This window comes from Folsomia candida, unplaced genomic scaffold, assembly GCF_002217175.1.
Source record: "Folsomia candida strain VU population unplaced genomic scaffold, ASM221717v1 Fcan01_Sc015, whole genome shotgun sequence".
NCBI classification, from domain to species: domain Eukaryota; kingdom Metazoa; phylum Arthropoda; class Collembola; order Entomobryomorpha; family Isotomidae; genus Folsomia; species Folsomia candida.
In genome coordinates this window covers 1362-120625 of record NW_019091207.1, presented here as the reverse complement: position 1 = coordinate 120625, position 119264 = coordinate 1362, and the positions used below count along the sequence as shown (strand labels likewise).

General features: G+C 39.8%; 4 protein-coding genes across 7 annotated transcripts; 1 reads left to right on the top strand and 3 right to left on the bottom strand.

Moving 5' to 3' along the window:
- The first annotated feature begins 3545 nt into the window (after positions 1-3545).
- Positions 3546-15935, top strand: LOC110856134 (monocarboxylate transporter 1). 2 transcript variants are annotated; one of them, XM_035856880.1, is made up of 14 exons: positions 8253-8432; positions 8512-8856; positions 10351-10896; positions 10994-11041; positions 11267-11386; positions 11468-11611; positions 11757-11792; positions 12022-12074; positions 12184-12237; positions 12363-12593; positions 13076-13537; positions 13961-14138; positions 14240-14314; positions 14730-15935. In XM_035856880.1, the coding sequence occupies exons 3-14, from the start codon at positions 10821-10823 to the stop codon at positions 15089-15091; spliced, it is 1839 nt and encodes a 612-aa protein (XP_035712773.1). In that variant the 5' UTR covers positions 8253-8432; positions 8512-8856; positions 10351-10820; the 3' UTR covers positions 15092-15935. The 2 variants fall into 2 exon arrangements, with proteins under 2 accessions (XP_021960275.1, XP_035712773.1); XM_022104583.2 differs by lacking the exons at positions 8253-8432; positions 8512-8856 and adding an exon at positions 3546-4181.
- LOC110856133 (serine/arginine repetitive matrix protein 2) lies at positions 15528-19447 on the bottom strand. 2 transcript variants are annotated; one of them, XM_022104581.2, is made up of 6 exons: positions 19060-19447; positions 18940-18994; positions 17917-18848; positions 17265-17678; positions 16181-17191; positions 15528-16099 (listed from the first exon to the last, which is right to left on the bottom strand). In XM_022104581.2, exons 1-6 carry the CDS (start codon positions 19146-19148, stop codon positions 15943-15945), a joined length of 2658 nt encoding a protein of 885 aa, XP_021960273.1. In that variant the 5' UTR covers positions 19149-19447; the 3' UTR covers positions 15528-15942. The 2 variants fall into 2 exon arrangements, with proteins under 2 accessions (XP_021960273.1, XP_021960274.1); XM_022104582.2 differs by having other exon boundaries at positions 18940-18982.
- Positions 19448-19900: 453 nt separating this feature from the next.
- Positions 19901-21872, bottom strand: LOC110856122 (aldo-keto reductase family 1 member B1). The gene is made up of 5 exons (XM_022104564.2): positions 21350-21872; positions 20746-21057; positions 20613-20685; positions 20253-20386; positions 19901-20181 (listed from the first exon to the last, which is right to left on the bottom strand). Exons 1-5 carry the CDS (start codon positions 21587-21589, stop codon positions 19981-19983), a joined length of 960 nt encoding a protein of 319 aa, XP_021960256.1. The 5' UTR covers positions 21590-21872; the 3' UTR covers positions 19901-19980.
- A 461-nt stretch (positions 21873-22333) lies between these two features.
- On the bottom strand, positions 22334-117517 carry LOC110856191 (Ig-like and fibronectin type-III domain-containing protein 1). Of its 2 annotated transcripts, XM_035856891.1 has the most exons (43): positions 117333-117517; positions 116652-117192; positions 75790-76342; positions 59885-60091; positions 51553-51663; positions 49915-50024; positions 49690-49793; positions 49540-49601; positions 47605-47739; positions 47496-47522; positions 43535-43572; positions 43343-43403; positions 42704-42942; positions 40565-40631; positions 39349-39502; positions 38551-38681; positions 38074-38149; positions 35712-35979; positions 33858-33998; positions 33295-33337; positions 33147-33220; positions 32788-32815; positions 32582-32704; positions 31526-31698; positions 30996-31131; positions 29363-29398; positions 29147-29246; positions 28406-28604; positions 27559-27733; positions 27458-27490; positions 27346-27384; positions 26959-27045; positions 26771-26877; positions 26554-26688; positions 26262-26296; positions 26066-26181; positions 25978-26002; positions 25860-25883; positions 25672-25772; positions 25493-25604; positions 25216-25412; positions 24970-25145; positions 22334-24565 (listed from the first exon to the last, which is right to left on the bottom strand). In XM_035856891.1, exons 3-43 carry the CDS (start codon positions 75962-75964, stop codon positions 24386-24388), a joined length of 4560 nt encoding a protein of 1519 aa, XP_035712784.1. In that variant the 5' UTR covers positions 75965-76342; positions 116652-117192; positions 117333-117517; the 3' UTR covers positions 22334-24385. The 2 variants fall into 2 exon arrangements, with proteins under 2 accessions (XP_035712784.1, XP_021960351.1); XM_022104659.2 differs by having other exon boundaries at positions 116652-117517.
- Between the last annotated feature and the right edge of the window lie 1747 nt (positions 117518-119264).

The window sequence follows — 119264 nt, the reverse complement described above, 5'->3', positions numbered from 1 at the left end:
ACTTAATTGCTTTGACGGAATGAAATTCGGGTGAACTCAATTAGTGGCTTGTTCACTTGGTTTGACACTAAATTTGATGGTACATTACATTAGATTGGGTTAAGAGTAACCTTGAAAGTACAATTCGAATTATTATTTCACGAAGTGAAGGAAACCATACGGTTTTCCTAGCCTTTGATCTTGCTCTCTCATAAAATATCGATCAATTATGTATGCATGTCGTCCTTAGTTCTTACGATGGGACGCAAACCGTGTTCAACCCAGATTATTTTTGGACCATTGATGTTAGTTTGAAAGATCAACTAACATTTACTAAAACTATTATTTTGCGACCATTTTGGCTTGAAAGGCCAACTCTTTAGAAACAACATTTAGTCAAGAACTTGCACAGATGTGCAAAATTTAACAAGTTGTGGGCGCCGCAAGTTCGCAAAAATCTCGGAATCTGTGCTTTGCGGCAGCATCTCCGACGTTTCGCGAACTTGGGGCGCCGATAACATGTTAAATTTTGCACATCTTTGCAAATTCCTTACTAAATTTTGTTTCTAAAGAGTTGGTCATTCAAAATAACATGGTCGCAAAATAATCTGGCCTGAAAATGGTTTGCTTTCCCATTGTCAGTCCAAAATGCAGTACCGAATATTTTTCTCATCTTCCTCAGGGTATAATTTAGCCAAGTGTATGTACGTATGAATTGCCTTGCATCACATTTCATGAACTTCCAAGTTCTTCTAAACCTTTACTTGATTTGTGTACAAGAATGCCAATAAAGCTTGGACGACAAATTCATTCTGCCAGCCAGGAGTCAGAACTTGATCCCAGTGCAATAATGATGTCGTTTATGTCAAGCCCGTAATGTGAGTAATGGTTCAGGAGAGGCAGATAAAAGTGAACATTAAATGACTTTACGGCTTTTCCATGTTGTCTCAGTCTCAGTCGGCTCAAAAAACCGAGAAGATAATGGTAAAACGCTCTTCCCGTCGTGCAGTTGATTACCCCACAGATTCATGTCAAAGGTTGACCTTGTAGCGTTCTGGTCTTAATCCTGGGTAGTGAAATCTGTTCAGCTTCAGGACAGTGGCCGCGGAAGGATGTGGACAAAGGAGAATGTCCCCACGGTTATTCGATGTCTGGATCATCTGCCCATTTTATATAAACCTCTCCCTCCCCCATCCTACAATGGCAATGTCCCCACGGCATCCGCGGCCACTGATTACACAATGTCCCCACGGTTGTTCGATGTCCCCATCTTATATAAACCCTTCCCTCCCTTATCCTACAATGTTAGTCCCCCCATGTCCCCCACGGCTTCCGCGGCCACTGGAATTTCAAGTCCGAAGACTTTTTGGCCACCTTTTCCATGTCCTTTTTTTTACCGTGTTCTCAGTCTGTCTGGCAATCAAAGTTTTTATTTCAGTTGCCAAATTACCCGGCAGAGCGTGACCAAAACTAAAGCAAGGATAATTTCAAGTAGTTGCATGCACAACTATTTAAAATAAATAATCCTTAATGAGATGCAATTCAACGTGTCTCTGGAAATTGATTTGTCTATATTAAAGAAATTCGAAATTTGAGACGTAGTTATTTATTTATTTGTGGATACGTATTTTTATCACATATTTATCTATGTATAAACGTCAGATACGGTAATAGCGTCATTACCAATCGGTGTAGAATTGCCAAATTAAAAAGAAAGCAATAGCCATAATCCGTACTCAAGATGAAAGAAAAACATCAGCCCACACAGTAAGTAAGCGGATGTTGTTATGCTATTGAAAATGATCGTACAACCCACACAATATTCTGGGTCCTTATTGCTCAATCATCATTTCTCGGTTCTTTCCACGAAAAACACTGAATAAGTTCGTGCATGGTCTCATTTCTTACTTCACAAAACACTTTCGGACTACGTGGTAATACTACCTGCGCAAACATGAAGAACGATAAAAAAATCTGGAGTAGAGATTTGGACTAGAATAAGCACATCCAATGTCGGGCGACCAAACACGAACATACAACAGAGAAAAACTGCACAGGGAATGGATGTATACCACGTAAACAGTGGCCGCGGAAGCTGTGGGGACATGTGGGGACATTAATACAGATACTGTATTGTAGGATAGGGGAGGCAGGGGTTTATATAACATGGCCAGATGATGGGGACATCGAATTACCGTGGGGACATTGTCCCTCTGTCCTCACCCTTCCGCGGCCACTGTATCTCTTAACAAATGGAACCTCTCTTCAGTGGCCGCGGAAGCCGTGGGGACATCTAGGGACATTTCCATTGCAGAATAGGGAAGGGAGAGGTGTATACAAAATGGAGACATCGAATAACCGTGGGGACATTGTCCCTCTGACCCCGTACCCTTCCGCGGCCACTGTACATAAATATGTTTATGGTACAGGACTGATGCAAAATGAGATTCGCGAAAGAAAACAGCATTCGCCAACAAGCAGTCGATCCGTAATCCCATCCTGCCCCTTGGGATGGGCAGATCGGGGAAGACCTGCCACTTTCACTTCTTCTCGGGTGAGCAAAATCGGTGGAAGCAGCTCCGTCGTGAAGGTGAAAGCCTGCACAAAACCAAGAATCAAGAAAGTCCTCTCTATATTGTTAGTTTTTCATGTTATTGTAGAATCTCAGGGTTAAATTTTCACTTAAAGTGCATCATTTTAGTTGACAGTTTTCCAAAAATGTCAGTCAACTCTCTCTGATTCAATCAATTCTTGGTAGAAATAAATGAAATCAAAACATTATTCCGTTTCAAAATGTCTCTTTGAAAAAATAGGATTTTGATAAAATGTTTGATGGAAACATAACAAACATTTATTGATCGTAGCGACCTGAACTTTTTCATACTTCATAAACCCGTCTAAATATTTTGGCTAGTTTTTCAATTTAGTCCGAGTCCAGAGTGTAAAGCAAAACTTTGTGGGTGTTTTGTTTGGTATTTGCTCTAAAATTTGTCCCGTTTCGCGAATGCGCTATAGAATTTGCACTGTTTTCTCCTAAATATCCATTCCACGATCCATATCAAGTTGAGCAATGGTGAAAATTATGATGCAAAATAAATGAACCGCTTGCAACACGTATCGATTTTTTCCAATTTGCAATAAAACTGCCAACTTGTTTACGGGATCGGTTTGATTTAATTTACATTAAAAATTTGCAAATTTGCAATAAAAAAATTGCAATAAAGCTGTTTACGGGACCAATTTGATTTACGATGTTGCAGACAACAGAATGATGATGGAAGAATTTACAGACTGATATAGAGTTCGAAAACATCCTGCAATACGAACTCTGTTCCATCATTAGCACATATTTTCGCACACAAATTCGCCAATGTTATGCATCCCATCATCATCATCCCTGCCTGATGCCAACGTTCTTTACAAAATCGTAGAACGCAACCAAGATAAAATTCGGGAGTCCCCGAATAATCGGGAGATTTTGCCAACTGCAAAAAGTGGGTTGTCCTCTTCTCTCTCTCTCCTACTCTTTTGCGAATACATAAGTTACCATCCCACGAAAGAGAACAAGTCATTCGCTTTTGGACTACGGTCTAGAGCAAGCAAGGCAGGATGGAAAGTCGTACTCTTTTAACGTTAAGCTCTCCCACATGTGGTGGTACTACTAACCAACCACTTTAAACTTAACGGAGCAGTTAGCTAATATTTGCACATTATACTTTTTTTCGCAAATCCTCTCATTAGTCACACAGACAGAATTTTGACTAGATTTAAAACTTGAGCACTTCTTGTCGCCAAGATTTATTCGCAAATTCAACCTCATACTTTCATGTCTTCCCTACTGGACTCCGGTAGTGGAAGGCTATTAACGAATACTATAATAACAAGTCAGATCTTTGACACGAAGGGTCTGCTTGGTATTGCTACATTTTTTAGTTATCATAGGGTTATCGGTACGGAGGAAGGAACATCTTCAAGGTTGACATCGACGCCACGAAACAAGTCGTCGTCGTTGTCAAGTCCAGTGAACTTGGATAAGTTTCAGGAGAGAAGTTAGGCGTAGATTTTTTTTCAGAGATATATCAGTTGTTCGAGATACGTACATGGTATAGGTTAAGATAAGCCTTCAGATATCCAAGAAAATAAGATAACAAGTACTTATCTGTATAACGCTACGGGGGAACATTTCTTCTAAGACAAAAAAGGTAAGCATAATATTTCTACTGTTTCTTTTGCATGTTTATGTACAAGACTTTATGAGGAACAATTGCATTCAGTGGCCGCGGAAGTTGTGGGGACATTAACATTATAACCGTGAGGAATTGTCCCTCTGTCGACACCCTTCCGCGGCCACTGATTTCATTGCAAAGTAGCAATTTGGTTCAAAAAATATATCTCTTAAACTTGCAAGATTTTGATCTGAAGGTCGAATGCAACTACTGTAACGCCCCCCGCAACTGTCCAAGTTTATTTAAACGGTTAAAATCTATTTTTATCCGTGTTTCACATCTTTCCTTGCATACATTTGTACGTACAGTCGTCATATATTATCTCGTAACACCATTTGTCAAAATAGTAAAAATCAAGCAAGCTTTGTTTCTCCAAGCTTCGAACTCATCGAGTAACATGATTGACGTCAATTGACACGCAAAACTACCAAAGTTATTCAAGGTGGCATTGTACAGTTTATTTATTATTAAACAATTCATACATATACACATCACTTTCTTTAGTTTGGCAACATATTTTTCTAAAAATATTACAGAAATCTCTGTCAATCTAAATATTCATGGCGTGTCAAGTCAACTAAAGTAAAAGCATCATCTGCGTCGTAGTAGCGTCCTCACAAAATAATAATATCTGCAGTTGACACGACAGGGAAAAAATGGATGGATTAAGGTTGGAAACATTACGTGTGATGATAAGTCTTGTAATTTGGACCAGCCAATTTTCTCTGTGCCATAAATAATCTTGACACTGCAAATGTGGACAGATTAAAGAGTCTGAGGATAGGTTGGTGTGGTCTAGATTTTTGCTACCAGTCAGCACATGGCACGGGAAAGGAGGTTGGTTTGGTTGGATGGAAACAAAACCGTTCTCGGATGTGTGTCGGATAAATCGATATTGAAACACTAGACGAGAGTTCGTTTCGTACGTGCTTTTAGCGATGCTGGTTTGGTTTCCAGCTTGCAAAATGTTGTAGAAGAGAATTTCGTGGTGCAAGTTGGAATTGTGTCCACTTGCAATTTGCCAGGTCCATTAATATGCAAATGTTTATGTATGACTGGTGAGTTTTCGTTGGCAAGTTAATTGAGCTCTTGACACGTTTTGATAAGTTTGATATTGGATTAAATAAGGACAATTGGATAAAGACGTTGTCCAAATTTATTATACAAGCTCTATTTTCCTGCTCAATGAACGGGAAAATCGTATTAAGGCGATAAACATGTAAACTTTGCGTTGTCCTCAAGTTCCGTTCGTCACTTCGTTTCAATTCTATTTTGTGTACTTGTGAATAATACTAAAGGGTCAAAAGTTTGGGGATTTTTGGTCATGTTTCTCCGTATTACATATCTTTTTAAAGTGATTTTGCTCATGTTTCCGTTTACGTCAGTCAGTACAAATTGCATGTTTTCTTAAACCTCGTTTTCGAGTGATATGTAAATACATACATATTTTTAGTAGGTGGAATTTGAGACTTAATTTTAACAGTTTTTTTTATGACATCCTGTTTTTGAGTAGATTTATTATGACTATTTTGCAGTTATCAGTCACTTTGTGTCTCATATTTGCGCTTATCAGAAAGATGACTACTTTGTGTCTTATATTTGTCCTTAGACAGATGAAACATCTGGACTTTTTTCGCATTATTTGGTTAGATCCGTTTATATGTATGAAATTGGAGCCAATCTAATTTTTGCAAAGAATTCAATCCCAATTCCACCAGGATTGACATCTCCTCAGTCTAGGGAAATCTAGTTAGGATCGCTTTGAATGTCTATGCCAATCCACTGCCAACCTTGGTCTACCTTACTTACTTAATCTCAATTTTCTTTCTCTGTGTGGCAGTAGGACACAGATAAATAAGAAAGAAGGATTGTAAGCAAACCATAAAATGAAGCGACGGTAACCTTACATTTGTCGGATTATGTTGTCCTATTCTCATCGGAATTGACATCGTCGTCTTACCCTGACTAAAACTCAATTAGGTTTATTTCGTATGAGAGAATCCTAATCCTACTTTTTTATTCTGTAATACGATTGCCGGCATGTAAACCTCTGAACGTGCAGTGGCCGCGGAAAGGTGGGGAGACAGAGGAATAATGTCCCCAGGGTTGTTCGATGTCCCCATCATCTCCCGTCTTATATAAACGACTCCCTCTCCTATTCTGCAATGGCAATGTCCCCACAGGTTCCGCGGCCACTGTTTGCATGTCACTCGTATAATGCAGTTGTCCATATGCATGCCTGAACACAGGTGCATTTTACTGAGGAAATTACGAACGAATCCTCCCCTATGTTAGAATTTTGATGTCCCCACAGCTTCCGCGGCCACTGTTTGCATGTCACTTGTAGAATGCAGTTGCTGCCTGATCACAGGTGCAGTTTATTTGCGAAATTGCGAGCGAATCTTGTTTGGGAAACTTTTAGTTTCGATATGAGACAACCTTGACCTACCCACGCGACGCGTAGAGAGAGAAAAAGAGATCCAGATGCAGAATGAAGCTGTAACAAACTTGTCGTATTGCTATTGCATAATCATGGTTTAAACCTTGCACATTTCCGAAACTGTCGCATCATCATTATTCTTCTTTTTCCTCGCTAAATAAATTCGCATCACCTTTTCGCTCCGGCTGTGGCAAAAACATGTCGGATTATTTTTAGAATTCTGAGCATTTCCAGCCAACAAAATTGGATGAAGAGTGACGGAAAATGTGGCGTGATTGAAGATTTAACATGCTATAAAAATAAGTTTCCGATAGACAGTAAACAATTCTGTATGTATCGAACGAAGCTGAAATGCGCATTAACAAATCAGAGGCAGGAACGAAGGGAAGAAAAGCATATATTTTTTTGGCGATTAGATAACCACTTATTTATTTGAGGACAAGATTGAATGAAATGAACCCATTGCTATTATCTGCCTATAAATATGTAAATAAGTGGACAACTCTATTTATGTAAAGTTAATGATCCTGGAAACTCGATCAGTAAATATTTAACGCATGTATAAAAGAATGGAAAGTGATTTCTTTATGTGCAGTCAAATTTGACTCAAAATTGTTGAGTATGAATCTTATCGCGTATTCTTGACAGAAGTGTTGTTATTTTTTGGCTTTACTTATCTATCATCCGTACCTTATTATCATAATTAAAGAAATATTTGCGATTAGTTTTTTGCGTTCAATTCCATTGGCTGCGGAAGCGCGTGGACAGAGGGACCCGGTTGTTCGATGTCCGCATCGTCAGCCTATCTTATATCAACCCATCCCTCCCCCATCCTACAAAGTCCCCACATGTCCCCGCGGCCACTGTTCACTCTTAAAATTCTCTTAAGCCGAGGGGGATAATAGAAGGCTTGTTTGTTGATATAAAACTGAAATGGCCGATTGTACGAAAGTAAAAAAAGGGTTACATATGTACGTAAATAGCTAAAAGTGGTCGGGTGCAACCAGTTTAGAATTATTGCATCAGAATAATAGTGCATAATAAACTCCATATGTAAGTAAACTGGAACATGCAATTCGCTCATGATTCAATAATTTATTACAGTTATCGATAATCAAGAGCATTTTTTGTTTTAGTATAATGACGAGTTGTGGTACTCAAAAGCAGGACATGATTCAATATGAATAGTCAAGTACAGTATACTTTGGATTAGTTCAGTCATTTGAAGCTACTTCAATTTTAAATAGCTGGAATTGCATGATTGCATTGCATACAACGAAGTACATATTTGTACCATTATAAGAATGACGACATTGCCAATTTTACATAAATGTACATACACAATAGCTTATATAGCTTGCAATATAGTAAGTTGCCAAATTCTACTCCGTTATTGCATAAAAATGTGTTTGTTCTTTAAACTACTTTTGGTCAATTTGTCCAGGAAATAGTCTAGTCTACCCCTTTTAATTTAAGTGTACATATGTAGAAGCACAGATTTTGTGTCATTATTCATAGCCATGTACACGTATAACTTTCTCTCTTAAATTGCACCACTCCACTTGACATTTCCATTGCCTACTTCAACCTTTATTTACTTTTCAATTAGATATATTATGCACTTTATTATCAGAGTATTGATATTGGCAATCATTAAAGTGAGTGAAATCACTTTTCGGCCCGAGTTCAATCAGGTAGAAGTGTGTGGTCATTCAGATTGGCTGGCATTGGATTCATGGACAATATGTCTGCGACCATTACAATTGACAGTAGTCGTCTCGACTTAGGTATGTACATAAGTACGACGAAATGTGCATAATATGCACAATATGCAGTCCTCTGATTTGCTCTCATTGCTTGCTACAGATATCTATGGAGTACAATGATGTCGTAGTCGTATACCACAAATTGCATGCTTTTGTCACCGTAATCAATCACTACAAGACCAGTTCAATTCAGTACATCAAAGAGCTCAAGTGCTTCGTGGAGAACCAAGCCACGCTACTTTGGACATTTCACTCAATTTTGTGCAATCGACTTATTAAGCAATAAATTTTATAAGCTGACCCAGACACCGAAAAATTTTAATGAGAGATTTTAATCGTCTCAATTAATCAGAGGAGAAAAAGTTTGCATGTGAGTTACGCAATTGCAATGATATTTGCATAAGTTACTAGTAGACATCATGGCGCTGGCTTGGCTGGAATAATGGTAAACATATTTTAAGAGTTTTAGGTACACGGCAGTAAAAATAAATTTTATTGGTTGTTTGATTTAAAGTTGTAATAAAAGTGGGGATATTTATTAAATAAAAATTATATTTTTCATCCGAACTGGGGACAAATAAACTCAAATGCTTTGAATGACGCAACGGAAACTTACTTATCAAAAGTATGAAGTTCTCAATTCCATTCCAACTGAAATGCTAATTAAACGCTAATTAATTAATTAATTATACCTGGAACGAAGCAAGTTGTAGAAAATACTTGATAAAGGATGAGCTTGAGTGGGGGCAAAATGAGAACCTTGATACTAATTAAGGACAAGGTTGAAGATATCAATTATAATATTTAGGTACAAAATACATAATTAATTCATTTCCAATCTCGCCTCATACTTACAATTAGTCAAAGTCATTAAATACACAAATGAATAGGTATGTAGCTGAATGAAACTAATTTATAGCGATTTTTTTCTCAGAAATTATGTATGCATTTTTATTAACATAAACATTGATAAAATATGAAAAACACTTAGGATTAGTTGGAAAAACACTAATTTATAGCGACTGATTGACTAGAAATCGGGTGTATTTGACAAATCCAGATTTTTTTGGGGGCGTATTAAAACTTTTCAGGAATATATTGCTTGGATAATATTTGGATATAAAAAAATCAACTTGGTTCTCAATTATTTGATATTTATTTTCATAAAAATATTGAATTTTATTGAGGCATATCATTCCCAGTACAATTTGAGATGGATGGTTATCATGAAACTATGAAAATTACATGACATCCAATAAATAGTGATGGAAACTTGACTGTATTTATTACTAGTTTTGTTCCGTGCTCGCTTCGAGTAATCATTGCATGTCACGTTGACTGAACTTGACATCAAAATTTCATAGGCATTCATCTAATACTTTTTTTGTCACAATAATGACACGCTGGAAGTGCATTTATGTAAAGATTACGTACACATGTCTGCCAATAATTTAATCACACTACATATTTTGTCAAACCAACAAGTAACTATTAGTAGAAACTATTGGATTGTACTTATCTGCACAATAATGTACAAAGGAATTTATTAACGCAGTAGACAGGCACCCATATAGACGCCTTCATTCATACAACATAGATAAATCAATGCAATATCTTAAAGTCTTGTCAGTCTGAATGTGGGAAGAACGTACGTATTTATAATCCAGAATCCCATACATACACCTTAATCTACAATAGTGGCCGCGGAAGCTGTGGGGACATTTGGGGACATGTCATGGTAGGATGGGGGAGGGAAGGGAGGGGTTTATATAAGATGGGGAGATGATGCGGACATCGAATAACCGTCCGTGGGGACATTGTCCCTCTGTCCCAATACACGCTTCCGCGGCCACTGCACATATATTCATACATCTAAATCAGTGGTATGGTATCCACCTTTACTGAAAATTCCACCTTGTCTTTCTTTTCTCCTTTCTAGGTTTGACAGCAAGCTGTTCCTAAATTTACCTAAGAACAAGACAAGAACAATTGCTTGCTGGATCTATCGACTATTGATAATCGACCTGTGCGCGGATGAATGAATAATAAGAAATTACTCACTACTACAAATAATCACTGTCACGGGTCCAAAAATAGAAAAAATACGATTTGGACCCTTCTAATAATCCTGCAGATTTATCAGCACTAAACTCGTCGTCCCACCCACATTTCTTCTAGGAGGAAACAACAGAACTGAAATTTCTTACGCTACACAAACCGAAATAAGAAATAAGAAAAAAAAGTATCTCAAAAAATTTCGACTGATCAAAAATCTGTCAGACTGGATATTCTACTACTTTTGAAGTGCTCCTTCTTCTCGCTAAGACCTCTTTCGCAGGGAGCGTCCCTTAAGAAGTCGCTCCTTCTTCGCCGCAGTAAAAAATCTTCGTCGCATCTTCTTGTTCCAACATGATTTTAGAAACGGGACAGAAATCTTCTTCTTCGGAGGGAGGAAAAAAGAACGTTCCGAAACCGCCGGATGGTGGTAAGAAACAGGATTAAATTACTTATCAGATTGTGTTATCGGTATTTGATAAGTAGGAAATTTAGTAACTGAGGTATTTTCTTCTTGTCCCAAAAAGGTTGGGGATGGTGGGTGGTTGCTGCGTCCTTTTTGATACATGTAGTCGGTAAGGTGGTGAATATTCCAAAAACAGTGGCCGCGGAAGCTGTGGGGACATTAACATTGTAGGATTGGAGAGGGAGGGGTTTATATAAGATGTGGAGATGATGCGGACATCAAATAACCGTGGGAACATTGTCCCTGGCTGTCCACACCCTTCCGCGGCCACTGATTACAAATAACCTACTTACCCAGATTGCGCTATAATTTTGCAAATTATTTTGTCCTCTAGCTGACGGCGTAGCGTACACATTTGGCTTATTTTTTGTCAAAATTTGTGAGGATTTCAAAGAATCAAAGAGCGCGACATCATGGATCGCGTCAATCATGGCTGGAATGACGTATGGCGTTGGTAAGTCTGTCTCAACTTTACTTATCATCCGATAAGCCCATATATGTACTAAAACCCCTGATTTTACGCACTTATCTGCAGGACCACTGGCCGGTGCAGTGGTGAACACGTACGGTTGCCGAGTAGTTTCCATCACGGGAAGTATCATTGCCGCGTTTGGATTCGCCATCAGTTATTTCGCTCAGTGTGTGGAGCATCTTTATTTATCCATCGGCGTCATTGGGGGTGAGATTTGCATATTTATTTATATCGGGAACAAAGATGATGTGATTTTAGATATGTGTGAGATTCAGAAATAGACGGGAATTTTTTGGCATGAGATGCGTCAACAGATTTTTAATAACTGAATTTTAACTCTGATTTCTACTAGGGCTTGGTCTGGGGCTAATTTATCTTCCTGCGATAGGTAAGTACGTACATATAATCAGTGGCCGCGGAAGGGTGCGGGGACAGAGGGGCAATGTCCCGATGGTTGTTCGATGTCGGCATCATCTGCCCATTTTATATAAACCACTCTTTCCCCTGTCCTAAAATGTTAATGCCCCTGATGTCCCCACGAGTTCCGCGGCCACTGCATATAATAAATATACCCCTTATAAACGCATCTTTTACGTTATGATGACTGCATTTTTCAGTGTCGGTGACTATCTATTTCGAAAAGAAAAGAGCGTTTGCTACAGGAATTGCTGTAAGTTGGATATGTAAATCCGTTTTTTTATCTGCGTGAAAAATTGGGGGCTTGATTAGGTCAAGAAGTGAAATGACAGCTAAAAAAATGACGTTGACATTTTTGGCAGGTGTGCGGAAGCGGTGCGGGCACCTTCATCCTTGCCCCATTTATCGAGTGGTTGGTAAGTTGCGCTTTTTTTGGCTTATCAAATTTTTAGTCTTCCTGAAAAACAAATTTAATACTGCAGAACGACCTTGACTTGTCGTTTCATTAGTGGCTCAAAGTCATTATAATGTGTAATTTTAGATCAGGGCGTGCGGATGGAGAATGTCACTGGTCGTGACGGGGGGCATAATTCTACTCTGCTTCGTCTTCAGCTTGTTCTTCCGTCCGCTGGAAGATGACGATTACGAGGACAGCAGTCAGGATACCATTCCCACCATTGTGGAACCGGACGAGGATGACGAAGAGGAACGGGAGGCGGTGCAACCCTTGATGAAAATGAATGGTTCTCTGAGGCCGAAGGCGTTTAATCTGGTAAGTGCTGAGTGAATAAATCCAGATTGAGTTAGGTACGTATAATGATCAGAGGTCGACGCCGACCACGGTCCGGCGCAGGGCGCAGCAATTTTGGCGATTTTTCGATGGCGTCGGGATGTAAGTAGGGATGTGCGGTCATGACATGTCAGTGACAACTTGACATGCCAGAAATATACAATTTTTCAGGGATTTAAAATTAGTGACAAATATGACAAATTCAATTGTCATAAATTGCTGTGAATTTGTCCGTCATATTTGTCATAAATGTCGGTCACAAAAAAATCGTGACCAATTGGACGGTCAAATTGACAAGTGTGACATATATCGATTTGACACGGACAAGTTCCATCCTTAATTTTGCGATGTCCCAACGTTGCAGGAAAATCGGCGGCGCGCAAAATGTTATCGGCGTACATCCGTGGCGTCGACCTCTGACATGCATTAATTTATAAAGTCATTAATCTTCTTCTTGCCCACAGGTCATCAACGACACGCCCTTGACCATGTCATGCAGCCAGCCCGCTCTGAAATCAATCGTGGCTGAAAGCACCGACTCGCTGCCACGAATGGGCCGCCTGACCACGAAACGCCACTCGCTGAAAACCCTAGAATTTGGGAGCAACGCCGGATTAAGGACGCCCACTCAGACCCCGCACACCGGTGTAATCCTGCAAAGAAAGGATATTTTCTACTCAGGCAGCCTCGTCAAACTCTCCGCACAACTTTTCCCGTCAAACGGGAATCTCCCCATGCAAACGGAGAAAAAAGCCGTTTACGGCGAAACGGAGGATGTGACGGATGCCGAAGAAATGTCCGAATTTAAAAAGGTTTTTAAAGCCATGATGGATCTGTCACTGCTGAAAAATCCAATCTTCTTATTTTTCGCGTTCTCCAACTTTTTTACGAGTATTGGATACAACGTGCCCTACATTTATTTGGTGGTGAGTAGTCGATTTAAACCTAATTCTCTGCGGTAGTGGCCGCGGAAGGGTGGGGACAGAGGGACAATGTTCTCAAGGTTATTCAATGTCCCCGTCATCTTCCCACCTTATATAAACTCCTCCCTTCCCTATCCTACAATAGTAATGCCCCCAGATGTCCTCACGGCTTCCGCGGCCACTGGCCACTGGCCACTAAAGTGATTTTCCGATATAGTGGCCGCGGAAGCGACAAAGGGACAATGTCCCCACGGGTGTGCGATGTCCCCATCATCTCCCCGCTTATATAAACCCATCCCTCTGCACATCCTACAATGTTAATGTCCCCAGATGTCCCCCACAGTTTCCGCGGCCACTGGATTTAAGCCTAATTCTCTGCGGTGAAAGGTGTCTAAAATCCGGACGTAATCTTTCTTTTTTTTGTAGGATAAAGCGGCTGGGGATTCCAGCGCGCCTAAAAATGACCTCCAAGCAGCCGGATTTCTACTGGCAATCGTCGGCATTTCGAACACCTTGAGCCGTGTTATGCTCGGATATTTGAGTGACAAGCCGTGGGTCAATAGATTATATTTGTACAATACGGCACTCATCATTTGCGGATTGGGTAGGCTGAAAGATTGCTCTTTTTACCTACTTTCACTTCATCGCACTTGATCCACTTTCACTCTAAGTGATCACTTTCTCCTTACACTTATTTTTTTACAGCAACTGGAATCTGTTCACATACGGATAACATTAATCTGCTACGACTGTATGCGGCAACGTTTGGGGCAACAGTTGGTAAGTGGAAATTTATTACTTTCTCTATTTGGGAACATTCATAAAATACGTAACGCACCGGAAGTAGGGGTCGAGCCGTGGGTTCGATTTCTGTGTTTGTCCCGGAAAACGGGGGAAACGAAAATCCCGGAAATTGATAAGGCCAAAAAAGTCCCCCAACGGCAACGGACCGGTTTTTAGCCTCTTTTCCCGTTTTTCGCCCCGGCCACAGCGGTTTTACATTCGCAACACAAATCGCACCCACGGGTCAAACTATTGCGTTACATATCACCTTGCGCCACACGTTAAAAAAATGGCGTAACCCGTTGTAAGGGAGGAGTAAAAAAAATCGCCAATTTTGCGTTACGTAGTTTACGAATGTTCCCTTCGTCGTAACGAAGAAAATTGATTCAGTCCATATTTTCTACATATTTAGGAGTCTACGTCAGCCTCACCTCCGTCATCTTAGTGGATCTCCTCGGCCTGGGAAAACTCACAAATGCGTTCGGCTTACTCCTCTTATTTCAAGGGATCGCCACCGTCGTAGGGCCGCCCATGGTTGGTCTCCTGTTCGACATCTTTGGCGACTACGAGTACGGCTTTTGGTTGGCTGGAGGGATGATCTGCTTAAGTGGAGGGATGCTCTTCCTAATTCCGCTTTTAGAGAGAAAGTCCAATTACCCGAATATGCAGCAGGCTGACTGCGACACCGATGGGACCAATAATGAACACATAGTAATCTATTGTCCCGGAGAGAAGGGGAGAAAGGGCTCGAACAACAATGTGAGCAAATATTAGGACGAGATTCACCAGGTATTTACGACGGTAAAAAAAATAGGGAGATTACTGGCAGTCCAGGATTTGTACCAATAGTTTCAGACAATTTAGACTAGAGAAATGTTAGATTTTTTTTGTAATGATGAATTATACAATTTCCTTCAGTTTTAGACTAAATATTAGATTTTTTTTGTATATGACATATAAAAAATGATGACAAGAGAGATGATTAATTCTAAAAAAAATTGTACGGAATAACGATCCATGATTATTTAAAGAGTTATTACGTTTAAACTAATGTTCAACTTTACTTTACGGAGCTTTCATTAAGTTGTGGATAAAAAATGATGTGTTATTTATATTATATGTAAATGTGTACCGGTGTGAGTAGAGAAACCTTATCGAATGTGTAGTCAGTCAATATTATAAGAGAAATTGGATGAGTGAATGTATCTGGTTAGAAAATGGATTAATTATTTATCGTAGTTATTAAATGAGTGACTGAGTTTTCTACTGATTTGATGATGTAACGATAAGTCTAAATATTTTTCAGATACTCTTGTATGTAGTTGCCACTACCTTATATTTTTTGTTATTAATGATTAAATGTAAATTAAATATTTACATATTTAGGAATGAATGAATGAACGAATGGAAGAGAATTGATTTGATTTGCGGTGCTGGAAGGGAGATGAACAGACTTCTTTTTTTTTTAGTAATTCTTGTTTAGAACTCGATATATTTTAGAAATTCGAAAATTATTAGAAAAGTGTGACATTGCACGGCTTTTAAGAACTATGGATTATTGTAAATACGATCGTTTTGTATGTGCTACATAATAATAATAAACTATCCCAAGAACAGAAAAAAATCTAAGATGAAGAAACAGCACTACTTGCTTTAAACATGTCTATGCTAAGTTTATACAGTTCCCCGATCGAGTCCATTTCCGGAGTTGTGGTTGTCGTATTGTTATGAAATAAATCCAGTGACAGCAGATTTTTCGGGGGCAAATCCAATAAGTATCGCCTAAAAGAGTGGAAAAATTCATGATCATGTATATTTTGTAGTATTGTTACTATTATTATATCATTATTCTGCAATAATTACCTCACGGCCATATCTCGCCGGGATGATAATGCCCTCGAATTTGGTCCCAGACCAATTTTTTCCAGCACACCGGTATCCTTTTTAGCGGTACCCTTCTCCTGGGTGCCATCATTCTCTGCAGAATCTGTCGCATCTTCAGCCTTTTTGAGTTCGAGAATTCTATTATACAAGCTTTCCCCAGCAAGTTTCTTTGAAATTCTGCCACTAAGTATGTTAATAGGTCGCCACCGCTTCCGAGCACTCGTCGACTTGGATAAGTTTGCCGAAGTTTGTTCGTCACATCGCTTTTCTTGGCAAACCAAACTGGCCCAATCCACCCCCAGGGCGTCGACAATATGAACCCTATTCTCAACCTCGCCAAGCTCTTCGTCCGAAATTTCTTCAAAGTCCATTCTATCCAAGATATCGTCCGTTTGACTTTGGCTGGGCAAACTTGTCTGCATTTTGGAAACTTTTGCCGCCAATGATGACCGATCTTGACTTATTGTTGAGCGAGTTGTCGTGTTTTCAATGCTTGTAGATCGTTTTTGAATTGGGACGGGTGTTTCAATAACTGTTTGTTTTTCAGGAGCAAGTTCTTTCTTGGGAGGGAGAACAGGAGACTTGTTTAACTCTTCTGTAACTGCTTGTTCAGTTTCCGCAGGAGGTTCTGGAGGAATTACGTTTAAGAGTTCGTCTGCATCGTCACTAAAGTCGCTAAGGTCATCGACGGGAGGAAGTATTGCCTCGATTTTGTTGGCATCCTTCCCTGCATCTTTATCCTCTGCCTTGGTAGTTGATCTAGCCGGAGAAAGGGCGGACTTTGATGAAGGCGTTGATAACAATGGGGATGGAGCATCTTCAGAACCGCGTTGCGTATCATGAGTCGCTTTCACCGTTTCGTCAACCCATTTGTCGACATAGCCAGATTTTCTCATTTGTTCGTATCTTTCTGCCAAGGCTTCTTTGCTCTTGGGAAGAAGTGTCTGTCGCTTTTCGTCCGGTCTACTGGTCGAATTTTGTTGGGGGAACCTGGAAGAAAAACTAAATTAAACCGAGGCAATAATAATTAACTGAGGATAAGGCCTTATCATCTATCTAATACCTCTGACGATCCATTTCATACGGGGCTGGACTTCCTTTATTGTAGCTATTGTTGAAATTATTATTATTCCGACCCTGGTCAGCAGAAGAAGAATTATACGGAGATCTCATTTGCTGTGTGGGACGTCTTTGATAATCGTTATTTGGTGGACGCTGATCCATTCTGTCTCGATCCTGCCGCATGTCCATTTGTGATGATCGAATAGGAGGAGCTACACGTTCTCGTGGGCGATTATCACCACCACCACCAACTCGACCGAATTCAGGAGGTGGATCTCTCCTCTTGTCGTAATCTGGTTTTGAATTATAAGGAGAATTTCTTCGGTCTCCTCGGTCATTATTACGGACATCGGGGCGGTCTGCTGGGTGGCGTCGTGGTGGCAAATCGAGACGTCTATCCGAGGAGTGGGTTGATCTAAGAAGTAACAAAATGAGTATATAAGATTTTAAGATAGTAAGAACTACATCGTGGGGTCGGATTCTGTTTTTTTAGGAAAAGGGGGGGGACGGAAACGAAAATCTCGGAAAATTCCCATAAAAAACGGGCATTGACGGTTTGACCACCGTAAAAATAAAGGGTCCTAAAACGGCCAAGGTTCCCGGTTTTTCGCCTCCCCCCTCCCCCCGCTTGTTAAACGTGCTGTTGTACATACCTTTGACCCTGCTGATGTGAATCCTTATTATGATAGCTCTGCGGACTTCTTCCACGCTTCGGATGTTCGGAATGCATTGGAATTTGAGGCGGAGCACGGCGATGATGATAAGGTGGATCTTCCGGAGGTCCAACTCTGTATTTATTACCTATATGCGGTGGTGGTGACAATAATCGTCGTCTTTTCATATCATCTTGCGAAGAAGTATGATGATCTGGCGGCCCTCGTTTTTTATTTCGATCATCCAACAATGGTAGCGGTCCACTATTATTATTATACGGCTTCGGTCGTTTATCGCCTGGTTGAATCTTCTTTTGATACTGATCCTTACTGACACCACCTGAAGGTGACCTCGCGTTTAACTTTTCTCTCAAATCTATCGGAATCGGTCCCCTCTTAGTGGGCGATGAATCGACTCCAGAACTACTACTGCGAGAAGAGTGATAAGTAGCGGTAGCAGGAAGTGGGGCCCGTTTCTTACCGCTGTTATCAAGAACTTTGCTTTTTAGAGGTTTTTTAGCCTTAGTTTTCTCACTGTTTAATTGCACAGAGGGGACAGAACTATCAGATGATGACGAATTATTCGAACTTGTCGAACTGGAGGATGAAGAAGACTGACTGCTTGAACTGTCATCGTCCGACGTCTCTCCAGAGCTGGCTGACGATGTTTTTTGTCCTTTCTTCTTCTTCTTGTCGATAATAGTCTTGCTCTTGTCAGCGGACCGCTGCTTATCTTTTTTACTCCCGCGTTTTTCATCCGATCGTGGTAACCTCTTTGAATTGGGATTACTCTTCTTCGGCGTAGATAGTTTCGCTTCCTTGTTTTTAACTGGAGGGGAGAAACTTGGCGATTGGCGTTTGTCGAAGGAAAGGGGACCACTGCCACGGGGGCGGGACGTGTCTCGTTCTCTCGTTGAGGAACTATGTCCTTGCTGTTAATTGGGGGGTAAAAAAGGTGTGGAAATTAATGATGGAGCGTAATTTATAATTTTTACGTAGGTGAAGATTATATATTTAGGTTACCATTGTGTCTGGCCAACGAGACTCGCTCGTATAATTAGCGATGCTAGAATTATCTCTAAAGAATATAATATACGTAATATTTATATTTAGGTTTACCAATTACAATTAAACTTAACTTACCTGCGAACTCCCAATCGTTCAAACACACTGGGACGTTTCTCTTCCTTCTCTGGAACAAATCTTCTAGATTTTCCAGAATTCTTGGACATTTTTTAAATTTAAAGTCAAAATTGATCCGACGGATGACGAGCCGGTGAAATGTAATTATAAATAGGCAAGTTTTATATAAATCACTGGATTAAACTTGCACTGTTAAATATTGCGTATAATCGTGACACAATAGAATAAACACTTGATACACTGGCTCAGTTAGTTAGTTTTGTGTGCAAAATTGGCACAATAATTAATTTCTAATTGTTGGAGTCATATTACTAGTATTTTTGTAGTATTTTAATTGCTGAAGTACTAAAGCACAAAGCAATACTACGTGGAGTGGAAAGTTGTTTTTATTTCGGGATTGGTGCCCAAAGGGATAGAATGGCAGTCTTTTTGTCTCACGTTTGCTATGTTCTTCAGATGGGACAAAATTCTGAAATTTTGAATTTTGAAATTTAATTTTCATCGCATTTTAGTAAATTTTAATCGTCTAAAAATGTAATCTTTCTTGAAGAAAGAAATTGCCTAAATGTCGTCCAAAAGACGAAATTCATAATGCTCTGCATCGTCCAAAAGGAATGTACAACACAGGTAAAATTAAGGTAAAATGTCTCAAAATTGATGAAAATTCATAGAATTAGAGTAAACAGTCTATAACCAAATTTATGATAAGTAGCCAATTTAGGGGTTTGATGTTTTGGGATTTTGTCGCAAAATAATGCTCATATTTCAGCTTTCGTAATTTTTGTAGCATTTTTACTATAAAATTGTGTCCTCATTTAGTAATACGTTCATAATGGCACAATTATAATGATACTCATTAAAATATTACTAACTTTATTCCTGTAATTTTTTCAATTATAATTTTTGGGTGCAAATGAAATTTTAAAATTCCGTATTGAACGGATAATATTTGTGTCCCTTGGCGTCTAATTCGGCACACCCGCGTCCGGCACCCCCCTCTTTCTCCAACGAGAATATGGCAGCCATGTCATCATCGGACAGGGTGAAGTCAAAAATGTTCATATTTTCAATCAATCTATTCTTATTCACGGTTTTTGGAATGGCGATAATGTCTCTTTGGACCTGGATAACAATTGATCAGTTAATATGCAAATTAGTCATAAATGCAGTATTAATGAAGATGCTATTAATACCATCCATCTCAAGGCGACTTGTGCTGGACTTTTATTATACTTCTTCGCAATTTCTTTAAGTTTTGGCTCCTCAAGGAGGACTGGGTCGTTAGCCGTGACCCAGGGACGAGCAGGGGATCCCAAGGGGGAGTAACCTGAGGGGGAAATAAATATGTACATTAGGGATACAAAAGGCATGCATAATGGACAGTGGTCACAGAAGCGTGGGGACAGCGGGACAATGTTATTGATGTCCTCATCATCTCCGCATCTTATATAAACCCCTCCCTCCCAATCCTCCAATGTTACTGTCCCCAGATGTCCCCACGGCTTCCGCGGCCACTGATAAGGGATATGCAAATATAAGTGAGAGGGATTAACCCGTGATGAGAATGTCCCTTGCTTTGCAAAATTCCTGCATCATTCTTTGCGTCAGATATGGGTGACATTCGATCTGATTAAAAAATTTAATTTTAGTTTAATATATTATAACCAGATTTTAAAATATGCCTACCTGATTGACGACCGGTTTGATCGTACATTTTCCCAAGATTCTAAATATTTGGTCCGAATTAAAATTGGACACCCCGATGCTCTTGGTTAACCCGAGTTTGACACATTCTTCCATTTCCTTCCAGGTATCGACATAATCTGCCTCGCTGGGGAGGAAGTTGCCGTCCTTGTCCTTGGGAAAGGGGTCGTCCCCTTCAAGGTACCCGACCGGCCAGTGGATCAAGTACAAATCGACATAGTCCAGTCCCAAATCCTTCAATGTTCCCTTACAACTTGGCACCACGAGGTTGGGGCGATGCTTCGTGTTCCACAGCTAAATACATAATGGAAAATTAAAACGCCTGCATTTTCAAACAGTGGCCGCGGAAGCTGTGGGGACATTTGGGGAAATTGTAGCATAGGGGAGGATGGGGTTTATATAATGATGATCGAAAAACCGTGGGGACATTGTCCCTCTGTCACGTCACGCTTCGGCGGCCATTAGATCGGATAAAGCAGTGACCGCGGAAGCCATGGGGACATTAACATTGTAGGATAAGGGGGAAAATTGTCCCCACCCTTCCACGGCCACTGTTCTCAACTAAATTTTCCACCCCGAAATTTACCTTGCTCACGACGAAAATATCTTCTCTCTTGATAACCCCCTCCTTAATCTTGGCTGTAATTCCGGCCCCCACTTCGTGTTCATTCTGATAACAATGGGCCCCATCGATATGTCGATAGCCCAAATCAATGGCATCCTTAACCGCCTGGGTGACCTGACCCGGTGGCGAGTTCCACGTCCCCAGACCGAAAAGGGGCATTTTCTGCCCATTGTTTAACGTCACATTGGGAATATTGGCCATAATAAATTTTTGGATAATTCAATATGGTTTCTGGGGAGCGTTGTGGTGTAACTTGTTGAGATTTGGAAACCCGACTGGAGCTATCTGCTCTCAAGTGGTGGTATTGATACCAGATTTGATATCGATTGATTCCCTGCCGTGATTGGAGATGCTGTTGGGCTTTCCTTTACAAATACATGGCATGGACCGACTTTTTGTGATGATTTTGTATGTTTGGCCTTGAAATTAGTATGGATGGGTGCGAAACGAATACCGGTTGACAGTCAAAATTTGGCAGAGGTGACCAGATCATCACCGAATTATACCAAGGCAAACTTCTCATGTGCATCTGTTGTGCACATGATTACATAAATATTTAAATATGAATGTATGTGTCAACTAATGAACGAGATGTGTAAAATGTCTGTATATCCAGTTTCATACGCCTCATTTATAAAATCATGCATACATGGAACAGTGACCGCGGAAGGGTGGGGACAGAGGGACAATGTCCCCACGGTTGGTCGATGTCGCCATCATCTCCCAATGTTATATAAACCAATCCCTCCCCTATCCTACAATGGCAATGTCCCCACAGCTTCCGCGGCCACTGAATGTCTGCACTGTATCCAGTTTCATACGTCTCACTTAAAAAGCCATACATACATACATAAACACCACAACCATGGAATGAAATAAATATGCTGATATATGCTAATTGCCATACACTAAATAAATCCACACAATGAAAATACTACAACGCACTTTCTTTTCTCATATCACAAGTTTTTATTTCTTTTTTCGAAATTTATATACCTGGCACATCACGAATGATCATGGCCAGATTACTTTTTGTATAACAGCTTACTCTCGCTTATACATTTATGGATAATAAACACGTATTACGAGAGGAAGAAACTAAAACATTGGAACAACAATTAACATAATTAATTTTCAACGATTAGCAGCATCTCTCCTTGACGAGACTCTCCACATTTTCCAAAATACTATGTATGATCATAGCTTTTAAACTATTATATAATTTTGCTCAAAATTCAACATATCTTAAGTTCTAAAATTACATATTTAATTATATCTAGCAGTGCATTTTACCTCACATTTCATTACCAATTAACGTATTGGGTCTGTATCGAAAGGTATACTTTTCATGGAATTTTCTCAGGTTTTTTCATCGTCACGATTCATGTGTCGATCGTTGGATACAAATACGTACATAATTGTATAGTAAACTACTTAACTTAAATAATAATTATATTTAACTAACATCAAGTATTATATATAAACGGTTTGTATAAATTGACTTGCTTACATACATACCAGACGGGGTAATGTAAATAGTTTTACGTATGTATGAGACATCAGTTACATAAGTCACGTAGTCGAAAAGTGTATTTATACTAATATTAATCTGTCCTTGGATTGGATCATCGATGTAAAAATGATAATTTGCAGTCAAGTTCAGTAAATATGTAGATTTATATCATAACCTTTTAACACACATCAAATCAACTACCCGATAAGATACAGTGCGCTCCATGTCACATTAGCTGTCAGCCATTCATCAAGTCCCATAAAAAACTGGTTCAAGAACCCTAGTTAATCAAGGCTACGTATGCCAAGACGTGGAATTATCTATGCAAATATGCATTACTTAACACGCAAACTGAGCAAATTAACTAACCAGCTTAACTTTTCTATCTTCTCAAGCAAGTAAATAAACAGTGGGGTATTTAGTTTGCTGATAATATTCAGTAGTAAATAATCGAGTTTAAACTAGAATCTGGTCATAACAAGGTGTAGTATTTAATAAGTAATACACTTTTTCGGACGTGGTCACAACATGGCATTCGGTCTTATTAATTCATTTAGGGGACGTTCATAAATTATGTAAGGGGAAAAAATCGCGATTTTCTGGATCTCCCTTTACCATTTGGAGCCTTAGACCCTCTTATCGCGTTACATAATTTATGAACGTCCCCTAACTAATCCTAAGAACTAGTTATATCGCAATCATTCATCCAACAACCGGACGACTAGTCTTCATACGAAATATATTTATGGAAATATTTACGAGGAGAGAAAGTAACAAAATGACTTTCTTAAAGTAACATTTTAAAACCGTTTTAAAATCACAACACGCATCTCGTCTTATCATCTCTGCTCTTAATTGTGTAGGTCGAACAGCGACGGAAGAATAATTCTGTTTTGTATGTATTTATCACCTTATAAATAATGCTATTTACAATTAAGATCTATTTATATACCTATAAAATTGTCACAACATTTACATATTTTCCGATTTATCCACCCACCTTGTCATATCACATTTTTTCAAATAAGGAAAAATCAATTACATATTTACCATATTCTAGTGGCTTGGCTTATCTTGCGTGTTGTTGCTAGCTTGCTTTGTTTTTTATGATAACGATATTCAGTGGCCGCGGAAGGGGTGGGGGGACATCTGGGGACATTTTCGATGGGGAAAAAGGACGAGGATGATGGGGACATTGCCCCTCTGTCCGCACCCTTCCGCGGCGGCCACTGACGATATTGTGAGATTGTCTTGTAGTAAAGTCCAACAAATAAAGTAGTAAAGTAGTAAAAAAAGAGTGAGATTCGGTAAAGAATGTGATACATAATATGTAAATATGTAGTCATTTGCGTAATATTTACTTGCAGTCGGAGAAAATCTAACCTCTACTGTACTTTGTTTCGAGTGATTTTTTTACATAATTTGTTGATTGGTGCTCCCATCAATTATGAAAAATGGATAGTTACTTATGTAAGATTATAAGTTTAGTTTTTCAGTCTGCGAAATCCGACGCCTTCCGACCCCAGCCGCAGTTCTTCGTACAGCGTGGGCGGAACTTCAGTCTCTGGTCGGGGAGGATGGAGGGTTTCCGTGTGCCACCCGTTGGCCGTGACCCCGTTAGACACGCTGGGCACAGAACCGTTCGAGGGTCCATCCCCGTTCATCTGCATGAATAGAAAAATTGTAGGAAAAAGTTGGTTCAAGGTAAATTCAGTGGCCGTGGGGACATAGGGGGACATTAAAATTATAGAATATGGGAGGGGGGATTTAGGGCTTGCCACATTTCTTGCACTGCAAAGGAAGAAATGCGGGTGCAAGAAACTGGGAGAAAGCGCAAGAAATATGCGCCATCTAGCGACGCGCTGTATGAAGTACAGCGACGGGAGGTAGATTCTTGCTCCGTGCATTTCTTGCTGCAGGAAACCACTTTTTTGCCGTAATTTTTTGCACTTCTTGGTTACAACACTGGGGATTAATATAACATGAGCTTGAATCGTGGGAACATTATCCCCCTGTCCCCACACTTCCTCGGCCACTGGATAAATTTACTATGCAAATAAACTCTTACATGGATATCGGGATTAGTTTCCCGGATATAAGATGGATTCTCAAAGGCAATAGCACCCGGCGGCTTGAGACCAAATTGACGATTTCGAATAAACCATACTGAGGCCACCGCCGCCCCGAGGACAAGGCAGACAAGGAACGCAATTCCAAATCCGAGCGCTACATTTGATCCTCCGGCTGTAATTTGCAAACATTTTTATAATGCAAAAATTTAGTTATTTTTACATACGTTGAAATCTTTTTTTACCGGTGCTAGCAGACGCGATAAAATTGTTTTCCGTCGTAAATCCAACTGGCTCGGTGAGAATGGAGGTTCCACGATTATTTCCAGCTTTAATTACCGTTTCGTAGTGATGACCCGGCTTCAAGTTGGCGATTCGTAAGCTGGTCGTTTGCGTATCTTGTCGTTCGGACAGTTTTTGGCCGATCGGTCTCCAGAATACTCTGCAAATTCGCAAGAAATATTTGTCAAAATTTAAGTGAAGATTTCTGATTTCATGGAGTAATTTTATGCGGATTTCTACCTGTAGACAGTCGCAGTGTTTGGATTAATTGTTGGGAATTCCCAGCTCACTTTTACTTCCGTGTCTGATATGACTTCCACCTTCACGTTTTGTGGTGGTCCAGGTAATTTATCTGCAAAAGGACGACAAACTTAGAAAAATTTGTCTAAAAGAAATGTATAGTTGACTCATTTGCGTACCTCTATTTTCCTTAAAACAGCTAAAAATTTGCTTGGAATTTTGTAAAATGCAAAGATCAGGATTTAGGGAGACGGGTTCTCCTCTACACAAATCAAGGCACCTAAGGACATCAAAAAATATTATGAATTTCATGTGTATTTTTAGGAAATATAAAATAATTTTAAGAAACTCATTAAGCGGTACTCACCTTCGAGGGACTCCCCAGTTAGCACTGATATATAAAAAGGAAACATTCAAATAAAAAAACGTTAGGTTTTATATTCCCCATAATTCAGAAACTTATTTTGTACACCATCCACACTTACCAGCATGCTCGGTGATCACGTCCATCTGCGCAAAACCGTAAGAGTTACTACTGATTCAGCATTTTACCAAACCATATTAATTTATTACCTGCGGAGCATTTCATCAATTTGTCAAAGTCTGGGAGGCACTGGGGTTTATCCAGGATGGACTCAATGTCACTGAAAAAGGAGCAAGCGTCCATGCACCCCTCGCTCACTTTCTCTCTAAACCGGAAGTAAAGTTAGAATTAAATATGACACGGTAAAATCAAATGGAACCTTATTTAAGACAGCCAACTACTAACCTGACACAGCATTCCGTGATGTTCATACTTGAGTCCTGAGAAAGTAGGGAAAAAGTTAAGTTAAGTGAGTGGTGTCACCCTCCCAAGAAATATATTGAATTAGAGAGAGACAGTGGCCGCGGAAGGGTGTGTGGGGACAGAGGGACAATGTCCCCACGGTTGTTCGATGTCCGCATCGTCTCTGCCCATCTTATATAAACCCGTCCCTCCCTTAATCATACAATGGCAGTGTCCCCCGATGTCCCCACGGCTTCCGCGGCCACTGGAATTAGAGAGACAACCGTAACCTCACCTGAAGATCTCTCGTTTTGACGATAAATGTCTTGGACATCTCTCCAATCGCATTTTCAGCATGACACGAGTAATTACCGATACTTTCTTCAGAAACGTTCATAATTTTTAGGACGTATTTCGATTTGTGTGGTTGCTAAAATCAAAATAAAATACGAAAAAAATCAGCATACATATTTCGCCGGGATAAAAAGCATTGAAAATTTAGATATTCTTACGTCCAACAATGGCAGAGGTGCATCGTCGACATGTTCGATACGGAAATTTCCCCCGTTCACGATGGGGATACGTTCCAAAGAGGATCTCCAAAATGCTACTTTGGGCTCTGGAAGTGATTACGTTTCTTATTCTTATTTGTTATATTAACTTTCGGAACATTTCTTATGATAAGCTACACAAAAATTACCTGGAAATGCAACCACGGAACATTCAATACTTGCCGAATCTCCGAGAGAAGCATAAGTCACGTCGGAGCCGGAAATGCTGGGCAAATCTGTGATACGCAAAATTAATTAAATAACTGCAGTACATAAATAATGTGAATACATATCGTTGCTGTTCGTGCAAAAGTTGTTGGTTGATAAACCGTTCGGAAACCAAAATTGTCGCCCTCAAATCCTGTCGGATACATAAGTTGTCGCATCATTTTCCCCACATTTTCATCTGAAATCTTATGTTTCTGATTGGTTTTTGAAGGTGACAACTTCCGTTTCCGAACGGTTTCTCGACCGACAATTTTTCCACGAACAGCGACGATATTTATGTATTTCAAAACCATAAAAATATAACTTACGTGCAACTTGGATTCTTCTGGCAGCTTGCATTGGAGTCCCTAAAAAAATACAAAATTTAGTTTTATTTCTGAAATTTTATTTAATTTGCAATTTAATTTGTAATTTTTTTACCATAGCCATTATCCGCGTAACATGACACGATATCTAAACACATCGACAAAAACATAAGTAAAAAATACACTAAAAGCCAAATTTAAATATGAAAAACGGACCCATATCTCTCGTAATATTCTCCACGACTTGAGTCAAATGTCGATTTTTCTGCGTTTTCATCAGCTTCCCGTTAATATAGAGGGAAATGCTGGGCGTCGGGTCGCCCAGTGCGACGCACACGACCGTCATTGACCTCCCTTCAATGAGCAGATTCAAAGGTTGGATTCGTGGAGGCTGTGAATTCAAATAAAATGAAATGGATCAATGTTAGGATCAGATAAATAAAATGTTAAACGTGCCAAGTTTTTGGTTTGATCTCGAATTTCAATAAGTCCAAAGGAGAAAGTCGAGGACAACAACAAGCGAACAGGAAGGAAACAAAGTGGTGTTTTCATCTCAAGGTTTTTTGCAAAGGAGAAGAAAGCGTTGTATATAATAAACCGTTACAAACGCATGTAACCAAGAGGTGAAAGTAGTGTCATATGTCAAAATGAAAATCATATATTGTTTTTGTCCCTCCAAAATTTGTTAAAATTGACGACGGACGTGTCAGTTTTTTTAAATTTGTGACATATGTATGCAATTTAAAATTTTGTGACCTTTGAGGTCAAAATGGAGGTCACTATTGAATTTGGGGTTAAATTTCCACTCAAAAAATATATATCCAATGTAAACTTTATTGACCGTTTTGACCTTTTTGACCTTTTTTGACCTTGAAGGGTGTTACCTCAGTCACCATTATCGAAGTCTCCCCAACGTTAAGAGTTCACGTTCAAAATGTCAAGCTTTTATATCTTTTCCTTCACGAGTTATCGGACCAATGGACAGACGGACGGACATAACGATCTTACATATAAACAGGTTCCGCCCTTTAATAAAATGACAAACAAAAAATGCAATACGTACCTCAACAAAGGGAGAGTGGGCCGGGTCGGTCCACGCGATTAATGTTTCAGAGGCTTGAGATTCCCCTTTGTCGTCATTTGATCGGGCCGTGACATACAAAATGTACTGCGAGTTGGGCTTGAGTCCGTCTAAAGTTACGGAATTCACGGAACTCTCGTTCGTCTGGTATTCCGACTCCTTCACCCCGCGATGATACACTCTGCGGAGAAAGTAAGGATGTCATGTTATGCACATTTTATATAACCCGTAGGTGGTAATTTGAACAAGTTTGTAGACAAAGTGGGGGTAAAGTAGGGATCAAATATTCGATTGGAAAAGTGTTCGATCAACACGACGCCTCTTGATCTGGAGCCAGTGGCCGCGGACAGAGGGACAATGTCCCCACGGTTGTTCGATGTCCGCATCATCTCCCCATGTTATATAAACCCGTCCCTCCCCCATCCTACAATGTTAATGTCCCCACACCTTCCGCGGCCACTGTTCTTTGGACATTTGTATAGATATTCAAAAAATCAACGATTTTTCTTTGAGTTGTAAACATTCTTTGAGTGCAAGAGAACAAACAAACAAGGAGAAAGTTTGATGGCTGATTCTTTGTTCCGGACTCTTTACAGCTCAACTCGAGGGTTGTTCAAAGGAAATTTGAAAACCCGATACAAATTTCAAATTACGGGGATCACAACACAAATTCGGAGCGAAATTCGTCACATTTTACTTCAAACAAAGAAAGACGATACTTACTTGTACGTGATTTTATCCGTTGGATGGGCAATCGCTGGTGGCTGCCAGACTATCTGGACCCACGTGGCTCCATGACCGGCAACGACGAGGCCGTGGGGGGCTAATGATAAAATTAATATATGGTCAAAAATAGTGTTAAATGTCAACTATTAATATTCAGATATCAATTTGATTTGATTTATTCACATCAAGCTTGATTTACAAAAATCTTGTTACCTGACACAATTCCGGGAATCTTGCTTCCGTCAAATGCTGCAAATCAGAAGAAATAATTGAGACAAGCCCACCAGTAACAATTTACTGACGCGTTTTCGATATCATATTATTGTCAGATATGTAGCTTCTACATAAGCTCAAAAGTTTTCGGACGACTCGACACAAAGAACAAACTTCTGATAATGTGGGTTTTTTCACCGACGCTTTTCTCAAGATATTGTGCACTTTTACACCCTACATGATGTAGTAATTTCTAAAAAGACACGTCGGGTTTCGCATCTGACTAAGGATAAGTTTCATATCGGCTGAAACTGAACTGTTACGTAATCTAATATTTATGTAAGGAGGAGGCACCCTCCTTACGTGAAATGCCCCACCGTGATATTCGGCTCAATTTTTGATATGTTGTACATTTCGACGTGGCGAACAAAAAATGTATTGGTCCCTAAGCCCTAAGTGACCTGGTTTGACCGGAAACAGAGGTCAAAGGTCAGTGCACTTTTTCGCTCGAAACCCCAAAAACCGTATATTTTTGGAAAGCTACGGACCTCACAAGTCCGAGTATACACCATACTTGGGTCAAAGGTCAACCCTTGACCCTTCAAGGCCAATCCTTAACCTGGCGAGGTCAACCCTTGACCCATCGAGGTGAAACATGTCATTGAGGCAAGGTAAGATTTTTGGGGAAAAGTGGCCAAAGTACATTTCTGATAGGATGACTGCAGCCTTGTTGGAAAAGGTCATTATTTTATAGTTGGTTAACGCTACATAATCAAGATCAATAAACCCAAATGTTAGTATTAACCAACTATAAAATAATGACCTTTTCCAACAAGGCTGCAGTCATCCTATCAGAAATGTACTTTGGCCACTTTTCCCCAAAAATCTTACCTTGCCTCAATGACATGTTTCACCTCGATGGGTCAAGGGTTGACCTCGCCAGGTTAAGGATTGGCCTTGAAGGGTCAAGGGTTGACCTTTGACCCAAGTATGGTGTATACTCGGACTTGTGAGGTCCGTAGCTTTCCAAAAATATACGGTTTTTGGGGTTTCGAGCGAAAAAGTGCACTGACCTTTGACCTCTGTTTCCGGTCAAACCAGGTCACTTAGGGCTTAGGGACCAATACATTTTTTGTTCGCCACGTCGAAATGTACAACATATCAAAAATTGAGCCGAATATCACGGTGGGGCATTTCACGTAAGGTGGGTGCCTCCTCCTTTGTCTGAAACTAAATAAGTAACAAATGTGTGGGCGACGGCAAAAAGAAAGTCGAGTATCTAATATCTAAGAAGGGTGCTAATTCATTTATCTAACTTGATAAGTGTCAAATAACCAGCATATCGTCAAGTATGTACATACATAGTGGACACAGACAGACTTTTTCTGTCACATAATCAGATCGCTAAACAATCGGATTAGTAAGGGAGGTCAAAGGTCACACTATTTGCATCTTGGTGCATCAAAAATGTCAAGTTTTCCTGGAGTACTGCTGCAGTTTAGGTATTTGCATATTGTGCAAAAACTAGGAAGATTAAGTAAGGATAGATCTGCTCATATTTCGGTCTATTTTGCCACTTTGTAACTTATTATCCACGCATAAATGTCAAAGTTCATCATAAATATGCACATACCCGTTGAAGACACCTTAAGTTGCACCATTGACGACGGAACCGATGACCCATGCTCATTCACCGCCACGACGTAAAACTTGTACATCGAGTCTTTATCCAGGCCCGTGATTTCTGTCGATGTATCAGTGACATTCACCTGGAAGGGAAATATGAGACGTGAAAATCGTCAACTTTCTCCTGCGGTCATCAGTCGCCGCGGAAGCCGTGGGGACATTAGCATTGTAGGATAGGGGAGGGAGGGGTTTGTATAATATGGGAAGATGATGGCGACATCGAAAAACCGTGGGGACATTGTCCTTTTTTGGGCCCATGCTTCCGCGTCCATTGTACATATATATGTCTCTCTTAACAAATGGAATATCTCTTCAGTGGCCGCGGAAGCCGTGGGGACATTAACATGTAAGGATAAGGGAGGGATGGGTTTGTATAAGATGGGGAGATGATGGGGACATCGAAAAATCGTGGGGACATTGTCCCTCTGTCCACACCCTTCCGCGGCCACTGGACAAAAGACCAATAAGGCAACGAACCGATTTGAGATCAGAGGGTTTGCTCAGACTTGATGCGGGATTCTGGTACTGGTAGAAGACTTGGTATTGAGTCACGTTATAGCCGACGGGAGGGTCCCAAGCCACACCCACGGAGGAATCGGTTACCAAGAATGCGTGGAATTCTTCAACAGCAGGAGGAATAATTTCAGTTCCTATGTAACAAAGAAATAATAAAATAAGTTGGGTTGAGAACTTGAGAGAAAGCTGAGTAAATTTATAAGGCCAAGTTTATCTAGTCGTGTCAGTCAGGACTGCGTGGTTCAAAGGAATGACATGAAGAATTTATGTATGAAACATTTGTTCATTCACTGCTTTCACTTCAGTGTTTCGTTTCGGGTGGGATTTTGCTGCATTTCTTGCAGTGCAAAGAAAGAAGTGCGGGGTGCATGAAACTGGGAGAAATATGCGCCATCTAGCCACGCGCCGTGTGAAGTATAGCGGCGCGGCGCGTAGTTCCTTGCACCTTGCATTTCTTGTAAGTCAAAATATATCCCTGCAAGAAACCACTTTCTCCCCGTTATTTCTTGCAAGTGACTACTTTCATCCGAAACACGGGGTCAGCAGTGACTACTTTCACCCAGTGTTTCCTTTCTTGCAGGTTTGTTACATTTCTTGCACTTCAAAGCAAGAAACGGGAGAAGTACGAGGTACAAGAAACTGGGAGAAAGTGCAAGAAATAAGCGCCATCTAGCCACGCGCTATATGAAATATTTATAGCGCCGGGTCGTAGTTTCTCGCGCCTTGCATTTCTTGCAGGGCAAAATATTTCCCTGCAAGAAACCACTTTCTCCCCGTTATTTTTTCCAAATTTTTAATACTTTCACCCGAAACACTGCTCTCGTCGTCGTCGTCCCGAGGCATATGGTGAAGGTCAAAGTTTTTTTTGACAAAGATGATTATCCATGTGCCACGCCACAGGCGTCTGTTCCAATTCGTCAAGCGATGAAAGCATTTTGAATAAAAATACGACTCCTCCAAGACCCACGCAGTATGAAGCAGATAAAATACTTTCTTATCAATGACGCATGTAAATACCTGAGTCAAAACATTGGACAATGTTTCCAATAAAGGGGAGACAATTTTCTGCAACGAACTTCAAAGAATCGGGAACCTTGGCGGAGCAGACGTCAATGCAGGATTCCGTGACGCCTCTCTTTGCTGCATGTAAAATTTTTTACATGACAGATTCAATACTTGACTTGAAATGTATTAATAGACATTTAAATGAAATTGTTAATTACCGCAACAAGTAGAATGGTCCCTTCCTCCCTAGAGCAAGATTGTGAAGAATAATAATTAAGACTTATCCAAACCATGCGACAATGTGATTGCGAATTAAGGTTTTGCACAAAATTTCCAAACGCAATCGTTCAATTTATCATTGGCGTAAATGATAAATTTAACAATTTAAGAAGCTCATTACTGAATTTTAAATTTAGGGCAATTTAATTGACAGGATTTTTACACTAAGTTCGCACGTAAACGGTAAATTTTCTCATTTACGACAATGATAAATTTAGTATTTGCATTTGAAAATTTTTGTGCAAAAACCTTTAATTCGCAATCTCCCCATATATTATTACAATATTATTTTACTTACGGCAGCGCAGCGTAATATGGTGTGAAATTCTGACGCGCAGGCAAACGCGAGGGTCCTGATGTCACTCATGGACGCTAAATAACAAAATTTAATATAAATAGTTAAATCGTTTAATAAGTGATTTAATGCAAATTAATAGTCTTCTTACCCTCATAACTGCACAATGGCATGCACGTCGGACTTAGCCCGGCCTATTTTTAGGGAAGAGAGCAAAATATAAAGTTTTTAAATTGAGATTACTTTCTCCCCGGATAAACATTTCCGGTGAAAGTTAAATGGTTAAATTTGTCCTTAATTTATCCGGTGAATAAGTGAAATCGCTATTTTTAAAGGAGAAAGGAATATTAAAATTTAAAGCGAGATTACTTTCCATTTGATAAACATTTCCGGTGAAAGCTAAATTTGTACTTAATTTATCTGGCGAATTTAGTAACAGTCTTATTTATCAAGTGATGTAAAGTAATTTGATCAAAAATTGTGTAACTTTTACAAGCCGAATAAAAAGTTGGGTGAAGAAAGAAAATTTCTGAAGCGCTTATTCAGTCAAATTTGACGATATAGCTTTCACAACTTTCTCCAATAAAAAACTCTCTCCGCAAACAATTCACATTTCATCACGGAAATTGGTTACATTGCAATTGACAAAAATTCGATTTCCAACTTTGTAGCGGAGCGAGTAGATTGAAAAAATTCTGGGAAATTCCTTCTTACCGAGACGCAACATGCCGTTTCGTTGTAGAGGTTCGAGTTGGCTTCGAGTTCTGCATTTTTCTCGTTCTGACTTGCCGTTCGGAACACGACCCTTTGGGACGCCTCGCTCACACCGTGATCATTAACGGCCTCCACGTAAACCTTGAATTAAGGAAAACAGAAATCATTACTGGGATGCACTCAATTCAATACACAGTACTCTGCGCTAATTAAGATGAACGGTGGTGGTGGTGGTGGGTTGAAACCGTTGCAGGGTTTCGCTGTGATTTAAATCCGACTTGCAAGTGAAAGATTCAATAATGCAGAAGTTGGAACATTTTGCCGTTTTCTTTTGGACACATTTTACAGGTTGATAAATCGTTAAAACCAGACTTGCAATCTTGGTCGGGGTCAGGATGGCCAGGTCCGACTAAGAATGCAAGTCTGGTTTTAACCATTTTTCGACGCCTAAAATGCTCAAAAGTGTGGAAGATATGTAGAAAATTGGGCAAAATATTACAAGTTCTTTGTCATTGAATCTTTCGATGATCCGTTGAAGTATTTGTAATCTCCTATATATTAATTTTAAACATTTCGGTTTGTAATTAATCGGTGTACGGCATGGTTTAGAAAATTTTTCACAAGAAAATATGCGAAAATAAAAAGTTTTTCTAAATTGCGTGGTATTACAGACCAAGTAAAATGCTCAAAATTAATGGGAGATTATACGCAGATCTACGAATAAATTGGCAGAAAAATCGTTAACAAAGAACTTGGCAGCACTTTTTCATATTTTCTAATTTTTTTTACAGTTTTGTAACGTCAAAAACGCAACCCTGGCTAGTTACTTGTTTATTGTTCATGTACATCCATACATACATACTCCACTCCTTTCACCGAGAACCAAATCAAGTAAATTTCTCTCAAAATTCCACTCTTGCCAATACCACTAGCAAACCAAGCAAAGAGGGCAATAATGTAGGAGAAATGGGATGCCAACTACTCTTAATTTTGCTCACTTGGTCGTGTTCTTGTTAGTCTTTTGGGAGTCTTTAGTCTCGTCGACTTTCTCCACACGGACTGAAACCACGAGGTCTAAAACATGCTCTACTGACTCGTTCACTTTATCGTGCGCACAGTGGCCGCGGAAGCTTGAGACAATGTCCCCACGGTTATTCGATGTCCCCATCATCTGCCCATCTTATATAAACCCCTCCCTCCCCCATCCTACAATGTTAATGTCCCCACGGCTTCCGCGGCCCCTGCGTGCACACCAAACCAAACAAAAGCCTATAGTCAACAACTTGCGTGTGCAGCGAGGAGATAATTTTAAAGGGCTCGCGTTCGTTCGTAATCACTCTAATTTTTCAAACGACCAATAAATAAAGGAAGTGATGCATTCATTCCCCATTTCATTGCGAATTTCAACTTTTCCGTATTTATAGATCAAAATTTATAGATCGGAATGTACTTGGAAATGCTCAATTAAAAAGAAATACGACTCAGTGGGCAGGAATGATGGATAATTTTAGTGGCAGTGGCCGCGGAAGCCGGTGGGGACATGTGGGGACATTTTAGAATAGGGGAAGGGTGGGGGTTTATATAAGATGGGGAGATGATGAAGACATCGAACAACCGTGGGGACATTGTCCCTCTACTTCCGCGGCCACTGAAGCCGGCGACATTTAAAGTTCATCCATATGTGCAAGCAGTGGCCGCGGAAGCTGTGGGGACATCTGGGGACATTTCAACTGTAGGATAGGGTTTATATAACATGGGGAAATGATGCGGACATTGAATACCCCTGGGAACATTGCCCCTCTGTCCCCTCACCCTTCCTCCGCGGCCACTGATTTTAAATCGTGTCCTACTCACCTCATATTCCGCGTTGGCGTACAGATTTTCTAAAATGTACGGTGAATGAACATTTTTGATGTGTGTATACAAATTTTCGAATGTTCCCAACGGTCTGTAATGAATATTGTAGCCGGTCACGGTTTCCACCAGGACGGCCGGAGGTGACCAGTGGATAAAGACGAAGTCCTCGTTGACATTGGAGACGCGGACTTGTCGCGGCGCGGAGGGCAGGACGCCATACCCGTCCATGAGACAGTTCGAGTACTCGGACATGTAACGGAGACACCTGGGAAAAAATAAAAAAAATATTGATAAGTACTTATCGTTTATTTCTTGAGTAAATTCCCCATAAAAAAAAGTACATGTAGTGGAAACATACTCATTAGCGTTTATTTCGAGGGTAAAATTTCGTATAAAAGTTTACTTCATTTTTTTAGCCCGAATTAGGGCTTATGTACGAGTCATGGTTGTCAGTCTGTCTGTCTACCAATTATGTTTAATAAAACTTATCCAATCAACTTGAAATTTTAGACACACGTTAAATATGCAAAATTATTTATGAGTAACACCCTGACTCGGGCTAAATATATCTGTGGGTTTTTAGCCCGGGTCAGGCCAGTCGTGTTTGTATGTCGGTCTGACTATCGATTAAGCTCGTAAAACTTATCCAATCGACTTGCATTTTTGGACACATGTAGAATATGCAAAATTAGAAATCAACTTCGAAGATAAGCAGAATTTGTCGAAAAATACAAAAAGTTGTATTATGCTCAATTATTGACAATAACCTGACTCGGGCTAAATAAAGTTGGATTTTTAGCCAAGAAGTTATTACTATTAAATCCAGACACCATCTAGAACTACATAACACGATGATCATCATTTGTCAAGAAGAGAAGATGACGATAGATATTTTTATCTCTGCAGATTTATGTTATAATTGGATCACACAGATTCAGTGGCCGCGGAAGCCGTGGGGACATGTGGGGACATTGCCATTGTAGGGTAGGGGAGGGAGGGGTTTATATAAGATGGGCAGATGATGCGGACATCGAATAACAGTGGGGACATTGTCCTCACCCTTCCGCGGCCCCTGCACACTTTTATTCTTCAACTTTTATTCGTCGACTTTTTCCCCGTGCTCAATTTCTACTGCGTCTTAAAGAATTTTCCTTTGAAGAAGAAGAAGAAGAATGACAATCTCGAAATATATCTCTTTTCCTTCTCATCTCCGAGCGAGAGAGGAGTTGTAAAACAATAATTTTGAAACTCGTCAATCCCTTTTATATTCTCTTCAAGTTGGCCTTTTAGCAAAGCAAACTAAACCAAAGTGAAACGGAATTACATTATTGACAAAGGGATTCTCTCCTCTCTGTCTCCTCCTCGACTTTCTCATCCTCAGCCGGCCAGGTTTCGAGACGAGATGTAGCTTTGCTAACAATGGAGGTGTCGCAGCGGATGCTCTCAGATTTTGGGCAAATTAATGTCAATCGATGACAAATTTAATTAGGATGAGATTTGCGAAAGACACGATCTCCCAATGGGCACGTTTGGCCAAGATATTTGCATCCGAAGAGGAGAAAACGCTCCGTAAAGTCTACAAATTTTACACTTTCTAAATTTACTACGCGCTTTCTCCTCTTCGGATGCAAAAATATCTGCCAAACGTGCCCCTTGGGAGATCGTGCCTTTTGCAAATTTCATAGTAATTAAATTTCTGATTAAGTGACAAGTTTGCCCAAAATCTGAGAGCATCCGCTGGGAGACCTCCCTTGTAAGTTCCTCTCTCTGAATCCTGTACACTTTCATTTCTCCATTCATCCACTCTCTTGATTGATTTGGTTTCGGTTAAAAATAAACTACCTACGACATTTTGCAGATGAGAAAACTTCCCACTATAAAATAAACTAGAGTAGAAGATGTAGTAGCAGGCGAGAAAGTTAAGTTGGCACGGAGTGGGTGGTGTGTCTGATCAGTGGCCGCGGAAGCCGTGGGGACATTAACATTGCAGGATGGAGGAGGGATGGGTTTGTATAAGATGGGGAGATGATGCGGACATCGAACAACCGTAGGGACATTGTCCCTATGTCTCCACACTTCCGCGGCCACTGGTCTGGACGGAGGACTGTGGGTGTAGGTAAGTCTGACATTCAAATGCAAACCCAGGAAGAGAATAGAAAGGCAAATGAAGTCATAATTAAGTTAGATTATAGATTTGCGAATTTGTCAGTCTCACTGACACTTCCTTTGTTATCGGAACTAAGAAGGAAGCGATGACGTAGATAAGATAACTATTTTCTTTGAAAGAGGAAAGGGTTTTGATTCATTTAAGGAGATACATCTACATCTACATGCAAATCTAATTTATTTAATTGCTTACTTGAAGTAATGGTAGTCCAACTTGGTAACATTTCCGGAACAAAGGTCCGAGCAGGGGGAAGGGACACCTCTTTCACCTAAGAGCAAGATAAGAGCTTGACACGGTGACCTGTACGAATAAATGTTAACAAGGGAATCTTTTCTTAAGTTACAATTAGATTTTCTAACGAGTTATACCATAAAATCAAGCTAAAAATTAGCAATCACATGGCGCTTATCATTCCGTTGAATGGCCCCTTTAAAGAAAAATATTAGGTGGCAAAGTTCCTTGATTTCCTTCCGTGATGGAAAAACCAGAGAAAATTTGCTAGTAAATTGAACATTGTTGGTCATATTTTACTTCCTAGGGGCCATTTAACGGTAAGATAAGTGCCATCCAATTCCTAATTTTTGGCTTGATTTTTTGACATAACTCGCCCCACAATCCGAGCCTAACTTGATAAAAGGTTCCCTTGTAAGTTTATGAATGACTACTCACGACAACACGGCGTGTGATCCTTCCCATCGGCCAGACACTTGAAAACTTGTGGTGTCCAGGGGGCGCAAATCATCAAGTCGGGAATTTCCAGGGTCGTCGTCTTCCTGGGGTCGCACAGCTTGGCTACACAACTAAAAACAAAAAGTAACACAAAAAATGTCTCATCAACGAAAGAGAAAGTTGATTTAATGGAGGGATATCGTATAAAAAAGAAAATGGCAACATAACATAACATCCAAGATAAGAAGATTATCATTCCGAACAACACGAAATTTTCACGCTCAGTTAAACACTAACCAACTAACTGACTAACTGCGTGTCAAATTAAATGTTGTGAAATGGCCGGAATTCTTTATCGAGGAGGGGAAAGAGAAAGAGAAAGCGGAAGGAAAACAGAAGGGAAATCCCAAACACGATGGAGTAAGAAAGAATTGAATTGTGGGTTCAGATATAAATCCACCCTGATTGTCTTGAGGGAACAGTGGCCGCGGAAGGTGGGGGGACATATGGGGACATTAGAATTGTGAGATAGGAGCATGAGGGGCTTATTAACAAATAAATTCCAAAGCTTGTGGAAGATAGAATTTTCCCTAAATTTCTGTCCCCTTGTCCCCACAGCTTCCGCGGCCACTGATGCGGCGGATTAAATTATTATGAAGGATGCCTCGTGGGGTTGGCGTGACACCGTGTTGGCTCAGAATCATCGAATCATGTTCCCATCATTAGCAATGACCGTTGCCCCGAAAGAACATTAATAATTTTTCGGGGCTTTCTCCTCCCAGGAAGAAAGTTTCTTACGTTTCAGAGTTGACTCCACTTTGGATACAGCACGTCTGAATGTCTGGCAGGGTTGGGGGTGTGGTTGAATTTGGACGAACAATTCCAGGTGCCAAGGTAAGCGTCCGCACGCGGTTGGAGGGTAACGAGCGACCATGAATGTTGAATGCAATCACTAAAAAATCGGTATGAATATTATTAATTTTGGGTTTTGCTGGTAGCTAACAATGGAGGTCTTTCAGCGTATATTCTCTGATTTTGAGCAAACTAGTGTAAATTGATCTCAAATTTAATTAGTATGAAATTTAGGAAGGACACGATCTCCCAATGGGCACGTTTGGCAGATATATTTGCATCCGAAGAGGAGAAAGAGCACAGTAAATTTAGAAAGTGTAAAATTTGTCGACTTTAAGGTGCGCTTTCTCCTCTTCGGATGCAAATATCTCTGCCAAACGTGCCCATTGGGAGATCGTGTCTTTCCCAAATTTCACACTAATTAAACTTGTAACAGACTGACACTAATTTACTCAAAATCTGAGAGCATGCGCTGGGAGACCTCCATTGTAACTAAGGAGGGGAGGTTGTGTACTATCAACTCCCGGATCTCGATGCCCTTTGGATATGTGGTAGTGTCCCATGAATGAACAAGAACCCTGAAGTGGTTTAATGCCATGGCCACATTTGCGCCCGCCACACCCACTCAAAGGTGCCCAAAAATCGCTTTCACTCTAGCTTTCACTCATTCAAAATAACGCCAAAAATCCAATTTTACTCCGATTTTCAAATTTATTTCACCATTATACTCCCAGATAGTTGCTCTCTTATATACAACATCAAATTCAACTTTTTGGAATTCTTAGTATTTTTAAAATTTAAAATTCTGAATGAGCATTGTTGTGGAAATCAACAAAACAAATTATTTCTGCGAGATAATCATCAAAAAAGTTGAGTTTGATGCTGTATATAAGAGAGCAACTATCTGGGAGTATAATGGTGAAATAAATTTAAAAATCGGAGTAAAATTGGATTTTTGGCGTTATTTTGAATGAGTGAAAGCTAGAGTGAAAGCGATTTTTGGGCACCTTTGAGTGGGTGTGGCGGGCGCAAATGTGGCCATGGAATCAAACCACTTCAGGGTTCTTGTTCATTCATGGGACACTACCACATATCCAAAGGGCATCGAGATCCGGGAGTTGATAGTACACAACCTCCCCTCCTAAATAGATAAAATTCATACCTGATATCTCATACATGGTGAACGGCTGCAACTGTGTTATCAACACGTTCGTCAAATCCCCATGAACCTGCAAGTTATACAACAAGATAACAATAAAAATCTGACCAACAAAAGGCGGATGATAAATTGACCTTATAAAAAACTACTTTCTTACATAAATAAGTAAATGGGTTTTATGTACGATCATTTAGAAATCGAAACTGCAAACATACATGCATCCATTTCTTCATATGTACATAGATACAGTGGCCGCGGAAGCCGTGGGGACATTAACATTGTGGGATAGTGGAGGGACGGGTTTATATAAGATGGGCAGATGAAGGGGACATCGAATAACCGTAAGGCCATTGCCCCCCTGCCCCCACCTTTCCGCGGCCACTGTAACATACATACATACGTGTCGGGTCGCATTAAGAAAACCTTAAAAAATGAATGAACATGTACCACCAACCAAAGACAACGCCCTTCCTGCCTAAATGTCATCCATAAAGGATCCTTAAGTCGTGAGGAAGTACAACAAACTGTAATTTGGCACAAATGAATGAGAGAAACAGGAAACTGAAAACGGAAAACCGTAAATGTTTACACAATTTGGGCGAGGAAACGATTCACATTTCGACTGCATGCCCTCCTCCCTCCCAGGAACCAAAAGTGTGACACGGTGACCTGGTGAGAATGTCGATAATAACACGACATTCGCTTTAATGCTTTCCCACCCATGTCAGAGAGAAACTTATTCCTGGTTATCTTTAACACGTGTCTTTTTTCATCGCCACATGAAACCATTCCATGTTGCGTATGTTCCTACATGCAGAATCAGTGGCCGCGGAAGGGTGGGGATAGAGGGGCTATGTCCCCATGTCCCCCTACAATGCATGGATATGTATCCTACAATGCGCAGGTTCGTGGTGCAAAAGTGCAAACGTGTTTGCCGGGAAGACGGGAGGAAATTTACGGGAATTTTCAGGAAATTTTAAGATATTTTTTAGAAATTTGGAACGTTTTCGGGAATTTCAGTCCATTTTTAGGGTCGGTTGTTTACACTCCGTTGGAATTTTCCTGGATTTTCTTCCCCGTTATCCATGATTAAAGCACAAACCAAACCCAAACTACAATATTAACGTCCCCCGAAGTCCCCCCAGCTTCCGCGGCCACTGCCCACATAACTGTAACCTCGTTGTCTTTGCCTGTTTCACTCTCCCTCCCTTCGCTACAAAACATAACGTACTCCATCCATCATAATCAAATCAAATCGAAATTCGGAATCGACCAAACACTCGGAACAAAGGAGAAGCGGATCGACAGACACTAATAATGAAAAGAAGGATTTGTACGACGACGCTATTTTCGAGCGGAGAAAGCGGGCGAGGAAAGGGAGAGGAAAAATAGGTCGACATCCACATAATTAAATCGATCCCATGAAACAGATTGATCGCCTTAACAGGGGGCAATCAAATCAATTCCAGATTTTAGTTGAATCTCAAAATGAAAATTGTGTAGAAAAAGAGAAAGCGAAAGGAAGAAAGAAGAAAGAAAACGAGTAAAAGTAAAAGTAATAAATGGAACGGTGGGGTAGCGACCAAGCCCACATTTTCACCTGTCAAGGACACAATTGGAATTTCAAAGATGAATAATTGGATATGAAATAAGCAAGCGACGTTTTTTTATTTTTGGAAAACCAGGTGGCATCAGAAGAGAATTAATGAATTTTCAATTTCATTCATTTCTCAGAACATATTTTGTACGTATGTATGTACCGTAAAAACTCAAATAGTAGCCGAGGGGCTAGTAATTGTAAAATCCTTGACGGAACTATTTCAGTGTCACTTCTTCTATATTATAAGCTGGAAATGTTTGTCTGCAACGGAAGCAAAATAATTTTCCGTGACGCAAGTGAAAGTAGAGAAAGCAATAATATTAATTGGTGGAATTTTTAACATCAAATTCACTCTCGCCCGGCGGGAGACGGGCTTATACGCTAGTTTCTAAAATTTTGAAAAGCCACATGGCTACTATTTCAAGTTTTACGGTAATTTTTTTCGTCATTTTTAACGCTATTTATGAAATTATGATAAGTCACCCTGCTACTATTTGGATTTTTACGGTAGTTGCTTTGATCATCATTTTTAAAAATCTCACCTTAATTTGTCTCATGAAAGCTTCCACTTTCTCCTCGGACGAGATATCAATCCCATGACTTCCGCGGTGGTTGATGCTGACCGAACTTGTCGACGTGGTTGTTGAGACGGACGTTGTGATGCTGACATTTGGACTAGATGACCCCGAAATGCTGCTACTGGAGTCTGGACCGTAGCCTAATCCGGTATATGGCGGGTCATAGCTTCGAAGTGTTGTAACATTGACGACGTATTCCGTTACTGCGGGTGAAATAAAGGTTTCAAACGTGCATAAGTAATTAGTGAAATATTTAACCACGCTGGTAAAAATTTTGTAGAATCATAAGTATTTTTATTCTTTGGTAATAACTTCTTACCGGATTGGTAGTAATTTGTGGTAAAGAATTAGCCAATTAGTGGCATATTTAATCACACTGTTAAAAATTTGGTACTCGTATTGATTTGTTAATAACTTCATATCGGATTGGTAATAGTTTGTTTCTTCCTGGTAAATTTTGCATTAATGCAACATAACTAAACTGTAATCTCTGTTATTACCAGTACCGGTAGAGTCACGCATAAATAAATGTACTCCAGTCAGTAATGATTTAATACCAGTTTTCTAAGAGTGCATAAGGAGAAAGCAAGATAAATATTTTACCTGTGTCCCCATTTTTTGCGGGTGCCAACCACGACGCATTTATGGATGACTGACTTATCGCCTGGAATTAAAGAAATTGGTGGTTAATAAAACATTATGCTAATTTTCCAAACACGTTACGATTACATATTGATATCTCCCATATGTCTTTTCATACATACATAGTAACAAAGTAAAGTTTATCTTACACACCTGTGCCACCAAGTTTACTGGCTCGCTGGAAAGGATTTCTGCAAATTAATGGAGAAAAACGGTGTATTAAATCCACTTCCAGATCGAGTTCTACCATTACATTCGTTAGTGGGTCGTGTTCTTGGGTTTGGAGCGCAGTAAATACGTACATACATAAATTTTTGTGCGGTATGGAGAGCGAGACAGTGGCCGCGGAAGGGTGGGGACAGAGGGAAAATGTTCCCAGGGTTATTCTATGTCCGCATCATCTCCCCATCTACTCTAATAAAGTGTTAGTATGATCCCTGGGTCCCTGGGTCCGTCTTCGCAATGCAAATTGCCCCATACAGTAAAACAAAGAAGGAAGCGGAGCAACCACTGCATGCATGCACTGCACTGCATGAATAAATGAATACATGAACATGTACACCCCACATACATACATCACTCATCAATAGTGGTTATCATGATAAGTGATCGTGATAAACACTACTAATTAATTATTTTAGTTTGAGAAACTCTACCCACAGCGAGTGGCATGTCAATTCGAATGTATTTTTGACGCTGAATCCAACGCCGTCAATGGTTTTGACCTGCGAGGCCCCCGTGACCTCGCCGTGACCGTGGTGTCCAAATCTGGCTTATTCGTGATGTCGCATATCAATTCGAATGTATTTTTGACGCTGAATCCGAATCCGTCAATAGCTTGGCGTTAATTGTAGAAGTTAACGGGGTTTATGGAACTTAACGGGAGCGTGAAGCGTGGGAATTTAAATAGTTAGCTATGCAGTTACTCCCACGCGACGGGAATTTAAGTAATTAGCTATTCAACTACTCCCACAGGGGGGAATCAAATTTTACTGTGACCAGGTTAATTAAAATGCAGTATGACTTGGGCAAACCCTCAGTCTGATGTATGTATGTAGTATGACAAAGTCTCCACTGGGAATTATTTAAAATATAGTATGACGGATTTTTCGCTTTGGGCACACCCCCCACTGGAACTCTAGAACCCGGCCTTGGCCGGGCTATACGCTAGTCTTATATAAACCCTATCCTACAATTGAAATGTCCCCAGATGTCCTCACAGTTTCCGCGGCTACTGCCCGCACATGTGGATGTCGCCGGTTTCAGTGACCGCGGAAGTAGAGGGACACAGGGACAATGGCCCACGGTTATTCGATGTCCGCATCATCTCCCATCTTATGTAAACCCCCTCCTTACCTATCCTACAATGTTAATGTCCCCACGGCTTCCGCGGCCACTGGGGTGAGATACGTACGTAGTAAAGATAAAAGATGACATTTTATTCGAAAGTTGTCGCCTGCATACGTATTCCCCATTCTCGTAACTTTTGTTTGCACAAAGTTAGATTAATGGAGACAGGATGTTAAATGGCCATTTAATTTTTAATGTTTCACTTGACTTGAACAACCTACAATTCCACGTTGTAAAAAGTTACGTCATTAAAAAAAACAGACAAACAGTAAAAAGCCTTCCGTTCAACTAAATACGTACTGCATTGAACAGTAATTTTAAACTTTCAACTCCTCACAAGGGACGTCTCCCAGCGGGTGCTCTCCGATTTTGAGCCAACCGGTCGCAAATTTAATTAGCATGAAATTTGCAAAACACACGATCTCCCAATGGGCACGTTTGGCAGAGATATTTGCATCCGAAGAGGAGAAAGCGCACAGTAAATTCGACAAATTTTACACTTTCCAAATTTACTGCGCGCTTTCTCCTCTTCGGATGCAAATATCTCTGCCAGACGTGTCCATTGGGAGATTGTGTCTTCCGCAAATTTCATACTAACCAAATTTGTGATCGCTTTACACTAATTTTCTCAAAATCGGATAGCAACCGCTGGTCAGTCTCCCTTGTCAGTAAACTGATTCCCCACCCATGAATCTTTTAACCGACAAACTTTTACTCCTACAATTTCCCCCCTTGTAAAAGAAAAATTGTAACGGTTATTTAATCCATTTGGTTTGGTGACCATTTCATTTACCATCCAGGTTGCCGCATTACACGCCGTTCAACCACTTAAAATATGGGGTTGGGTGAATGGAGCAAGTGAAATTTCATTTCATTTCATCGCCACACATTTATGAGAGTACGGCTACTTCTCGTAAATCAAACTGTCTGTTTCAACTTTCATTCAATGCACTTACAACAACTTTCTCCACGCTACTTTCTCCTCTCTCTGCTAGTCTGCACCTCCATCCACTCACAAAGTAACTAACTGCTCGGGTGAATAAAATGTAACAAACTGTGGACACTCTGGTTCAACAACTGCTGAATTGAACTCGCAAATATACTGCGACTATGTAGTCCTTGCTCGTACATATGCAGTGGCCGCGGAAGATAATTTAGACCGTGGGGACATTACACACACGTCGCTCGCTGCTACAGTTCTCGCGAAAATGTTCTCGCCTATAAATATTTTCGAAAAAAAATCCAGCACTTGAAAAAAAAATCTTGGGAAGGATTGTATATATGTACGGTAATCTGACAACTTAAAAAATGCAAAACTTTCATGAAAATTTAAGAAAATCGAAATATTGCCGATTGTTACGATACAAATTGAATATTTTTCTGGCATTAGTCAATCAAAATTGAATAGGAAAATTTCCTGCCTATTTTCAAGCTAAAAAAATATTTTTGAAAACAAATCCAGCACTTGATACAAAAATCTTGGGATGATTATGTACAGTAATCTGACACTTAAAAATGCAAAACTTTCGATGAAAATGAAAATTTAAGAAAATTTAGGAAAATTGCAATATTGCTGATTGTTACAATGCAAATTGCATATTTTACATATCTTAACTTAAAATTGAATGGAAAGTCAACACTATTGCAGGATTTCCTTATAAATTTTAAGTAATAGTTTGAGTCGATGTTTTTGTACTTCAGTTTCACGAGACCGTGGGGACAAATTAATTTCTTGCCCCCACGCTTCCGCGGGCCCTGTACACATGCATGTATGTTGGAATGGAATGTCGGCAATCAGAAGGATTGTGCACAAGGAGGAGGAGGTGGACTTAATAGCTTTCCCCGCTTTCACTTCGTCCGTCCGTACTACAGCTTCTGGCAAGCGAGTAGCTAAACGGGTGAAAGTGATGAACTGGGAGTGAAATCAGTGGGTTGAAGTAATGCCGTAAAATATATGATGGTGGTTGCCTCGTTCGTCGGTTGGTGTTTGTGAGGCTAAAGGAAAGTATAAGGTGGTCGTGCTGAGCTACTTATGTACGAAGCATGGTTAGTGCCCTTTATCTGCGACCTCATTCATTTCTCTCTCTCTCTGCACCACAACTAATAGACTTTTCATCTCTTTCCATACACGCGATGCACTAATGATCTCGAGTAATTGCTAATTTAACCCGATTAAAATGCAAATCATGCAGATGCGAGTGATCAATTAGTTTAAAACCAATTGAACTATGGGATGGGACCAATTGATTTTATGGATTATTAGAAAATTAATGATAAAAAGATGCTTTCTCCAAATTGTTATATTTGGCATTTAACCAAGATTAGTTAGATTAAAATGCAAATTATGCAAATGGAACTATGTGACCAATTAATCTAGAGAATTATTAGAAAATGAAGAAAAAATGCGTTCTCCAAATTTTTACGTTTTGCGCGTATGCAAGTGCGACGACTTTTCACTTTCACTTTCTCCACACTCTTACCATGATCTCAAATAATTGCTAATTTTACCAGATTAACTGGATTAGCATGCAAATTATGCAAATACAAGTGATCAAATCATTTTAACTATATGACCAATTGATTTAGTAGCTTATTAAAAATCCTGCTTTCTCCAAATTCTGATCTATGTAAGCCCGACAACTTTTCACTTTCAACTTTCTCTCTCCACACACCCTCAACCCACTGACATATTTATGACCCAGGTCAATTTTCCAGTTGAACTTTAGAATTGAATTCGAGCAGAAAAAACTTGATTTAAACTTACCAACTCCATCAGCAATGCAGGCGAGGGCTGAAATTGAAAGTGGTGAAAGTGTAGAAATACTTTCTTTTAAAAAAGCGTGTGAAGAAAGTGTAAAGATTTTTCTTCTTACTTCTCTCGATAAATGTTGGACATGAGAAATGTGTCTTAACATTATCAGTGACTATGGTGTACTCTCCGCGACATAAATCCTGGCAGATATCGGGCACTCCTTCCCGAACGCAGCATGGAACGTGGTCCCGTCCGTCTAAACAAGGGTAAAAATTTTACGTTTTTTTTGTACGAGCAAAACATTAGCTTGGAATTCAGTGGCCGCGGAAGCTGTGGGGGACATGTGGGGATATTAACATTACGGGATAGGGGAAGGAGGGGTCTAAACAATTTTAAAAATTGTAAGGTTCTTTTTGTTCCTGTACGACCAAAACATTAGCGCGGAATTCAGTGGCCGCGGAAGGTGTGGGGACATTAAGATTGAAGAATAGGGGAGGGAAGGGTTTGTATAAGATGGGGAGATTATGGGGACATTGAATAACCGTGGGGACATTGCCCCTCTGTCCCCACAACTTCCGCGGCCATTAGCCCGCATAAAGCTACGACTGTTGCTGCGTCGTATCAGTGGCCGCGGAAGCTGTGGGGACATTAGCATTTTAGGATAGGGGAGGGAGAAGTTTGTATAACATGGCAGATAATAGGGACATCAAATAACCGCTGGGACATTGTCCCTCTGGTGTCCACGCCCTTCCGCGGCCACTGGCTCAGATAAAAATACGATTGCTGCTGCATTTCCTTTCCACTTTCTCCCCGAAATTGGGGAACTTATTTTCTAAACCGGAACTAGAAGCCTGCCTCTCTTTCGCTCTAACTCCATCTAATTTTCTCCAAGTTGGGAACAATCTATCGTATTTTTTAACTTTTGAAAAGTACTGCCGACCAACCAGCATATATTTTCTTTGGAAAAGAACAATCGTCCTCGTGGAGGACATAAGAGAACAATAAAATCAATAAATAAATCCGTCACAGTTTTCCCTTCGTGGTTGCCATCCTTCTTTTTCTTGTCTTCCACTTTCTCCACCGAATCGTTCTTAATGTGTGTGAGCAAGGAACGTGGCGTGGATTGTGCTCAACAACCAGGTCTGGGTCTGCCAGATCCCAGATTTACTTAGGTTCGGATCGGAGAAGAAATTCATCACGACGCACGACGCACACACATTTCAAAGAAGAAGTACAAGTCTTTCTACCACCTTTTAACCCTTTAAACTGTAACGACGACAATTGTCGTTTTATAAGAAATGGTTTAATTCGGGAGTACGACAAAAGTCGTCCTGAAAAATCGTGGTCATGGCGCGGAAGGAAGACAATTGTCGTTTCTATGAGGTCATTGATTTTCACCATTTTCTCTCCGCGACCGAAAATTTGTTGCAATTTTGAGGGATTTCTCCTATGCCAACACAATGCTAAATTTGAAGATTTTCTTCCCAAAAATTTGGATATTTCCCTATACAACGCAATGTTAAATTTTTGATTTTTCAGTTTTTCGAGTTTTATTAAAAACTCCTGAATTTCTCCTCCCGCGCCATGACCACAACATACTTATAGTGTCCCCGATTTAATGCATTTTCTTGTCGTCAATCATACACGTTAAAGGGTTAAATACATTTCAGTTCATCCTCCGAATGAACAAAACGTGCCTCATTTCTCGGAGAGAATTGAATACTTTGTCGCATTTTTTTGTATCGGAATTTTGCGGTTGACACGTTCGAAACTTAAGTATTTACTGATTCTAAACTACATATTCTGTATGTCAGGATTTCCTTTCGATTAAGAGATTGTCTTTGGCAGCGTAAAAAACTAAATGGAGATAATTTCTGGAAAAATTGAGTATTTCTTACGATGAGGAGACCATTTAATTTGATCAATGAAAAACTTAATGTCAATAATTTTTTCAAAAATTCATATTTCTTTTAATGAGAGTTTATTTTTTGGCAGCGTAAAAAACTAAGTGTCGAAAGTTTCTGGACAAATTTGTAAAAAATTATGAACCGCTTACCCGCCATGCATTTGACTATTCGTGGAAACTCATTTTCGCATTGGGACGGTTCTCCGGTAGACCTGAAAATGGGAAAAATTTTATTAAAACTTGCTGTCATTGTACTAGATATTTAATAGAAAAGTAAATCAGTGTTGCATATGCACATACCCGTCGAGGATGGATTGAAGTGTGCAAAAGCCCAAACAACTCCGCGACACGTTTTGCGAGACACAGCACGAAGTATAGTTATGGCTGCCGATCGAACCTTGGCCCTAATTTGGAGTCATTTATAAATTAATTTTGTTACGCAACATGTATACAGACTATGTATATTAACCGAATGTATCACGTATTCGTGACATAAAAGTTTATTTGACTGGGTGACAAACTGACCTTATAACTTTCAGAGAACTCTTGGAATGGAAAGTCTTCCCCGGGCGGAGGGATGGTGAAAGTTAGCGTTTCGTTAAAATGCTTCGGCGGAGCTACTTCGAGTGATATGACTGAAAAAAATAGGAGAAAAAGTGTTACATTAAGGTCCCACTATGTGCGGGTTTTGAGTTTGAATTTTTATGTTTCAGCTTTCCCGGCTTCCATGTATTCAAATTAAGATTTTTAAACCTGTGCGTTTTTTAAATGATGATTTTATAGCATCTAAAAATCGTAATTTTTAGCTTTACAAAATTTGAAGGTTATAATTTTGATTGTTTTCTCTTTCATGCGAAAATATTTAATTTTTACGTATTATTTTTTTCAATTTTTTTCTACTTTCTCCTGGAAGAAATAAAAAATCAAAATTCTAACCTCCTAACTTTGTAAAGCTAAAGATTCTCGATTTTTCGAAAATCTTCATTTAAAAAAGGCAAAGGTTTAAAAATCACCATTTGACAGGGAAAGTTGAGGCAAAAAATTCAAACTCAAACTCCGCATGCAATGGAACGTTAAAAGCTTGGATTAAATTAAAACACAAAATATTTAAAAAAATGTTCCCTATTGAAATAACTGTATCCTGTTTAAGTGCATATATTTACTTATTTACATAAGTTATGTACATACACGAGCATATGTACGTAATCCGACTGTGTACAAACAACGTGATCTCTCGATTCACACGCATGCATCTGTCTGACTTTGAAAAATACCCAAGTGGAAAAAAACTTTGTACATATTTGCGGTATTGTGTATTCCATACGTCGTCGTCGGTCGCATCAAAGTAAACTTTTTGCTTTTCTCTGTTTTTTGGGAAACTAACTGTTGGATGTTGTGTTGTTTGATCTGTTTCGCTTTCTCTCTATCGTTCTAGACAGAGTGGTGTCTGGGTGTGTAAATATGTATGTGTGTACGTCTGTCTGTCTGAGGAGGTAAAATGCACTTTATCCAGAATTGGTTTCGATACAGACATGAATCGATTTTGACTGCACTTAAGATGCGTTGTTGTGTTTTTTACTCGATTTTTGTTTACTAACAAGGGAGGTCTTTCAGCGGGTGCTCTCAGATTTTGGGGAAACTAATATTAATCCATGGGAAATTTAATTAGTGTGAAATTTTCGAAAGACACGATCTCCCAGTGGGCACGTTTGGCAGGGATATTTGCATCCGAAGAGGAGAAAGCGCGCAGTAAATTTAGAAAGTGTACAATTTGTTGACTTTAAGGTGCGTTTTCTCCTCTTCGGATGCAAATATCTCTGCCAAACGTGCCCACTGGGAGATCGTGTCTTTCGAAAATTTCATCCTAATTACATTTGCCATCGATTAACACTAATTTGCTCAAAATCTGAGAGCTCCCGCTGAAAGGCCTCCCTTGTTCCTGGATTTTGAAGAACATATAATAAATAAACATGTTCATATTTAAGGACAGACTTCTCAATACCTATTTGTTTAGTCTACTTGTCATTCGTATATTTTATCAAAAATTGAACCCCTTGCACATTTTCAAGTAGATAAGGTGAACAGATAAATACCTAGATTTTCTCACCTAGAATGCACACTTTTTAAGTATTTAGATAAGTTGAAATAGACTTTGTCACTTACCGGTGAGATTGTGGAATGACCTGAGCACAGGATTTGTATTAACTTCGCAAATGTAGAGACCAGAATCGCTCGGGAGTGCGTCCCTTATCGCCAAAACCCAGACATCCCCACCTATTTAAAAAAATGGGATAAAAAATAATTGAAATTTCTCTCACTTGGCATAATACAACATAAAATTATATTTATACGAATTCAAGTCCCTGGTTTACGAGCATGGGTGAAATTGGCATTTCTATTCTCATAAAATATGAACCGCTCCGCCCCTTCGACTCCGGAGCTACTTATGCATGTGCACCTCTCCAGTGGCCGCGGAAGGTGTGGGGACATCGGGGACATTGCCATTGTAGGATGGAGGAGGGTCGGGTTTATGGGCAGATGATGGGGACCTCGAATAAACGTGGGGACATTGTCCTTTTCTGTCCCCACGCTTCCGCGGCCATTGTTTGTCTCGCTTAACAAATGGAATATCTCTTCAGTGGCCGCGGAAGCCGTGGGGACACGTGGGGACCTTAACATTGTAGGGAGGAAAGTGTTTATATAAAATGTGTAGATGATGGTGAAATCGAATAACCGTGGGGATATTGCCCCTCTGTCCCCTCAAGCTTCCGCGGCCACTGCCTGTTCACTTCCTCTGAATATGTACGACGACCTCGCAATATGTAACAAAGTGAGGGTAGCTCTCTGCTTCCGTCATGAATACAAATGATCACTTTATTTTTAATTGTCTCCAGCCAGATGGATTCGTGGGATTATTTACGGTCTCAATTTCCTCTTTGGAAATAAGTACGTCGCCCATCATCTTGAAGTACATGTGATTATTACTAATCTGCATAATTTTGGCTACTTTGTTTGTGACACCTTTTTTTACCTGGGAAAATTTCATAATTGAAATTTTCGACAGGGATGTAAGCTACTGGTGAAGGTGTTTTCTTTGTATATTTCGAAGATGCATGTAAACTGCTAAAATTTCATGCAAATTGTGCAAAATTTTGGCTACTGTGTGTCACCTTTTTTTGCATTAAAATTGCATAATCGAAATTTCAGACGTTGGTGTAAGCTATAGGTAAAAAAACTGTTTATTATACATGTTCAAATACATCTATCCCGCTTAAATTTCATGCAAATTGTGCCTGATTTTGGCAACTCTGTCTCACTTTTTTTCAAATAATTGCACACTTGAAATTTCAGAAGATATACACATTTAGTTGGATTTTAAATATACACATTTACTAATAAAGCTGCTTGATATCTCTAAAAATTTACATATCCCGCTACAATTTCATGCAAATTGTGTCTGATTTTTGCAACTTTCACCCACCTTTTTTAACTCAAATTTCATAATTTCAATTTCAGACAACATTTACATGTACGCTACTTATAAACCTGTTTACTATACATATGTATCTCTAAAATGCGTTGTATTTACCCCACCAAAATTTCATGCAAATTGTGCCTGTCACGTTAAAACCGTCCACATCCCGAAATTCGGTTATGTCTGACATTCATTAGCATTTCTAAATGAGAGCGGAAATCCAAGGCGGGGAGGAAAGGCCTCTCTTTCCTCGTGTAGTGGAATCAAACATCAATAACTTTTAATGGGTAAGTCGAGCATGGATGAAGGGGAGCATGAGTGGTCCTATTATGCGATTACGTGACAATTCATGCCCATTCAGGGAGGACGACACTTATTTGTCCGCCTCCTTTATGAAACGAAACTTCACCATCATTTACCTCCTCGTTCACTACACAACAATGAATACACACACTTCATCTCTCACTCTCTTTAGGAGGAATACAGTGCCCGCGGAAGTGTAGGTGGGGACAGAGGGACAATGTCCCCACGGTTGTTCGATGTCCGCATCATCTCCCCATCTTATATAAACCCCTCCCTTATCGACCAATGTTAATGTCCCCAGATGTCCCCACACCTTCCGCGGCCACTGACGACCTCCCAACTTCCTCTGCGTCGTCCCCATTCCTTCACACACTCGGCTCCTTTCTCCGTGGAGGTTGTACATGTACATAAGCCGTGATTATTTGCAGGACAAAGTGCAAAACACAATACTTTCGTACAAAGTAAACATGAGAAAGAGAGCGAGTGAGAGTATGTTTGTTAGCGGATGAGAGGCGCAGTGGCCGCGGAATGTGTGGGGACATTAACATTGTAGGATTGGGGAGGGAGGGGTTTGTATAAGATGGGGAGATGATGCGGACATCGAATACCCGTGGGGACATTTTCCCTTTGTCCACACCCTTCCGCGGCCACTGGATGAGAGAGAAGAAGAGGAAACGTGGAATCTGAAATGTGACTACTGCTTCAGTGACAATTTAGTGTTACGACGGTGACGCCAGGGTAATTGTAGTTGAGATGATATGTAATTTTAACAGAGAGGAGGATGCGAAATATTTATAAAGCTGGCTTTAAAATAGGGTGTGGCCAGGTACATACTTAAACACGTGCTAGGTACCGCAGGTGTGCTGAACCTCCTTATTTTTTATTGACTCATTCATTTTCATTGACTCAAATTTTCTGCATCCACTTACTTTAAAGTTATTTACTTTATAAAGGAAGGATTTCGACATTGGAAACTTTTTTCGGAAATGTGTATAGCTAGCTCCTACTTAAAATCAGCTTTTTATCAATTTAATTTCCACATTTTCCAACTGAGGAGCGGTGGGTGCGATATGTTCAATCATTTTCATTCTACCAGTGGCCGCGGAAGCTGTATGGGGACATTGCCATTGTAGGATAGGGGAGGGCCGGGTTTATATAAGATGGGGAGATGATGCGGACATCGAATAAACGTGGGGACATTGTCCCTCTGTCCGCGGCCACTGCATTCTACAACTTCTAGAGATGAAACAGTGTGTGGCACGCCTACACGTACGTACGTAACACAATTTGAGTGATGTGATTCAATTTCAAAAATTCGATGTAGTGTAATGCAACGTAATTCCCAGCTGGTGAGGAGAAAGAAACATTGAGAAAGTGAAAGTTTTCCGAACATTGCATTTTGATCGATTGATAGTCATTCCTTCCTCTTCCTTGTATGTACATACCTTACGTAATCTTATCAGTATGCATTGCAGGAAAAATGGGATTTTTCTTAGATAAGGGTGCATCTACTGGGGAAGAAAGTTATCTATGTAGTGAGCAGTATGGTTTCCAAAAGCTTAATTTTTTTAAGATCTCGGTAATTTTTTTTAGGCTAGAATTTTAGAAAATCTATACGAGAGTCAAGTAATTGATACACATTTAGAAAAACATAACATTAAAATTATCAAAATCGGTTTAAAACTGAGAAAGTTTTTCTGGGCTTCTTTTCTTTAGTATGGGTTTTGTAGAATAGTCTAGTTTTTCGTGCAGCGAAAAATAATTTGCCTTCCTGACGTCTCATTTTACTCTTCTCACATTGTGTTTTTAGTGACTGGAGAAAGTGTACATAAAATTATGAGAGTAACACACTACGTAAATAAAGCTATATTAAATAATTACACTATTTATAACCTTATGGAATGGATGACACGTTACATAATGCGAATATCGTTCCTACATACGTGGCCTGCTATTTTCTACTTTCGCCAAGCAAAGTCATCTCATTCTAGAGAGGAGCAGCCTGGTGCCAGACCAGGAGGATGTCTGCATGCGTGCTTGTCTTGAGCCAAATGCTGAGAAAATTGGTCCCACGAGACTTTATTGAAACAGAGAAAGAGACGCCGCTATTTCGCCCACTTTATAAAAAAATGCAGGTGCTCAAGAAGCCACCCGCACTGCGTACCATTCAGTAAAGAAAGAAATGGATCCTTACATACTTTTCCTGCTTTTCGTTTCATAAACTTATTAAAAATGACGACGATTTTCCCCAACTTTTCTGTAACGTATGAATGAACGCATTTCTCCTTTTTGTGCATACTTCCTGTCATCTCCTTTCGTCTGCAGGGTGCGGAAACAATTAGCTATTTTTAAAGAGATGATCCAAGAAAGACGAGACTTGGATAATGTCTGAGCAGTGCACATCATTAGCCTTTCCGTTCATCCTTCTCCCCCACCTTGGAAAGCAGAAACTCACTTAATCCCCCATAATTTCGAGTTATTACTAAAGTAGCGTGCTCCGCTTATTGTGACCGTTTTGTCTGTCCGCAGGATCCCTGTATGTCTGTCCGTCAGCAGGATATCTCCATAACTCTTCAACATAATCAAACACAGTTTTCGTCATTGCGCTTCTTATTTTTAGTTCTTGGCCGAATTCGATAATGGGGCCAATCGGACCACCCCCCACAGCGCGAGGGGGTGTGGTCCAAAATTAATTGGACCTTAATTTTCATATGGGGTGTCATTTTAAAGGAAATTTCACCACGAATTCAATTCCGTCGATATTTTTTACCCGTGAGGACGAGGTCACAGGTCAAAAATACGTAATTATCATATTTTGCGTAATTTTAAAGGAACTTTGACTCGTTCTGACGCTACTTTTTTATATTCGTTTACAACGGTTTATTCCCAATGATTTCATGCGACTATAATGGATTTTCCATCCAACTCTGTCTATCGGTGCACAACTCTGTCGCCTAAAAACTCACCGCGGAGCAGGTCCCACACCCACCAAATACGTATCGACACGAAAGAGAAAGCCGTAGGTAGGTAGATGCACACAGCGACGTGATCTGCATTTCAGCTCGAGGACCTCACTCACTCACCACAAGCAGACTATTTCTGTTCCTTCCTACCGCCAGTGAAACTAAATCCTACCACCAAACTTTGCATACATACAGCAAGTTGCTACCGGAGAGAGAGGGAGGACTACATAAAACCGTGTTTGATTTGATGGCACGTTTCCATTACGAAAACTCGCTGCTTGCTTATGATGATCGTTTCTCATCCTGAAAGATGTGGTGACGTTGATACCTTTTCTTTCGTCAGTCCTAAAATATCAACTCCGTCTCTGTCTTTTACTTTCTCCCGCAAGCAGACCACCAAAGTCAACTCGGGGAATCCTGTCCATTTATAAATTCTGTCTCTCTCTCTCTCTCTTACGTAACTTGGTCATGAATTTGTAAACTATCAGCCCATCAAGTTTATTACTTTTGTATGAGAGTGAAAAAGGAGGAAGGTGAGCTGGTGGAAGAAAGCAGTGGCCGCGGAAGCGTGTGGACAATGTCCCCACGGTTATTCGATGTCCGCATCATCTCCCCATCTTATATAAACCCCTCCCTCCCCCCATCCTACAATGGCAATGTCCCCACCCACACCTTCCGCGGCCATTTCAATCTGATTATATGAATCCACCTCCTCTGCCTTCTCCCATCATCAAGATGATCATCATTCTTCATACGAAAGCAAATTGCATTCTAAATAAATTCCTCCCCTGGAAGATAAGTGGCCGCGGAAGCTCGGGTGGGAACAGAGGGACAATGTTCCTACGGTTATTCGATATCCCCATTATTTTATCAATGCTTTTGCGTTAATATAGTTCAAAATTTTGTCCCCATACATAAACCCCTCCCTCCAATGGCAATGTCCCCCTATGTCCCCACGGCTTCCGCGGCCCCTGCTGACGAGGCGACTAACTGATCCAAGATGTTTCATGGACATGACTTTTCCTCCTTTCAGTTCAAATGGTAACGTTCGTAACCTTGGCGCGTAGTTAGGAGTGGAGATGAAGATGAGAGGAGGACATGGGGTTGACAGATGTGTTTTATTTGGTGGGTCGGCGGATGGGGAGAGAAAATGTCTAAAAAATTGATATATGAGCTCAAAACCAAACCACAGAAGGAGCGGAGACATTTCATTTCCCGCTGACAAAATCGCTCCACTCGCCCACCGGAGGAGGAACGGGAAGCGAAAGACATCATGTCACAACCTAATGTATTATGATATAATACCAAGCTTTTATTTTAGAGAAAACCGGAGATTGAATATTAGTTAGGAATGGGGATACCTGCGTCAAACGAACAATGGAGGTCTCCTAAGGAATGCTCTCCGATTTTTGGGCAAACTAGTGTCAATCGGTCGCAAATTTGGTTAGTATGAAATTTGCGAAAGACACGATCTCCTAATGGGCACGTTTGGCAGAGATATTTACATCCGAAGAGGAGAAAACGCACCTTAAAGTCGACAAATTTTACACGTTCCAAATGTACTGCGTGTTTTCTCCTCTTCAGATGCAAAAATCTCTGCCAAACGTGCTCATTGGGAGATCGTGTCTTTCGCAAATTTCATATTAATCAAATTTGTGGCCGATTGACACTAATTTTCTCAAAATCTGAGAGCACACGCTGGGAGACCTCCCTTGTCAGTAACTAAGCATGCAAAACGAGACGACTCTACGATTTACTATCTGCGGGATGATGATGACACTGGGGGAGAAAGTAAGTAAAAGGAAATTCTCCGTACGGAAGAAAGTGAAAGGGCCCATTTATTTATTTCACTTTGTCCTTCAGGCAGCAGATGTGTCGTGTCGTCACAGGAAAAGTTACTACGTATAACGTATGAACGCATATTCACAAAAATTTGTATCATGCCGACTGAGAAAGATTGTACCATAAGAAGCTCACAATTGAAGCGATGATCAAATTTGAGCCAATCAAATCAACATAATGCGTATCTTCTTGGCGTAAATAATGCTACTTGTTCTGCATTGTGGCAATCGAACCTTATTTCAAGCACATGGATTTCCTAACGAGTTATATCGAAAAAATCATGCCAAGAATTATTAATCACGTGACTAAAATCACTCAAAAACTGAACTTTGTCGACGATATTTATCGTCGAAGGGGTCACTCAATGGAAAGATAAGTGCCATTTTATTCCTAATTTTTGGCTTCATTTTTTAATATAACTCGCCAGAAAATCCATGTGATTCCTAATTTTTGGCTTGATGTTTTTAATATATATAACTCGCTAAAAAATCCACGCGATTCCTATATTTTGGCTTAATTTTTTAATATAATTCGTTTGGTATAGCTTGAAAAAAAGGTTCCATTGTGAGTGAAAATATGTACATAAATAGCGTCCATGCTCTTGACTGATTTTGAGTGAATAAATATACAACCCTGTGACAGTTCCAATAAGCTTGTACGTATGTATTAGTATCAAAAATAGATAACGTCTTCATGACAAAATCCTTGACATTTTCATCCACAAATGACATCAATAGAGCAGCAGAAGGAGCAAATAGGGATGAGATGAGAGACCAGAGAGCAAGCAGAAAGCAGGGTTTTCTTTGGTACATACATGCATAAGCACTACTCGAAAAAACAATGCACCCGCACAGCTCGAAAAGATTTATGAGGCTAATGTTTCATCGAGTCTGTCTCCACTCGGGGGCTGCAGTGGAGAGGAAAAAATAAGTGAAACTGAACCAAACCAGGGATGGATGGCTGGCAAATAGATTATAGTTTTATGTAAAGTGAAGCACACGATTGCGTAAGAGAGAGCCAAATCCTGGGGGGATTTACGACAGGGGCCGCGGACAGAGGGACAATGTCCCCGCGGTTGTTCGACGTCCGTATCATCTCCCCATCTTATATAAACCCCTCCCTCCCCTATTAATGTCCCCATGGCTTCCGCGGCCACTGTCTGGGGCAGATACAAGGAGTAGTAAAGTGTCGTACATAAAGGGGAAATAAAAGAAGGATTAACATGTCCAACTTCTCCTTTCGATAAGAAGCTTCCGCAGACAAAAGTGAGATTTAATTTAAGTTCAATTTCAAGGTTTCTTCATCTCTTTTTTATTCGTGGATTGGATTCGGAGCGGTTTCAGACGTCGGTTTGACGACTTGATCTCGGGGAACGTTCAATTGATCGCGTAGTCGTAACTACATACGTGACAATTGAGGTCTCCCAGCGTATGCCCTCCGATTTTGGCCAAATTTGTGTAAATCGATCGCATATTTAATTAGTATGAAATTTGCAAAAGACGCGATCTCCCAATGGGCACGTTTGGCCAAGATATTTGCGTCCGAAGAGGAGAAAACGCGCAGTAAAGTCGACAAATTTTACACTTTCCAAATTTACTGAGCGTTTTCTCCTCTTCGGATGCAAATATCTCTGCCAAACGTGTCCATTGGGAGATCGTGTCTTTCGCAAATTTCATACTAATCAAACTTGTCATCGACTAATATCAATTTGGCAAAAATCGAAGAGCATACGCTGAGATACCTCGATTGTAAGTAGCTCATATATTAACGTATAGGGTGCTGAGATATAAGATTAGGCAATAAGTAGTAACTCAACCTTAAACAAATCTTGCCTGGTTATTTGCACGGCTCATTGCTTTCTCTATAAAGTATGTACATCTAATTTTTTTGATGACAGTTTTCTTTTACTCACCTTGGTCATGAATGATCCGAACTCTTTCATCCGAAGTGACGCGGACTTCTCCAGCCGTCAGAATTTTAGGGCCTGATTTTCCGTTTTCCCATTTTTTCCACACTACCGACGCTTCCCCCAATTCTCGAACGACACACGTCAAGGGCGCATTTTCCCCTTGAATTACGGCCACCGGACTTTGCATCGTGTCCTGGAAGTTGGGTTGGCCTGGAAGAGAAAGAAAAATAAATATCGTGATAATGATGATGATAAGATGTTGCTTATGTAATAAATATGATAAGATATTGTAGGAAGGAGGAGGAGTAGGAAAAGCAAAGAATTTTCGTTGCTCGTCAGTGGCCGCGGAAGCCGCGGGGACATTAACATTGTAGGATGGGGGAGCGACGGGTTTATATAAGATGGGCAGATGATGCGGACATCGAACAACCGTGGGGACATTGTCCCTCTGTCCACACGCTTCCGCGGCCACTGAATATGCACAGCACATTAGACCAAGTTCATTTAACGTAAATATAAAAGTAATGTGAAAAACAGATGGAGAATCATCAATTACTTGTGTCACGTCATTCCCTTTCACTCACCAGAAAGATTGTAAGCATTACGACGATGTTCGAATCAGTGGCCGCGGAAGTGTGGGGACAGAGGGACAATGTCCCCCCACGGTTATGAGATGTTCCTCATGTTATATGTACAAACCCTTCCCTCCCATATTCTACAATGTTAAGATGTCCCCATGGCTTCCGCGGCCACTGGTTCGAATGCATGTTGCAGCACATGGTGCATGAAATAACAAATTACTCGTGTAATGGATTACTTTGATGGAAAGAACGACAGAGAGGATGCATGGCCATTATGAATGGGTGTTCGGTCGGGTGGGGTGTTGTGGGCATTATTTTTAGTTAACCGGATTTTTGCCAGTCGTTTCCTTCCCACAAAATAAATAAAGATTTGAAAAATTGTGAAGTAAAAGCCGGGCGTGGTTATAAAGAATTTTATGATAATTATCATATTCTTTTTCTTATCACAAATACTTGTTACCAAATCCCGTGAGAATTAGGAAATATGTGGTTGTAATTATTATAAAAAATTGAATTTGATTTACAATTTTATGTAAGTGCCATTTTAAAATATGGAAAAAAAGATGCCAAAAATATGTTTAATACATTGGAGAAACGCTTCTCACAAAAAGTTGTGATTCACAATTATGTATACGTGCCATTTTAAAATGTGCTAAAAAATATACAAGTGTGCCATTTTTCTTAGATGAGGCTATAGTTACTACAGGAAAAAAAATCATCTAAGTAAGCAATCACTACGGTTTTGAAAAGCTTAATTTTTTCAGATCTAGGTCAATTTCCATCCGATTTGAATGAAATTAGTGTCCAGAGTTAATTATGGGAAATTAGAATTGAACTGCCGAACGGGAGGCTAAAATGTTGACCTGTTTCTGAGATATGCAACAAAAACACCATCAAAAATGTGTTTTTGGGAGATTAGAAAAAAATGAAGGCATATATGATAAATGTAAAAAAGTTGATAAATATTTTTTAGAAAAATATAAAATTAAAATACCCAAAATCGGTTTAAAACTGAGAAAGTTTTGATGGTGGTCAAAATATTACCTCTCCCACCACCACCAAGTTTAGTTGCTAAGGCCCACCAGAGTGATAATTACTAAATTACTAACAATGCGAATAAAAACTAATAAATAAAAGAGACCCAAAAAAGGAAAGCTTAGATGAGACTAAGAAGTGCGATAAATAGTATTTAATAAATTTCTTCTCCAGTGAAGGATATAGAATTTTAATATTTCCAGCATCAGCGCCCCATTTCATTCACTATCATATAAATATACAATAACTATCAAATTTCAAATATGATGTAGCGAAAAATATTAAAATCATTTGTTACTTGTTCTTGTCACTAAAAGATTATGAATGCTTGCAATTATACTTGATACAAAGTTAAGTTGATACATGATACATAGGTAACATACATGAACATGTTGCTTATGTACTTTAGTCAGTTTAAAATGAAATGGGGCGCTGATGCTGGAAATATTAAAATTCTATATCCTTCACTGGAGAAGAAATTTATTAAATACTTTTTATCGCACTTCTTAGTCTCATCTAAGCTTTCCTTTTTTGGGTCTCTTTTATAAATTATGTTAAAATTCATGCAAGTGTGCCATTTTAAAATATGTCAACAAACATACAAACAACGTATCGAATAGTACATTGCTGAAACCTTTCTCATAAAAAGTTGTGATTTACAATTTTATGCATGTAATTTTAAAACATGCAAATGTGCCACTTTAAAATGTACCAAAAAACATGCACCTCGCCATTTTGCAATATACCAAAAAAGTATACAAAAAAATATATTCAATACATTGCAAAAAAGAAACCTCGATACCGCCGCCCGACATGAATATGAAACAGGTCGGTCGGAAATTTATTGGACCAATTTTTCCTTCCTTCCTTTCACTCCTACATACATACGATTTGCCACTTTCACTCTACTTTTCCTGCCTAAACGCACGTCTCACGTCGTATGTAATCCATAGCCAATCCTTTCACAAAGTGGCCACGTCCCTGCCTGTCGGTGCCCCTTAGCTTAACAAAACCTTCGAGCACGTATCGGCTTCGAGTGCTTAAAGGGAAATTTAATTGTGCCTCGAGTCACGTAAAATCAGGCACAAATTCTATTAAATCCATCCCTCTTAAAGCTCTTTGATTTAATCGGAAGTAACAGAAACTCCAAGATAATGATCAACTTCTAAAATTATTGTAATGTAATGTCACCATTACACAGTAATTATTGCACCTGTCATACTTACAGTGGCCGCGGAAGGGTGTGGACTGAGGGACAAGGTCCTTATCAGCTGTCCATGTTGTACAGATTTCTCAAGTTACCGAACCTCTGTATAAACCCGTCCCTCCCCAATCCTACAATGTTAAGATGTCCCCACAGCTTCCGCGGCCACTGCTAATTATGCCCATTAGATGAAAATGTGCTCCAAATAGGATAATGATCAATGGCCGTGGAGGGGTGTGGACAGAGGGACAATGTGCCCCACGGTTATTCGATATTCCATCATCTCTCCATATTAATACAAACCCCTCCCTCCTTCCCTCATCCTACAATTTTAATTGTCCCCACCCCTTCCGCGGCCACTGCTGACTTGTACAAGATGTAAAATACGATCTAGATACATTTTTACCCAGAATTTATATTTATACATCGTGGTCTCGCTACACGTGGTCCTTTCACGAATCGTATTAATTGCATAATGTAACATGAAACATTTCCCAGTCCGACTTTTCGGCAAGGCTCAGATTTCATTTCCTTCTTCAAGATCCTTCAAGAATCCTGTATTCCTGGCAACATTGTTCTTTCGCCATTATTATTAATAGGATCGGCGGCTAGAAGGGAAGGAGATGAAGACATGAAGCCATGAAGAGAGAAAGCACATTTTCTTCGTATGTTTCCATTTCCAAGCAGTAAAGAAAGACGAGTGGAGAGAGAAAGCCAACTTATTAGCTTCTGCATTCTGCATACTCTTATTATTTCACTCTGCTCAGTGGCCGCGGAAGGTGTGGGGACATCTGGGGACATTGATACTTTAGCATGGAGGAGGGAGGGGGTTTTTTATATAAGATGGGGAGATGATGGGGACATCGAACAACCGTGGGGACATTGCCCCTCTGTCCAGACCCTTCCGCGGCCACTGCGTCTCCTGCCTCCCATGCCATCCGACCAAGTTACCATCATGATCATCATCCTTTAGAAGTGGTTTCTCCAAAGAAAAGGGAAAAGTATCTTCTTCTTCTCCTAATTCTACACGTTCCTTCTTGGATGGAAAAGATCTTATTTTCTGAAGAATCTTATTGCGCTCGCCGCGATCTAAATAGGCTGTGACATACACGCACGCAGGAAGGCAGTGATTATTCCCAGCCGTACACGAGCATATGTATGCATAATCAGAAGAAGTATATGTAAATATGTAGAAGAACATGTCTGTTTCAATTAGGGCATCCAGAATCGGAAAATTTTCAAAAACCGGTTTTCGATTTTTCCGATTTTGGAAAACTTTCGTAAAACCGGTTTTCGATTTTTCCGGTTTTTTAAATTTTTGTAAAACCGGTTTCGATTTTCTCCAAAACCGGTTTTAAACCGGTTTTCAAACCGGTTTTCTACAAAATTTTAAAAAATGTGTTAAATATAATGTGGTAAAATTTAAAATTGAACAAACTTTTGGCATTAATTTGGAGACAAATATTTCAGAACAATTGATTTTTGCATGAAAAACGAGAAATCACTAATATTTTGTAGTTCCAAAACAATTTTTATCAAAAATCGAAAACCGGTTTTCGAGTGTGATAAAACCGGTTTTTTGCAAAATCGTTTTTGCAGAAAATTATAAAACCGGTTTTCGGGTAAATCGAAAACCGGTTTTTAACCGGTTTTACAAAATCGGAAAAACCGGTTTTGGATGCCCTAGTTTCAATCTTATGTAACATGTTGAGTGAGTGGGAGAGATGGATGAATACAATTTTATGCTTATTGTCAATTTTAAACTGAAAGGATGGACATTGAAGGATATTGCTAAAAAAATAATGATGGGTTTTTATATAGCCAGAGTCATGGCTTATGTACTCGTCATGTTTGTCTGTCTGTCTGTCTAAATATCGATTATGTGCGTAAAACGGTACCGGACACTTCATCCTCCACATTTTATACCTCACAGTTCATCCCCACACAATTGAACTTTTCTTTTACGCGATTCACGAACACCTTTCATTTCAAGCCATACTGTTAAAAATCTGGTAGAGTCTCATAGATAGTCGGTGCTGCCAGCACCGTGCTGGTATTAATTTGGTAATAATTTCCTACCGGATTTGGTAGTAAATTGTTCCTGAGTGGTAAATTTTGCATTACCATAACATTGCTGAGCGGTAATTCCCGTTACTACCATGCAGTGTCGGTAGAGTCGCATATATACTCCGGTCGGTGATGATTTAATACCAGCTTTCTAAGAGTGCAGTTGTCATCGAACTGACATGAAATTTTAGAATATGCAAAATTATAAAGATGTGCAAAATGTATGGGGAAAAAATCCAGTGGAATCGTACTTACCCACCTGAATTACTGATAACAACCTGACTCGGGCTCTACACTCTGGGTTTTTAAAAAAATATCTCAGAAAATGAAACCCTTCCATGACGCTGTATTTATGTATGTACATTGGCTGGGGAAAGATCGTGCACTTATGTACGAAGGGATTGCACTGCTCGGCTTCTTTTTAGCTTAAATCACAAAGCAGATGTGATGCAAATGAGACTTCCAATTGGACTAAGTGCCCTCTTTGTGTCCATTGTGAGCAGAATTACTATCATCTTCTTACCAGTGAAAGTACAAGTATTATTATTATCATTTCTTTTCCAGCTCAAGTATCGCTGCATGGATAATATTCATCTTTATGTATGCTTCGTATCTAAGGAGGGATTTTTCTTTCTTTCTTTCTTGTTAATAAGCTCCCGAAAAAGGGAGAAGAAGGAATCAAACAGGCATAATTCCATCAAGGGGTTTTTTGCTCGGATGAAAGTGGAGGGATGAAAGTTGAGAGTGATTATGGGGCTGGGATGATAATGGGGGGATGAACGTATTGATAAGTATGTGCATATGTTCAAGTATTTGTAAGAGCTATTTTGAGATTATTTTGCTTTGTATTTTTAGTTTTCTTGGGAAGGTGGGGAATTTATAAAGTGGAGATTATTATTCTTATTTTAAAGATAAAGATATTAGTAACGGATAAAATTATTTCAAATATTTTTTGTTTAGCATATTCTCTCCAATTTTGGTTAAATTAGTGTCAATCGAGAATAAATTTAATTAGTATGAAATTTACGAAAGACATTATCTCCCAATGGGCACGTTTGGCAGAGATATTTGCATCCGAAGAGGAGAAAACGCGCCTTAAAGTTGACAATTCTTACACTTTCCAAATTTACTGCGCGTTTTCTTCTCTTCGGATGCAAATATCCCTGCCAAACGTGCCCATTGGGAGATCGTGTGTTTTGCAAATTTCATACTAAATTAAATTTGCGATCAATGGGCACTAATTTTCTCAAAATCTGAGAGCATACGCTTGGAGACTTCCTTTGTTAGTTGGCTTGAAGAGTAGATGAAAAAACTCGACGTTGACGAGTTAAGAACTAATTGATTCCGATAAGCGTCCGAGATCACTATTCTGCCCACGATTACAAGATTTTTGTACACAAATTGACATAAAATTTAATCCAAAAAATTGTAGAATGCTACAAAAAATGAGAATCATCCCGCTTAATTTTTTCCTTCTCATTACTATTTCAGTTGTCTTTCTCTCCCGCTTTCTCTTCTGTTTATCAGAGTGATCACATTCACTTATACCCTTCATCCCGGCAAGCCTCAAAGTGCAAACATTTATTTTTATTTTTACACCCACGCGACCATCGCGGTGGGCCGTAAAGCAATAAGTGCGGCGGAGAAAGTGGGAGAAAGCAATACGACGCAACCCCACTTTTCTCGCTTTATTCACCTATTACGCCCAAATGGAGACGTTTACTCAATTCAGATGGACCATAAATGGCTATCACGCTGTATTATGGAAGCCAATATCGCGACTCGCGACTTTTCTCGCTTCTCCCTACACAGATCTGAATCATGCAGTGGCCGCGGAAGGGGAGGGGGGACAGAGGGGCAATGTCCCCACGGTTGTTTGACGTCCCCATCATGTCTCCACGTTATACAAATCCCTCCCTCTCCCATCCTATAATGTCCCCACGGTTTCCGCGGCCACTGGCTGGATGCTTACATGTACTACACTTGGCGGATCCTCGAAAAACAGTGGCCGCGGAAGCGTAGTGACAAAGGTACAATGTCCCCACCGTAAATCGATGTCCGCATCATCTGCCCATCTTATACAAACCCCTCCCTGCCCCCTTCCTACAATGTTAATGTCCCCACATGTCCCCACAGCTTCCGCGGCCACTGGAATCAAGTTACACATTTCGTGGGAAAAATATCTCCGCGCTTTTTTTCCCAAAAAAACGGTGGCAACGGAGAAGCCATGGAAATACAAAACGTATCAAATTTTTCGCTTTCTCCGAATTTTCCATGAAACCAAAAACCGTCAAATGAAAGAGTTTTATCTAATTTGTATTTCAAATGTGATCTTTTTATTGTACCGTCAAATTATACTTTGCTTATCTGCACACAATGCGCGCTCACATTAAGTTAGCTGCCTTTCTCGCATCGTTTCTGGTCTGTTGTTGATATTTGGTAAGAAAACAAGAAGCTCGTATTTCATCCCACTAAAATTAGAGCCAGGCAGCAAGAAAATTTCCACTCAAAGAGAGCTCCGAGATCGTATAAAGATACATATTTATATGTATATATCTTATTCCTTTTATTCATTGGCCGCGGAAGCCTGGGGACATGGGGGGACATTAAAATTGTAGGATAGGGGAGGGAGGGGTTTATATAAGATGGCCAGATCGAATTCCTGTGGGGACATTGTCCCTCTGTCCACACCCTTCTTCCGCGGCCACTGCTTTCACTCCCATGTGGGGTCCCTGTTTCGGCTGCTTATTGCCTGTGCAAAACGACTCTGCCAAAACCAGAACAGTTGTTCCAGCTTATATTTGCAAGGAAAAGAGAAGAATGAAAAATATCAAATATGAAAATATTGCAGTTTTATCCCCTCCAAAGAAAAGAGTCCATTTATGTAGATGTATTACGCTCAGTGGAGGGGACGTCCATGTATTCCGTCAGCAAAAAGGTGGGTGGTATAAAATTCGGCGTTTTTTTGTACCCTTAGAAATCCGTTATTACCAATCGGTATTATTCATATGTGACTCTACTAAAGTGGTATTAATACCGTATAGTAATAGCTCAGTATTCAAGTTTTACCATATCCGCAGCAAATTTTTACGGATCGGTACAATTTTAATACCAGACGGTAGCAACTTTAATACTGAGGTATAAGTACCTGCCTGACTTTACCAAATTTCTAACACTGACGCCGTAATATATGAATGCTCCCTTAAGTGAAGTGGAGAAAGCCGCTGAATAGAAAGCCCCTACACACATGCATATTCGCACATTCACGCAAAAGGAGAGGTTTTCTTCCCATGAATTGTGAGCTATCTAGAGATATCACGAGATGAGTTATATGTAACACATTTAACATTCAAATTTCATCTGAATATGAATCTAGGATGAAGAAGAAATGAAACACATGCCCGACCAAGCACCCACCCACACTCGTCCTGTCCCACTTCAAATTCTGCCATTTCACCAAACCACCCGTCCAGTCATCCCTTCTTTATCTTTATCTTCATGCGGAAAATGGGCAAAAATTGGGCACTATCTAATACAATATGGAAGTAAGGTAGCTCCTTCTTATCGCGGAGAAAGTAGCGGTATTTCAGAGAAAACCTTATGTAGCACGTTTCTCAACTCCCACGGTTTGGCCATTAGTGTTTCGCCTTCCTTCCAATGTGTGCCTTTCTCCTCCCGCTGGGAAATAGTCGAATGGATAAAATCCACTCTGTATGTATGTATTTTTGGCATGGCGAAGAAGAACCAAACCACATTGCCTTAATTGATGTTTGCTATATAGACAATAAATAATTGTGCAATAAAATTGGCAAATATCTACGAATGCAAAAACGGGTCTATTTACTCTACTGTGAAGAATTTTTCTTTGAGGAGAAAGCAGATTAAAAATCGATGGGGAGAAAGGACACAAAGTATGAAATGTTCGTATGTCTCGCTTCACATGACGACCTTTGGGTGAATCAGTGGCCGCGGAGGATGGGTGTGGACAGGGGGGCAATGTCCCCACGGTTGTTCGATGTCGGCATCATCTGCCCATCTTATATAAACGCCTCCCTCCCCATCCTATAATTTTAATGTCCCCCAATGTCCCCACAGCTTCCGCGGCCACTAAACTCTACTACATACACTGCAGTCTTACATCACCTGCCTCCTTTTAATAGTTGTATAAACCCCTAACTATCATATCCTACAAGGAAACGTCCCCATGCCTTCTGCGACCACTGTCTCTGTCTAAATTGAGCAAATCATCTGCTCAACGTCAAGTGATGGATGCACAATAACACATAAATACATAAAAATTATTGCATCTTCTCTCCCCCCCGAATTCATTGCATAACATCATTTTCCAGCTTTTTCGAAGCCACTCGTTGGGAAAAAAGCCACACGAGCCGGCACCAAAACAATAACTCAGAGAACAATGCTCCTCCTCGTCGTATGCATTCATATGTTTAATAATATTTCAAATTCGGATGGGAGTCGTGCGGGTGGGTCGTTCCGTGCATTAGATTTTCTGCACGAGTGAAGTCAAAAACGTATTTTTCTTTCTTTCTTTTCCCTTTTGAAATACGGAGTCAGTTCGAGTCAACTTGGGTCTGGCAACACTCATCTTTTCCTTCTAAAGATAAATAATGTTCCCTGAAGAGTTTTATCTGGAAATCTGCACCTCCATTCCATTCATTCGTTCAGCGGTCCAAACAAAAATATCCATTCTGTCGTTTCTCAGAAGCCCGATTCGTTCGAGGGTTCGAGAGCGGAAGGAGAAGTTCAGAAGAGAAGGAAGTAGCCAGGCAGATAAGGAAATGGTATGTACAGATGCAGATATGGAATGATCACTACTGCTGGTTTGAGATCGTTCTTTCTATTTGTTGGGTGAATTTTGTTAGGAGAGAGAAGCGGCCGCGGAAGGAGTGGGGACATCGGGGTTCACTACTGGTTTAAGATCGTTCTTTCTATTTGGTCGGTGAATTGTGTTACTCGAGTTCAGTTGTCGTGGGGACGTTAACATTGTAGGATAGGGAAGGATGGGTTTACATTGGGAGATGATAGGGACATCGATTAACCGTGGGGATATTGTCGAGACTTCCGCGGCCACTGCTTAAATCTTAGGACAGGCAAGGCACGCGAAAACAAAATGTTTAAAGCTATGTATCTTTTTACTGTTTACAAATCTTGTATTCGATTTGGCTACTGAATTTTGTTACAATTACACAATTTTGTTTTATTACTCAAGTCCAGTGGCCGCGGAAGGTATGGGGGCATTGACGTTGTAGGATAGGGGAGGGAGGGGTTTATATAAGATGGGCAGATGATGTGGACATCGAACAATCGTGGGAACTTTGTCCCACTCTTCCGCACCCTTCCGCGGCCACTGCTCAAGTTTTAAGAAGAAAGGAAACAAAATGTTTAAAGCTATGTATCCATTTACTCTTTACAAATCTTGTATTCATGTCGCTTAGCATAAATAGGATACACGCGCTTATTTATTTGTGTAAACATATGTACTTTCACCTATTCAGGTCAGGTCAGGTAGAATTAGGTTGAGAAGTAATTTTAAAATTAATATTTACTTTGCCATTAGGAGAGGGACGCGGAATTAGGAACTTTGTGTCATGAGAATGGGTGACTGAGTCTAAAAGCCAAATTACCAAATCCTCTAATCTACTGGTATGCCGGACTGACTGCGGAACTCACTTTTCCTTTGCTCTCTTTCTCTCTGTCCGTGTGACACACTATTTCATAGTATTTCTGTCTGTGTCTCCCGAATAACTTGTGTGACATGCACGTCGGGAGATGATGAAATACATACCCGCATAAAATAAAATAAATCTGAAATTAAGTTACTTTAGTTGCAATGATGGAAATGGAAGGCATGTGGGTTTTTCGGGGCTGCTGGTGGTGGTGGAATTGATATTTATGAAAGGGCGAAACCCCTTAATGGGAACGTGTCGTCTGTCTGTCCGTCCGTCCGTCCGTCTGTGTATATCCTTGATGGCTTTGAAACGGATGCGAATTTGGAAATGCGGTTTTCACCAAGTTAAAAAAAATCAAAAAATTCGCCTGGTTTTCACAAGTTAAAAAAAATCAAAAAATTCGCCTGGTTTTCACAAGTTTCTAATTTTTGCGGAGGAGTTAAATTCGAAAATGGGCGTTCCCCTCTGTGCTACGGGGTGTGGCGACTCTTCCGTCTCAGGGGGATTGTGAGATCTTATGAAAATCTGAGAAAATTTATGCAATAATCCTGAACAACGGATGGGTTTCACCCTTTCGCTACATTTCGTTTGCAACAATTTCTTTATCCTCAAATGGAAAGTTTATAGCTACAAATTCGTTACAAACACGCCATGTACGATCAATAATGAAGAGTTGAGCAAATAAAGCACAAAGAATAAATATCTTTGTCAATTACGCAACATATGAAACTCTACCTAGAAATGTGATGATGCCAAACTTTGCAAATTCCCAAATGATTAAGAAACATGTCAATATCTCAAAATCAAAGGGCGAGGTTACATAAATTACGTATTGCGCATTCGAAATCAAGATTCTATAACAAAACCGAATTTTAATTCAGTGCGCGCTCATCAGACAAAGGAAGAAGAAGAAGACGGCAGAAGCGTGTTTGCCAGGCCGTGGTTTTGGGTGGGATGAGCTGTTGAGAGAAATTCTCCCAGCTTTCTATTTATACTTGACTTTAGGAAACGACGGAATTGACATTTTCCCTCCGACTCCACTTATTGTTAAATATCTTGCGGTTCCCAAGTATTCCAGTGACTTTGTTGTCGGAGGAGAGACCCAGGTTCAATAGCTTAATGAAAATGTCGATCCGTCCTGGTGCTTGAGAAATAAGGAGTCGGAGTCATCGTCTTGTAAGAAGAGAGGAACTTGAACAAGAAATTTACATATGAGAAGGCGAAATCATGCAGAACTAGGATAAGTCACCCGACTAAAAATTTGTACGGGTTTCCTGTAGAAATTAGGCCCGATTTTTTTTGCAGAAATTTTGGCTTTTTTTGCAGAAAAACTTTATACAGGTGCAAAACTAGGATAAGTCACCCGACTAAAAATTTGAACGGGTTGCGTGTAGAAATTAATCCCGATTTTTTTCCAGAAATTTGGTCAGATTTTTTCGCAGAAAAACTTTATGCAGAGCGATTTTTGCAGAAAACTGTGTACAATTATTCACACACGGTTCTGCAGAATATTAGACCCATAGAAATTTTCTGTATGCAAAAAAAAATATGCAGAATACATAAATATTCATACAGCCTTTATAAAATTTCTGCAGAATTCTTCACACAGATTTCTACTCGGGCAAGTCGGTATAAATATTTTTGTAGGCATTGTCAGATATGCAACGACCTTTCGTAAGAACATGCAATCCTCTGTTTTTTAATCTCGACCCGTGCAACAAACAGTTGAGTAATTAACACATTTTAACGAACTGCAGGAATTCTTAGAGAGAAAGCAGACCGTGGAGTTGCAAACCACAACACGATAAGTACGAATTATATATGTTATTATTTTATTCTTCTTTTATTACCGACCCGCCCGCCAACAATTCGGTGTTCCCGACATAATTAATTTCTACAAAGTCGCACAAACGAAAGTCTGTCACAACCTAGTTTACTTTCACCACCTGCGAAAGCCAAGAAGTCGACATTCTTCTATATATAGCGTCCCGTCTTATATATTTTTGACCATATCGACCCCTTAAAACCAAGCCAACCAGCCACGGGGACACCACGACTATGAAAAGTGGCCGCGGAAGCCGTGGGGACATGTAGGGACATTAACATTGTCGGATAAGGGTGGGAGTGATTTATATAAGATGGGGAGATTATTAGGACATTGAACAACCGTGGGGACATTGTCCCTCTGTCCACACCCTTCCGCGGCCAATGAGTCGACGACTATGAATAATTTTCATTATTGTTTTACTACCCACCTCTTAACCAACTACCTGGCTCACTCAATAAATGGGGGAAGGGAAACCCAACTTTCACCACCACCAACACTGCTATTAGCTCTTCATCCACTAAACCAACTTTCTCCGAAAAAGTTTTATGCAAATTCCTAAATCTCATCAGTCACTTGGTCCAATTTTGCTAAGTGAGTTGAGTGAGTGAGTTGAGTCGTACTCCTGCAGTGCGATTGCAGCACAATTATGCATTATTTTTACACCAGATAATTTGTATGCGTTCTTTCTGCTCGTATTGATCTTATAATAAAATGAGGGGCTGCGTTGTAATGGGAACGAATCGTAAAAATTTGCTGCCCTTTTCAGACGACGAGACATGCAAGTAAGTAGAACTCCTTTATAATCAGAGGATGGATATGTATTTAGGAAAAATAGCTGATAAGTCTATTTAATATATAGGAAAAAATACCAAAATATTTACGAAATATGTACAAAAAAATTAGAAATTTCACAAAAATGTGTATTTCGGAGTATGATACTTTGGATTTTTTGTACTTGAGCATTTCTTTGAGCTAAAACTTTCGTCTCGTATCTTTGAAATATTTGCAAAATATATGTACGTATTTTTGAAAAAATCTGTAAAATATTTACGAATTTTTCACATAAAAGCGACAATATTTATGTCTGAACACCTAGAAATGTGTAATGTTATGTAAACATATTTTGAAAATTTTGTGATTTATACGAGTTAATGGACACACCCACAAAGTTTTATTGTCGGTCATCATAAAATGAAAAAAAACTGAAAATCCATACATATCCACACCCTATTCATAAAATCTAATAGCGATGTTGGGGTCTCAAAACTTTCGTGCCATTTATTGCCCTCATATTCAAAGGAAATGACTGTTTCTCATTTGCATTTCGGATCTAGAAATGGTGTTGGACTGTAACACTTCCGGCTGCTTTGGAGGCCGGTGTAGTAACCTTAACACAATACCCGAACCAAATTGAACAACCGAGTGCATTACATTACATTACTTACGACGGCCGGATAAATGATGGATGCTCGTTTTTGAGAAAGGTGGGTGAAAGTAGTTCGGACTGAAATAAGGGTGTGGTCACTTTTCTTATTCATTCCGAGCTAAATTTCGTATGTGCCAGGGACGACGAGGGTGAAATGACTTTGGAACGATATCGTGGTGCGCGATAAGACTTTATGTGTACCCGCTTTTGACTTGGAAACCCAAATTAATGCGGTTGTAGTGTTTCTTAGACGTATGCTGGGAGAAGAATTGTTGCTACACATTTACGTAGAATGGTGCTACACACTTGGAAGCAGTGGCCGCGGAAGGTGTGGGGACATTGCCATTGTAGGATGGGGGGAGGGACGGGTTTATATAAGATGGGGAGATGATGCGGACATCGAACAACCATGAGGACATTGCCCCTCTGTCCACACCCTTCTTCCGCGGCCACTGCACATACTTGGAAGGAAATGAAATTGCGTAACAACACCACCACCACCTCCTCATGAGGCAGGGGTCGATTGAATCCTTATACACCCGGACAAATAATAGATGACATGAGACCGATAAGCAAAAGGTATAAGTTAGTCGACCCAAAATAATCCATACCACGAATGCATGCATGGACAGTCAACTAGTCAAACCTGTGCGTGTCTCACGAAATAAACAGCCCCCCAACTTTTCACTGGTCCAATTCCAATTTACTCTGAGTGAGTGAGTATGCACAGGTAGAGGGAAAAGTTGGGAAAGTTGTGTGCCAAAGTCGCCGTGATGATGATGATGAGGAAGAATTTGGAGATACAGAAAATCCAATAATCTTTGTGACAGTTTGTGTACATATTTTGAGGTGAATGTGTGGTTGCTTCAGTTGAATATGCATATTTAGTGGGGGAGAAAGTTAATCGATTAATGCAGAAGTACAATAATGCCTTGGAATCAGTGGCCGCGGAAGCCGTGGGACATTAACATTGTAGGATAGGGGAGGGACGGGTTTATATAAGATGGGCAGATGATGCGGACATCGAATAACCGTGGGGACATTGTCCCTCAGCTTCCGCGGCCCCTGTCTGTGACGTCTGTTTATAGTACAACTGTCTGTTTACGTTCAGACCGAGTGGCTCTTTAATATTTATGGAGAAAGCTACAGTAGCAGTAATTACGCTTAATAAATGTGTGTGTACCACATGGAAAATTCCATTCCGATTATAACCGAAAATGTGTTTACATGTTAATTCCACTAGAAACGAGGTTCTAATTAATTATAAAACCAAATATCAAAAGTAACAATAAGTCATGGGAAAAGTTTATGGAATTCTTGTGTCTGTGGTGTGGTTCTGAACGAATATTTATACATTTACATTTGCATATCTCTATCCAACAGAGGCTGGAAAATAGAGTTATTTTACGCGTGTGATAATCTACGTGTTTGCATAAATACGAATGAATGAATGTTATTTATTAAATAGTTCAAGTGTAGGGATTTATGGAAATTTAGTAGTTTAAATACCGCATACGTACGTAAATGTGGCCACAATAATTTCAATATTCCTTTTCATTTTCCACCAACAGTAGGGACGCAAACCGTGTTCAACCCAGATTATTTTGCGATCATGTTAGTTTGAAAGAGCGACTCTTTAAAAACATCATTTACTTCATAATTTTCGCAAATTCGAAAAATTCTACAAGTTTTGCGCGCCACAAGTTCGCTAAAATTCTTAGCTTTCCACCAGAAACTTTATTTGCGGCTCGTTTCCACGAACTTGCAGCGACCAAAACTTCTCGAATTTTTCGAATTTGCTTAAATACCGGGCTAAATCTTGTCTCTAAAGAGTTACCCTTTCAAACTAACATGATCTCAAAATAATCTGGCTTGAACCCGGTTTGCGTCCCCATTCTAACTTTAATACAGCATCCAGCCGAGCCAAATAATGGCAAAGTTTGAGGTGACTACTCTAGCCGTATTTTCTTTCTTAATTAAAATCCTGCCGAGCTAAGGCTTCTCAAGTAGTCGTCGCAGTAAATACTGTCCTCTTGAATTACATGCCGGATAAAACTTTAGTCTTATACTCACTCACCTTTGGAATGTGCACAAAAGATTCCCACCAAGAGGAAGAAAGCTCTCGGCAGAACGTGATTGAGGGTGAGTGATGAGGATGAGTAGTGAGATCTTCTTCTTCTGGGGGACATGCTGGCCTTCACTTTCACTTGACATCTCCCTCCTCCTCCTCCTCCATTGTCCGGGTCACTCATCTTGTTCCCTCCGCTGATCCAGATCCGGACAAGACAATTCGATTGATCGACAGTCCACTCCTTTTATTATTTTATAAGATACACTACGTCGCACAACAGTTGTGTCACACAAACCACGATGACTCTGTCCGTTACGGGGTGTCAGTTCTTATGTTGTTGCACTTTCACTCCGTGCTTTCTTTTCGTTATGATTGATTTGGAAGTAGGAAGGGATAAGTAAGTAAGTAAGATGCGGGGCAGATTTCCTGGACTGGCAGCAGGGGTGAGTAGCTTACTTTACTTGCTGGCTGTCTAGCGAGTTGTCAATGTCACATTAAAGACGTTGGTTGCTTGGTGGGGGAACAAATCCTTTTTCTGGGCGAGATCCTGGCTGTGATCCTGTCAAATAAATAATCTCTGATCAATTGCATCGCCTGGATTAGGTGGGATTTTTAGGTTATTATGAGGGTATACGAGGGGACGGGAAAAATTAGGAAATAAATAAGCTAGAGGTTTCAATCATGTGGTGTTGGTCATTTATTTGGATGATCGCATTAGTAGTGAATGAGAGGGATTGATAAGTACTTGATATTCAGATAAGATTAAGAAAAAATAAATAAGGAAGAAAACTATAACTTGATTACGCATGAAAAAGAATCAACTTTCTCTTTCCTCCTTTCTCCATGGATTTTAGAAATTATTTGAGATTCGGATTAAATGCTTTCTACGAATGCCCGGGTAAAATAAATACATTGCAGGTTTTAATCATGTGGTATTACATTACTAAATAAGGCGGATTAAATGAATACTTGACATTCCGATAAGTAAGATCAGATAACACTGAGAAAAACTAAATAAGAAAGAATTCCTAATTTTATTACGGATATAACAAAGAGAAAGCAACTTTCTCCATGGAAGATTTGACAAGATTGCAATTTATATCAGGACGACGACGGAAGAAGTGACAGAATCTGACACTTTTTTGTTGGCTCAGGTTTAGTCACTTACTACTTTTGTTCTCGGACTTACTTTTACACAAAAGTATGTAACTACTACTACGCTGCCTAATATAATGGGCCACACAACGGGGCTAAATTTCTGGATTTGGGTGGATTTCTTTACTCGGATTACGTGACAAACAGCAACGGCATTAAGCGTCATCGTTGTTTTTTACGAGTTGGATACACAATGGTGTTATTTTACTTTACTTTGCTTTCCACCAAGTAAGCAGAGAAAATTGGAACAGTTTCCTCCATTCTACTAGTTTCTCTTTAGCTACAATGCGATAGTGTCAAGTGTAAGACGCAGATTATTTTGGAAATTTTGGAATTAGGAAGTTCAAGTCAAAATAGTCAACGATTCTTGAGGTAAATTTATGCGATGGTTGGAATTAGTCAAAATTTCTGAGGTGAAAGTTAAAAAAAAGTGTGGGATTTTTACCAAGAAAATTCCACTTTCACTCTTCTCGAAGGTGAAAATCTCCCATTTTTTAACTTTCACCTCAAATATTTTGACCAATTCCAACCCTCACACAAACTTCCTCAAGAAACATTGGTTTTATTGCATGATTCCAAAATTTTCACCAAAATCTGAGCCTTACACTTCACACCTTCCCCTTATTACTGCTACAATTCCGTGTATGAATTTAGCTGCGTTTTACTGGGGAGAAAATGTCTTTAAATATTTTTTTGGCCCGAGACCCAACCAGCGAGGAGGGAGCGACACTCGACATTATATTGGGTTTAAAAATGTCTACGTAAATCCAAATCTAAATCCAATCAACTTGCCCAACTTGAAACTTTTGGCAGGTTGAGAGGAGGAGCAATACAAAGGAATTTTTCTAATTCCTCTCGCTGCAAGAAGACAAATACGAAACACTCAAGATAAACATGGCAGCAGCAGCGTCGGGTGTTTGAACAAATTTAGCACTTGTCCTCTTACACTATGTCATTTCAAAGTGGGAGAGAAAGTTGAGAGAGAACTACGTGTGGAGAAAGTGGCTACGTACGTAAGAAGATGGAAGTCCAGTGTTTCGTGGATGGCGGGTTTGCTACATTTCTTGCACGAAAAAGCAAGCCACGCAAGAAATGCGAGGTGCAAGAAACTGGGAGAAAGTGCAAGAAATGTGTGCCATCTAGCCACGCGCCGTATGAACTATTTACAGCGGCGGGGCGCAGTTTTTAGCGCCATGCTTTTCTCCCGGGTCAAAATATTTCCCTGCAAGAAACCACTTTCTCCCCGTTATTTCTTGCACCTGCTTACTTTCACCCGAAACACTGGAGGTTGACCCAAATTTCGGTGCAACCCGGACTCGCTGGATGCAGTACAAGTAGTAGAAGGTTGAATAATAAATTGAGCGTTTTAGTTTTAATACCACAGATTTTTCCAGATCTCAACCTGACCAGGACCGCCCTCCCCTTGTGACATTTTAACGAGGGGGATTTTATTAGGCAGAAATTTAATATGCATCAAGTAATGGGACGGAAATTGGGGAAGAATTTGTACGGCTGCGACGCAAGTAAACAAGAAAGAAAGAGAGTCAAGTCTGGTTTAATTTTCCATTTTGTTGCAGATGGATGCCGTTCGAAATATCAAGTACGTACGTTGGCGGATCTTTGTTTTCTTCATTGAATTAAATATACAGAAGCTGAATTTGTTCATTTCCAAGTATTATTTACGTGCCTATTCATACATATTTGTGCAAAATATTTTCGCCAAATTCAATTCGCACAAAATTCACAGAAATTTAAAATACCTTCCCTTTTGTTACAAATGGATTCCGTTTGAAATATCAAATATGTATCGGTGGATCGGTGTTTTTTAGATGAAAATTAAATATACAGAGGGCAAATTTGTCCACTTCTATTATTTGCTTGCCTACACATATTTGTGCAGAATGTTTTCGCCAAATTCAATTCTCACGTAGAAATTCAAAATCCCACACGGGAAACCGAACAGCTTTCTACAACAATTCGAATAAGCTTTTTGATTAATTTTGCTTTCTCTTCGTGCCATAACACCTCTTTTAATCGCTGAACAAACATGGATCCCAGAACAAAGACCAAATCAACAAGGATCACGCCTATGCGATTACATATGTATGTTTACACCAGTCGCCGCGGAACAGGGGGACAATGTCCCCACGGTGGTTCGATGTCCCTATCACCTCCCCATCTTATATAAACCCGTCCCTCCCCTATCCCACAAAGTTAATGTCCCCCGATGTCCCCACACCTTCCGCGGCCACTGTTTTTACACCACTCATTTTAACGGAGCAACATCATCCCCTGTAATGGTTTGATCTCGTGGTTATTGGATTTGTGAGTGAGACGTGCCAGGCAACAGCCCCGATGAGAAAAGAGAATACTTGCACAGGTGCAATTTCCACGAACCAAGTGTAATAATAATTAGCGAACTTTGCGGTGGATCCGACGAGGGTTCAGATTGGTGTGAAATGGACAATGTTTTAGGGTTGAGGAAATTCAATAGGGCAATTCTTCCCCCTTTTTGATGAGCAAACAATGCCATCACATCATGATTATTTGACCGAAAGCAATTCACCACTAAATTATCGGAAATAATTAGTTTCCCCCTTTAATTCCCAAGACTGTTGTTTTTGCTTGATTGGTTTACTCCACTTTGTTTAATGCACGTCTTTTTGGGGAGAGTTTGAATCATTAAAAGTTTTCCGATTAAAGATATCCATCCCACATTTTTAAGTGGGTTCAGCCCACCGTAGAGGAATTAGTTGATGGATGGATATCTACGTGCAATTAGGAGAGATTCTTGGAAAGCAGTGGCCGCGGAGGACGGAGGGACGTCCCCACGGTTGTCCCATCATCTGCCCATGTTATCCGCATAGACCACTCTCTACCCTATCCTACAATGTTAACCTCTTTCGTATTATTGATTTCTCTTTCAAAATTTCTATACGGTAAGATATTGATTTCATAATAATCAATTAAATTTTCAATCAGTTTCCAATTTTCGAATTTTTTTTACGAAAAACACGAAAAATCCACTTTTTAACATTGGTCGGTATAGAAAAAATTCCAAAATTTGGGGAGAAAAATACCGAAAAAAATCCACTTTTCTTTCCACAAAATACTGAAGAAATATTCCACTTCGCCGTGAACGGAAAATAAAATACACAGATTTGTGCACTTTGTCGTTAACAGATTAATGTCCCCGCAAGGCTTCTGCAGCCACTGTTGGAAAGTTTAACCTTGACAAATTCATACAGCTTTCTAAGCCTTGCACAGGCATAACTTTAGTGACGTATGGAACCAAAAGTAAGTATATCATATGTCGCATCAATCCGTACGAATAACGTCATGTCAAAGGACCGTTAACCCAGCCAAGCATCCAGTCTCTATTACAACCTCTAAAAAATTTCGAGGACACGTATCACAGAAGAGAAAGCTATAAGATATGGATACGTCTGCGATATCGATTATGCGAAGAATTGTCAATGTAGCAGATATCTATGTGGGGTAGGAAGTGAGTTGAAATGAACCCAACCATTTCCTAACTTGACCACAAGGGTTGACTGATGACATTTATTTCCTACTTTTCTTCTGCCTTTGCTTTCTCCCAATATCATTTTTCCTCGAAAGGATATGTACAACAAGGAAAGCAAGGTTGACAAAAAGGACGAATTATCGATTTATGCTCGAAAAATGCAGTTGGACGTTGTATCCTTTTTTGTACAGGATAAAGATACATAATGTGTATGGATCCATTAATCAATTTATTTTTTATACCCGATAAAATAATTTTGATTTTTAAATAAGAAATAATATAGTTTTTTTAATTTTTTTACCAGACTTGGGTTTTACAATTTTTAAGGTTCGGAACTTTTTGAATAATCTCAATTTCAACATTATGTTAGACTACAATGGAGCAAGAATTTTCAAAAATCGGAACAAAATTGGATTTTTGGCGCGCTCTTGGAGACGTTGATTTTCTTATTTTTTAAGTAAAATCATTATGATTTGGTTGGACAGTTGTATTATTTTTGTTGGGTAAAAAATAATCCCGGTTGGACATTTCATTATTGGAAAAATTATTATTTTTTGGTTGAGGACATTTTCCTATTTTCTTTGGGAGGTATAAAATAAACCCATTAATCAAATAAAATTATGCTCTTAAATTCCCAATAAAAACGTATTTACAAAATTAATGATCTCAAAACTTTAAATCAAATTATGTACCTACAATCACTTAAACTTTCCTTGTTCGTATAAGTGCCCAATTAATTATTAAGGCTCCCTGAACAATAATAAATTACTTGGTGGAGGAAGAGGAATGAATAATCTATTTGCAAATGTATGCATGCATACAACTTCGCGAAATTAAAACCCTTTTTGAGCTAAACCAAACCAGCTTTTGGGTGACATTCATTCATTCGCCATCTTGTATGGAAGGAAGATGGACCCAGAGACAAAACTTTGTTAAACTAAAGTCATACATAATCCAGTCAATTTCTTGACAGATAATAATTACTTGAGAGACTCTTGCACTCATTTCATTCATCTACTCATCCATCCAGCAACCTCGCTCTCGCTCCACATCCGTCAGTGGCCGCGGAAGGGTGGTGGTGGGCAGAGGGACAATGTCCCCACGGTTGTTGGATGTCTGCATAATCTCCCCATCTTATACATACAAACCTTTCCCTCCCCTATCCTACAATGGGAATGTCCCCATATGTCCCCACGCCTCCTTCCGCGGCCCCTGACAGGAATAATTCATTCTAAATCCATCCGACATGCCACCCACGATCTGGTGATTGTACAATGGCACTGGACCTACTATGTATTTAGCATTGACTGGAGGAGCTTTCTCCTCCTTGAATTGCATCTCAATCGGGTAGCAGCATCATAATGAAAATAAAATGAACAATCTAACCCTTCGGAGGAGCAGGGGCCGCGGAAGGTGTGGGGACATTAACATTGTAGGATGTGGGGGAGGGAGGGGTTTATATAAGATAGGGAGATGATGGGAACGTCGAATAATCGTGGGGACAAAGGGACAATGTCCGCACCCTTCCGCGGCCACTGTTGGGAGGAGGATGAAGAATGAGTGCTGCTACTACAACTAAATAGATTGTTCATTTATTTATTCACTCCTATTTTCCTGCTCCTCTCGAATTTGATTAGATGAGAGAGAAAGCAGCGTTGCATTCAGATTCATTCACCCTCCGCTCATTCTCCCACCCGACAAAAGCTTCATCTCAACTTATTGCTCAGTTTCTCATCTCCTTTATTCAATCCATTAGATAGTAGGAGAGGAGAGGAGAGGCTCGTCATCACTGCATTGGCGGCAGAGATGGGCAAAATACAAGATTTATAAGGGTTTGGATTTCCGGAGGTGTTACACCCACAATTTGCGTGAATTTGCGTGGAGAAAGCAACGAAAATACAGCGGTTTTGTGGAGAAAGTAATTTTATTTTAGTACGATTTTTAAAAAAATAATGAGGGTATTCACGCACCCTTGGTAACTACGTAAACAGCGTAAAATCCGTAAACTTACAAACGTTTACAAACAGCTTCCCGTGAATTCACTTTCGCAATTATTTTCGTAAAAATTTATCTGATAATTGAAACAAAATGCCGATCATTTCCAGAAAACGGAAATTAATGGAAGAAATTTGTGGAGCTGCATTTATTGATATAATAAATACCACGAACAGTGAAGGCTGTTCCTATAAAAATTTCGAAATTCAACCCTCCTAAATTCTAATCCTAAATCACACTAAATCTTAGCTGAATATATAACTTCTTAGAAATCGGTATCGGTGCCCCTCCCTTATTGCCCATCTGGTTATTTTTTGTTCATCTTTGACTTCATATTCGTTCATGAGAAGCTATCACCGTCAGCTTTTTGAGACAAGTTAGCTTTTTGAGACAAGTTATGAAAATCGGTATGGGTCACCCCAACGGGTCCCGGATGTGATTTTTTACCAATTCCACTTCATATTCTTCCATTAGGAGCCTTTAGCAGCCTCTATACCAAATTTCAGCTCGATTGGATGATTTTGAAAAATCGGTATGGGTCACCCCTCCGGGTACCTCCAGATGAAAAATTTTCCAATTTCACTTCATATTCTTTCATTAGGAGCCATTAGCAACCTCTATGCCAAATTTCTGTATCGAACAAATTTTTTTCTTCCGCAAATTGAGTTTACAAAATACTTTACAAAATTAAAAGACGCCTGTGAGCTGCGTAAGTTTACAAAAGTTTGTAAACTGATTTTCCTTGACAATTTTTGTAAAAGTTTGTAAACGTTTGTAAGTTTACGGATTTTACGCTGTTTACGTAGTTACGAAGGAGGGCGTGAATTGCCTCATTGTATTTTGACCGCAATGAAAAGTAAAAAAGATTGTTAAGGGACAAAGGTGTTTCTGTGGCCTTAATTTTGACCATGTTGCCAGCATGGAGGATTTGTGAAATCTGTTTTAAAAAATCGTACAAGTATCTCCTTCAATTTTATATATGTTTCACAAATCCTCCATTTTGGCATCGATGTGAAAATCCCATCCCAAGGGGGTGGGTTTTAACAAAATATGCAGTACTCAAGCCCAAAAATTCCAAATTATGGTAACTATGTAACATATTTGAATTTCATTTTATTATCCCGATGATAAAATTAGCCCGAGCCAGAACTTTTGGAACCGTCGTGTCCGTCCTTCTGTCTGTATGTCTATCTGTATATCGGGTTTATGATAACTCCCGTTAACCTTATCCTATCGACTTGAAATTTGGTACACATGTAGTATGGGGCAAACAATGAGTTCAGTTCGAAGATGAGCAAATCGGTTAACTGGTTGACCGGTGTGGGTCGTCTGGATGGGTCGGGTATTATTGACCAAAATTTCAAAATTATCATAGAAAGCTGAAATTTGGTACAGAGATTACTAATCGCTCCTAAAAGAAGAATATTGATTAGGATTGGGAAACTTTTTGTCTGGAGGGACCCGAGGGAGTGACCCATACCGATTTAATAAAATCGCCATATCGAGTTGAAATTTGGTAGAGAGGTTGCTCTTTCCCATGAAAGAGTATGCAATTAAAAGTAAGCAGGGTCTAACCAGAGTGGCCCATAGGGTGACCCCTTTCTAAAAGTTGTTATTCTGAAAGTTGATAGACCGATATTCGAGACATTGGTCATATGCACATATATGTGTACAATACCTGTGTCCATAGTCCGTAATTTGTTCGTGATTTGGTGATGCTTTCACAGGTTCATGATTTTAGCATGTTAATCACCATAACAATTATAAAATCAGAATAAAAATATTTTTTGAAATTATTATGGAGTGTGGATGCGAGAAACCATCAAATCATGACGAAATCATGAACAAATCACGGACTATTGATACAGCTTGTAATGACCGAATTACTATTTGAATCACCCAGTAGGGTCACCCCCACTGGTTTTCTAAAACGGTCGTAGAAGACTGAAATTTGGCATGATGCTGAACGGATATACCAGGATAATAAATATCAAGTAAATTTCAAGAATTTTTTGCCGTGGGGACCTAAAAGGGTGACCCATACTGGTTTTAAAAATTGTTATTTTCAACTAAAAAATTTTGACCTTCATACCATAGCCATTTTTAAAATTACGTCTGCGTAAGACATCCAACTTTGGATGTTCAAGGTTTTAAAGAAGCGAGCCCCACGGGTCCTGGTAGTAAAGGGGGCAGATTTGTAATTACTTCAAAAATTTAGAAGCGGACTCTGTCCCCGACTAGAACTAAATAAGGTCTGCACTATAGGTTTTCTTTATAATTAATATTACTGATAAATACCATATGACAGACATGAGATTTTGAAATTATGAGAAATATGACTATTAATAGCTCGGCTCGGGCTATGTCAGGTTCGCACTTGTTGAATTAAAATTAAAATTAAATGGTTACAAATCGGCTCGTGGCAACAAAAAAATGGGTGCTGCAGGGCCCAGGAAAATTGCTTATCCCTTAATAATCTTTCTAAAAAAACTAGTATTTCCGCAACCCGAAACAATCTTACGAAAATACATGTTTTTTAAAGAAATTAACTTTTTAATAGATTGTCAAAATATCGTATTTTAAAATATCATGAAAAAAATGCATTTTAACATCGATTAAAAAGTTAATTTCTTAAAAAACGTGTATTTTCGCAAGACTTCTACTTTCTCCACGTAGATTTTAGTCTTTTTGTGAGTGTAACACCCCCAGAAATCCAAAACGGGGCTCTTTTTTAACCCAGTATTTTGCCCACCCCTGCTCCTCCCTCAGTTAATAGAAGAACTGCTTGTATAAGTTCTTCACTACGTACTGGGGCCGTGCGGAGATTATATATTTACTTGCTCCATTGAAGAAGAATAAATGAGTGTCATTCTTGATTGCGATGAAAGGCAGGGAAGAGAAATAAATCAGAGAAATGAGATTGTGACGAGTTATTATGATTGTCGGAGGAAGAGAGAATGCGAGGCGAGGATGAAAATTATTTTCACAAGGTGACAGATACACATAAATTTATGTACATACATATTTTGAAAAATGACAAAATTAATGACGAGTTGTGAAATCAGAAATGAAATTATTTTGGAAACAGTTCATTTTCATTTCATGCTGAGATGATAATAGGTTTTCACTTTCATTTCAACGACCTAATCGAGTAGAGATAAATAATGTACATAAATTTTCATGACTTAAAAACATCTCTAAAAATTTTGAAAAATGACGAAATCAATTTTCCACTTGTAATCAATTTCGAAAATGAAATTATTTTGAAAACTCTTCATTTTCATTTCACGGTGAGATGATAATAGGTTTTCACTTTCATTTTCATTTCATCCCCACCTAATCGAGTAGAGTGTGTAGTTAGGCTGCCTTTTCAGCAATAAACAATCATCGGACAAGAAGGTTCTCTTCTCGACAAAGTTTCTATGTTAACTTGAAAACTATTGTATCACGTTTTCCTACTGGCTCATGTTGATTTCGTTGTTGCTGCCCTATCATGTCTCTCGTGGTTTGATTGTCCCTGCTGTCCTGTGTGAACACGCACAAAAGTTGTTCCCCTGCTGCAGTGGCCGCGGAAGGTGTGGGGACATCGGGGGACATTAATATTGTAGGATAGGGGAGGGAGGAAGGGTTTATATAAGATGGGGACATTGAATAACCGTGGGGACATTGTCCCTCTGTCCTTCCGCGGCCACTGCTCAGTCTTCTCAAACTCTGTGTCTCCTTTTCTCTACTTTTTTTTATCCCAACGTCGTTTCGTGGGGTTTGGAAAGTTTGCAAAATGCGAAAAACGATCCATCCACCTATTCATGGACTCAGTGAAAGGTTGACTTTTCAAGTTTTCTACTCTGCCCCGTTTCGTGGTCATCTCAATTTTTACTTTCATTCACCCAACGCATAGAACTGAACAGTGAGCAAGAAAAGAATTGAAATTGAGCGTGGATGGAAAAATTCTTGCCAGCGATTTCATGTTTCTTCCTTTCATTGTGAATTCCGAACTGAATGAGTTGAACGAATCGCATTGTGTTTTGCAGGCACTTGAGTTATCTTCACTTGAGGACGAGGTGGGTGGTGGTGAACGAAATGGGATGTTTTGTACTTGAAAGTCTCATACATTCAGCGCGGAGCGGATTGGGACTTGGAGACTGCATAAAGGGAATTGGGAAATGTCCCTCGGAAGGAAAATGCAAGGTACAACGTGTGCATGGCATCTTCTTTTTAGAGGGAAAGAATGGACACTGCTGCCACTGCTACTTGTGTCATGCAGTATATTATGACCTTCATGTATGTATGTATGGACACGGGTAGTATTGTACGGGTGAAAGTAAACAGGTGCAAGAAATAAAGGGGAGAAAGTGGTTTCTTGCAGGGAAATGTTTTGAGCTGCTGGGAGAAGTGTAAGGTGCAAGAAACTGTACGTCCCGCCCTTATAAATAGTTCATACGGCGCGTGGCTGTACGGCGCATATTTCTTGCACTTTCTCCCAGTTTCTTGCACCTCACATTTCTTGCGTGGCTGGCTTTCCAGTGCAAAAAATGTAGCAACTTGGACTTCGATTTCACTCGAATTTTGATCGTTTTTACCCGTGCTTCGGGTGCAAGTTAATATTTCACAGGTGCAAGAAATAACGGCAAGAAGGTGGCTTTTGCAGGTATTTTGACCTGCAAGAAATGCACGGCACAAGAAACTACGTCCCACCGCACATGCTTCATAAGCCGCGTAGCTATTTATAACGCACACGTTTCTTGCACTTTCTCCCAGTTTCTTGCACCTCTCATTTCCTGTTTGATACTGCAAGAACCCCGCAAAGAAACGAAACCCTGTTGTACAGATCTGAGAGGCGGAAGGTGTGGGTGTGTACCTACTTATTTCTACCTTCTAAAATTTGTGTTTTTCTTCTCCTTCCTGGTGGGGAAGAAGGAGGAAAAATGCAGTAAACTTTAATCAGCAAAGGTGCTGGTGGTTGTGAATTCTTGTTGGTGCAACATATCCACACATGTGTCCAAGCCTTATGTTCTGGTCTCCCCCTTTAAAATTACTCGTAGAAGAGTCAACCATTTCAGCCCACGATTACAGCACTTTACTCTTTACTTTATATAAACAAACACCACCATTACGTTGCATTACTGCTTCTGCTGCAGCCTTGTAGTCCACGCCGTGTAACTTAACTTGACTCCAAGTAACGTTTCGCTGCAGTGGAAATAAAGTGTGTACAAGTGAGCTCGTATTTTGAAGGTAACGGGTCTCGTGAAAATTTTACTTCCACTTAAACTCACTCACTCACTGACTTACTCGCCGTATGGACGACTTTCACTTTTGGGGAACATGGCTAAAGTTATTTTATGGTTGGTATTATTTAGCAGAGAAAGGTAAAGAAAGGTAAGGTAGCTTTTGTCTTGGCTTCAGTGGCCGCGGAAGAGGTGGGGACAGGTGGGGACATTGACATTGTATGTAGGATGGGGGAGGGAGGAGTTTAGATAAGACGGGGAGATAATGAAGACCGTGGGGACATTGTCCCTCTGTCGACACTCTTCCGCGGCCACTGTCATCCCCATGGACTATGTACATACAGTGCCCGAGGAACCCGTGGGACATCTGGGGACATTAACATTGTGGGATGGGGGAGGGAGGAGTTTATAAAAGATAGGCGGATGATGCTGACATCGAATAACGGTGGGGACATTGGCCCTCTGTCCCCTATACCCTTCCGCGGCCACTGTTTGTACGAGGATATAACCGTACATATTTCAGTAGCATGTTTAACGTATAGATTATGGGTAATTAGATGATCAAAGTTAGGTTTATGAAAGCGAGGATTCACGCTATTAACACACAACCGTGGGGACATTCCCTCTGTTCCATGCTTCCGCGGTCACTGTTTGTCCTGCACTGAGGACATAGCCTACATGGTTAAGGAGCATGTTTAAAATATGTGGAGTTTAGATTATGGGTAATTAGGTGATTAAGGTTATATGAAAGGCGACGATTCACTTCATGAACACGGCGACTTTATCAGATTTATTCCCACCCCTTGGTTCGATTGGTACGTAAGAGGTGATAAGACTGACTTGGTGAAGAAATCAGCAGACTGTATCATCATGCGTGTGCATGAAGTCACTTTTCGCATGTACTTTCACTCAACGTCAAGACAAGGACGGAGTCAACTGCCACTTTCTCTCAAGTTCTCCACCTTGGCGCATTAAGTGGTTTTCCATCTCGCTCTTTATGCCGTGGTGAACCCAGGCCACCGCCACCGCGTATTGTCAGGCGCTATATCTCCAAAGCTGGAAGTCCCCCACCTCGAGATATCTCCACACAGTGGCCGCGGAAGCCGTGGGGACATTAACATTGTAGGATGGGGGAGGGAGGGGTTTATGTAAGATGGGCAGATGATGGGGACATGGAATTTTTCGTGGGGACTTGTCCCTCTGTCCACCACCACCCTTCCGCGGCCACTGTCTCCAACAAACTGCACTTATTCTTTCTTCTTTTTATACAATCGCATTTTTTTACACGATCGAACTTTCTTTTCTAAAATCTTTTTGTTCTTTCTCAATCTCTATAGCGGGTGATGGGATTCAATCTGGAGATTTGAGGGAGACGATAAACTGGTGAAATTCAAGTTATAACGTGAAAAAATTGGGGTAAATTGTAAACCAGAATTAGTAGAGAAAAAAGTGCATAAATTGATTACATACAGCATTAAGCTGCGTTTATACTTTCGCTATAATTTTTCTATCCTGCAATGCTATAAAAATACGTTGCGAGATAGGAAAATTATCCTGAAATCATGACGGATAAACGCAGTTTTACAAGGAAAGAAATCCCGTTAAATAATGCACCCCAACCAAAAAAGTTTCTAAATATATTCTTTCTTCCCACCAATTATCCGCCAGCTCAATCTGACTACGAATGACTTATTTGTACTCGTTCGCGGAGAGAAGGGGACAAAACTTGGGAGAAACCCTCACACTCTTTAAAACTATTAAAACAAGTCGTCCTCGGATAATAATCTAATTATGTGTGTGCAAGTACTGAAAAGTTTGGATGCAAGTAGCGGAAAAATTTTCGAAAGGGGACCAAGTTGCCTCGACACTTTAATATTTTACACGAACAACAACTGCCACACGGCACGGAACGTTCTTTCATCTCATATTTGGGAGACATCATTAAGGTACAAATTAGAAACGGCGTGGATGGAAGGACGAAAAGAATTCATTAAATTAAGACATACTCATTTCCTAAATTAAAAACGGTACGATGGAATAAGGAGCGAAGTAGTAAATAAATAGGAGGAAAGGCTGCCTGACAAGGGAGGTCTTCCAGCGGATGCTCTCCTATTTTTTGTCAAATTAGTGTTAATCGATTGCAAATTTGATTAGTATGAAATTTGTGAAAGGTACGATCTCCCAATGGGCACGTTTGACAGAGATATTTGCATCCGAAGAGGAGACAGTGCGTCTTAAAGTTGACAAATTTTACACTTTCCAAATTTACTGCGCGTTTTCTCCTCTTCGGATGCAAATATCTCTGCCAAACGTGCCCATTGAGAGATCGTGTCTTTTGCAAATTTCACCCTACTTAAATTTGTCCCGATTGACACTAATTTGCCCAAAATCTGAGAGCATCCGCTGATGGACCTCCATTCCTCCAAGTAATGAAATGATGCTCAACAAATATTTCTTTCCTGCAAAAATATCACATTTTCATAAATGTTATTATTTTGTCAAGTTCAATCGAGCAGGAGATGAAAGAAAGTCAGTGAGTGAACTGATTGACTGCTTTCTCTCTGTTTGTACACGTCGCATTTGGAATGAATGCATTCACGATATGAAATTCTGCCAGCTTGAGAATGTGAAAGAATGTAGGCCTTTTACATAAATTGATTTTGCCCATCAAACCAACCCATTCGCTAGCACGCCTCGTCTCGTCCTCGTCTTTAAGATCGATTGAATTGATTTGCAATTTGAATAGCACTACGTACGAGGTACGAACGAGTATATATTGAGATGGAGAAAGGAATGAGTGAGACACCGACCGACCGTCTGCTGGGTGTTGTGTTGTGACAAGCACGGTTCGTCGGTGAAAGTTGACTTGATTCCATGCATGGTTCATTTTTATAGAATTTTTTCTTTTTTCAATAGACAAAACAATGAATATAAATAAATATTCTTCGTATTTCAAAGTTCACTCTCTCACTCTCTGTAAAAATAGACGAGCTCATTGCCGCTGTAAAATGTTATTGATACGCCAACGCATACCGGGCAGCAGAGGTAGGCAAAATACTTTGTAAAAATACATTATTTTGAGCTCCGTTCTTCCCAGGGTTTGGATTTTCGGGGTTGTTACACCCACAAAAAAGATGAGAATCTACGTGGAGAAAGCAACAGTCATACGAAAATGCAGGTTTTGTGAAGACTGAATTTTTTAATCAATGTTAAAATATTTTATTTTTTAAAAAAGCGACAACAATGTATTTTGACTTCGATCAAAAATCAATTTCTTCAAAAAACCTGTAGTTTCGTACGACCATTTGCCGTAGATTGTCGTATTTTTGTGGGTGTGACACCCCTGGAAATCTACACCCTGAGAAGAACGGGGATCAAAATACTATATTTTTTTACCAAGTATTTTGCCCTCCTCTGCCGGACAGACGTGATTTTTAGACAAAATTTTCTCCTCAAACGTCAAACCGGAGTGAAAGCTAACTTTATACACTTATGTACTTGATGGGATCACCCGTGAAAATAATTTTCTTACGCAATGCAACAAAAAAGAACAATGCATCCAGAGTGTGGTTACGATACGAAAGGCCAACTTTGAATGACGGGTGAGTAAATGAAAACAACATAAATATTCCGATTTTTGTTATCTTCTTGCCCCTCATCTCTCATAAATACGACACGACCAGACCAGACGCGACTTGTTGTTGAATATACAATTATTATTTCTTACATGGGACGACGTTATCTGACCGAAAAGAAAAACAAGAAAGCCGCTTTTTCTTCGTTCATATTTATCTATCTATCGAGAACATTTTATTTATTTTTGACCACCCGCCCACGATATTGCTCCTAAGGTACGGATGATGGTATTTCATTTCATATTATTGCACTTTCTCATCATTTTTATCTAACTCAACCCCTTCCATTTCCTTTTTTCCTGTAAGAGACCTTTTTTAGGGGGAAAAGGTCAAGCGATTAAATGCAAAAAGTAGAAAACCTCGTGCGTAAAGTTTCCCCCTTCCGTTCGTTTCTTCTTTTTTGGGAGTCATTTCATAGGAAAATCGTATACACACGCCGTAAAAGGCATCTGCTTCTGTATGAAGAAAGTCTGGACAACACAGATTCCAATCATGAAGCCATACACAGTGGCCGCGGAAGGAGTGGGGACATATATACGTGCAGGTATGGTATAAGGTGCTGAGATATTTACCAGGTTACGCAATATGAATGTGGTAAGTCAACCTTAAAGAAATCCTGGTTGTTTGGTTGGTTGCGCGGCTTGGGTACATATAAAGTATGATTTAGATCAGTGGCCGCGGAAGGTGTGGGGACAAGGGGGGACATTGCCATTGTAGGATAAGGGAAGGAGGGGTTTATATAAGATGGGGAGATGATGCGGACATCAAATAACCCCACGGACATTGCCCCACTGCCCCCACCCATCCGCGGCCCCTGTCAATCCATGCACCACCCAATCTACTCATAAATAAATACGTACTGACCAAAAACTTACATACAGAATCCTCAACTTATTTTAGCCTCTCATTCATCCACCACGCTGCAATCTCAATGAGAAGGAACGCATGTGGACCATTTTATGGCAAGATTTGTTTTATTTCCGGAATAAAATTCGCATTCAGTCATTGAATTTATAGAGAGAGAGCCCTGTTCACAACCACAAAAAGGGTTTTATGGCTTCCTATTGGTGATGGGGGTGTGTGTGCAAGCTATCAAAACCAGGATGAAATATCTGAATTCCCTCACCAGGAACTTAGCGCGACATTACATCCAATCTGTGACGCTTTGAACCTCAAAATTTGAAATTTTAACCTTATTTTACTCCTTCCTCATGTGTTACCACTTCATCCATAATTCTACCAGGCGAGCAAACAATCAGTGGCCGCGGAAGGAAGGTGTGGGGACATTGGGGGACATGAACATTGTGGGATAGGGGGAGGGACGGGTTTATATAAGATGGGCAGATGATGCGGACATCGAACAACCGTGGGGACATTGTCTACACTCTTCCGCGGCCACTGGTCACAATAACAATTCTATCTTCTCGTCTGGCATGCATGAATATCGCATCTTCTCCAACAAACTTTTCTTATGTTACATACATATTTGTACGTTACGTCGAAAACGTTGCATTTTGGATGGACGACAACAAACTATTATTTTCAAAGTCTGCAGTTTAGTACCAGTTTTGGTTAAGCTTTACTGCTTTGCTTGCCTCATACGCAGTGGCCGCGGAAGAGCTTGAGGGGACAGAGGGGCAATATGTCCCCACGATTGTACATTCCATGTCCCCATCATCTCCCAATCTTATACAAACCCCTCCCTCCCCTACTATCCTAAGATGTTAATGTCCCCACATGTCCCCACGGCTTCCGCGGCCACTGCTCACATGCCATTCACAATTTTACTCTACGAATACATACATGGCCTGGTTTTAGTTGAAGTTTTTGGCGAGTTGGTTGCTTGCTGGTTGGGTAATTTTACTTTACTTTACTGTATGTACACATACGTATCCGGAGCCTGGTTTGCCTAAATCTGCACAGATTCAAACTTTACGACTTCCATTTCTCTGCCTTGGAAAGAAAAAATGTATAAAGTAAAAAGTCAAAGTTTGAGACTTTTCAGGAGAGAAAAAAAGGAGAAGGGGGAACAAATATATTTTTATGAGGTCGTTAACTATCAGCATAAGTGTGTTGATACATACAATAAGTTGAGCTTTGCGCGTTTGTGGCAGGCCTCCTGCTTATTTGGTGGGTACTTGAAAATTGTATTTATTATGCGAGAAGGAGCAGTGGCCGCGGAAGGGTGGGGACAGAGGGCAATGTCCCCACGGTAGTTCGACGTCCGCATCATCTCCCCATCTTATATAAACCCTTGCCTAATGTTAATGTTCCCAGGTGTCCCCACAGCTTCCGCGGCCACTGGAGGAGAAGACACATCTTATTCAACTTGACACTTTACTTGAGACATAATTGGTTCTCTATTCACAGGTCACAGTGTGTAAGTAAATAAATCGTCTTGAGAAACTTTTTTATGACTTTTTTTTCAAATTGCAAAATCAGCTTTTTTTGCAATCTGCTCATCATATTGCAATTTAGTCGAGTTTATATGTAAGGCATCCACTGAAATGTCAAACCAGTAATCAGAACAGTGACCGCGGAAGCTGTGGGGACATTAACATTGTAGGATTGGGGAGGGAGGGGTTTATATAAGATGGGGAGATGATGGGGACATCGAATACCCGTGGGGACATTGTCCCTCTGTCGTCACAGCTTCCGCGGCCACTGAATCAGACTGGTGGTCAGTGATCCAATAAGTTTCATTTGATTATTACGTATTGTTCCCATACATAAGGGGAAATGGATAGTTTAATCCAATCCAGCAAACACGGATGGGTGAGTAAAAGCATGGATATTGTATCAGTTTATTTTCCAGTTGGCAATTTTCACGCTTTATCAACGTGAACCATGCAGGATGATCAGTGGCCGCGGAAGGGTGTGGACAAAGTCTTATTTGATTTGTCCCCATCGTCTCCCCGGTCATATAAACCTGTCCCTCTCTCAATATATAATTTGAATGTCCCTGGATGTCCCCACGGCTTCCGCGGCCACTTCGGATGATGATGATACAACGCAGCAGCAGCAGTGTAGGCCTCCCGAGAAAGAATTGTTCTCCAGACTGGAAATGAAATGGACTGGAACAGGAGTCATTTTGCTTTCACCTTAATTCAAACTGGGCTAGTGGCCATGCTTTCTCCTTTGTGGTTCGTTACCAGCAGTGACCGCGGAAGCTTGAGGGGACCATGTCCCCACGGTTGTTCGATGTCCACAACATCTCCCCATCTTATATAAACCCATCCCCCCCCCTATCCTACAATGTTAACGTCCCCACATGTCCCCACGTCTTCCGCGGCCACTGGTTATTCGATCGCTATATACGCGTCGTTCACAAAATGACCATGCATGACGAGAGTACGACGAATTTGCCATAAAATAAAATATAGCAAAACAGACCACCATACCACTTTTACAGCTTTGTTGCTGACCAGCTGCATTTTTATGTATGTATCAATCCCCAACAGTGCAGATTTTTTTTCGCAAACAGAGAATAACTATGTTCAAATCAGTGCTGTAACAGATATCAGCGTGTCACAACAACAAACCATTTTCTGATTCTGAACTTGGCTTTAAGTCCTCGCAAAACATGTTATTATGACGCGATCAATTCGCAACTGGGGCATATACAAAATCTGTCATGTGGAACAAACCGTATAGTCACCCAACATCTAAAAGGATCAATCAATACATAGTTAAACGCTGAAGGAGTCGTTCATAAATTATGTAACGCGAAAGATGGGGGTGGGATCTAACGATAAGCCTCCAATGATATCGTCACGATATTATCATGCCTACGTGACACGTGTTACAGGGGGGTCTAGAAAATCGCGATTTTTGCCTTACATAATTTATGAACGGTCCCCAAGTGCATAAGGTTTTGAAACGCTAATCAAGCAAAACTGGGTTGTGAAAGTTAGTTATCATCGATATCCAATTTTGTATTACAGACAGACACAAATTGATTATTCAAGTAATCACGTGCATGCATAACTCAAAGCTGCACTCTTAGAAATAGGGTTACTATTATAACCAAAAAGTAAACGTATGTGACTCTACCGCCGTGGTTATAAATTTGTCATCGAATGGTTACAATTGTGACCGGCTAATTATAAAGTTTCACCGACTTGGTATTAAATTGTCACCAGAGCTAATAAATTTATAACCAGTTGGTGACAAATTCATAACCACGGCGGTAGAGTTACATACGTTTACCTTTTGGTTATAATCGTAAACCCCATTTCTAAGAGTGTAAAACAACACAAATTCTCACAAATGTCACATTCAGATTTCCCCAGATTATTATAATAATTACCAAGAAATGAACAGACAGATACATAAATTCCCTCGTACCAAAAGGATGCTGAATGGTCAAATCTCAACAACAAGGAAGCCCTAGTGAAAGATATTTAGAAGAGGGCGGATGAAATCTCTCCGACTCTCGGAAACTTCAGAGAGAGAAAAGGGAAAGGTTTTGTCCACCTCAGCACAATTTACAATCTTCTCGACACAGCCAAACCCCAGAGAGACCAAAAAGCCACCCCGAAGGGATTCTTCTTATTCCTATTCTCCGAAATCTATTTACACGCAATTTAGATATCTCGAATGAGTCCATGATATTCAATTCACTAACTTATCTCTGAATTTATTGATGATTTTACAACGACTACTTAGATTTATCAATGGGTAGCTCAAAATGTTAATTTTGTTTAGAAACAAGAATGAGGATGATTTGCATACTGAATCGTCAGCAGCATTGTGTAATTGTACACAGTCGCCGCGGAAGGGTGGGGACATTGTCACTTTGTCCCCACCGTTATTCGATGTCCCATCGTTTCCCCATCTTATATAAACCCCTCCCCCTTCTTATCCTACAATGCTAATGTCCCCACCTGTCTTCGCGGCCACTGATTCTACATAAATGCATAAATGAAGGAATAAAGCCCTCCATCCCCTATTTTACAATGCTAATGTCCCCACATGTCTCCGCGGCCACTGATTGTACATAAATGAAGGAATAAAGCCCTCCATCCACTATTTTACAATGCTAATGTCCCCACATGTCTCCGCGGCCACTGATTGTACATAAATGAAGGAATAAAGCCACTATTTTACAATGCTAATGTCCCCACATGTCTCCGCGGCCACTGATTGTACATAAATGAAGGAATAAAGCCCTCCATCCCCTATTTTACAATGTTAATGTCCCCAAATGTCCCCAAACATGTCTCTGCGACCACTGATTCTACATAAATGAAGGAGTGATTCCATCTCCTCATGAAACTACCATTAACACGATACACACACACTGAAAGAAGCCCGACAGCGACACGGGCGGGGCAGACACCTGCCTCACCGCAGCCCGAAGAAGAAGAAGAAGGACGGACGGACAGGAGGTTTCGGAAGACAAGGAGATTCTTCTCCTCTGAGTGAAAGCGTTGGAGGCAAAGAGGTTTAAAATTATCACAACTTTCCAAGTAAATAATCCCCGTGAAATCAGTTTCAGGGAGAAAGCAGCATGTGCACGTGGGTACATATACTCCCGGATTTTAGGCGTTGTGGTTCGGATCACTTTGCATGTTCTCTGTTTATTTCGTGTTAAACTTTAAAATCAGTCACTCCACTCGTTTCAGTTCATGCGAAAGTGGGGATGCAATGGCGGCGGAAGTTGGGGGGGACATATTTGGGCATTAGCATTTTGGGATTGGAGCAGAAGGGATTTATTAACAGGAAAGATATGATTTTCAGGAATTTCTGGGCGACAATGCCCCCTCGTTCCGCCGCCAATGTGGAACTGTATCCAAATTTCATACAAAAAATCATTGACCGTACCAATTAGTAAAGTCCAAATTGTTATTTTATTACAACATTACAAAGGTATAGAGGATTCCAGGGTGCTTGAATTGAATGAACACTACACATTAATCCGGCTTAAAAAGGTCCAGAGTGGTGTTGTGGATGCAATAAAGGATTAATAAATTCGGGCACGACGACGTGCTAACTAAATACATATTTATTCCTGGCCGGAGGAAAGATTACGTACAGCCAATTAGATACTCAATCAGAATTCTATCCAGTTTACGAGCAACTTAACAAAGCAAGCTAATTGGAATAAAATCACTCAAGTCTGTTTATTATGTAAAGTAGTACTTCAATTTTTGGAAAACTATTCAGCTACATAAAACAATAACAAAATCTGCTAATTTTGATCCTTGATAAGTTTCAAATTATGAATCCCCAGAAAAATTGAGATTGAAAAGAAGAATGGAACTGACATTGTTGAAATTTTCCACACTCTTATAAATCCGGTATTAAAATAATACCAAAGCGATATTCTCATATGTGACTCTATACCAAAGTGGTATTAATAAGTAGATAATACTGCTTAGTAATAGCTCGGTATTAAAGTCTTAGGAAATTTTTACGAACCGGTATAATTTTATTACCAAGCGGTAGCAAATTTAAGACAGATAAATCAATACAGTGGTATTAATAAGTAATAGCTCGCTATTAAAGTCTTAGTAAATTTTTACGGACCGGTATAATGTATAATTTTATTACCAAGTGGTAGCAACTTTAATACCGGAAAATAAGTACCTACCCAGATTTCTACCACGGTAGCATATTAATGCCCGAATAAACTGTTGATGGTTCAATTCCCAATTTAGATTTCATTTTGGCCGCTACGACGAAAACGACGACAAAGTTGTTGCCATAAGCGTACATACATACTGATAAACGGTTGTTTGGATGGTTGCCTTACTGGGAAATATGTCGTATGGATGGAGTGGAGGAGAGATTGTCTTTTATGTCTGTCAAGCCTTTATCCAAACATTGAACATTGAAAATTCAAATGAATTCAAGAGATCAAAAGGCCACAAATCTCTTCATGATAATCCACCAAGCACTCTTCTTCTACGCCAAGAGCAACATTGCTTTCTCCCTTTCATCCCGGCAACCCAGGCCACCAATCTGGACGGATACGTAGGTACGCAGTGGCCGCGGAAGGGACGGAGGGACAATGTCCCCACGGTTGTTCGATGTCGGCATCATCTGCCCATCTTATATAAACCCCTGCCTCCCCTATCCTACAAGGGCAATGTCCCCACATGTCCCCACGGCCTCCGCGACCACTGAAAACGTAACAAGGAGGAATCTATGAAGAAAGGAAGGACGCAAACCAAACCAAAGCAACAACAAGATTCATAATAATGGTTTAAAATACTTGGAATAAAAATAAGAATAAAATGATGATGCTTTCCCCAGGCTTTCTCCTCCTTGACAGTGGCCGCGGAAGCCGTGGGGACATGTGGAGGCATTAAGATTGTAGGATAGGGGAGGGAGGGGTTTATATAAGATGGGTAGATGATGAGGACACCGAATAACAGTGGGGACATTGTCCCTCTGTCCACACGCTTCCGCGGCCACTGCTCCTCTCACATTCTTTTCCTTGCTGGAGGATATTTCTTCCCTTTTATTTCAATAAGAAGAAAGCGGAAAATCTACTTTCGAGATGATGACAAGAAAACGTTGGATAAGAAGATTTTCACTCCAATCTAAATGTTAAGGTACAGTCAACAAGAAACACAATAAGAAGAACAGGACGAGAGAGAAGAGACTCTTTTGCTTGGCTTGGCTTTGCTTAAGATTTCCGTAAGTCTTTTCATCCTAGTCCTTCCTTCGTTCCCAATGAATTCATAAAAAATAGACCAAGAGGGGACGAATCCTTAGTTCAAGTGGAGAGTAAATCGTGAAATGAGATTTTGTCATTTCGTTTCTTTCATTATAAAGAATTTTATACACAAAATAAGAAAATGAGAATTATTGGAGAGTCCAATTTGGCCCTTTATTAATATTGATTGTTGGTCAAAGGGTTTCCAAATTCCCGAGTAGAAATCAGTGTGAAGAATTCTGCAGAAATTTAGAAAAGCTGGATGTATATGTATTCTGCATAATTTTTAGTGCATAATGATGCAGAAAATTTATGCCGGGTTTATTCTGCAGAATTGTATGTGCATAATTCTGCATAGATTTTTGCACAGTTCTGAATAGTTTTCTACATAGTTATGCATAGTTTCTGAAAATCGCTCTGCATACGGTTTTTTGTGCAGAAAATCGAGCCACTTTTCTGTAAAAAGCGATCTGGATACAGTTCTTTTCCAGAAAAAAAACGTTTTACTTTAGTTTAGCCTGGATTATAGTTTAGTTTGGTTTTCTGCAGAAAATGAATCAATTTGCATAAAGTTCTTCTGATAAAAATAATTTGTAGATAAAATGATCAAAAATTTCAACCAGATGAGTCAGAGTTCCCTTAATTAGGAACAAAATAATAAATGCATTCGCATTGAGAACAAGGTAAGATCACGAACGACAAATAACTAAAAACTGGACTGATTTGAGACGGCTATTTTAAACAGAATAAGAATACAACCTCAAGTTGCGGTAAGTACAACAACTTTAAGGAAAATTACACATCATTGAATTGCAGCAGTAACATTATCAACCTTATAATTTTATGGTTCACCACCAACCAAGAGAGTGAGGTTGTCAGTAGCCGCGGAAGCCATGGGGACATGTGGGGACATTAACATTGTGAGGGTTTTATATAAGATGGGGAGATGATGGGGACATCGAATAACTATGATGGGGACATTGTCCTCTTTTGTCCCCACCCACCCTTCCGCGGCCACTGTCTCTGACACAGATGAATAGCTCTCAATCACTGTAATACGGTATGACAAACGCACTCTTGCAAAGGAACAAGTTGACTGAAATGAGGGTTGAAATTACTTTTATTCACTTTTACTACAGACTACCTCCTACTGCAATTTTCTCTTTTTGGTCTGTGGATTATGGATTTGGGTTATGCAATTCAACACAATTTTAAGATTTAACCACAATAAGTATGAAACAAACCGAGCGATAACCTTCGCCAAGAAATTGTGCCAATCACTTAAAAATTTCATATTTCCTTTTTTGTAAAGTGATGATAAAGGTTAACAAAAGTTAAATTAAGTGAGTCAATTTTAAGGTCAAGTATACATTTTGTCTGGTTGTGTATCCTTATATATTTGTTGGTTAATCGGTATTAGGGATTATGTATGCACAATAGTTGATTGGTGGCAATGACAATGAATTATGACTTCGCCATAGCATCACTGCTCTCCTCCTTCCTTGAGAAAGGCATGGGCATTTACGTAATAACTTGAGTCAACCAAAGCAAAGTTGAGACAAGAGTTGATTAAAAATGTTTATGCTAAAATAGACAACAATGTAATGTAATGTATAAACATGTTGAGATTTATATGGCAAATTAATCAATAATAAAAGTTGTACGTGCATAGGTCCCTTTGTACATACGTGAACTTGTCCTGTCAAGATATAGACAACTAATTTACCTTGTAGATTATTTACTCGTTTTAAAAAATTTTCTAGCTGAACTCGTTTTTTTTGTTGTGGGGAAGTAGATACATATAATAGCCGAGTAGTACAAGATAGATATGAGTAATTTGAAGGGTTAATTATTGTTTAATTAAACCACGTGGATAATACGAGTAAATTGAACTTGAAGGGCTAATATTATTCTAAGCCTGACTAAAACACGTGGATAATTAAAAACCTAGTTTTAGTTTTGCGCAGCATGATCTATTTTTTTCATTGTCATATTTTGTAAAAAAAATCTGATTTATTTTGAAAATAGACTTGTTATAAAACACCTATTAATTATGTACGTAACGAATTATAGGGCAACACACGTGCCAAAATTTGGCCGGGCTTGATTTATTATTTTTCACATAAGGAAGTGTTTTAATACTAGTTATTAATTGTTGAAAAAAAATCATTTCACAAATTATCTGCGAAATCTGCATTTATTAATTTCCTCTCACTTTTCGCAACATCTCTTCTTCATTTTCAGCAGATCAAGTTATGATATCGCGACTGGAAAGATGCTCCATCCAGTAATAAAATGGTCTTTTGTTTCATTTATGTAAATGTCACATGAATATAATCCTAATCCTACATTCATTTTTATCATTGTCAGTATCACGACAATTACTTGTTCGCGAACGAGCAAGGTTTTTATTAATGTCATAAATCAGTTTGCAAATTATTATTTATTTCGTTGTTTTTGCGACACTACGTACAAAACCAATGGGCCAGGACAACAAAGAGATGAGCAAAGTTATGTACTTATCGTACGTAATACGGGTGGGATATAGTTGTGATTGTTTTGTTATTAAGTACGTGATATGTGTGCAGATAAACTTGCAGAATTCCCACATGCTCTCAGCACGATCAGTGGCCGCGGAAGCGTGCGGGGACAGAGGAGGGACAATGTCCCTACGATTATTCGATGTTACCATCGTTATATAAACCCCTCCTTCCCCTATTCCACAGTTTTAATGTCCCCATAATATGTCCCCACGGCTTCCGTGGCCACTGAGCACGATAGGAGAAGAAGGAGAAGAATTGTGCAGAAATTCAATCCATGTTCAAATGGAGAATTCTGCAGTCGGAGCCAATTCTCTTAAAAAATGTCCAATCCTCTCTGGAGAATCGGCTGGATGCTCATGCAGATTATGTATTCTCGTCAGTGGCCGCGGAAGCTGTGGGGACATTAACATTGTAGGATAGGGGAGGGAGGGGTTTGTATAAGATGGGGAGATGATGGGGACATCGAACAACCGTGGGGACATTGTCCTAACCCTTCCGCGGTCACTGATTTTCATGTATGTAACTCAACAAGTCAGCCCTCATCAACTTCCCGATTGCGACCACGAATGACGAATTGGTTTGGTTTTTTAATGGACTTGAGTGCTTAGTCTGCTCTCAAGTTTTTGCAAACATTGGTTTGGTTTCAAGAGTTGGAGAAGAAGAAGAGTTGGTCAATTCGTGACGATTAGGAGAAGTTGGATGTACTTATGTAGATATGTGTGACTAGTTTTTGTGATGGTGTGCTGGAACATGTGTTATATTTTATTGATAGAGACCTCTAATTGCTTCCTAGACTTAATTGATGTAAGTCCAGTCAAAGTCAAGTTCATGGTTGAGCTCGAGCCAAAAAATTAATTTTAATTGTGTAGTCATGCAATGGACCACAATTATTGAATGATAATAAAGCAGCCATGATAAAGCAGAAGTGCCATAACCATCCTGCTCATCAAGTTATTAAAAATGTGTGTATCATCTTTTCATCAGTTGTATTGTTCCAAATTTTGATAAAAAAATTAATAAAGATAAATCTGTCTGGAAGGTTGAGGAAATAGGCGTGTTTTGTAATAGTACGTACTGTAAATAAGTGGAGGAGTGTGTGTACTTAATAATAAGCACGACTTAACAAGAAAATATAAGCTGGGAAATTGTAATTTTTTAGGTTAGAAAATTTTCAGAATTTGTGACAATAGAATAATTTTTGAGATTGTGTGTAATTTTGATTGTAAAGTGATAGGTGACCCATCTACAATCAAAGTTACACCCAAAATCTCAAACAATTACTCTTGCTCAATCTCACTAATGTAATCTTGGAAATTATAGATTTTTTCGTCTTTAAAGATTTTCAGATTTAAAAGAATCCGTGACTTTGCGAGTTACTTGATGCATAAATATTAAAGACATCGTTTTCAGAAAACCATATCCACTTTTACACACATGCAACCATATTTGAGTTAACTCGAGCAAACAACCTCTGTTGTTGTGCCGGCCTAATGAGGTGTAACTAACTAATCAGAGTGTCACATATTTACCCCTTTATTTTTTTGACGCAGAATATATTGGATCTTATTAAGAAAGACTACGTGCTGCATTTGTACTTGTGTAACACTGCTTAGTGAATGAGTAGACATTGTGTTTTTTAGGAATTTTTTGCCATATGCCAGCCATCAGTGTCATGCCATGACATTCTTTTTTGCACTGTGGTACATACACAGTCTGGCAGAGAAATTTGCACTTTTAGTTCTAAATTTAGTTTAGTCATGGGATTCAATCATGTAATAGATCAGGTATACCAGAGTTTTAAGGAAAAGACAGGTTTTTAGCAAAAACTAAGAAAGGCTGAAAATGATGGTTGACTGAGTTGCGAACTTACTTATGTAAGAGAGTTGAAAGTTTGGGTAAACTACGTAATATTCGAAAATCTGCACAGGATCTGCATAGATATTTCTGCACTAATCGCGAAAGGGTTTCTTATTACAAACTATTCTGTTATGCAGACATTTTCCTACGCAGTGGCCGCGGAAGTGACGGAGGAACAATGTCCCCACGGTTGTTCGATGTCCGCATCATCTTATACAAACCCCATCCTACAATAGTAATGTCCCCACATGTCCCCACCCCTTCCGCGGCCCCTGTTTTCCTCCGATCTTCTGGTAATTGCAACTGAAAGCCACCTTTTCCACGGAGGAGATGAGCTATTTAACCCAGCAATGAACAACAAGACATGCACCGTTTGACGTAATAAGTTTACAAAATATGGGAAACATTAAACCAAACTAATGTTAAAGTCAAATCAAATTATCAAATAAGTTATGTATGCAGCAGTGTCAAAACTAAATTTAAGCTCGAGTTTAAACCCAAACAGGTCGATTTACATGGTTCCAACGTCTCAAATTAGTATAACAATTACGTATTGACAGTGAATTCGATCGAAATTACTTAGGTATTACGTAAACAATGCTTAATGTGCTGGTCCAAGTTAACAATTAGAGCCAATTAATTTCTAGTCTAATGCTCGTAACAAAAATCACATTAAGCAATCTTTACTTAACCTTCAACCTTGAAAGTGCATACGTAAAATGACAAATTAATAACACAAATACGACTACATACATCAGTCAGAATAATAAGTGTAAGTAAATATGTAATTTCTGCAGAAAATGGTTACCCACAAAACTGTCATCCAAATTCATGTCATCCCCTTAAAAACCGAAATATGTGTACTGACATGTTTGCGTGCAAAACAAGATTGCATTTTTCACTGGACGTGGACCTTCTTCTTCTTTCTGGAGAGTTTGCCTCCAAGGCTTGGTCGTAGTTAGTTTCGCTCGGATAAATTTACAACATTTATTATATAAACCAGACTTACTTGTGGTGTGGTTTGGTTGGTGGTAAGCAGAGGCCGCGGAAGGGTGTGGGGACATTAACATTGTAGGATAGGGGAGGGAGGGGTTTATATAAGATGGGGACATCGAACAACCATTGTCCCTCTGTCCCCCACACCCTTCCGCGGCCACTGTGGTAAGACTGGACTGGAGGCAAAAAGGAACATTATCCACACCACATGCTAGCTATGAAACAATGGTTTACAAAACTGCAGTTGTACATAAATACATACGAGGGGCAGTTGGTTAGTGAGATAATAGAGTAGCGTAAGGTAAGGTAAAGCAACCATTGTATGAAAAATATTCGCAAAAAAATCGTACACGTAGCCCAAGCAAACATACAACTCGATCCATTCCATTCCACATAAAACTATGATGTTCGTCCTTTCGTTGGCCAAGGTCATATCAACAATCACCTAAGGATAGAGGGAAAAAATGAAGAAGCGCTATCTCATTCTTTCCTTGCATGCATTCATAAAATAAAGACGGAGAGATATACCACAATTATTATTGCATTGTGCTGTTTTATGGAAATGCGAGATGGATGGAGAGATTATGTATGTAAATGAATTTATAAAATTTTCAGATTATTTAGATGGACAATATTTGTACTTGTTAAAATATTTTTGCAAATATTGTTGTGCGAAATATTCAAACTCGATGTATGTAATTCGTACGCGTTTCGCAATTTGAAGAATTTTCTAAAATACGTTTCGGTGTACGGGAATATTCACTGATTATGTAATTGAATTTTGCAACATTTTCAGATTAGATGGACAATATCATTCTTAAAAATATTTTTGCAAATATATATTTTTGTGCCAAATATTGTAACTTGTACGCGTTTCGCAATTTTGCTTGAATTCGTTTCGGTGTACGGGAATATTCACAGATTATGTAAATGAATTTGCAAAATTTTCAGATTAGATGGACAATATCCTTCTTAACAATGTTTTTTTTCAAATGTATATTTTTGTGCCAAATATTGTAACTTGTATGCGTTTCGCAATTTGCAGACTTTTGCTAAAATTCGTTTCGGTATATGGGAATATTCACGCCCGATCAATTATTGACTATTAGCTCGCTCACTCACAGCAAACCGGATGTCTTTTTGAGTGAGTTTGCATACATACAGCCATGTTTCTCTGCAGGATGCTAATATAATAGTGCGACGACGGGGGGAGAGCAAATTATAGCCAATGTCAATCATGATTAGCAACCCAGTAAATAAGTGAGTGAATGAATATGTATGTGCGTTCCCAATATTCCCGTGCAAGTAAATATAAATCCTTGACATTCAAACGTCCGACTAGATCGATTCGTTTCGTTGTGTTATTATTGACTTTTGTGCTCCTGTACATAAATTCTGCTCACGATGGGGGGACGCAAACCATGTTCAACCCAGATTATTTTGCGACCATGTTAGTTTGAAAGACAAACTCTTTAGAAGCAATGTTTAGTTCGAAATTTGCACAGACGCGAAAATTTCAGCAAGTCATGGGCGCCACCAGTTTGCGAAAAGTCCGAGGTTCTGGCGCAAGGTACAAATTCTTGAAAAATAAGCGTTTTCGCGAACTTGTGATGCCCAAAACTTGCTAAAATTTTCGCATCTGCGCAAATACCGGACTAAATCTTGTTTCTAAAGAGTTGCCCATTTAAACTAACATGTTCAAAAAATAATCTGGGTTGAACATGGTTTGCGCCCCCATTTTTGTCAGTATGCATTGTTACCAAAATATTTATGTATTTGTGTAAAACAATGTTTATAGACTGCTTTCGGTACGGTACTTACACGTATTTTGCTTTGTGAATGAGGAGGGGGCTACATAAGGCAAATGTCTACAATCATTCTAGGAAAATAGGCTACAATAAGCAAGCAACAACAACATTCACCAGGAACTCACCAAACCAATACTTCAAAGTGAGCAAAACAAAGCGTTTTTGAAATAAAAGTCAAACTTCACAACAACCACCGGACTTGTTATTGGCTGTGGTTTCGTTCTGGAATGATTCTTAAACTGACTCAACTACGGACATACTTTTACTGCCTAGCTAAACCTAAACGGAGAACATTTAGGTGGTTGACTGCCAAACCAAGGAGGGAACGGACAACAAAGCGTAATTTGCAATATGTATGGTCTGATCCACCGTCGAATGGATGGTGGAAACTGGGTAATAACAGCGTCATCGAGACCATCACGTACCACTGTAATGGAGGTACGTATAAGTAAAACTAGCTTTTGACGACCAAACCACCTGCCTTCAGTGGCCGCGGAAGTTGTGGGGCATAAACGTTGTAGGATGGGAGAGGGAGGGGTTTATAAAAGATGGGGACATCGAATAACCGTGGGGAGGACATTGTCCCTCTGTCCTGTCGCCCCCCACCCTTTCGCGGGCACTGCCTGGCTTGCCCTTCAGTTGTACTTATGTTGTAGCAGATAATACCGGGGGAGAAAGCAGGTTTGATAATTCTACGAATTTTGTTTAGGTAGTATTTTACATTTTGGAATATTTCTAATTTCGGGGTATGTATATACATTTTTTGGCTCAATTATTTAATGATATGGCAGTCTTTATCAAATTCAATTTGAATTAAAATGCATGACATGTACGATTCTTTAGTATTTAGTAGTAAATAGCTACGAAAAGAAGCGGAAAATATTCCACCAATTTCTTCAACCTTACTGAATATTTAACTGGGTTTTCGATTTATCTAAACTGATTTATTTAAACCCATTGAATATTTATGGCCAAATTATCCACCCCTTCAAATATTTATGATACCCAATCCAATACGCATATCCATACGAATTTGTCATAACTGTCTAAACAGCATATCGCAATGATAGGATTTGACTACCTCTACCTCGAATTAATCAGTGTGAAGTGCATCTCACTCGACTTAAGCAGTCATAAAATGTCAGGGGTTAATACTAATTTGGTATTGATGATTAAATTTTAATAGGTGAATTGAACTTGAAGCTACCTTGAATTTGGAGTCTAGTTACGCAACGAAAGCCGCTGATTGACAAGTTTTATGTACTCACGGTGCACTTTATTTGCTCCAACAATACATACACCACGACCGACCTCAGGTAGGTAAGTAAATAGGTAGCGTACAGTGGCCGCGGAAGCATGCGGGGACATTAAAATTGTAGGATGAGGGAGGGAGGGGTTTGTATTTGTATAAGATGGGGAGATGATGCACGCCACGCAAATTGCAGGAAGCCCGGTGGTGTGCATCTCGTCCATTGTGCATATTTGCATGCAAAAATATTATTGCTTGCAGGATATGTCATTGCATTGGTGGGTTTTACATACATAAAGACAATGGCCGCTGAAGCTGTGGGGACATTAACCTTGTAGGATGGGGGAGGGAGGGGTTTATATAAGATGGGGAGATGATGCGGACATCGAACAACCGTGGGGACATTGTCCACACCCTTCCGCGGCCACTGGTAGCGTAACAACCTCCCCTCGTAATTTAATTGTCTCTGCTCTAATTCAATGAAGGTGGGTATAGAATATATATTTATTACTGGGTCTGTTCTATCTTCCTCTAATGTGTCTTCATTTTGAGCCGTGTCATCATCAACGTTATTACTTATCCAGGAGCCGCGGAAGGGTGGGGACAGACGGACAATGTCCCCCTACGGTAATTCGATGTTCCTTTCCCCCCTCCCTCCCCTATCCTACAATGTTAAATATTCGATGTCCTCGGAATATCCGGACATGTTATGCAAACTTTCCCTATGCCACAAACTAAGGAATGTCCCCACAGCTTCCGCGGCCTCTGTACTTCTCCCTCATGGCTCATCTCCAGCTTCAAATATTCTTTAAGTGGAAATTAATAGCTCGTTTACTCTCTGTTCAGGTTAATTAAATTAACACTTCATTTCTCCTGCACACACATAAATAACCTTTGTTCTTCTCATCTTCCATAACCTTTGCTACGTATGTATTTACATGTTGATGGGACGACTCGTTAGTTGGTGATGTGATGACTTTGATCAACAAATCTTGACGAATTGTTACATCTTTTGTGCCTTTCCCGAGAAGAAGCTCAATTAAACGAGAATACATATTTGTACGAGATGAGGAGTTTCCTTTGAAAATTAGGGAACTGGAAACTCGAGTCTGTTTTCAGGTTTGGGTGAGTATGATGTGATACGTAACGTAACATAACTTTACTTACGCCATGCTCAGGGATATATTGCCTTCTCCGGTGTCATGGATTATTTTCAGTGTGTCAAGGGTGAAAGTAATCACTTGCAAGAAAATGGTGCTTTTTCAGGAATTTTGACCTGCAAGAAATGCAAGACGCGTGGCTAGATGGTGCATATTTCTCACACTTTCTCCCAGTTTAGTTTCTTGCACCTCACATTTCTTGCGTTGCTTGCTTTGCATCTTTAGAAATGTAGCCAATTGGACCTCGTTTTTCCTCGAATTTTTATCATTTTTACCAGTGTTTCGGCTGCAAGTAACTACTTTACACTTGCAAGAAATGACGGGGAGAAAGTGGTTTTTTGCATGTGAATATTTTGACCTGCAAGAAACACAAGGTGCGAGAAACTCCTTCCCGCCGCTATTTTTCATACAGCGCGTGGCTGGCTAAATGGCGCATATTTCTCGCACTTTCTCCCAATTTCTTGTACCTCGTATTTCTTGCATTTCTTACTTTCCAGTGCAAACAAATATACATAGTAAACCCACAAGAAACGAAACACTATTTTACAAATCCTCGGAAAATTTTATATTATTGTAGTATGCGTAATGCACCATACCTATCTTAATTATGAGTAGATTCCTACTCCATTTCCACCTTATCGACTTTTGTTGATTACGTTAATACGATTTTTATTACTTCCAGAGCAGACCCGCGCGGAAGTGAAGTGAGTAAAAATCAGGAGAGGAAAATTCTTTTAATTTGTTTGCATTCTACTCGAACGAAAGTCGAAACCAATTAAAGTTTGGACTCACACAGCACACAAGTGAATGAATCCTTCTTCTTGGCACGTGCACAAATACACAAATACTAAAACTCTCCTCCAAATGAGATTTGTTCAACTGTGTGTGTTTTTGTTTTGCAGGAGAAAACAGAGAAACATGGGTTGAATCACAGGGACGAATGAGATAAATTACATACACGAAAACCTCCTACAAAGAAGAAAAAGAACTCCTGGTTTTTGGTATCTGTTTCATGTTGATCTTGATGAAAAACTGGGTAACCTATGAATTCTGGTGGGTTTTTAGGTACCAAATTTCGAATGGGGGGGGATTTGTCACAAATGTTTTTTTTTAATTTTTTAGAAGAATGTTTGCCTAAGGTTCGCAGAATTATTTTAATTCTGCAATTTCCGGGTCCAGCTTGGTTTTGTTTTTTAAATTAATGCAATTAAAATCCTGTATTTACGATCCGGTATGCTAATCGGTGGTAATTTTAATACCAAGAAATCAATACCAGATTGCTTAAGATTGCGATATCGAATTACATATGTGAAAATGTGTTTATTCAGTATGTGCAACATGACCCTTATGCAAAACACATTTATGCAAATCTTTTTTTTTTTTTTTTATGCAAATCTACCTATTTTTTCGCGGAATTATTTTAATGGCGCCGCTTCCACGTTTCGTTGTCCAGCCCGGTTTTGTTTTTCAATTAGTGCAATTAAAACGGAAAGCAATAACTTGAGCAATCTAGCTTTCATTCCATTTCATTTCGGGTCAATTGCCGAGGGACGTTTATCGAAAAATCAGAATGTTCACCATTTTGTACAGGACTTTATGTACAAAGTGTCCACAAACATGGATGGACGTGACATGAACTGTTTATTCAGAACCTGGCTAAGCAGACCATTAACACTAATGCAATTATTCCTCATTGCTGCAAACCCTCGTGGATGGAATGAATATAAATAAAGCGTGTTTTTACTGCGAACCACAATTTATTGTGGGCAACAAACGAACGATGGCCCCATGCAGTGGCCGCGGAAGCCGTGGGGACATGAGGGGATATTAACATTGTGGGATAGGGGGATGGAGGGGTTTGTATAAGATGGGAAGATGATGCGGACATCGAATAACCGTGGGGACGTTGTCCCTCTGTCCCCACCCTTCCTCCGCGGCCACTGGCCCCTTCCATACAATATAATACCCTCGAGTGATTGTGCCTTTGTGGGCTGTTTGTAATTACAATGAAATGTGATAAAGCAGTGAAATCTGTGTGTGTGTGCAGGTTTTTATGATAGTTGTCGTCTCTTTTGGGGAGAGAATCTCTAAAAACATGACAATTTTGGTCACCACCACCTCCACAGCCGCCGTTATCGCATTGTTCTTCTGGCCTGGCCAACATTTTTGCAATCACGTGCACACAATGCATGCATCGAACGAAGAATGCCACAAAAATAGAACTTGTCAGATACATAAATACAACAATAGATTCTAGAAAAACAGTAATGCAATGTAACGGGTTCGTGACATGTCATCGTACCACACTCATTATCGAACATTCGTTTTCCCAACGAGCAGATGTATGCATGTATCTGGACACAGTGGCCGCGGAAGTGTGTGCGGACAGAGCGACAATGTCCCCACAGTTATTCGATGTCCACATCATCTCCCCATCTTATATAAACCCTTCCCTCCCCCATCCTACAATGTCAATGTCCCCACATGTCCCCACACCATCCGCGGCCACTGTGTCTGGCCTGCATACACAATTATTTACCACCTGCCACAGTAAAGAATATAGAAATTCATGATGCTAAAAATTGGAAAAAAAATTTTCCAGAACTTTTTTTCGGAGAAGAATCACACACAAATCTTTTAAGAAAACATGAAAACGAAAAGAAAACTGTGTAATACATAAATAAAGCCCAGCGTCTATTATTCATCCTCAGTGAAATAAATTTTCCCACACACTCGAAAAAAAACCGGGTATTTCTGCTGCTACTGCCCGACATACATAAATCCGACCCACCCGCGCCTACACAAACCTTTGCGAAACACTTTATCTCCTCAAAAAAATGTAGTTCAACAGTCATTCGTGTGAAGAAGTGTAAAATGTATGCACACGAGTCGATAACTCAGGAAAAAAACACACCTGACCTAAAGCAACCCGGCCACAAATATATGTTTCCTAAGGAGTTAGGGGATTGGCAAAATGTTAAAAATTTAGAGGCGAATGTTCAAATTTATTCGGTGGATTGGCTATAACTTGAACTTACGGTGGGGATGCAAACCATGTTCAACCCCAGATTATTTTGCGACCATGTTAGTTTGAAAAAGCAACTGTTTAGAAACAATATTTAGTCCGGAAGTTGCGCAGATGCGAAAAATTTGACAAATTTTGGGCGCTGCAAGTTCGCGAAAACGCTAATTTTTCAAACCCTTTCGGGAGTAACTGAGCCTTTTCGCGAACTTGCGGCACCTAAAACTTGCGGAATTTTTCGCAACTGCGCAAATTCCGTACTAAATATTCTTTCTAAAAGAGTTACTCTTTCCAACTAACATGGTCGTAAAAAAATCTGGGTTGAACCCGGTTTGCGTCCCCCTTGTGTGAGCAACGTTATTAGCAAACTTGCCTAAGAAACCATAAATTGCGTATTTACTCGATGCAATTTCTTTTTTAAATCATCGGAGAAATATGAACTCTGATTTAGAAATCCGATTCACCATAAATTAAGTCACGTCTCCGTGCACAAAGAGCACTTCAACATTATTACCGTGGCGCATTGCAAAATAAAATGTTATTTGTAGTTGGGTTTCGCTAAATCGTTTGGCGTGTCATGTTGTTTGGTTGTTCTCTTTTTGTGGAGTGGTGGATGGATGGATGCAGTGGCCGCGGAAGGGGTGGGGACATCGGGGGACATTAAAATTATAGGATAGGGGTTTATATAAGATGAGGAGATGATGCGGACATCGAACAACCGTGGGGACATTGTCACCCCCTTCCGCGGCCACTGGCTGGCTGTGATGTGTATGTTGTGGCGGATGGGATGCATGGGTTGGTACATTCTATTCAAAATTGCATTGAATTGAATGGAAGAATTGGAAAGGAGAAAACTGGAGAAAATTCTAAAGAGCCAGAGCGATTCATTTGATTCCACTTTCCACTTTACTCTTAACAACGAACGAGAACGGAATGGGGCACAACACTCCATCCAGTACAACACTCCATGAAATATTTATTTATGCCTTTTCTCCTCCTTCTCCTCGTCCCTTTGCATAAAGACAGGGTTTACGAGGGTGGGATGCAAGAAAAAATGGGGAGAAAGTGGTTTCTTGCAGGTAAATATTTTGACCTGGGAGAAATGCAAGGTGGGAGAAACTACGTCTCTCAGCTATAAATACTTCATACGGCGCGTGGCTAGATGGCGGTATTTCTTGCACTTTCTCCCACTTTCTTGCACCTCGAATTATGTCTTGCGTGGCTTGCGTGAGAGAAAGTGGTTTCTTGCAGGTAAATATTTTGACCTGGGAGAAATGCAAGGTGGGAGAAACTACGTCTCTCAGCTATAAATACTTCATACGGCGCGTGGCTAGATGGCGGTATTTCTTGCACTTTCTCCCACTTTCTTGCACCTCGAATTATGTCTTGCGTGGCTTGCGTGAGAGAAAGTGGTTTCTTGCAGATGAATATTTTGACCTGCAAGAAATGCAAAGCGCGAGAAAGCACTATAATTCATTTGTATATTTCTTGCAATTTCTTGCACCTCCCATTTCATGCCCTTTCTTCCCACTACAAGAAATGCATTTAGTAAACCCCCCAAGGAACGAAACACTACTGATAAACAAACCACCACCACCTTGGTGCTGGATGGATAGATGGGTGGCTGGCTTGTCTTTCTCAGTACATTCGCCACGTCAACTGCTGAATGTATATGGGGTAATCATCATCTTATAGAACTTATGTATATAGATAAAAAAGTGTTAAATAACATTGGACCGAGACACGCTTGGGGAGAGGAGAAAGTAGAGAAAATTTTGACAAGCCCTTCTTCCAAGAGTGTGTAACTACACACACGTGAAAGAGAAAGTAGATTGAATGAACAGAAAAGTTCAAAGGAAAGTTTACTCTGCGATTCTTGCATGAAATCCCGGATAAAATTCCAAAATCAACAAAAACGATATAAGTATTTTTGGAGCGTTTAGTGATCGAATTAATAATTAATTTCCTCTTTAAGAATAGATACATAGATCGGGAGACTCTGAATATTTACAAAGGAGACGATGATCTTGATGGGTGGATATTGACTTGACTAAATTTATCATGATCAAAAGAATTAAAACGTCGGACAGACAGGATTGAACTTGAAGTATGCAAATATTGGACACGTTTCCGTCTTAAATTGAGATTCAGTGGGGGCGGAAGGGTGGGTGGGGACAGAGGGGCAATGTCCCCCACGGTTAGTCGATGTCCGCATCATCTCCCCATGTTATATAAACCCATCCCTCCCCTATCCTACAATCTTAATATCCCCAGATGTCCCCACAGTTTCCGCAGCCACTGCTCACACTACGAATATGTGCATATCCAGTGGCCGCGGAAGCGTGGGGACAGAAGGACAACGTCCCCACGGTTGGTCGATGTCCCCATCATCTCCCCATGTTTATAAACCCATCCTACAATGTTAATGTCCCCAGATGCAGCTTCCGCGGCCACTGCTAAGATTTAATAAGTGGTCGTCTCAAGATTATGAACCGACCACATCAATACTACTTTCTCTTTCTTGAGCTACGTATTTCCAATTTTTCCCCATGTACATACCTCCAAAAGAACTTTCTCCTCCGCTTAAAAATTATATACTACATGCTTTCTCCAACCGGATTATTTATTTCTAAAAACCTTTTCTTCGTTTGATCTCCAAACTTTGTATTGTATAATATTTCACATTTTTTCTCTCCAGTTCAGGTGAAAAGGAAATGATTCGAGATCACGAACATTTCACATTTACTTGATCAAATATTCTTCCTTAGCTCATCTCCTCCTCCTCCCTCGTTTTTTTTCCACGCACTTTTTTCTTCTTTTAGTTTTTTTTTTCTTCATTCAATTTTTAGATCGTTGCTGCAGCTGTGTAAAAATGGAGTGGAATGAGGTTCAGTTCAACGTAAAGTGAACATGACAATGGGTATAAGCTGTAAGGGTACATTTGCAACAAAAGTTTTGCTAACTTTGGTGGGAGCTCTATTGTTCTCAAATAAGGTGTACTTTCTTTCTGAGGTTAGACGGGCGGGTAGGGAGCGAGGTGAGTTTAATAGTTCAGGTCTAGTCAAAACTAAAACTTTGTGTTGTGAATTTAGGGATTTACATGATCCTCACACATACATAGATACACCGACCAGAGAGAGAGAGAGAGAGAAACCCCGTCTGTCTAAAATGCAATAATTCTACGTCATGAATCCTATTGCATGGAAGAAGAAGACGACGACAGGTAAAAGTTCAATAATGATAATGTGCCCAAGATAAAATTTAAACGGAAAAAAATGCAGCACGTGCTATTTTTTTATTTGGTTAGTTTTGGAATGAGCTTAAAATGAATTGGGATTTTTTATTGTTTTTTATCAATGCAAGTGTCGTTTGGAAGCAGATAAGACACTAAATTTTTCATGTGTGAAGCCATAACCGTAATTTGAGCTATTATTGTAATCTTACATCATCTTAGGGAACGTTGATACACATACTTTGGACATTGAGAAATCCTTCAATTTCATTTATCACGACGTTAAGAGTTGATTGATTTGAGGATATTTCAATTAGCAATTTGTTTATCACCCAATATAAATACGTATTCCGGCTCATTAACTTTGTACATAGCAATTTCCCATATTGCACTTGTAAGTAGTCAGTGGCCGCGGAAGGGTGTGGACAGAGGGACAATGTCCCCACGGTTGTTCGATGTCCGCATCATCTCCCCATCTTATATAAACCCCTCCCTCCCCCATCCTACAAGGTTAATGTCCCCACAGCTTCCGCGGCCATTGTCTTTATGTATGCAAAACCCACCAATGCAATGACATATCCTTCAAGCAATAATATTTTTGCATGCAAATATGCACAATGGGCGAGATGCACACCACCGGCCTTCCTGCAATTTGCGTGGCGTGCAATAATTTTGGCAAACTTGTCACTTACTTATTTGCGTTAAGGCAGGCATCACATAATAAACATTAAACATTACAAAGATGCTTGTCTGCAGAGCAGATTTTTATAGTCTTCTTGGTATTTACTTCTCCTCGGCTACATAAAATTATTGCTTGCCTTAAGATGACTTTGAATTTAGTAAAAACGGCCTTCAGCTTCTTCACACCTTTTACATTATTCTGCTCAAACTTGACAAATATTTACGTTACGCAACTCCTTGATGGATGAGCGAGCAGGGAGAAGAAGTGTCGCTTATTTCGAGTTTGTTCTTCCTTCCTAATATTATGTGTATGAACCAGTGGCCGCGGAAGTGGTGGGGGCATGTGGGGTCATTAAGCTTGTAGGATAGGGGGAGGCAGGGGTTTATATAGGACGGAGAGATGATGGGGACATCGAACAACCGTGGGGATATTGTCCCTCTGTCCGCGGCCACTGCCTGTGCCGTATGAATATTGAAATATAGCAAAATTTTGCATATGACTGATGATTTAGTTGCATAACATGGTCCCTCTGTCCCCATCCTTCCGCGGCCACTGTATATACGTACTGAATATTGAAATATAGCAAAATTTTGCATATGGTACAAACACAGTTGCATATAAAAGTCAAATAACCATGAGAACATTGTCCCTCTGTCCCCACCCTTCCGCGGCCACTGCTTCCTACATATATGCAATATGCATATTGAAACCTACCAAAACTTTACTGCTTTTACATACACACTTGCATAATAAAAGTCAAATATACATTTCGGAAATTTGCAACACCACCAAAAACCATGCCTTCATTAGAATGCAGACTTCCTACGAATTTACAATGAAGAAGAAGACACAAGAAGAAGACGAAACCATTCCAATTAGAGATCTGCTCTGAGAATCTTAATGAGAAATTTAATTTAGAACTAGATTTGGGGTCTCACTAAATAAATCTACAACTGCTGTGCACAAGGAAGAACAATGCAAATAATGCTCTCTCTCTCTCTCCTTGCAAAATTTAAGACCAACCAACCAACTTTACATACGCAGCAAGTTAACCATTGAACATGACAAAAGTATAATTTCGTCTCGGATCAAATTTTAATCCAGAGTAGTCACTCACCCAAGAAATTTGCGACTGTTGAATGTGCAGATTCTCCTCCAGCTCCTCCAGAAATACGTGGATTAAGTAGTTTAGTTATTGTATGTATGCAGATTCGGAAACTTTTTCTTGATCTCGAACACCAATTCAACACGTTTCTAAATATACTGGAAAAAGTTCACAATTCACTTATTCGCAAGTTTGACTTCCACCCAAGAAATGTGATCTCAGAAAAAGAAGTAATCAATGTTACAAATGTCAGAAAATGAATAACTTTAGATTCCGCACTACTAGTTGCTTGGCTTGAGTTTTTAGCAAAGTTTTTTTTATTATTTTATTCTTTTAGCAATTTGCTAAAAAAAATTGGAACGTCCCAGAGAAGAAGTTTCTTTCTTCAATTATTCTTACTTCATAATAATTTATCCAAGAAGAAAAAATGGGAGAGTAGAAACTTTTTGTAAGGGAGAACTTGAAGGAAAAAGTCGGTTATCACACACGGATAATGATTGTAGAAACTCAGGACTTTACAGTATTTTTTGCAACCTTTTGTTACGTGGAATTGCTGCAGTAATTAAAAAAAGAAGTGTAGTATTTCAAGTTTTTAAGAAATATTTGTATCTGGAAAACTTGTGTGACGAAAATTTTGAAGAAATTGAGATTTTTTGACGTTTAAGCGACTCCTTTATGGAATATTTTTTTTACCTGGAAAACTTGCAATTAAAAATTTGAGATTTTTTTAAAAGGAACGTTATTTGAAAAGCTGCTGAATAAAATCGAGGCTCGATGAGACTCAGAACGAACAAAGTAATGAACTTGGGCTTCTTCTGCTTCTCAATTTGGACAACATATCCACTCGGCTCAAACTCCAAATGCTGACTGAGTCAAGGAGTCTCAGTCTCAGGAAGAACCTGCTAAAACGGCGAGGGGACGATCGTGTATGTAGAGTTGAGCCAGCATTTTGCACCACTTTTCCTTTCTTTAACGTAACATTGCAGCGTTAATACAGACCATGAGACTGGCAGTAAAGCAGTCAAGCAAGGTGCATTGCATACGACGAAACCTGGCTCAAAATCGCTACTTTATACATACCTCAACTGGTTTTATCCAATACGGTTTTGCCTACTACGGTTTTGCCTACTACGGTTTTGCCTACTACGGTTTTGCCTACTACCGTGCTAAATCACCTAACTAAACCCGATGCTGCTGGAGAAAAAGTTGTGGCAGTCATAATAATATGTAGTTTGCGATATTCATTATAATTGTCTTATGACGTGACCAATAATTTGACGATAATGGAAGAAAGTGACGATTTTAATAATTTGCATGCGTCGTAAAACGAAGATGTAACCGGATTTGGCTGGTGGTCAGACGAACAAAAGCGTCAATTAAAAGCGTGTCTATATAACCAGTGGCCGCGGAAGCGTGGGGACAGAGGGGCAATGTGTGGAAGCGTGGGGACAGAGGGACAATGTCCCCACGGGTTTTTAATGTCCCAATCATCTGTCCCATCTGTTCCTTCCTACAATGTTAATGTCCCCCCATTTCCCCACACCTTCCGCGGCCACTGTCCATAACCCTACCTAGATATTTGTAATAGTTTTACGTCGAGAAGGGTGCGCGTTAAGAAATCAACGTCTAATTGCCGTCTTAAGGTCAAATCGTAACGAAATCTCTAGTTTAAATTAGTTTACTTACGTAAATAGAGCCCTGAAATGTGCATATGAATTGGCTACTTTATTTTTACTACCATTAAAATTCATAATTTACTACAGGTTTAAAAATGCGTAGGGCAAGTGATGTCAATATTTGTTGTTTATCGTCTCCTCGTGATAATAAATTGTTGAAAAAAGGGTTCCCCATTTCGACACGTAGTAAAATAAATAATTTGCTAAATAGTTTGCCCTGTACGTACCTAATTATTCCTTTGTCAGACAGGCTGGTGGTCTACCTTGTATAATATTTAGTACAGTGGCCGCGGAAGGGTGTGGACAGAGGGGCAATGTCCCCACGGTTGTTCGGTGTCCGCATCATCTCCCCATCTTATATAAACCCGTCCCTCCCCCCATCCTACAATGGCAATATCCCCACACCTTCCGCGGCCACTGCTACCATGCATAATAGTGCTTATTTACTTACTCGGCTTTGTTAGCCATTTCATATTACATATGTACGTTACTGTGATCACTCAAGTACGTAATGAATGGTAAAGAAGATTCAATATGCATTACGTACAAAGAAATGTGCAGCTTAATTAAGTTTTAAGTAGCTTTTTGATTTACCTTTTGTCCACGAGAAGAAGAAAAAGAAGATTAAGTCTTTTACCAAGTAGATCTGATGTTTCTATTATTTCTGAGAACAGAGGGTTTTCATACCAGTGGCCGCGGAAGCGTGGGACAGAGGGGCATGTCTGCACATGTTATATAAACCCCTCCCTCTCCTATATGACAATGTTAATGTCGCCAGGTATCCCCACCGCTTCCGCGGCCACTGTTTGGTACTGATGACGATAATGTCTTTTTTTCTTGAATTTAGGAAAGATTTCTCCCTTTGTCTTTTGTAAGTTTTCCTTGTCCGATATTGTATCATCAAAAACCAACTTTATTTAGCCCGAGTCAGATTGTTTTTAATAAATTA

What these genes read in the sequence shown, in the direction of transcription:
- LOC110856133 (XM_022104581.2), bottom strand. Translation starts at nt 19,148, where the DNA reads ATGTCCAAGAATTCTGGAAAATCTAGAAGATTTGTTCCAGAGAAGGAA. An exon ending in TCACATCAGCAGGGTCAAAG is followed by an intron (nt 17,679 to 17,916) that starts GTATGTACAACA and finishes GTTACTTCTTAG; the next exon opens with ATCAACCCACTCCTCGGATA. An exon ending in CGGCGAGATATGGCCGTGAG is followed by an intron (nt 16,100 to 16,180) that starts GTAATTATTGCA and finishes CCACTCTTTTAG; the next exon opens with GCGATACTTATTGGATTTGC.
- LOC110856134 (XM_022104583.2), top strand. Translation starts at nt 10,821, where the DNA reads ATGATTTTAGAAACGGGACAGAAATCTTCTTCTTCGGAGGGAGGAAAA. An exon ending in CCCCATTTATCGAGTGGTTG is followed by an intron (nt 12,238 to 12,362) that starts GTAAGTTGCGCT and finishes GTGTAATTTTAG; the next exon opens with ATCAGGGCGTGCGGATGGAG. An exon ending in ACTCATCATTTGCGGATTGG is followed by an intron (nt 14,139 to 14,239) that starts GTAGGCTGAAAG and finishes ATTTTTTTACAG; the next exon opens with CAACTGGAATCTGTTCACAT.
- LOC110856191 (XM_022104659.2), bottom strand. Translation starts at nt 75,964, where the DNA reads ATGAGTGACCCGGACAATGGAGGAGGAGGAGGAGGGAGATGTCAAGTG. An exon ending in CCCACTCTCCCTTTGTTGAG is followed by an intron (nt 27,734 to 28,405) that starts GTACGTATTGCA and finishes TTGAATTCACAG; the next exon opens with CCTCCACGAATCCAACCTTT. An exon ending in CAGAAGAATCCAAGTTGCAC is followed by an intron (nt 27,046 to 27,345) that starts GTAAGTTATATT and finishes TGCGTATCACAG; the next exon opens with ATTTGCCCAGCATTTCCGGC.
- LOC110856122 (XM_022104564.2), bottom strand. Translation starts at nt 21,589, where the DNA reads ATGGCCAATATTCCCAATGTGACGTTAAACAATGGGCAGAAAATGCCC. An exon ending in ATATTTTCGTCGTGAGCAAG is followed by an intron (nt 21,058 to 21,349) that starts GTAAATTTCGGG and finishes TTATGTATTTAG; the next exon opens with CTGTGGAACACGAAGCATCG. An exon ending in AAGTCGCCTTGAGATGGATG is followed by an intron (nt 20,182 to 20,252) that starts GTATTAATAGCA and finishes ATTGTTATCCAG; the next exon opens with GTCCAAAGAGACATTATCGC.